The 141,572-nt window shown below is 43.6% G+C and overlaps 8 protein-coding genes across 16 annotated transcripts; 3 read left to right on the forward strand and 5 right to left on the reverse strand.

Annotated features, from left to right (window-relative positions):
- Positions 1–3,532: 3,532 nt before the first annotated feature.
- On the reverse strand, positions 3,533–34,035 carry adamtsl4 (ADAMTS-like 4). Of its 2 annotated transcripts, none has more exons than XM_078287357.1 (17): positions 33,793–34,035; positions 32,095–32,158; positions 30,081–30,658; positions 28,552–29,272; positions 19,527–19,629; positions 12,742–12,881; positions 12,021–12,225; positions 11,332–11,516; positions 10,333–10,513; positions 9,401–9,553; positions 9,034–9,163; positions 8,224–8,428; positions 7,502–7,675; positions 7,227–7,406; positions 6,501–6,680; positions 6,120–6,267; positions 3,533–6,026 (listed from the first exon to the last, which is right to left on the reverse strand). In XM_078287357.1, the coding sequence occupies exons 1-17, from the start codon at positions 33,813–33,815 to the stop codon at positions 5,896–5,898; spliced, it is 3,501 nt and encodes a 1,166-aa protein (XP_078143483.1). In that variant the 5' UTR covers positions 33,816–34,035; the 3' UTR covers positions 3,533–5,895. The 2 variants fall into 2 exon arrangements, with proteins under 2 accessions (XP_078143483.1, XP_078143482.1); XM_078287356.1 differs by having other exon boundaries at positions 9,401–9,658.
- Positions 34,036–43,016: 8,981 nt separating this feature from the next.
- On the reverse strand, positions 43,017–52,640 carry tars2 (threonyl-tRNA synthetase 2, mitochondrial). The gene is made up of 18 exons (XM_071895732.2): positions 52,489–52,640; positions 51,707–51,888; positions 51,480–51,594; positions 51,220–51,341; positions 49,558–49,666; positions 48,865–48,929; positions 48,648–48,726; positions 47,592–47,738; positions 47,377–47,475; positions 46,986–47,155; positions 46,736–46,898; positions 46,038–46,175; positions 45,371–45,448; positions 44,398–44,498; positions 43,903–44,004; positions 43,712–43,784; positions 43,434–43,548; positions 43,017–43,271 (listed from the first exon to the last, which is right to left on the reverse strand). The coding sequence occupies exons 1-18, from the start codon at positions 52,570–52,572 to the stop codon at positions 43,129–43,131; spliced, it is 2,085 nt and encodes a 694-aa protein (XP_071751833.1). The 5' UTR covers positions 52,573–52,640; the 3' UTR covers positions 43,017–43,128.
- On the reverse strand, positions 51,786–69,960 carry rprd2b (regulation of nuclear pre-mRNA domain containing 2b). Of its 6 annotated transcripts, none has more exons than XR_013506890.1 (11): positions 69,763–69,960; positions 64,094–64,223; positions 63,689–63,906; positions 63,476–63,528; positions 63,223–63,349; positions 62,028–62,203; positions 61,398–61,683; positions 60,965–61,228; positions 59,757–59,924; positions 57,152–59,612; positions 51,786–51,888 (listed from the first exon to the last, which is right to left on the reverse strand). XR_013506890.1 is itself a non-coding variant. In XM_071895731.2 (10 exons), exons 1-10 carry the CDS (start codon positions 69,956–69,958, stop codon positions 57,532–57,534), a joined length of 3,693 nt encoding a protein of 1,230 aa, XP_071751832.1. In that variant the 5' UTR covers positions 69,959–69,960; the 3' UTR covers positions 55,146–57,531. The 6 variants fall into 6 exon arrangements, 4 of the variants coding, with proteins under 4 accessions (XP_071751832.1, XP_071751831.1, XP_071751830.1 ...); XR_013506891.1 differs by having other exon boundaries at positions 51,793–51,888; positions 57,448–59,612; XM_071895731.2 differs by lacking the exon at positions 51,786–51,888 and having other exon boundaries at positions 55,146–59,612; positions 59,757–59,921; positions 60,965–61,225.
- Positions 69,961–70,229: 269 nt separating this feature from the next.
- prpf3 (PRP3 pre-mRNA processing factor 3 homolog (yeast)) lies at positions 70,230–76,198 on the reverse strand. 2 transcript variants are annotated; one of them, XM_071895740.2, is made up of 17 exons: positions 76,038–76,198; positions 75,352–75,505; positions 75,102–75,232; positions 74,711–74,881; positions 74,487–74,573; positions 74,038–74,324; positions 73,770–73,888; positions 73,438–73,625; positions 73,118–73,284; positions 72,792–72,874; positions 72,400–72,543; positions 72,220–72,319; positions 71,924–72,037; positions 71,695–71,813; positions 71,423–71,500; positions 71,268–71,323; positions 70,230–71,122 (listed from the first exon to the last, which is right to left on the reverse strand). In XM_071895740.2, exons 2-17 carry the CDS (start codon positions 75,494–75,496, stop codon positions 70,973–70,975), a joined length of 2,139 nt encoding a protein of 712 aa, XP_071751841.1. In that variant the 5' UTR covers positions 75,497–75,505; positions 76,038–76,198; the 3' UTR covers positions 70,230–70,972. The 2 variants fall into 2 exon arrangements, with proteins under 2 accessions (XP_071751841.1, XP_078143495.1); XM_078287369.1 differs by having other exon boundaries at positions 74,711–74,905.
- Positions 76,199–81,959: 5,761 nt separating this feature from the next.
- LOC139908884 (uncharacterized) lies at positions 81,960–89,169 on the reverse strand. The gene is made up of 6 exons (XM_071895742.1): positions 89,026–89,169; positions 86,804–87,153; positions 86,511–86,586; positions 85,946–86,024; positions 85,318–85,501; positions 81,960–85,205 (listed from the first exon to the last, which is right to left on the reverse strand). The coding sequence occupies exons 2-6, from the start codon at positions 87,149–87,151 to the stop codon at positions 84,594–84,596; spliced, it is 1,299 nt and encodes a 432-aa protein (XP_071751843.1). The 5' UTR covers positions 87,152–87,153; positions 89,026–89,169; the 3' UTR covers positions 81,960–84,593.
- Positions 89,170–97,243: 8,074 nt separating this feature from the next.
- On the forward strand, positions 97,244–109,513 carry ca14 (carbonic anhydrase XIV). Its single transcript, XM_071895749.2, has 13 exons — positions 97,244–97,319; positions 97,742–97,765; positions 101,297–101,476; positions 101,783–101,928; positions 103,956–104,051; positions 104,192–104,258; positions 104,583–104,740; positions 105,712–105,838; positions 106,915–106,938; positions 107,145–107,229; positions 107,435–107,476; positions 108,507–108,560; positions 109,402–109,513. The coding sequence occupies exons 1-13, from the start codon at positions 97,250–97,252 to the stop codon at positions 109,511–109,513; spliced, it is 1,185 nt and encodes a 394-aa protein (XP_071751850.1). The 5' UTR covers positions 97,244–97,249.
- An 18,112-nt stretch (positions 109,514–127,625) lies between these two features.
- Positions 127,626–130,582, forward strand: LOC144541922 (uncharacterized). The gene is made up of 3 exons (XM_078287087.1): positions 127,626–127,901; positions 128,220–128,348; positions 129,966–130,582. Exons 1-3 carry the CDS (start codon positions 127,626–127,628, stop codon positions 130,143–130,145), a joined length of 585 nt encoding a protein of 194 aa, XP_078143213.1. The 3' UTR covers positions 130,146–130,582.
- A 536-nt stretch (positions 130,583–131,118) lies between these two features.
- LOC144541940 (uncharacterized) lies at positions 131,119–132,290 on the forward strand. 2 transcript variants are annotated; one of them, XM_078287298.1, is made up of 2 exons: positions 131,119–131,247; positions 131,632–132,289. In XM_078287298.1, exon 2 carries the CDS (start codon positions 131,644–131,646, stop codon positions 132,220–132,222), a length of 579 nt encoding a protein of 192 aa, XP_078143424.1. In that variant the 5' UTR covers positions 131,119–131,247; positions 131,632–131,643; the 3' UTR covers positions 132,223–132,289. The 2 variants fall into 2 exon arrangements, with proteins under 2 accessions (XP_078143424.1, XP_078143425.1); XM_078287299.1 differs by lacking the exon at positions 131,119–131,247 and adding an exon at positions 131,396–131,505 and having other exon boundaries at positions 131,632–132,290.
- The last annotated feature ends 9,282 nt before the right edge of the window (positions 132,291–141,572 follow it).

Here is a 141,572-nt window from a genome sequence, read left to right on the forward strand (position 1 = left end):
TGACGTTATCATATTTTATGGATTTATTATTATTATTGTTATTTTTATTTTTTTTTACCTCATATGGTATCACTATATGCCTATAGGGGCTCATAGTTTTGTTTTTTATAGTAGGCCTATCTTTCTAAAATGTATTGTAGGATTACTATAGCTCTTTTGTAAAGGGGAGGAAGACGAATAAACAACAAAAACAATAAGAATTGTCATTTTCTTAAATAAAGCTCTTACTCAAATAATTTGAACAGGCCAACTATTAGGCTACAGAATTTGTATCCCCAAAAATGTAAAGGAACAAATTATTTGTGTGACTTTATTGATTATTTATTGCCAACTCCGATGACAAAGGGCTCGAGCAGCTTCTCGTAAAACAATTATGCAAATGTTAATTAGCCAATCAAAAAACAATAATTGCACATTCTTCCAATTAAATAGATATCAAGTGAAATATCAGTAATCGCGCATTACCTTTTGATGGATAAAGGGCGCTCAGGATCCCTAAACATAAAAAGAAGAAAAATAGTGTGATTGGGGGTAAATCATTGCTATAGAGCGGTTTCTTTGTTTAGCCAGCTGTAGGTTACAGCATACACACTGGATGTCATGGGGCTCTCTTGCTCTTTGTCCGATCCCCCTCAATGTACACACACACACACACACACACACACACACACACACACACACGCACACACACACACACACACACACACACACACACACACACACACACACAAAGCACACACACCAGAACAAAACAACATGGGAATATATAGGCTATATGCATTAAAGCTCTTACCGTTTTAAGAGGCTGCTTACAGCTAGACTCCTCTCTACAAATCACAAATAAAAGAGGGATGCTCCGCTCCGGTCCCCGTTGTTGTCCTCAGCGCGCTTTCCGTCCCGTCCTCCTCCCTCTGGATGCTCTCCGCTCTTTGTGCCTGCCGTCTCTCCCTCTCTCCTCCTCGGTGTCTAACGGGGTAACAGACCGGCTCGGCTGTGTTTTTACCCCGTGTTGCTGGTCTGGAGTAGCGGAGGGTCCTGGCAGGTAAACGTCGCTCTCCAAATCACAGCTTGTCACCGGTCCCTCTGAGATCAGACAGCCCGTCCCCTCGTCACGACTCTCTCTCTCAAATCCGGAGAAGCTAGATCCTCTTTAACGAAAGCCCACTCCAACTTCTATTTAATTTACAAAATGACAGTAGGCTACCCTACCGCCTAATTGTCTTTTCAATTAGGGTAACTTCCCAGAGACTTAAACTTGCTTGGTCTGTTAACAGCTAGCTTCTTTTCAGGCTTGCCGTTATTGTTCGAACCGTTAATGGAAGCTAGTCTCACTTATTTTTTGGCTAATTGTTTTTTCCTTTAACGTCTCACTCTTCTTACGGCTAGATAGCTTTTCACGTCCAATGCCGGTATCTCCCCTTCTCTCTCTCTCTCTCTCTCTCTCTCTCTCTCTCTCTCTCTCTCTCTCTCTCTCTCTCTCTCTCTCTCTCTCTCTCTCTCTCTCTCTGTTCCTCTCTCTATCTATTTATCCATCTATCTCTCTCTATCTTTCTCTCTCTCCCTCCCCCTCCTCTCTCCCAAACGGTTGCCAGTCTGTGACGTAACATCCAGGGACCGTCGACAACTCTCTACTCTTCAGAAAAAATAAATATTTTATTCCCTTCGCCGTCTTTTAAGCCTAAACGAATTAAACTCACGCATACAACAAAACATTCGACGTTTACACCGACAAAATTCATTTTTGAAGGTATTTTAAAAGTACGCCCAGATGTCGGTTTGCGGTTAATGAGGTGCGGAACGTTTGCAGACGCTGCCTCGTGCTGTGCGCGGAGCCGCCTATTGTTCTAGCCGCGAGCCCTGGCCTTGGTGCTGAAACGCTGCTTCTTGATATCAAGCGCGCCGCTGGACCGCCGTGCACGCCGTCACGACTACTACAGCTGTTCACGCGCGCGCCCAAAATCACACACGCACACACACAAATACAGAGAGAGAGAGAGAGAGAGAGAGAGAGAGAGAGAGAGAGAGAGAGAGAGAGAGACCGAGAGCGCTTGGGGTTGGAGTTGGCCTACTTTGCAGCTAGGCCTGTATTTTGGAAAACCAGCCGAAATCTGGCTATTTTATTTCAGCGAGAAGTGTGAAAATGTAATTCATAGTGCTGATGAGAGACAGGCAGAGTGAGCATGGCTACACACAGGAACTGACAGATATTACAAGATATTATAAGGTATCGCATCTAATCTATCTTTGTGGCGTGTGCGCGTGGGGAGAGCGGGAGTTGGAAAGAGAGAGAGAGAGAAAAAAAGAGAGAAAGAGTCACAGGGTTCAGGGTAATTTACTCTGAAAGGTCACCATCTGCCTTCCTTGCCTCGTGCCCCCTGAGCCAGCACCCCCATCCCCCATAATATACACCCACACAACACACACACAGTTTACACATACACACACGCTCGCTCGCATGTATATCACCACACCAGGGGCTTCTTATAGACCCAGCACCGGCAGGAAAGGCACGCAACGCTCGCGCCCCGAGGATGTAAACGGTGTACCGGCAGATAAAGTATAACGGGCAGCACGCCAACGGAATTCCCTGTAAGCCTCGGTCTTCATCCCTTGCATGATGTAGCTTAGGCTGGTAGTGGAACCAGGGATGTATAGTGGAGGGAAAACCCTACTAAACTCCCATTTACTCTGGGTTTTTTCTTGTGGAATAGAGTTTACCCGCCTTTTTAAGCTGACATTAATATTTATGGCATGAATGCATCGTGTGCATCATAGTAAGCGGCAGCAGACCGATGTAAGATAGCGTCTGATAAAGGTTGTTTTGTGCCAACTGGAGGAGTTTATACCCACATTTTTTTATTTAGCCTACTACTACCTCACTGGTCAGGACCTGTGCATGAAAAAAACACATGGTCTATAATGTGCATAATATAGACATATGGAAACTGAGAATGACAATCCTTTGTTTCCATTTTCTTGAACCCTAAACCTCTTGCATTCTAGGATGTTTGATATGACGTGTGGATCAGACCCAGCCACTCCTTGTCTTGCTCCTTCATATTTGGACTAAGCAGCAGTATTCGCCTATCTTGAATCAATAAAAACTAGTCATGTCACACTGCAGAGACTACTAGTACTGAAAAGAGGCATTTATCCCACAGGCAGACTCATTTTCTGAGGGGGAAAACTCTGCCTTGTCATTCTCCGTTTTGTGCATGAGACACAATGGCGCCATCAGTTGGAGCAAACTGGTAATGTCAGTGTAGTAGCACAGTAGTTGGAGAGGAATTCATTGATAACACAAAAACAAATACTGGTCAAAAAATAAATAACGTTCACTTTACAAAATAATTTGCAATAATTTGCACACACACAAAACACCCCACCTTTATTCAATGTTAATGATGAAACTGATGAGAAATTATGAAAAAAAAACATTGAGCATTCCAGGCCATTAGCCCATCCGCTCAGACTTTATGAGAAAAGGAAAGAAAAAACAAACTTGACATGACACCAGTTAATTTCTCTCTTGTATCAATTTTATTCGAAATGAAGCTTTGTGATAGCAATTTTCCCACACAGTTTTGCGCTTTTGCAAATAATAATAATAATAAAAAAAATCGTTCATTTATCAATAATAACAATCTCATAAACTCTGGTAAGTAGTAACAAAGGAGATTTGCTACAGCTTCTTTAAAGAGAAAATAAATTACATGTTCTTTTGATAATAGATAAATTACTATCCTTTTTCTGTTTTTATATAAAATGTCCTTTTTACTAAAAGCGATTAGAGACACAAGAATAACATTCAAAGCCACAATCACATCAGGCACACACACAAAACACACACACACACACACACACACACACACACACACACACACACACACACACACACATAAACATTCAAAATTCAAGAGTACAATAAAATCACTGATTTTCATGTCAAATGCAAAATATGAATAGTTACATGACAGTTAGATGTGAATAAATGCGGTTAACAGTCTACAACAACACATCTGATAATTCTACTCAGTTAAAAAAAACACATAAGGGCCTACATATGCTCAAAGAAATTATAGACATTAAAACATATCTGACAAATATACAGATTGCTCACCTTCGCACGCACAAGAGTGTGCGGGTGTGTGTGTTTATGTGTGGGAGTGTGTCTGACTGAGGAGAGAGAGAGAGAGAGAGAGAGAGAGCAAGAGAGAGAGAGAGAGAGAGAACTATGTCCTAAAATGAAGGCAGTAAGGTGAAGGCAGTAGGTCTTAAGTAGGTAGTAAGCACCATTTTGACCATTTCTAACTTGTAATACAACAAAAATGGCACATCCTCTGTGTGTGTGTGTGTGTATGTGTGTGTGTGTGTGTGTGTGTGTGTAAGAGAGAGAGAGAGATAGATAGAGAGAGAGTAATCACATGTGTAAAGCAGTGGTCAGGTCAGATGACATTGTGATTGCGTTTGATCCAAATCAATAAATCCAGATCATCTGCAATCTTATTAAAGAAACTATTGTAAGAAAGCAGCTTTCTCAGTCTCTGTCAGAGTTTAGAGAGTCATGACTGATGGCCACTGACCGACCAAAGAAATGGAGCAGATTCTTCCATCAGGGTCAGTCATTCTGGTTTCACCTGCACTGATAGGAGAGATTCATCATATTCTAAAAGGCAGGTGATGATGGATGCATAAAGAGGAGATAAGGAGACAAGGAAACAGGGAGGACATAAGGCTTTTTTGTTTTGCTTTGTTTTGTCTTTCACCACAGTGCTGTTGTCATGGCGCTGTGGTCATCAAGATGCAAATTCAGGTCAGTCTTCTATACTTGTGCACCATCAACTTCACTTGAGACAATCATTTTCTACAAATGACGTCTGTTCTTTACTGAGTAGTAACTAATAAATTGAAGTAAAAGTTCTATTATTGTAAAAACTGTAACTATGAATCCTCACACCTTAGCTGTGAATTTTCACACAACTCCCACAATCCTCTTCACACATTCACAAAGAGCTATATGAACGCGCCGCGGGACTGTACAGAGTCTGCACTTGTTTAACGTCCCATGTCAGATTTCAGGCCGTCCTCTTTGTTTGGAAAGAATCTCTCTGCCTTCCTGCTCAGATTATATTTGGTCACTTACTGCCGTGGTTACCCCATTGCTTTGGTTCATCTGTCCAAATATTCATCTGAACAATAAGAGGACACTTGAGGAAATATTTTTGGCAAACAGTACAGACACATAATATGTAAAGGAAATCCTTCTAGCTTAGTTGGGGTAGCCACTGTAGCTCAATGGGAGACATCCGCAGTGTACTGAAACGCTTTGTCCCAGTAGATCCTCAGCACATAGTACTACAGTATACACATTTTATCTAGCACACATGGTAATTGTTTGTCCAACACTTCTTTTTATAATTAGTGGTATGCAGAGTTGGAGGAATCTTTAAAATGCTAGTATGGCTGCTGAAACACAGCTGTGTCTTCAGTGAGCACCTTCCATTATAATCTCTCAGCCTGAAATGGGCCTCCTAGAGTGGAAATCACAGTGAACGCACCATTCAGCCCAGTATGATACATTATGAGCCTGTGGAAGCTAATACACAAGCTAACAGACAAGTAGATGGAAGCAAGACCAATGGAATATGTGATTCTACGTGACAGTATAACATTAAATTGTATGCAAGAAGTCGGGGAAAAGACTTGCCGCTTTCACAGTGTTTACCTGAACAATCAGGAGAATATGGCTAAATGTTTTCTGAATGGCACGCCTTCACAGGTATTACATCCACTCTGGGCCGTCCATTTCTACAGACTAGTCGTTTCTGTGGTGATCAGCACTTTGACACCTAATCCCTGACCCCTGGCAAACCTCGGCGGACCGTGATTGGCCGGTCAGTGCCTCTTGGCCCGCTGGGCGCTTTGGGTGCACGAGGCGCAGCAGGCGGTCTTGTAGTAGGAGTAGACACACAGCCTGGCCTGCACCACCATCACACAGTTATGACGTCTGTCCCTGCAGTTTTCATCTGTGGAAAGAGAGGAGGAGGAGAGAGGTTAGTGGAGAGAGAGAGACACACAAACACAAACACATACACACTCACATCAACACACACACCAACCTGAGACTTGCGGACTGCAGGGTATTGTGTTGCAGATTTGCTCCACTTCAGGTCTAGTGGTGGAATCACATTCTTGGCTGTGATGTTTGTCCGGCGTCAGACACCGTACCTCCCTCATCTGCAGGCCCTTTCCACAAGAACGAGAGCACTGAGAGAAAAAGAGAGAGAGAGTGTAAATATATGGATACAAATTCAATTCAACATTACTGTCATTTGATTGTGTGAATGCCCTCAAGAGGAAAACACTCGTCCGATACATTTCCTCCATCTGTCTTGACCTTTCCATTCATACAGTTGATCTTTTGCTCATTCTATCCAATCATTCCTATTTCTCTGATATCCTCAGATGTGACACCCCCCCCCCCCCCCCTAGTCTCTCACCGCACTCCATTCTGTAGTGAACCACTGAGGCTGACACTCTCCCATCTCACACTCCTGCACCGCGGCGGGCTTGTCCAGATGAGCACACTTGCCGGCCGGTACGATGGTAAAATCGTTCCCCATCTTCTGGACACAGATGATGTCTCGTCGCTGAGTTCCATTCCCACACGGAACATTACACTGCAAACAGAAAGAAAATGAGTCATATGTCTCAGAAATGTTGTAATAGTTATTGAAGCAGTTTAGAGTTTATTTTTGTGCAAATATAAAAAAAATGATAAAACACAAATACAGTAGGAAAGAAAAAAATTGCAGATTGCGTAGGCGGGATGAAAAAAAACATATAAAAATAATCCAAAAACATCTCACTTCAAAATGTACAAACAAAAATAAAGAAGACAAATAAAACATAAGGTGACAAACAGAAAACTAAGATGAAAAACAAAACACAGCTGACAAAAACAGAAGATGGCAAGAAAATACTCTTTTTTTAACTTACTATGCGTCAATAAAAAAATTCAGTATGTAGAAGCTGAAAAAAAATCCCAAAGCATAAGAGAAAAAGAAAAAAACAAGATCAAAACAAAAGTACATTTTAAATTTACTATGCAGCAGTACAAACACATCAAAATTACATCAGTCAGAAATCCTTCCATCCTTCCAATCTAATTTTCCTCCACCTATATCATACTTCCACTCCACCCTTATTCCTTTGCTCCATCCTACCTCTGTCCAGGGGCTGCTGTACCATATGGTTGTGGGCACACAGGGGCCCCCGTTGCAGGCCTTCATCTCTGCTGGTTTGTCCCCCAGACAGTCTCCCCCTCCTCCTCCCTCTCTGCCCCTTCCCCGGGTCAGACACACCACCTCCCTCCTCTGCACCCCGGGGCCACACTGCGCCGAACACTGAGGGACACACACGGAACGGGAGAGCATGTTGAGGGTTACTGTAATGTACATGTTTGTTTCTGTGTGTTTGTGTGTGCATGTGTGTCACTCACAGTATTGGACCAGTCGGTGAAGTACCAGTTGGTGACGCAGGGCCCCATGTTGCACTCCTCACTTCCTTGTGGGCGGATCCTGGAGTTGCACTCCTTGTCGTTCACCACGTTGCCGTGGTCACTGACACAGCGCACACTCCGAATCCTGTTCCCTAATCCACAGTCCACCGAGCACTGTGACAGAGTGGGAGAGAGAGCGACACAGAGAGAGAGAGAGAGAGAGAGAGAGAGAGAGACAGAGAGAGACAGAGAGAGAGAGGCAGAAAAAGAGAGAAAAAAGAAAAGAAAGAAAGAGGTAAAGAGAAAGGCAGGGAGTCAAATTGAGTGATCCAAATTAAGCACCATACCCAATGTAAAAGCAAATTCATGCACACAAACACACACACTCTCTCTCTCTCTCTCTTTCTCTCTCTCTCTGTATTCAATTCAATGAGCTTTTATTGGCATGAAATACATGTGTACATATTGCCAACAACAAATACAACAATTATACATAGAATAATTATGAATTACTGCAATACATACACAAATGTAAATCATTTTGAACTAAAAGTGTCCGTCTTATATAAAAAAAACCCCAATGAACTTGGATATTCTCTCTCTCTGTGTCTATGTTTGCAGATACAGTACATGTACACACACACACCCACACTCGTGGCCATGTACGCAGACACAGGCACGCATACAATTCTGCACACACAGACTGGTGCTGTCGGACTGACCGTGCTCCAGTCGGCGCCGACCTCCCAGTGGGAGCAGAGGCGGAGCTGGCAGGCCTGGGTGGACTCTGGCGGGGTGAGGCTGGCGCAGCGCTGGGGGTGGACCATGGTGGAGCGGTTCCCGAAACTCTGTCTGCACTGGAGCTGCCGCTGCTGCAGCCCCGGGCCGCACGACACACTGCACTCTGACCACGCACTGGCCTCCCAGCTAACAGACACACACACAGAGAGAGAGAGAGAGAGAGAGAGAGAGAGAGAGAGAGAGAGAGAGAGAGAGAGAGAGAGAGAGAGAGGTTAAAGTTGTTTTTCACTGGGAAATCACACAAGGACACATGCTTTCAGACGTAGAACTATCGAAATAACATTTAATATTTTTGCCATTGCTGAAGTTAAAGTTCCTGTATGCAAGGAAATCGCTGCATCCATGCATGCTGTCTTCCACACTGCTGATAGCTACTGTATGCGCTTTGGTTAAAGAACACAATTAAATATTCCACATTAGACATAATGTAGTTTTATAGTGGCAAAACATAAAATCAATAGAAACAACCTAGCTACAATTTTTGAGTTACTCATTCCATTTTACCTGAGAAATGTTACATGGACCTCTATGTAGTGAGTTACCAATAGAGTCAATTAAACCTTATATAGATTCAACAATGCTTCCATTGGAAAATCAGATGATTTTTTCACTCCCTGAAATGTTTTTTGAAATGAAAGGTTTTCCTCCAACAGCAACAATATATAATATCTATATCTCTCTCTATGTAATGTTTCTATACAGCATGGCAATTCTGCGTCACATTTGCTCACAATGGTGGGCAGGGGTGTGTGTTACACGGCTCTTCCTCGGGTACGGGTTTGGCTGCAGAGTCACACTTCCTGTCTGGGACTTCCTGGTCCGTGTGGCGGTTAATGCACAGAATCACCCTGTACTGAGAACCTACAGAGAGAGAGAGAGACAGAGGGATAGATATATGGAAGGAGAGAGTGAGACAGAAAGCGAGAAACGTCATCCTCTTACTTCAGGTCCATGGTGTTGCACCTAAACCCAACAACCACAAGAGGGAGACATCACGTCATATAAAGTAAGAGTAAATAACATTTAACAGTACACAGAAATTAATTTAAGAAAAGTGACACACAAAGAAAGTTGTACTAGACACATCAGAAACCTGACCTTTGCCACAGGATACAGAACACTCGGTGAGCCCGCCTCTCCTCCACACAAACGGCGGCTGAGTGTCGGGTGGCAGGTCGGTGCGAGGGGGGATCCGGGCGTTCCTGTTGGGCGCGGAGCTGCGAGGACGTGACCGCTCGGGTGTCCATCGGTCTGAGGAGGACGAGGAAGAGGCAGAAGAGGAGGAGGAAGAGGGGAAAGAAGGGGCTGAAATAGGCGGAGCAGGAACAGGCTCTTCCACGGACACAGTGAGAGGACCTGAGAGGGAGGGAAAGACAGATAGAGAGGTAAGGAAAGAAAAAGACGGGACAGGAATGGTGGAGTAGGGCAGAAGAGCCGAGAGAAAAGAGATTAGAAAACAGAAATGAGGGGAAAGGAGCAACAAAGGTCAAAGAAAGAGGAAAAACAGATACGAATGTTGAAATATTGAGAGACAGAAAGTGTGAGGAAGGTAGTGAGTCAGTGGCTAATGATGTCATGATGAGGTCAGGGTCTCATGACAGCGAACATGTTGACCAGATACCCTCCCATCTAGATACACACACACACACACACACACGCTGGAACCCCTCCCACTCGACCCATAACCACACCCCTCCCCAATCCATAAACACGTCAGTCATTCTCTCTCGCAATCTGGGTTGGATTAGTGTTGCCTGTGTACTTTAGACATAATGAATTTCGACATCTTCTGTTTGATTTAGTGTTCAATTCTGCCACTGACAAGATTCAACCATGTATTGTACATATGTGTATCATGAATATCAAGCACCCCGCCTGTGTGTGAGGCAGGCTACTGTAGGGACTGTGCAGACCGTGCAGACCGTTCTGATTCTGATTCTGAAAACAGAGCCGACCCCAGGACACTATTCTCAAAGAAGTTTGCCAAATAAAAGAGGGAGAAGCAGAGAGGTGGAGAGCGTTGGACTCACTGGCACTGCGAAGCGGCGCCCTCGCTGCGTCTCTTTCCCTCTGCCTCTCCCTCGCCGCCTCCCTCTCTCTCGGCCTCTCCCTCGCTGCCTCCCTCTCCTTCGGCCTCTCCCTCTCTCTCTCCTTCTCCACAGGGATGTAGAACTCATAGTCGATGCCGGGGTTCTGCCGGTGGAAAATGATCTGTGGGGCAAAACAGAGGGAGAGATGGAAAAACAGACAGAGTTAGAAGTGAAAAGCGGGAGGTGACGAGAAACACTCAACAACACAGTACACAAATGTAATGCGATACTTCACTGATCCCCGTGGAGAGATTCGCTTTTCTCTTGCCCCCCACCAAAGGGAGGTCAGAGGTCAGGGGTCGGAGCTGGCAGGGATTCAGTGTCTTGCTCAAGCACTCTTCAGCACTCCTCAGCCCATGTTACAAGACTTTAAACAGTCAAGGTCATCTAAACTTAATCAGCAGGAGCGAAGTGGCAACAACATTTTCATCTGCTATTTTTATATCCTATTTCTATATCACCTTAAGCCTTAATAAATGTAAGTGATTCCACAGAGATCAAACCCTGGGTTTGGTGGGAGGCCTGCTATCTTTACCCCCTCCTGCCCCGCAGTCAGCGGTCAGAAAGCTCCGGATGACTCCCGTTCTTTAATAAGATCTTAGCCTGAGGTTAGTGTTGTTATTATTAATCCCTGGCGAGCCTCATGAAGCTCAAGCCAAGCCTTCATATAGCTGGCTTTAACCCAGCATAATGCTGAAATAATGCCGCCTATCTTACGGATCTCGACACAGTCCAGGAGAGCATAGCCTTGGGCTTAGGACAATGTTATGGAGATGTCAAATATGTATATATGGGTGTGTATGTGTATACGGGTGTGTATGTATGTGTGTGTGTGTATGTGTGTGATTGTTATCATTACCCTGATTTTGCCGTGCCCTGGTTTGTGTTTGCTTAAAAGATTAAGATGTACTGTATGCCTTCCTGCGTTCTAGCACTCACATATAGCTGCAGCTGTGCGGTGGTGGGTCCTGGAGCAACGAGGGACTCTCCCTTCTCCTCCTGCCCCTCGGCCTGTGCTCTCGGTCGGGTGTAGGTGAAGGTAGTCCCCCCCGCCTGGTACTCCCCTGGAGGGTCCACGGCCCAACGCCCGTTCACCACCGACACCCCTGTGCCACTCCTCATGACTGGGGGGAGGGGGAAGGGGGGGGAAGGGGGGGGCAGAGGGGTAGACGGGATGATGGAGGAAGGGAGGGTTAAGCTTTCTTTTCTTATTTTGACTCTTGTTTAGTCTACACAGCGGTAAATTCTTAGGAAACCCCCATAAACTCAAACACACCCCCAGACAGACAAACACAGACAGTGGAGTGCTGTCTCATTACCAAATAGGGGGCAGGCAAACACACACACACACACACACACACACACACACTTCACTGGTTCCCTACAAGCTCTAACAATACTAGCTTTATCTGCCCTGAGTCTGCTAGGCCACAGAATTTACAGGCCCAGTTCAAGCCAGCACACACACACTTGTGGGCCAAATCTCATTCCCAAATTTGCGATTCCCTCGCCAACACCTCACTTATACTGTAGCTGAAGCCAGTAATTATCCAAGAGATCTGAAACTGCGTGTGTGTGTGTGTGTGTGTGTGTGTGTGTGTGTGTGTGAATGTATTTGTACATCTCACCAAGGTAGTTGGGGCTGGCTCGTCTCTCAGTGATGTTGATGAAGGTAGCTCCGGGGGGGATGTCCAGGATCTTGTGGTAACCAAGGGGAACCGTGGCATTTTGGAAGCTTCCCGTCACCTTGCGACAAGAGCTGTCCCTCCCACCACACACCCCACACCTGTCAATCACGGAGCTGGAGCCCAATACCCCGTCACAACCCTCCGTCTGGGAGAAGAAGAAGGTGAAAAGATGTGATTGATGGGTGAGACAATGGAAACAGGGGGAAGAGGGGGTTGGGGGACGAGGGAGAAGCGGGAGTAGGGGTGGGGACAGAACGGAGAATAGCTATTTCACTGTTGTTGACATTTCACATTCATTGCCAGTGTTTATTTCACTGTTGTTTGTGTAAAATACTTTGGTAACTGCTGCAGGCCGAACTCCTGCCAGAAAAAAAAAGGGCGGAATGAGAGAGAATCGGAGACAGGGTGAGAGCGCGAATGAAAGAGAGAGAAAGAAAGAGGGAAAGAAACAGAGAGAAGAGGCCCAGAGTAGGGGATTAAAAAAAAGATTGGAGACACTCTGAATCTGAATGCCAGGCTTAAATCAGACTCCAGACGCAGGTTCTGGACTATGTCATCCCCAGCTAGACAGGAGAGACCTGGGCTTAGACACCTGTGGCAAAACCCTCTCTCACACAAATACACACACAAACATGCACACACCGAATTCAAATTCACTTACCAGGCATCGTCCTTCCACACACACATCGTTGGTACTGATGTTGACGCAGGGGGTTCCATCTCTCACGCGCTCTGCCTGGCGGAAGTAGAAACGATAGCCAGCAGGTCTGCAGGTCAGCTCGCACTGCTTCTCTGGACCCACTGCAACACAGGTAAAGAGAATGGTGGGGGGGGGGTTACATATACGCAAATACACACACATACTATAGATACATATTTGCACATGAAGCTACACACCCATTGTTTTGCATAAACACCTGTCCAAGTTTTTCCTTCTTGCGATACGTGTGCGAGAGTGTATATTATGAGTGCTCCTGCAAAGTGTATGTTTGTCTGTTGCATGTGTGTGTGTGACCGTGTGCTCTTGTATGAGTGTGTGTGTGTGTGTGTGTTGTCTGTGTGTGTGTGTCTGGCGAGGAGAAGAAGCAGCTGGGCAATGAGCTTCTTTCCATGTGTTCAGGAAACCGAGGCCAGACCATATAACCCCTGACTGTCAGACGGAGGGAGAGTGATTACCTATTTCCCCCCCAACTGCTCCCTTCTTAGAGCGCACTGGTGCACCTTTCCCAGGAGATATAAACACAGAGGATAGGTGTAAACATAAACCACAGAAAGGTTAGATTTATGAGAGGAGCACAACGGGTGCACACCGCGGGGAGAAGTGCAGAGGGAGAGACAGCGCGGAGGGGACGGATCAGAAAAAGCGAGGGCTGCTTTGAGGTAAGAGAGGAAATGAAAGTCGTTCAGCGCTCGGAGGACAGGCAGATGAATAGACGAACGGAGAATGCAGAGAATCTCGCAGGGGAATAGGGGAGGGGTACGAGCGAAGGAGAGGATGTGAGGAGAGAGTGTCTATGCTGTGCTTAACAGAGTTTAACAGAGCCCGACAGAGAGAGAGAGAGAGGGAGAGAGAGAGAGAGAGAGAGAGAGGGAGAGATGAGTGAGTGATAAAGGCAGCGAAGGACAGTGAGTGGCTCCTCTGTTCGTCATTCTCTTTGATGTGAGCGAATGGGGGTGATGCAGGGGTTAAAGCCCTGGGGTAGAGAGGGTGCATGTAGGGCTGTGTGTGTGTGTGTGTGTGTGTGTGTGTGTGCAACAGGGCAATAGATATGAGCTCATAGCATGAGTAGGGGGCCATAGATTTTGTTGTGGTTCTGAGGGAGGAGCTTCTGTCAGTGGGGATTCAAGGGTTAAAAGGACAAATTCTGGGCTTCTGAAACTGCGACTTCCCACTGTGGTATCGTATTTCTCCACCAAATCAATTAGCACCGTGCCCATTGGTGAGATCTATATTCATATGAACAGGGCCAGCATGACACCTAAGAGTGGTCAGAAACTTCCCCAAATTCTTCCCAAAATCCTATATATCTTTTTGTGATACATTTTTCTTTTTGATGTTTGAAAGTAATTAAACAGTGGTATTACATCAATGCCACTGCGAATACATAGAAAATTAAGGACAGCAATTATTTACATAAACATACTGTGTTTGATGTTCAACACTAGATATTTTTGATTTTACATAGGGCACTTGGCCAAGACAGGATAGTATATTCCTTTGTAACATGCATCCTTGCCACAAAGCTCCATATTAATTATATCAAGATAAATGTTAATTCATCTCGTGAGTGTATGTGGTGGTTTCAGGCACAATACAAGCATTTTCTCAGCCTAGATATCCATCTAGACAGAGAAAGGAGTTGGGATGAGTTTTACGAGTGAGCTTTTATGGGGTGAGGTTGGTCCTGTGAATGAAAGTGTATCAGTTGATGACTGGGTTTTTTGATGCAACAACTACAGATTCCCATATTCTTTCTCAATTCTCAGCAAGTAACCCAAAGTCCCATACCCCGTTCCATGTGAAGAGGTTTACACCAGATAGTTGAGAACAAAGAGTAAAGGTCAGATGCCAGACCCCTGGTTTGACCTTGTGTGTCCAAGAGAGAGTGCAGAAAGTGTGTAGTATGTGGTGAACTCCAAGGTACACCATGAACTTTCACGTCATTAAAAGAGCGAATGCCATGGTCATAAACGCATTTGTCAGCCCATGCTGGGAATGAAAAAGGAAAACCTCCGGAGAGAAGAAAGTGATTATGTAAAATTGGACCATTAAGATGCCATTTTATGCTGGTTTCCATTTCTGCAGCACACCACACAAACAGAAAGAAGAATCCAACAGAGCCCAAATGAAGCTTGGAGCGTTTAAGAGGGAGGGCAGAGTAAACCAAAGCTGTGGAAAGGCTAAGCTTACTTCAGTGGGTTTCCAAGATAAATCAGCTTCAGGGTTGAGCCATGTTGAGAGCGGGCTCAACTCAATGACAGAACATAAGTTTGGCATTAGGAGGCCATTTGCAGTTTTCTGCCCTTTCATGGTGGACATCCTGACCCGTGATTGTTCACCTCCCTAAATAAATTTGGATACTAAGGAGTACACTACCATATACCACTAATTAGAGGGAGGTGGCAGAAGTGTTGTAGAGGTGAGGAAATTTACTCAGGCTGGATGTCCATCTTTACAATTGAAAAACTTGACTTAGACTTAAACAGGTAAAAATGTTGACTCCAATATATTAGGTTGTTTGACAACGGGAATATGAGAGGGCAACGTGCCAGGGAGCAGAGACAGATTCAGTGGTAATACAGCTAAATTATTCCAATTTATTTTATAGCCAGAAAAAGAACTGAATTCTGGCAATGTTTCTAAAATATGAGGAATGGAGGTAGTTGACATACAATTGCATTGCATTGACATACAATTATATGTCATCAGCATATAGGGAAACAAAGTGTCTCATGCCATTGAAAGCAATAGGGGGAATGAAAGTGTGTCTGATTTTCTGAGTAAGGAGCTCAAGTGAGACGGCAAACAGAAAGGGACTAAAATAATGTAAGACCAAAGCCCTGTCCATGTAGGGAACATTTTCCTGAAATCCATCAGCATTTCAAAAACACAACATGATTCTACACCCAGACTCATAACTATTTTCGTAAGGTCTTAAGATGACTCATACCTTCAGTAGTAACCCATAATGTGCTTTACTTTCATGCCATCTTTTTATTAGAGAAGGACTCTGTGTTTTCAAAAGCTGGATGTCATTTTGGAATGAAACTTTACAAATGTACTTCTGCTGAGAAAAACATTTATACTAATAAGTAAACATATCAATTAATTTTAATGATTTTGAATAACTGTAATGGGTGTTGTGTTTGAGAAAACTATGAGTCACTGTCCATCAGTGTCATCCAAACAAGCCAACTCTATTCTTCAGTGCTACTCTCTCCAAACTTGTTTGCTGTCATTCTTTCGCCACTGCCTGATAGAGCTGGAGACAGAGAGAGAGAGAGAGAGAGAGAGAGAGAGAGGGAGGGAGGGAGAGAGGGAGGGAGGGAGGGAGGGAGGGAGAGAGGGAGAGAGGGAGAGAGAGAGGCAGTGTTCCCACCCTCTCCCTTCCCACTCTTGTTCTCCCTTTCCGTCTGTCATAGTTATCTTTGAGAGATTAGAATGGAGACAGTGACAGAAAGAGAGGGGGAGCTAAAAATGGGAAATGTGTTGCCACTCATTCTCTCTCTCTCCCTCTCTCTCTCTAAATTCTATGTATTCTTCCGTCTAATCTCCCTCGTTCTCCATCTCCTCTTCTTGCGCCCTGAAGTCATCCTCTAGCACTCTCCAACTCTTAATCACCGTTGATCTTGCTCCCTAATTTGGTCTTTATCTTTCTTTTTGTCTCTGCCCACAACAACCTTCCCTCCGCTCTGCTTCTCTGTTTCTATTTCTCTCTTTGTCTGTATCCCTGGGCTCTCTTTCTCTTCCACTCTCTCTCTCTGTCCCTCTCTCTCTCTGAGCTTAGTGTTCAGACAGTGGAATATATGTTGTCTAAATATACTTCCCCACTATCTCTCCATCTAAACAAACTCCAACAGAGAGAGAGAAAGAGAGAGGGAGCGGGACAGGAAGAGGGGAGGAAGGGTGTGCAGAGAGGGGATGAGGCCTGAAAAAAAAGAGAATATTGAAGTAAAACAACACCTGCACGCTGTGTGCTTACCAAACTACAGAGGTATTACAATTCAAAGCTAGGCTTGGATGTTGTGGTTTCAGCTGAGAGCGCACTAAACGGAATCAGGCCTATCACTGCTGCGGTTTGTTTCTGCCAGTGACAGCTTTAGTGTTTGAGCTTCCAGTTCCACACCATAGGCCACAACGCTTAGAAATACATACATTACATGGCCGTCACCTTGTACGCAATAAAATCAGACATCGCAGGTCGCTGAGTAGCGAGAACTGACTGCACAATTCAACATAAACACTCTGTAAACGGCAAATATATGGAAATATATGCAGCGCCGTACAGAGTGATAAACAAGCGACTGCAGCTGTAGAGAAATTATAAATACTGCACAGAAACACACATCCTCCACAACTGTACATAGCCTGCTGTGTGTTGATGGGAACCTCGATATGAGGGTTTGGGTTGTAGCCAATGGGACCAGTCAGATGTAAACAGTGTGACATAGTTTACTTAGCAGAGTGAATAAGAACCATCTCCTCTGCAGATCCAGTCTATCTGATCCAGCTGATGTCATCCGCCAATACTCTGCCACATATCTTCCGTCAGAGTCTTATCGCAGCACTCTATTAAATCACTCCAACTGCATAAACACCAATTGTAACTCCAATTTTGGTGAGTTTCAGTTTCACTTGTGGAAGGTTTACATGCTCCTCTACGGCTTGAACAAATTCTCCGACCTCTTGGCCGTATGACACCCTTTCAAAACCCATTGGATAATGTCAAAAATACATCGTCACCAAGCTAAAAGCAAGGCTGTTTTTCTTAGTCCCTGAAAACATTTCAGAGATACAAGGTTTTCGCCCGACAGTAAAAAAAATGTAACATACAGCATTTGGTTTGCTGCATTTATCCGAAGTGCCTTACAGTGCTATGAGTGCGTACATTTTTGGCATGTCTGGCTCCAGTGGGAATCAAACTGCTACCCTGGGCAGCGTTAGTACCCATGTAACTCACTGTCAGAGCTCTCTCTCTCTCTCTCTCTCTCTCTCTCTCTCTCTCTTCTCCCCTCTTCTCAGGGTATCTCAAGGACATGGCGGTTTAAATAACCCTAAGTGGAGGGGGCAAGGACACACAGTGGACAGAAAAATTTTAAGAGCAGCTCAATTCAGGATAAATACAGTAATCTCTCTTTCTCTCTCTCTGTCTCTCTCCCTCTCTCTCTCTCTCTCACACACAAACACACACAGATGGCGATGGTGGGTGAAAGGAAAGCCCCCGTGTGTTTATGCAGACAGTTTGTCTCCAGCCGATACCCTGGCCATGACTCCTGGTACAGATATACAACATCCATCACGTAGATCCGCCTCCATGATCCATCAACAATATTAACACAGCCGTTTACACTCTGATAAGCTTTAGTCAAGACACCCGGCTGCTTTCCCGTGTTCTCTTGGGCAAGGCAGGGACTCCACTACCAGCAGGACACCTGCCTCTGATCTCTCATACAGCCGATGTACTTGGGCGAGTGTTGCTGATCTAGTGTTTCTAGCTCTATGTTCTCACAGCGTGTCTGTTGGGAAACTGCAGCCAACTGATACAGTAATCACATGCAAGCGCAGAGACACACACACACACACACATTTCTCCATGGTATTCTCCCAGATCCGTCAAGCCATCCATCTATAGGCCTACTCACATGCATACACACTCACACACACACACACACACACACACACACACACACAGTCCAGTGACAAACTCTATTGATGTCATCTCACAGCTGTCTCTCTCTTCTCTTTCCCTCCTTCATTCCTTCTCTGCCTCCCTCTCTCTCTCTCTCACTCCCCAAATCCCCATGTTTATAATATTCTCTCTTTCTCTCTCAAATCCGCTCTTCCATTTCTCTCAAATTCCTCAAATCTCTGTTTACTGTTTTCTCTCTCTCTCTCTCTCTTTCTCTCTTTTCCCCTCCGGCTTTGGAAAACAAAGACAAATACACGCATTCTCCACTGCACTGAACTATTGTACACTTAACAAGAAAGCAAACAAATGCGCATGAGCACACATAGACACACACACACACACATGCAAAAATTAAGACACACACGCCACGTCCTCTCCTTCGCTCGCGCTGGTCATGTGACAAAGCACTTGCATCCCATCACCCCTCACCTCTCTCTCTCTGTCTCTCTCTCTCTTTCTCTCTCTCTCTTTCTCTGTGTCTTTATCTCACTCACTAGGAATCTGTGTGCTTAGTCAGAGCTGGGAGGAGAAGCTTGGCAGGAGAGAAGGGAGAATGGGAGATGTTGGACAAACGAGAGGAAAAAGAGGGAGAGTGTTTTGTGAAAAAGAATAAAGGCAGATTGAGTCCCAGTTGTTCTCTCTCTTCTCTCTCTCTCTGTCTGTCTATCTGTCTGTCTCTCCCTCTCTCTCTCTCTCTCAGTATACCACCCTCAATGCAACATCTAGGGTTGCTCCAATGAGAGAAGGGATTGTGGTGGGTTGGGCATGTTGTGGAGTCCTGCCAAGAGACCTTTACAATCACAGACACACACACAAATAAAACCACACACACACTAATCACAGAGTGACTTTAACACACCTAAACACACTCCATCGTCAAACACACATTAAATTACTGAAGCTTTCTCAATCCCCCCTACCATTTAATTCTCACTATAAGCCTATTATCACATTTAAGCATTGTGTACCTAAACTACTGCGTGTGAGTGTGTGTGTGTGTGTGTGTGTGTGTGTGTGTGTGTTGCACAGTCCTCACCCTCAGTGAAAGGTTCCCAGTTGTAGAGGCGACCCATGAACTCCTGGGCGTTAAAGGCTGCACACTGCTCTGCTCTGGAGTCCAGCACACCTCCTCCACACACCTGGAGGACAGAGAGAGAGGGAAAGAGAGAGAGAGAGAGAGAGAGAGAGGGAGATTATAGAGAGAGAGAGAGAGAGAGAGAGAGGGAGAGTTAGAGAGAGAGAGAGAGAGAGAGAGAAACCTCAAAAATTCAGTGCCACACATTGAACTAATATGAAATCACCCAGCTATTAAACTGATGGTTGTTTCTCTCCCAGTCCCCGGAGAGGTAAGGGTGTGGTGGACTGTTATGAGGGGAGGATGAGGAAAACAGCTAATAAAGAGAGGGAGAACAAACTTGAGATCATAGAGGTAAATGCAAACACGCATATCTGTACACACACACACACACACACACACACACACATATACACACATACGTACAGTCTCCATGCTGCTTTTGGCAGTGAGCGACGGTATTAGGAGCATATGGAAATAATAGATTTTTTGGAACCGTCCACACACATAAATCCACCATGGATTTCAGTCCATTACCACAGAATGTGAGTGACTCTGCGTGTGTGTGTGTATGTGTGTGTGTGTTTGTGCCCAACTTGTGCACGTTCAAGCTAGCTCCTTATGGACCAGTGCAGTGGAAACAGCTTTAGCATACCTACACTTAAATTACAGCTGAAATATTAGGCTGATGCGACTCTGCAGAAGTTCACCGTGCTGACTATAACTCAGTGAGTTTAGCCCCAGTCCTGTGGGACGCACACACACACACACACACACACACACACACACACACACACACACACCAATAACAGAGAGCGCACACCAGCTTCAGTTCCCCTCACAAACAAGCTAATGGTCTAACTGCTTGACACTGCTGACGAGGCTGTCAAAGAGGGGTCAGAGACAAACAAACACACACACACACACACACACACACACACACACACACAGAGCGTAATCAGGTATCATTACTTTGAGTGGCCACAGCCATCCTGGTCAATCACCCACTGAGTTTACGGCCCTCTAATATACGGCCGGTTCGGGTGCTAAAAACACACACACACACACACGCACACACACGCACGCAGGGCTCTCAAATTTCCTTGTGACTCCAATCTCTGTCAGTACCACATTCGTCTTCTCTTTCACTCCTCTCTTTCTTTTCATCAACGATTCGTTCCTCTTCTCTTCTTCTGGACTTCTCTCCAGTCGCACAGCTGTCACAAACAGCTGGAAAGTTCCAAGTCACTCATCTGGGGAATCTACAGCAAGGGAGTGCTCAGAGTTTACACACACACACATACACGCACACACACACACACGCACACATGCAGGCACACACACACACGCACAGGCACAGATTGCCAGTTCCCATGTGAACCACCCTCTATGACAGAGTGTAACTAACAAAACTGTCAAAGCAGGCACACATTGACACCGTCAGCAGGACTTGGTGAATTTCACACTTGCACTGTGGCTGCGTGTGTGAAGGAATGCGTGTGGCTATCATGTCACAAGGAACGCATAAGGATCATGTGTTGTTTCTATGGAGGGCGAAGTGTGAAATCAGCTCATGAAACTTTATGCGGTATAGTCCGCAACGGTTTCACACTGCTAAAACGGGCCTATTGTGTATTATTTATGGCTGATATGTTATGTTGGGTCTATATGAGAGTGTGCAGTATGTTTGGGCTACATCCACTGATATGTGAGTGTGTGTAGGTGCTGGACTGTCAAGGTACGCATGTGACCTTGATGTTTCCAAGCAACCGTGTAAATCTGTCCGGATGTGTGTGTGAAATGCGGTTAGTAATGGTTGTAAATATTTCTGCTTGACGTAAACACGGTGGGCCCCCACACTACAGCGGAAACAGTATGTTTCTGTGTATGTGTATCCGTGTATGCGTGTGTGCAAGATCGTAAAGACATAAACCGTAAACAATCAGTGAACACCCCTCCTACACAAACACACACGCACAGCGAGGGTGCGTGTGTGCAACAGTGGGATGCTACAAGAACTTCCATTAAAGGCAAAGAAGGACGGTAAACGAAAAGACACAGGAGGACGGGAGAATGAAAGAAAGAATGTGAGAAAAAGTGAAGTAAAAGTAAAGCGTGTGCGTTCATGCGTTAATGATTGTGCGAGCGGGACAGGCCGAGGGGATTCTCCTCCAAAAGAGTTTAGGGCTTTTACACGCCCTAAAACCTAAACAGGGGGAGGCTAATGGGCTGAATAGAGAAAAGGAGGGAGGGGAGGAGAAGTGAGAGAAATGTGAGAGAAAACAGGAGAAGAAGAAGCAAGTGTTCAGTGGTGTTTCATAGGCCGGAGAGAAGCTCTGTGTTATTGTAAGGACTGGTGGGTACGGTGTTGGCCCATTTACTATGTGGGTAGGGTTAGGGGTCTCCCCATAACCGCGGAGGGGAGTGTGTCTGAGCGTGAACAGAGGGAGAAGGGAGGGGTGGAGTGACAGGGGGAGGAGGGAGAGAGAAAGGGAGAGTGACAGTTATTGAATGGGCCGAGGACGGAGAGAAAGGAGGGCGATGGCTTTTACAGAGGCAAAATACTTAAAGAGGGGGCGATCGAGGGAGAGCAAGGGGGTGTGGGGCAGGAGAGCGAGAGAAAGGGAGCGAGGATGGGTCTGGGCCTGTGGCTGGAAGAGTAAATCAAAACACTATCTGGTAGTAAAGTGCAACATAAAAGCCTGCGCAATTCGACCCCAAAGCAATATTTGAAAACATAACAAAGTCGTAACATTTCACTTTACAATGGCATTCTGCCACTTCATTAACCTGTGTGTTGAGCAATGGAAATGTACTGGAAGCACATAATACTGGCAAAGTACTTAATATACTTACAATGGTATAGCATCACAACATAATTATACCCAATTACGTTTGTGAACTTTGTACTAACAATGTTGTGTTACATTCTTGCAGGTGGATTTTCTATTGACTACTTACAATACTTTTTCATAAGTTAACATACAATTTGATATGACTGAACAAGGCCACTATAACATAAAGTGTTACCAACAAAATCTATTTTACTTCCAAGAGTTAGGCTCACATCTGTGGAATCATGTTTAAGAAACCATCTGAAGAAGAGCAACTAAAAGCCACAGAGAGACTTGTTGATCGGCTAGTAAACATAAAAGAAGGATGGAAGACAAGCAAAAAGACGGAGAGACTGATTGTTACTGAGTGGTTAAATGACAGAGCGAAAGAGTGAAAGATGAATAGCAGCAGAGAGCAGGTGAAAGACAAGTGAATGCGGCTGGTGAAAGAAAGAGAGAGCCACTGTTTTTCTACGGGAGCCGTGAAAGTTATAGGTGTTTTACTACTAGGGAGGGGGGAGGAGAGGGGACAGAAAAGGTCTGTGTGCAATAAATAGGACTATGCAAGACCGTGGGGGGAAGGAACCGCCTGAGGGCTGTAGGCTTTGTTCTAGGTGCACACACACAAACACACTCACACACATGCCACACACACATGCCACATACACACAAACATGCGCAAGTCAAAGTCCTAATCACACATAACACTCCTGCGTGAAACACAAACACACAGACAGGACTAATGAGTTTGGAGTAGGAACAGATTATGCGGAGAGGGGGAACCTTTCGCCACAGCTGTGTTTCCGCAGGGAAAGCCCAGGTGACGCATCATCATCATGGTCCTAGATGCACAGTCATTCCCCCACGCAAGTCTGTGCCTGCACAGCTGGCCATACCGGCTCAATACCATACACACTAAGGCTGGCCGGTCATTCCTCAAGCATTACCGCAGCGTTACACAGACAAAACAACTGACCACTGATCCCTGCGGTCGTAAATCAATACAGTCCGCAATACTGCATGGCAGAACTAATTCCTCACTGTATGTGTGCACTAATATATGACATTTGACATAATAAGTGTGTGTGTGTATGTTTGCTCATGTACCTTGTTTGTCCTCAGTGATTAACATTCTCTGGCTAATCTTGTGACCGAGGTCGTGTGTCGGTGTTTTGCAGGGCGCCACCCAGCCCTCAGCCTTGACCCAGGGGAAGTCAGGAGTCCTTCAGAGGAAACCCTACTCATCCATCAACAACACTCGCTGACCGGGGGAGGCCCCTTGCTGGCCAGCGCGCAAAATGGATGCCCTGATACTTCGCTGTTGTCTCTCTCAGGGAGAAATTTGAGTTTGAGTTTCAGCACAGCTTAACTGTTTGAGGCAGAAGTTGTAAGGTTATATGGTTATATTAACGAAAAGAAAAGAAAAGAAAAATGCTGTATGAAATGAAAATGCTGTATGAAGAAATAAAAAGAAAACACTGTAACCACAAAGTCAATAAAGAAAGCCAGAACTTCATTCTAAGGCATCGAAAACGAGGAAATTTGCCCTCTTTGTCCACTTTACACATAACAGTTCTACAACCCCACACACTTGAACAAACCGTGACGAGCCTTATAGCCTTATAGCACAGTGATACTGAGAGACATGCCTTGCTCTTGATCTAACACATATTTTAATAACATTTGAATAACACATGAGATTGAGAGAGAAAGGGAGGGAGAGATAGAAAAATTACAGAAGGGGATAGAAAGTAAGAGAGCGGAACGGCAGAAAATGCAGAAGAGGATAAGGTCATGTGAAAAATGTATTTGAGTTCTGAGATTAATCTCAGAATTCCGAGAACAAAGTCAGAATTCTGAGTTTATTCTCAGAATCTCAGAATTTTGACTTTAATCTCAGAATTCTGACTTTATACTCAGAATTCTGATATTAATCTCAGAACTCTAATTTTTCACATGTGGCCCTAATTCTTCTCTGCACACAAAAGGATAAAAAGGAACAAAGAAAGATTAAAAAGGAAGTCAGACAGCACAGGAGGGAGAGTGAACTGGGGGTAAACGGGAGTAATTTAACAAGCGGCGGTGCCTGCTTTTGCGTTACAATACAGATCAGTTTGAGTCTATGTACATGAGTGTGTGTGTGTGTGTGTGTGTGTATGTGCATGCATGTGCTTGCGTCCCACTAATCAACACATCTGGGCCTGTTTGGCACTCACTTCATAAGAGCAATAAAAAAGTGTGGCAGGGTCCACAGAGAGAGCAATGCAGTCATTACAGCAGAGGAGTGAGGCTGTGTGCGATAGTAATAATAACACGTTTCCTATGCAGTGTGTAATCAACAACGCCTGTGTAATGACACAGTGATTAGATCATCTGACTTTCATTGCAGCGCCCTGGAGCGATGTTAGTCTGTCTGGTAGTTACAACATAAACTTTTCAGGCTTCAGGCACGGTAGCAAGATCAATGTTTTTTTGTGAATTATAGTATAGTAGTATGGTATGATATGATTTTTTCTGCATTATACTAGTTGGTATCAATCTTATTAGGTCATGTTGGGAATTGCTACCTACTTGCCTCATAGATCCACTTGCCTCTGATGTTGTGTTTAAAGCAAAGACTCACAAGTTGTTGTAGAGGCACGCACTGTTAGTGAGTCTGGGTAAATATTTACTCTCAAGTAGAGGATATGAGAGGGGTTAGGGAGAGAAGGAATGAGATGAGGATGAAAAACTAAGAGGCAGAGGACAGGTTGGAAAGGAGAAACAAAGAGGATGGTGTCTGATTTAAAGTGTCTTTCTACAAAATGTCTGTTTCAATTCGATGTCTCTCCTCTTTCTTTTTTCAGGCCGTTTCTTCTCGCATTCCACCTTTTCCTCCCCTCTCCCTCTGACAGAATAACTTCTCCTCTTATTACACTCTGTGCGCGCACATGCACGCACACACACACACACACACACACAAGCCCTCTCTCTCATTCTCTCTCTCTTACACACACACACAAACACTTTTCCATGAATCCCTCTCTTCCTCTGGCACAAACTTCCTCTTGTCTTCCTGAACTCTTTCTCTCTCCATCCTGATGTATCTGTTGCTACCGCTGACCTTTCCTACCTTTACTCCACTATGTACCTTCTTTCTCCTTCACTTATAGCGCTCTGTCCCACGATCACTCCATACACCTAACACTCATTCTCACCAGCATTCATCTCCATTTCTTTCTTACTCGCCTTGCACTCTGCCCACTCCTCCCCTCGCCCTTTCCCCTCTCCCTCCCACTACTGTGTGCAGATTTTCTAAAAACAGTACTTTCTTTCACTACTACTTAACTGCGTCACTTCCCTTCCTCCGCTCCCCTTATACATCCACCCCCAACAGACACACACACACACACACACACACACACTCACTCTTCCCCTCTGCCCTTTTAGCTTCCTCTGTCCCTCTCTTGGTTCCCCACTTGCTTCTACGCAACAGTGTAAACACACACACACCTCAGCCTATCACATTTGCGATGGGCCTCGGGCGCACACTGTTATGACAAACACACCTAATAGATAATAGGCTGTGTCATACTCACTCTGGCTCACTGCCTCAACCACACACAGACATACACATATATGCACAAGCCTGGACAAAGTCCCGCATTCATCAGCACTTTCAACCTTTTTCTTTTAAACGTCGATATGACTTAAAAAAATCTAAAAACTAAAATATGGACTTACACCAATGGTCTACTGCAGAAACAAACCCCGCTAATGCACTGGGTAATGTTGGGTAAATATGTAAGCCAATGAGTCAGGCTCAGCCATCACAGGACTGCTATTAGTGCTGTTGGCACACAGAGAGCATGCCTTCTGCCAACTACTAAATCTGTTTTAACATGGGGACTATCGCACACAGTCGAGCAGAGAGAGAGAGAAAGAGAGGGGGATGAAAGAGAACAAGACATGGAGAGACACTGCCAAATTGTCTAAAGAGGGAAAGAAGTCAAGGACCGAAGAGTGCCAACCTGGCCCCAAATTCAAGTGTCGACTTCCACTCCGAAAGTGCCAGTCTCTGTGTGTGTGTGTGTGTATGTGTGTTAGTGCACATGTATTTGTGTGTGTGTATGTGTCTGTCATGTATCCTTGTGTGCACTTGGTATTGGTTGGACCCATTCTTATCATCTCCTTCTATGCCCTCAGTTAGGACAGACGTGCGTCAAGGGGTCTGCTGGTATAAATAACCCCTATCACTGACTCCTCACTCTGGGTAGCTGTGTATTTTTGTCCCCAACGATCAAATCGGGGGAGGACTATGGATCAGTCTCCTTCTGTTTTTTCATTAGTCTGTCCATCACGCGAAATATTGCACACATGGCTGATCGGATTTCCCTGAAAATTGGGGCGAATGATGCATCTCACCGTTGCATTTTGGCATTTTCAAAAGCCCAAGGGGGGCACTACATGGATTGGATTTTGACCAAACTTGTGGAAATGATGCATCTCACCACTGTATTTCAGCATTTTTTAAAATAACGGGCCGAAGGAGGATGCTGCAACTGCAGGTCAAAGGTGACATATTTTCTGCTGACTGACCCTAGCAACATGATTACTGTCGCCTTGTTTTCTCTCTTAGTGGGAAAGAAGGAGGGTTGTGTTTTTCGTCCTGTTGTTTCATTTTTGTGGTTGTCTTTGGAAATAGGAATAAGACAAACAACTGATCACAAAAAACTCTCTGTCTAGCTAGAAAACCCTATATCCACTATATTCACTCTCAATATCGCGCTCACAAATCTGACTTTTAATTGAGTGAACTCAAGCATGGCATTCCCGTCTCAGTGAAACCTGAGTTACTGAACAGCCGACCTTAGTTTCTCACCTGTGTGTTGAGGGTGAGTTGGCCCATCTGACATGGCCAGCCTGTCTCTGGCTGCTTGACTTGGCAGCACGTACACCCACTAGCTACCGATAATGCTCGCACTGTGCTGCACAGAGAGGTATAGAGCAGGTCACAACCCCAATCATCACTGCAGGCCCCCGGCCAGACATGACATTACATCAATACACACCGTGAAGGTGGAAGCACATGCTGCCGCGCACACACACAATAAAATACACACACATATGGGGTCTGGCACAGATTAACGCTCACACATATGCGCAATCACTCACGAGGATACGTACGCAGACGCTCACACACACACACACGTGTAAAGGTGCATAACAGATATTCTGGTTGTGACCCAGAATACACACACAGTTAAAGCCTTGGAGCAATGGAGGCACTGGCAGGCAGTTTCCATCTGAGTGCCCATAGACAACCGGCTAGTGTGGGAGCTGGGGAATGATCTACCTATCAAATACTCACTCCTGACCTTCAACTCCTCAGTTTACAGCTACCTAAACGCTCACTTCAACACATGGCATGCATATATAACAAGCAAGACGGCAGGCTATATACAGATGCAGGCTGAATAAAGCAGAGGTGAACAGGGGATATACAGGCTGAGGTCTGAGGAGCTGCTAACGCAGTGAAATAGTGAGATGGCTAAAGGGCTGGTTACCGGGTTCCCACACTCACTTGGGCATCAAATTCAAGTACTTTCCGATGACTTTCAAGTGAAATTCAAGGACTCAAAATGCCTTGTTTTGGGGTAAGATATGACAGAATGGTCAGGTCAAGAATTCCTGGTGAAATCATTTAAAAACTGCTGCAATTTCAACACAAATATCCATCAAAAAGGTACAACTCTGCATCTTTGTACCTTGTACCTCTTGTACCAAAAAATACAACTCAGTGCCTTTTTTTTCCTGAGTGTAGGGTTTTCCTCAGGAAGTGTTGACTCTAGGACAGAGAGTGATCTACAGAGCCGAGGTTAATTTATGAATTTGGGAGCTATTTAAAAAAACATTTTAAATTAAAAACTTAAGTACTTTCAAGGCCCTCCAACAATTTTCAAAAACTTTTAAGGCCTTATTTTATTTTTCTCAAATCCTCAAACTTTCAAGGATTTTCAAGGTCCTGTGGGAACGCTGAGGTTACAAGGCAAACACATCCAATAAACTGAGAGGAAAAATCCTATTCCAGTCAATCAGTGAAATCATTCCTGAGGTTTTATGGGTAAGGTGAAGATTTTGAGCTATTCCTTGACGTAGGCCCTGTGTCTTACCTGAGAGAAGCACCTGCGGTACTCCGTCTCCGTCCCTGAGCATCTGTAGTTTTGCGGGGCTCCTCGCTGCCCTTCCCTGCCCCCCTCCACCCCCAGGTGTGGGATCTGTGGGTGCTGCAGCGGGTAGATGTTGGGCTGGTGAGGCCCGGGGACAGGGGGCGCGGCCTGGGGGCTGAAGCCAGGGTGCAGCTCCCTCTCACTGTGCATGGGGTTGGAGCGATGGAGAGGGGAGTGTGGGCGAGGGAGAGGAGGGATGTGAGGAGGCGGGGCGGTGACGGAGTGCCAGTCAAACTGCCGGCGGTTGGACAGGACAGATGAAGAGGAGGAGGAGCGAGAGGAGTGAGAGGATGGGATTCGCTCTCTCTCCCTCCCTTGCTCTGTGCCGGTGTGCGGCGGTCTGTCCACGTGTCGGTGCGGGTTGCCAGTCGCGGTGCTTGTTGTGGGCAACTCCTCGGCAGCAGGTGAATCGGTGCTCTCCTGCTCTGCGTTCCTCTCTTCCTCTCTCCTCCCTGCCTCCCCGTCCTCCTCATCGGCCCCCCTCTCCTGTTCCTCTTTCCCAAGGCTGTCTGCGTTGTCTTCATTGACGGCCAGTTCCGGTCCCGGGGCTGGTGTGGCGTCGGTACCGTTAGCGGTGTGGCGAGCCTGCCGGTTGGGACGGTGTAACGGCAGAGAGAATGGAACCCTGCCGTACCCAAACTGGCCTGGACGGATGGCGGAAGACCTGAGAAAGAGTTGGAGACAGAAAGAGGGAAACCAGAGAGGAAGACAGGGAGAAAGGGAGAGAGTAAGAGAGATGGAGAAGGAAGGAAGAGTAGCAGATGGACAGATAGAGAAAGAGAAAGGCCGGAAAAATTTAAGATACAGCTCAGCTCAAGTTGTCTCTCTAACATAATTCTAATTGACATGGAGCCAGCAGACTGGTGAGGGGGAGAGGAGTGCAGTGCCTGTATGTATGACATAGAGCAGAAGTAATGATCTAATAAGCCAGCAGATGCCAGAGGCAGAGACGGGCACACAACTCCAACTCCCAACACTTCTCATGAGTCAGAACAACATCATAACAATGTCTCAGCAATGCCTAAACAATGTCAAGGCTCAAACTAATGATACCTAACCATATTCCTAACCATATCACATCTTTAGTAATAAGCACTCATTGCTGTGGTGTTTTTGCAGTTCACTTCGCAGAGATCACATGGCAATCAAGCGGTGTCACCAGTACTGTGTCTTTTTCCTTGGATTTTCTACTGATGAAATTTCACTTTCAATGTTAAAAGCATCAGTTCCTCTGTGCCAGGGGAATTTTCCCATGAAAGGCCTACCCACCACCGGGTGTTTAGAGCAACAAATATAAAAGCTTTCATGAACTGGTATGGGTTAAATCACTATTGTGTTATATAAATCAGCAATAGAAGGTAAATGGACATTTATCTATATGAAAATGTCATGGATTATTACTTTAAACGCCAAACCAACATCTAAACACAAGTGTTATTTCTTTTGCTTTCTAATTGTCCAATCTCACTCACCTCCTCGCAGGCAAACCCTCCCGATTTGTGGAGACCGACCTTCTGCTCCCGCCCCCTCCATTCCTCGCTGCGCCTGGATTGGTTGGTCTCCTGGTGATCCGTGCCGGCTGGTTGTAGCCATGTGAAGTAGCGTGGTAGGGTGAGCGGTAAACAGACACATGGTCCTGATTGGCTGGGGAGAATTCCGGCTGGTAAAAAGGAGGCGATGGATTTGCCAGCCCCGGTACAGCCCCTCCTCCAACAGGGGTATTCCGATACAGAGGCAATCCTGGGTTGTGATTGGTGGAGACTGAAGGGGAGTAATAGGGGGGGTGTTGCCCAGGGTAATGAGAAGGATAGTAGGGGCCCACGGCTGAGATGACGGGACCTCCGATCCCCCCGGGAACATAACCCCCCCAGTTAGGCGGGGAGCGGGAGAGGAGAGGGGTCTGGGGAGGCGGAGGGGGTAAACACTTCCTGCTTCTCTGTGACACGCCCACTCCACAGGTCTGAGAGCATTCTGACCACTCCCCCCAGGCAGACCACACCCCCTCCACAGCCTCTGCCTCAAACACCTGTCTGGACCTCCGGCCTGCCACCTGCAACACACACACACACACACACACACACACACAAAGAGACATACACAAACAGGATAACACATCTATTACAGCTTTAACAGCAGCTTAATACAGTAGCTAGCTTCATTCAGTTCTAGCATTTCACAGGAGGAGCCCCGACTGTGATTTTTGATTTTGCATCGTGTTTTCTGAAAAATTACAAGTCAATTTGAGAACTAAACAAAAATCACGAGTCAGTTTAAAAAAAACACTACTGCTGGTTAAATAGTGCTTCCATTAGATGGTCCATTACAGTAAAATTGAGATGATTTATAAAAATTGCAACATAAGTGGTTATCTGGTGTAACAATGGAAAAGGGCGAAAAGTGTGAAAACTGCAAGCCCTGGCAGTATTTCCAAGAATTAGTCAACTTAGCAAAAAATGTTGCGATTGCAAAATCAGAAATTCCTGGAAGGACTGATTCATTCACTGAATCCGAGTCTGTCCTCTGATGAGCTGCAGTCTCGTGGGTTTCCTTCCTGAGAAGCCAAATTATGAATCCTGAATTCTTCCTGGTTCACTCAGACAGAGGAGAGACTCGGTTACCTGCCAGCAGCTTATGAGCAAATGGATAAATTCATTGGATTTTGTATCAAATGAATGCATTGCAGAAATGACAAGATCGGGGCTGATATGGCTGGCTTACTATTTATGTGTGTGTGTGTGTGTGTGTGTGTGTGTGTGTGTGTGTGCGCGTGTGCACGTATATGGGTGCCAGGTCAGGCTTTGATGTCTTCCTCTGTGGCCGTAGATAAATGTTTCTCCTCTCATTTCATAACTCAAGCATTGGCCTGGTTGGCAGAACAGCAAACATGAGAGCTGAACAAAAGTTTCCATTCAGAAAGAACCAAAACATAAATCTGTGCTCCACTTCTCTCTCTCTCTCTCTCTCTCTCTCTCTGTGTGTTGAGTGGTGCGTAAATGTATGTGTGCATGTGTACAAGAGTGTGCAAGTAAACAGTGTACAAGCGTGTGTGGTTGTACAAACTGTTTGTAGAGGGGAGAGAGAACAGGTGTAAGCAACATAATATACACATACTTGTGTGTTTTCATGTGTGTGTACTGTAGTTTTGTGAGTGCTGTGTCCAGTTCACCATCACATCAAACAAGTTCCTGTCAATGTCTGAGGCGAACGGGGGTGGGGGTGGGAGAGATGAGGGGGCGGACAGGGCTAATGACTGTGTGTGTGTGTGTGTGTGTGTGTGTGTGTGTGTGTATGTGGAGGGGGCTCCTGTAATGAGTGACATCAAACACACAGCTGCCACATAACTGGGACCATTAATGAGGGCCAAGCAGTGACCCTGCAGCAGCCGGCGCTGACCTATGGAGCTACTGGTGAAACTCCTGCCACACTGTACTGCCAGGCCCAAACCAGACCGGCTCTGCAGACCTCAGTTTTGAACTTATGACTCACCTTTTTCTTCCCAGCCTTGGTCACGGAGGACGTGACCACCACAAAGCCCCACAGCACATAGAGCCTGGAACAGGAAAAGAGGACAGGGAGTGAAAGGAGTGACAGACACTGATTCAAAACATCAGCTGGTTGAATAAGCTCTTTTGAAAATCGTAGCCTATGACTGTTCCATGACCTAAACGTGAAATTAGTAGCCTATGCTCTGCGGACTCGCACAGACGTTCATTCTTCTCTGTCCGGCAGTTGTCAAGTTTCTCAACCCTTTTCCCTTGTGTACATTTTATTTAAAAACAGTGTTTAACGTGTTGAGTGAACACTCCATCAAATGTTCCAGTGACCTAACTGTATTTTGCCAAGCCACTTCTTTTCCCACTACAAGCAGCGTGTGGGCTCGAGGGGGAGAACAACAGTTTCTTTTTCCCTTTCAAGGTTCACAGGCAAACATCTCAATCAATCTGGGAAAGCCTGGGAGGCGCTAACAAACTAATGGGTTCAAACATCAGCCGTGTTTTCCCTCTGCATGCCTCTCTCTGGGGCCGTCCACACCCCGAGGATGTGGTTTTAACACATACAGCAACCGCACTTGCAGGCGCAATCGCTCACAACTTCCAAAATCATCTTGTACTGTAAGGTACTTTTTATTTGACTTGTTTGAGGTTTGATGTTGAAGGGACGTGGGTTATGGTTTGAGATGGTGTTGAATGTCTCCTTTAATTATGGGTTACAGTACTTAAATTTGGCATTAAACAACCTTAGAGGACATAGTAATGTTAAGAGTTTTCACTGCAAAAACTATCCATCTGAACAAGTCATCTTCACAATCTTGTTTTTCCTAAAACAAGTGAAACATAAATACGAGTGGAGTGAGCTAATTACACGGGTTTCCAAAGCAAATCAACTTGTTTCGAGGATTTTCTTTCTGCCTTAGGCTACTTGAAGATTACACTTGCTTCTACAAAACAAGTGAAACGCTGCATTGGAAACAAGTGGAATATCATCTCAACCACACCGCTAGATTTATCCCCACTTGTTTTAAGAAAAATAAGATCGTAAGCCTGAGTATGATATGAAATGACTTGTTAAGATGGACATTTTGCAGTGTTCACCACTAGTACTCCACAAACCATCACCGCAATCACCAGTCCACAAGCCACATGTAGTCAGTGTAATTGGTCCCCTCTTCCCAGTGTGGTGCACCGCCGTGGTCTCTGGAAGCCTCCCCACACCAGACTACACAATTACCCCAAAAACACAGACAAAGGTCCCGCACAGCCCGACACAACAGAGCCGCTCAGGCCGAAATAACGACCCCCTACCCGCGTCCACGTTTCCCCTGGCCGCTACAGTGGCACATTGTAGAATAAACGGAGAGCCGCGGGGATAGGGGAGAGAGCCACGCAACTGGGAGAAAATTACAAAAATTCGCCTTTAGGAGAAAGGGGGACAGCAGACCTAAGCTCAAATGCCTTCGGGTGAATTCCTATCATATATCTTAACAGCGCCCAGTGCGCAACAAGCAGGCGTCGTGCGTAAAAGCCAAAGCTTCGCCGCAAAAACAACTTTTTGCCTCACCCTCATCTAATATAAACATGCCCGATCAACAGAGGATGCAAACCCCATGTGCCGTTGTGTATGAAGTGACAGAAAGTCATTTAGAGGCAGCAGGTTGCAGTGGGTCAGCAGAGCCCAGGGTTTTACCTGAATAGTAAGCCGAGCCGCATGCTCCTCCTGGAGTCGCGCAGACCAGTTCTCACTCCGCTATTGATCACTGATATTGTTTATTACAGTCCAGTTTAGTAGTGGTCCGTTCCTGTCCGTGCAGTCCTAAAAACCAATGTGATGAAGTCCTGCGAGGGCTTCTTCTGCTCTCCCTCTCTCTCTTTCTCTCTCTCCCTCTCTCTCTCTCTCTCTCTGTCCCCCCTCGTCCTGTCACAGTCACTCCCCGTGATTTTGGAGAGTGGGAAGGGTTCCGTCTTTTTTTTCTTTCGGTCGTTCACTCGACGACTTTTTTTTTGGTCCTTATTATAAACTAGTGTGACGCCTGGCAGCCAGGGGGCCAGGAGGGGAGAGAGAGAGACAGAGACACAGAATGGACAGATTACACAACTTTCTCTCTCTCTCTTCTCTCTCTCTCTCTCTCTCTCTCTCTCTCTCTCTCTCTCTCTCTCTCTCTCTCTCTCTCACACACACACACACACGCACACACACCCCCACACACATACACACACATACATACACACACCACACTATGGGCCCTGACTAAGCTATAATAACTCTCAGAGCCGCTTTCTTAGTTGCACAATCCAACGTAAGAATGCTCTATTGTACTGGCCCGCACTGATCAGTAGTAATGATCTGCTCATTGTTGAAAACAGGCCTGAGTTGGCAGCATCTGCAGCAGTGACACGTTGTGGTGGAAGTGGAAAAACTCCTAAAAAAGCATTAGGATTATTGTTGTTAAATAGAAAGTTTGAGTGCAAACATTAATTGTTGTACATCAAAGTCTTGGACAGAATGTATTCAGACCAAAAGACTCGGATATGGATTAGTTCTGTCAATATTTCATTTCAGCATTATCTTTTATTTTGCATCAGTTGATAAAATATAGCTGTTTAATTACTGGTAGCGTCTCCATGATGACTAAGCAATGTTTTCTTGTGGAATGTAAAAATAACAAATGTGTTTTCCCATAACTGTTTAATCCCAGTTTAGCACTAGAAACCAAACATGCACTACCAATTTGGGGTGACAATAAGTGCACCCGAGAGAGATACGCCACTTCTGAGAAGGCTGACTGTGTGCGTTTGTGTGTGTGCGTGTGTTTGACTGAGCGCTCTTCTCGGTTCTGCTCTGAAACAGATGTGAGAAGGGCCTGATGCCAAGTTGTTTAGACAATATTTATTTGTTTGTAATCCACCCCACCCCCAGTCAACAAGGCTTTCTAAAACATTACAGTCATAGGCCATGCTGGCCAAACACCCCAGAGGGGACAGTGGGGGATAGAGGGACGGAGAGGTGGAGTGGAAAAAAAGACTAGAGGGTAAATTGGAGGAAAAGAGGGAAAAAGTTCATATGGAGGAACGAAGTGACAGAAAGCGGTAGAGGAGAAGGGTATGTCCGATCAGCAAGAGGAGCGAGGAAAGAGAAAGAGATGGATAGACGAGGAGGAGGAAGAGGAGGGAGAAGAGAGGGACTATAATAATAATGTGATACTTCATTCAGGGATGGTCTTACTATTAGGCAAAGGTAGGCGGCTGGCAGCCAGGGCATAATATAGAATAGTACTAATGTAAACTTTTTAAAAGGAATGTACTTATTGAAAAACACCCCTCTTTTTGTTAGGGTTAGGGTTATTTAAATCTTGAGTCATGATCACCCCCTCCCCTATTAAAAAGTAAGTTGGGATTCAGGGGGCCCAATGTTTGCCTTTGCCTAGGGCCCCCAAATCACTAAGTCCGCCCCTGACTTTATTCATCCCCATAGGGAAATCCTCTTTTTGATTACCCCTCCTAAACAGAGAGGTCAGAGGTCAGGCTCAGCTACAGAACAGCACCTCTGGAGCTGGAAGGCATGCAGTGTGTTGCTCAAGGACACTTCAGCAGGGTGGATGCTTGCCAACAGGGGATCTTGAAGCTGGAGGGCATGTCTCCCTACGCACTGCACCACCCTGCTGCCACTGCTGGGTCTGAAGGAGAGGAGAGACGGTGGGAATGTCGAGAGGGACAGATGAGTGGAGGGAGAGAGGGAGGGGAGGAGGGTGGGAGGGTATGTGGTGAGTTATGATCTAACACATACTAACACACACACAGGGCTTGAGACGTCCCAGAGCAAGCTGCTTTTCTTGGACAGGCATCCTACAACATGGACACAGATATGGTGATGGAGATTAGCTACTTCAAAGCCCAGTCTGAGCCGACAACTGAAGACTTAACCACATTACGGAGCAGGCTTGCGATTTAATCTGTCAAAATAATAAGTTAATGTGGTGCCGAGAATGATGAGGATTGACTCCAGAGGATAAATACACAGACACACACACACGGTAGCTTAGTGTGTGTCTGTGTGTGTGGCCGTGCATGTGTGTATGCATGTCACATTTGTGGGTGCGCATGCATGTAAATGTGTGGTCATACGTGATGTGTGTGTGTGTGTGTGTGTGTGTGTGTGTATGTGTGATATGTGATTAGTGGAATGCTATCTCTGTACTTCTAAGAGGCATGTCTATCAGTAACTACAATTAGCCAGAGGTCATTGCCATGACCACCAGTGGTCCGTGACCAGTTACCGCCCCCTGCTCCCTCTCTCTCTCTCTCCCTCTCTCTCTCTCTCTCTCCTCTCTCTCTCCCTGAGAAGCAATAACCAAAGTGTTGGGTTGTTGACACGCACCACCAACCACAGAACTCTGATTAGCAAAATGTCTGTATCAACTAGTCACCACACCATACAACTGTGGTGTGTATGTGTGTGTGTGTCCGGGGAGGTCCATACAGCAGTAGATCTGTTATTTGTCTCGGATGGCTGATCTGAGTAATAGCACTGCAGATCAGAGCAGCTCGGCGCTGAGGGAGTGATAAATCACTCTTATACACTTCTTGCATGTACACACATCCTGCCTCCAAAACACACGCGCCCCCGCCCAGATCTAGACACAGTAGGCCCACGACCCTTTTACTGCTAAACTTAATGAGGCCTCCAGGCTTCTCCAGACCAGCGGAGGGCCCTGCCTCCCGGTTGCAGGCCTGCCTCGAACTAGGCAGCTAGACGGAGTGACTTAAGTAGGTCAAATAGAGGCGACTAGTGTGACGACTGGTCAGATGGTTATCAGTCATTTTCATACTGCAGGGCTACGTTTGGCCCAGGTAATCCCTGCTCACATAGCACCGTTCCAGTAATGATGACAGCAGAGCTCGGTACTAACTCGCATACAGACGGAGGCAGAGAGGAGTAAGGCGGGAATAAGTAGTTCAATATGCATGTGGTAGAAAGGGATTTGTTTAGGCAGTGCGGAAACCACTACAAGCTTTACATGGAGATGCGTTCTAACCCCATATTCATCTCTATCCAGGCATTTAGGTCTTATATAAAGCCTAACTCAGGAGAAAAGAGAGAAGAGGCCTGACCCAATACTGACAGACTGAGAGGCCCAGAGCAGAGAGAGAGAGAGAGCGAGAGAGAGAGAGAGAGAGAGAGAGAGAGAGAGGGGGAGAGAAAATGACAGACAGGGACACAAAAGGAGTGAAAGGAATGGCAGCGGCAGAAAAGGGATGAAAGGGAATGTGAGAGAAAGAGAGGTAATGGCAGATTAGAAGGGAACTGAGAGAGTGCGAGGGGAGAGTGAAAGAGAAAGAACGCAGGAGGGGGGGGGGGTGATTTGTCTGGCTCAGATGGAGTCAATATTTGCTCCATTCCACCAATCTTATGGCAGGGGCTGGATCAAAGCGAGGAGTGTGTGCTCTGAAAAGGGTGCAGAAACCCAGAGGAGAAAACAGCTGACTCCAGGACAGTCTAGTCTGGATGCAGAGAGACACAGAGCACCAATACAGTGACTGTGTTTCCCTAAAAGCATTTAAGTCAACCTCTGTCCAGGTGTAACCACAGGCCTAAAGATTATTGAGGAGGAGAAGTAAGAGAGGAGGGGAGCTGAGGGTTAACAAAGGGTAAAAGAGGGAGATAAGAGGAGGATGAGGAAGGGAGGGGGGGGGTATTTATGGGTGGAGTGCTCTAATGAGGGGTCACAGTGGTCACTGGCGAGACAAGGACATGAGAGAGAGAGAGAAGGTCACCCCAGTTGGACCCTAATTGGCTGACAAAGCTGCTGAAATGACCTTGTTCCAATTATTCTCACAAAGAGCGATTCACTGCTGCCCATTCAGAGAAGCCACTGGGCCACATATGTACACATAACAACAACAAACAACGGGATTTATGTCTGTGTGAACGGGCATGTATGGTATGGCTTGGCACATAGCTCGGCCGTGCTTGGCGCAGTACAGACCGGCCCACAAGAGATAGAGTGGAACGAGGCAGCTGGGTGATAAGTACTTCAGTATGTTTATGGTAGACTGGTTACAGAGTACTATGGGTTATATTAAAACCTGTGTTTAACGGAACAAATTCACTTGTTGAAAAGTTATAAAAAAACCAATTCTGTTGTTTTCATGCGGCACACACACACACACACACACACACACACACACACTGACACAAACAGCTGGTTCAACTCTTTGTCTGTCCAATAGTTATGTAACTCCTCAAATAAACTCTCTGTCACACATATATTCAAGGATAGTTGAAGAAGAAATTATTGCACCTCCACCACACACAAAAAAACGGTTATGAAACAGACAATGAGTTCATGATGATCCTCTGCAATATTTCACCCAGGCCCGAAGCCATGTCTGTGTCAAGGGTTTGGCCGCGCACACCTAACACCCCCCCCCCCACCCTCCTTTAGTCTTGCATGAATTGACCAGTCAATCTCTCCCTCCCTCTGACTCCAGATGCCAGTATCTCCCAGCACACGGCCAGGTTCAGGTTACCCTCCAAAAGCAAGAATCCTTAAAACAACCTGAGGTCAAAGTCTGAGGTCAGCGTCTGCTCTTCTTACTCCTCAAGGCTACACCGGTTTCTGCACAGCATACTGCGATGGGAGAACGAGACGGAGTGCAAGTTTACTCAACATTCATCTGACATAAAATAGAGCAGTGATACTCCACAATTCACACTGGGGGAAACATGCAAAAGATTTGTGAATGGCCAGTTGAACACATTCTAGTACAAATCAGATTTCTATTGTGGCTTCAGTTATATAGTGTAGCTGGAAAGGATCCGTTGTTATTGTTCATTCAGCTTTCTAGAAACAGGTTTATCTTTAAATGAAACTATAGAAGCAGAATAATCCCAAAAACATGTGAATTTAGATATATTCTAAGCAAATTATGATGCTTGCGAATTATTATGTTATCCATGATTGTGCAAACCTGCAAATATCCTGCAATGATGATATAATTTTGTTTTTCCTCACCTCTAAAAACAGCCTACTTTGTTGTTATACTAGCAAAGATGAGTGAACAATGGTGAAAAATTTCCCAACAAAAACGGACGATTGTATTAACTGGCCTGCCAGTTTTGAGAGTGGCTCTTGGTTAAGCTGCATATCTGCAGTCACTGATGCAGAACTAACTGTGTGTGTATATGTTTGTGTCTGACCCTCAGCTCTCCTGTTCTGCCCCTCGGTTTTATAATTCTCCCTTGCTTCTCTTACCCCCTATAAAATTTGAACAGCAGCACAAGCAATATCGGATGTCAGAGCACGGCCGTCTTCCACGCGGGTTGGCACAAAGTCTCGCAAGCAAATTCAAAACTGATGCTTGCCTCTCCAGCCTTCCTTTCTCGCTCTTTTTCACTCCCTCTCATAAAAGAATTTAAGAATTTACAGTGAGTTGCTGGGAGCGAAGAATGGCAACTGTAAATATTTGTAAAGAGGCTGAGGGCAGGTTTATTCTCCTCCTCTCCTAAACTGGCCTAAGAGTCAACATGACCTCTGACCTTCCCCTGAACCATCAAACTCCTCCCTCCTGCGAGCGTTTTTCAACAGGTTGGCTAGAACAATAAACCGCATGCCTCTTCCACACTGAGCCTCTTGATGGGAGAAAGACCTTCTTTCTCTGGCCTCTGTCTCGTCTCTCTCTCTCTCTCTCTCTCTCTCTCTCTCTCTCTCTCTGTCTCTCTCTCTCTCTCTCTCTCGGTATTTGTATTCCACCACTCTGATGAGAGTAGGATAGGAAATCAGGTCAGCAGTGTGTTGAGCATAGCAGACATACTTGGGAGCAGACTGAAGCCAGCCTGAAACTGTACAGTACTGTGCTGATTTATGAGTTATCTGTGTGTCTGTGACTTCCCAGGGCTGGCACAATCACCAGCTCTCTGTGCGTGTGCATGCAGAAGCATCCATTACTTTCAGATTCATCTAGGGCCAAAACTAAGCACACATTTAAATCAAAGGTGCGAACTACACACCGGTGGATTAGAGTGGAGACTGTCTGACTGGGTGAGAGAGCAGCCAGATCAAATAAAGAGCAATATAGGCAGAAACTCTTTCATACAAACTGCGAATTGGGATGGAGCTGAGGGAGAGTTACTGGACCCAGAAGAGAGGGAGTGTGAGAGGGAAAGAGAGCGGGAGAGGGAAAAAGAGAGTAGGCAGTGCGGGTGGGCTGAGGTTTTGGGGTATCCAGTCGAAGTAGAAAGATCTCTGACAGATTTCTTCCACTGTCTCAGATTCAAGAAGGAATCCATTTGTGTGATTGTAGCTCGGCACAGTACACAGGCAAATGAGTCCCCACCCAACAGCATAGGCCTGTGTGTGTGTGTGTGTGCATGTGTGTGTGTGTGGGCTAGTGCTGCTATCAGATATTTGCATGAAAGACATTTACCCCAGGCACACCTGTTGAACAGAGTAAATCCAAAGTTAGTCCAAATGATCTTGTGATATTCCCTCAGGTGGTCATTTACAATCCCCTATCTAAACATTACAGACACACACACGCACGCACGCACACGCACAGATAACTTGGAAACGCAACACAGCCTAACTGGGTGGAGGGAAAGCGAGAGTCCTATTACTGCAAGCAAGAGTCCAAACCAATGTGTATATGTGTGTGTGTGTGTGTGTGTATTGAGAAGAGGTCAACAGAGGGTCTTGACCGTCGGGTCCCTGTCACTGTTTGGCACTCGGTCCCACAGACCTCCTGTTATTGTTTTCAGTGGCTTAGCTTTCTAAGGCAGTCTTGGCAGGGATCACATTTTCTCTCTCGTTTTCTTTCAACTCACACTCTTTCTGTCTCTCTTGCCCCAACTCTAACACACACACACAAGCATAAAGGCACGAGCACAGGGCATGCACACACACACACACACACATAGGGGTTATTTATAACAGGGTGGAAGGGAAAGGCAGCCCGGCCTCACAGGGTCTATTTTGGGAGGGCAACCTTCAATCCGTCAGGCTGACAGGTTCCCAGTGATACCAGCAGAACAATACAGCAGAGAGCCTGTTTATCTTCCTCTGACCAGCCTGCTAGCCCGCCTCCCTGCTGGGTCACCATCACCCTGCCTCCCTCCAGGAAAATGGGACTTCCAGGACACCAATGATCTCAAGTCCGGTCACTTTTATGACTGCTGTCACGCACCCAATACGCTTTTCCGCTATTAAATACATTCCCAGACTGATACTCTACTGTTATTGTCATTTTTCTACTGTTTGTCATCATTATGTGCTCTTTATTTAAATAGATGGACGGTTCCTCATGGTTTTCCCATGAGGACTTGTGCCACAGCCGCCACACTGTCCCTGGTCTTATGTTACACTGCCGCAGATATCCATCTATACCTCCCTCAATTCTCTTTGTTATTGTCTCGCTATAATGTAAAAAGCTTTTTTCTGCCTGCCCCCCCACCCGCTTTCTCTTTTGGTCAACCCCTTTGGCTAAAAATAATTTCCTATGAACTCTGTGCGACTCCAACCGTTGGATGAAGGATTGCTTTGTGTGTGTGTTTGTGTGTGTTTGCAGAGAAAAGAGAGATAGGGAGGTAGAGGGTGGGCAAGAGGGGGGGGGGGGGGGGGGGGGGGGGGTGGGCAGGCAGGAGGGAGACTGATATTGTTATCTATAAAGTAATGGATTTAGGAGTGTTTAGTGGAACTAATGGTCTATATGTCATCACTACACAACTACTGTGCAATGCTGGTCATGACTAAACCATACTTCAGTTCCACATTTCACACAAAGCATACAGCAGAGTAAGACCACAGACGTACAGCAAGGAGAACTATAAATATTAATATAAATATATGGTGTAACCAAGAATATCAATGAAAAAACACATTAATTCTGGTTCATTCACAAGGAAGAGTGCTTTCTCAACAACATAACAATCAGCAGCCTTATATTTCTCACTTTGTAAAGCACTTTGTAACTTTTGTTTTGAAAGTGCTATATAAATTAAGTTTGTATTATTATTACTGTTGGCCCATTTGCTTTTAGATGCCCTCAGGTCTGCTGATGACCAGTAGTAATCTCGGCCTGCCCCTTAGCATTACTGGCAACTACTGCCTAGAAATACAGGTGGAATTTGTGGCATTTCTCCTCCTCATTCTACACAAGCTCCATTCTTGGACTACTCATACGTGCCGATCCATTACATCTATGGATCCTAAACATGAATGACCAGCCAGCAACTTAGTGTGGGTCAAATCCTCCTGGCTTGTCCCAAACGTAGTGTGAATGTGCTCAATTGACCTTCTGTGTCCAGCTTACCGCTGAGGCCCCGTCCTGAACCCACCTCACCTCTCCTCCCTGGCCCAGTAAAGGGCTCCGATCCGAGCTAAACACACAATCCACCGCCTTTTGCCAACTAGCTTTGTTGAAGCGGTGCCTTTGTCCAGTCTAGTCCGTTTATTCGCTTGGACCCCGACACCTCCCTCTCTCCCTCGCCTTGTGTGTCTCTGTTGTGACTGATGTCTTTTCCATTCTGCTGCCCTCTCTCAATTAAAGAGGAAAAACTTAAATCCTTTTCTGACCTTTACGCTGACTTGCCTGTTTCCACTAAACACACATGCAAACACACAGCGCTGACACCGCTGCTCTGTCTCCTATTTTAGTCAAATCCCCCTCAGAATCCTCCCTTTCTTCCAGTCTTTTAAAGGTATGGCTGGTTTTCTATTCTGATATCGTGACACAGGCTTACGTAAGAGGGAGGTTCGCAGATTAAATGGCTTTTTGCTAACAAATTACAACTGTGAGTAATGCTGATATTAGACTGATAGCGGCCTTAAAATAGCCTTAAATCTCTTCAGTGCTGTACCTTTTTAGGACTAACAGATGGATACATTTGCAATTATATCAATAAGCAGTGAAGCATTTTACATATACTTTTATTACAAATTTCCAGCAACCAATTCTTCGACATATCCAACAGCATGAACACGTAAAACAAACATTTACATCTGTGACTCATCATCTCTGGGACTTCTCCTCAGAACTCGTCTTCGTTGCTCCTCGAGTCTCGTAGCTGTGTGAGCGATGTCAGGACTTCCTCTACCGGCCTCCTCCCCAACTGCTTTCCTCCTCTGCTCCTCACACTCACTGTTCCACTCACACACTCCTTCTCCCCCAACACTAGAAACGCACACAAAAATAACATGATTCATAATCCAAGTACTTTAAAATAAACAGCAATGAATGGGGAGTTTGAGTTTGTGTAGTAAATTACAAAAGCAATGGTAACAGGCCTATTACATTAAGTGTAGCTACAGTTTTCATCCTATTATTCATTTTTACCAAATATGTAGTTGTACTGGGCCAGCTGGGCTGAGCGAATCTTCTTATTTAAGGTCGCTCCCTGATCTTCGCTCAAATCAGCCATGAAGCCAGCTTCACGGAACTGCTGAACCACCTTATCAAAACAGAGAGGTATTTCACATAAGATCATATCTGTGAGCGCTCTCTCTCACATTAATGGGCAATCAATCACGATGGTTTAAGGCGTCAGAGAGAGAAAATGTGGTGTACACTTGGTCCGCTAACGCACTACACAGTAATCCTCATTCAGGACTGACCTGCTTGGCATATGACTCACTGTCGCCCCCCACAGGGACAACCATGACCTGGGCTGGGGACAACCACAGGGGCCTGGGTGAGGTAGAGAGAGACGGGATGGGTTAAAATACAGCTGTAGCATCATCATTTATGACGGTCTGGGAATCTGCATCTGACTCAGGGTTATTATTATATCAAACTGTCTTCTCACCATTTCCCTCCAAAGTTTTCAGCCAATATAGCGATCATTCTCTCCAGTGATCCCAGCACCGCTCTGTGGACCATCACTGGCCTGTGAGCCTGTCCATCCGGCCTGAGACAAGGGCCAAAAAAGAGGGGTAAGAATAGAGTTGTAAAAAAAACAACAACTGTGAAACAAGGAGACCATAAGAGAAGAGGGGCAGACTAGCAAGAGGGAACAGAGGTTTAAGGCAGAAAGTATGCTGGCCTGAAGTCATAAATTCAATAAAGCAAGGACTAATCTTTCATGATCAAGTTAGGTCAATATGTGGTTGGCCTTGTGCTATCCAACCTTAGTCCCAGAGCAATTACAGGAATGTAAAACAAGAAACACATGGGTTTATCCAATAAACAAGCAGAGCTTGTGCTGCATGTGTTAGTGTGTAGGTTTAAATCACTATATATGTAGGAATTGAAAAAGGACAGGAGGCCCGATGCACCAATCATCATTTTGTGACCGACTCACCCAACATACTGAAGATCAAATCTGATTGGCAGCTGGAAGTCCAACTGGATTGTGGCACACTGGTGTTGTCGGCCAATGGCATCTTTGATCTGAATGTCAATCTAGGAGGAGACATGTGGGAGTCTCTTAGGATCAGGCCTCACTTCTCTATTACAGCCAAGATCTTCACAGTGACATAAGAGGCTCAGTTGGAGAGCTTTGGTGCTGAGGGAGCTGCTGGGGACAAACTGCATTTTTGTGGGCAGAAATGGTTTTCAATGGGTTGCCAAGAGTAGCTAATCTAGCTAATTGTGGCTAACACACCCTAGCTAGATGGCTTTGAGGAATGTTGGTTTGTGTCATGGAAAGTGTGCATGTGTGTCTAACCCCACCCTGACTTGACCTACCTCGACTCTCTGTGCCTCCATGAACTGGCTCATGCAGCCTCTGCCTGAGGCTGACTTCTTGACTGACCTCTTGATGCTTAATGACTTCTCTCACTAGTAGTGGGAACACGAGATCGCCTCAAAGAAATTGCCTTAAAAGGTGATAACCGTCAAATTTCTGCTTTGAATGCTTTTCCTGTGGCCAAACACAGTGCGGATTGTACCATTAAACATTCACACCTGTCTCCCAGAGCCAGGAGCAAAAGAGAGAAGTCTGTTTCACCCTGTAATCTGTGATGTCACTGTAAGGCCATGTTCACACTGTTAAGCTTTTTTCAAACTGTCTTTTTGACATGAAAGACAGGCTGATAGTGGCTGCTGGTCGTTATGGAAACAGAGTGCCCGTTGTGCAAGCCACTTTTTTAAATTATCAGCATAAAATGCGTTTGAGGAAGTGCTTTTTCAGAAGAAAAAAAAAGAATAATATGAGCAGACAGGGTCCAGGATGATTTGGGGTTCTAAGCTGATAGCAGATACTGTGATCTGCAATATCTGAACTTGTGTTTGGATATCAGATTCATTAACTGCATGTAGCCCCTCCCACTGACCTTTGGCCCGTAGAAGGCTCCGTCTCCTGGGTTCAGCTCCCAGCGCTCACCAAACTGCTGCAGACTCCTCTCCAACTGCTGCTCACAGAGAGAGAGAGAGAGAGAGAGAGAGAGAGAGAGAGAGAGAGAGAGAGAGAGAGAGTGAGACAGAGAGAGAGAGAGAGAGAGAGAGAGAGAGCTAGCTAGCTAGTGGGGGTTGTGCAAGGTTTCATGCACATAATGTACATCACTTCATTTTCCCTGTGTGTGTGTGTGTGCGTGTGTGTGTGTGTGTGTGTGTGTGTGTGTGTGTGTGTGTGTGAGGGAGCTTAGAACCATAATGTTCAATTGCACTTAATTGAATCAGCTTAAATTGCCCCATGGCCTATTTAAAAGACATCCATGGGGAATTAAAGATATACATCATGCCAGCAGCCCTATAGAGTAGATCTGTATTAGAGAAATACCACACACACAACCTGATTGGATAAGTGGATGTCGTTACCATGTCATTATGTTTAGAGAGCATTTTTCCTGTAGGTGTGATTTACTGGGCCCGGCTTACAGTATATACAAATTTGCACAGCTGTGACTATCTGTGTAGCCTTTTGGCCCTTTAGCAGACATTGTGCATTACAAAAGATGATAGTAAAGGGTGTGTGTGTGTTTAGTATGTGTGTGTGTTTACCTGTTCAGCAGTGTCCCACAGTTCAGGCTCCCCTAGGCATGGTGTCGGACGTGTAGAGAGGAGGCAGTGAAAGGAGAACCCAAACACTTGATACACAGTCCTCACAAAGTCCAAACAAGCCACAATCTCTTCTTCCAGCTGGAGAGTACGAATAGAAAAAAGTGGAGGGCAAGAACAAGAGGAAATAATTACAGAAATATTGGTTGAACACAGAAACCAAGGCACAAGAGTTGAGAGGGTTAAACTCCAAACTGTTTGGGAAAGTCATCAAGTCCTGAGCGCTGCAGAGATTGAATTAGTATTTCAGAGGTAAACATAATGAACTCTAAACATGTGACTCCTCTCTCTGTGAATCAATGGGACGCTAATAGGAGGATGGAGGAACACAATCAGTGTCCTGGGGAGTTTCCAGGGCAATATGTAGGGGTTTAGGATTACATTTACAGCTACAGAGATGCACGTATAGAGGTGTAACGTTTGGACAGGACAAAGATCTTCATTCAGTCCAGGCTGGAGCCTTTTGGAATGTCTGAGTGAGTCATCGTTGTAGCCTTTCTAATCAGTGTAATATGGTTCTGTACGTGCTCCATTTACAGTTTCTGTTCCAGTTAACGCATGTTGAGAAGTACGCAGCGGTCTAGAAAATCAAAACGTGGTATGATACAAATGTCTGTCTGTTTGTATGTATATATGTGTACCTGCTCAGGCGTGCAGAAGATGTGAGCATCGTCCTGGCAGAATCTGCGGACCCGGGTGAGGCCACCCAGAGCTCCGGAGAGCTCGTTGCGATGCAGCGCCCCGAAGTCGGCCCATCGCAGAGGAAGCTCCCGCCACGACCGCACGCGCTGCTCAAACATGAGGCTAAAACACAGGAGAGGAAAGTCAAGGAGAGGTGAGTCCACGGAAGGACACAAGAGCGCAAGAGTGCATGTGTGTGCAGGCGCTCACCAGTGTGCGGGGCAGTTCATGGGTTTGAGAGCGTAGGTCTGAGAGCCCTCGGACGTCACAGTAAACATGTTCTCACTGTAGTGTTCCCAGTGGCCCGAGCGCTCCCATAATGCAGTGCTATACAGAGTTGGGGTCACGACCTCGGTGAAGCCTCGCCTTCGGTATTCACTCTAGGGGAGGTCAGGAAGGAAGGAAGGGGGGGGTGTGTGTGATGGGTGACACCGAGTGCAGGATGAAGGTCAGACAGTGAAGGCTAATTGGAGTAATATCCTGACTGCTGATTTGAACATAACTATCCGCGGGATACACTCCGCATAAGACTCTTTGTGTCATGTTAATGTATGTGTGTGTGAGAGAGCGACTGAGTGCAGAAATGTGTGTGTGTGTGCACCTTTATGAAGTCGGTGAGTGTGTTGTAGATGTGGGCTCCTTTAGGCAGGAAGAAGCAGCTGCCTGGACTGACGTCATTGAAGAAGAACAGCTCCTGGTCCTGAGCAAAAACAGGGAAACATGGCAAAACTTTGACCTTTCACCCTCTGCTTTTCACTTCTTCCTTTTAATTGATACCATTTTGTATACCTCTCTTATTTTTGCGTTTCATCTTACCTTACCAATGCGTCTGTGGTCCCTCTTCCGCGCCTCCTCCTGCTCCCTCTCCCACTCCTCCCTGTCCTTCTCCCCTGGAAAGGCCACGCCTAACAGACGCATCACGCCTGAGGACTCCGCCTGATTGGCCAGTGCCACGGGGGACACCTGGGAGAGAGGGGGCAGAGAGAGAGAGTGGTAGAGAGAAAGTAACGTCAGAAAGGAGTGAACAAAATAGAAGAGGGGAGTCAGAGATGGGAAAAGAGAAAGGGAGAATGAATGGGGGATGAGCCAGGAGAGGAAGGGTGAACCGATGAGAGCGACGGCGGCCTGACGGACGGCAGTGTTTGTAAGAGCCTAGAACAGGAAACTGGCCTCTGACAAACACAACATCCTGCTGCTGATATTTCCAGCCTGGCTGCCATGGAATCCCAGTCTGCCCAGTGACAATCCAGTATGGAAACTCCAACCTCTGCCTGGATCAATCAGCATGGGGAAAATTCCACTAACCCAGCATGTGGTCCCATAACAGACAGCGCCAAATCAGAATGAAACTGTTTTTATCGAGTAGACAAGCGGTTAGAAAAGAAATGTTTAGATCAGAAATGTCTTTTTGAATGTTTTTTCTGGTTTTTTTCTCTTTTCTTGTCTTGTTTTTTTTTTATGATTGAGTATTATGTTCTGTTTTTAATGTTTGATGGAAGATTAGCCCGTGGGCTAAAAGAGATCCAAATAAAAGAAGAAAGAAGGAAGCCTGGCATCTTATCATTTATCATGGGTGTGGCATTATTTCTTTATGGCATTGTTTGAACCTAATTTTGGCCAAATCAAAGCAGCGAAAAAAAATTGTAGAACTAAAACAGATGTAACTTTACTTGGCTTTCAAGCCGGCGGCAATCAATCCAGCAGCCACAATTTGATCAAATAGCTACTGCACCAAGTTAAGGAAATAATCTCATTTGGAGTCAGCTGTGCAATGAAAATAGAAAGAAGCATGAGGAGAGAACACAAACAGAACTTACAAACACAAGCAGAGAAGACAATTACACACACACACACACACACACACACACACACCTGGAGCATCTTGAAGACCTTGAGGAGGCCGGTGTGCGGGAGAAGCGGGCCGCTGCAGACCGCTATGCTGTCTCCACACCTGAGACACACAGAAAAGAGGAGGCAGGTTTATTCGGCCTGTGAGAGTTTAGAAGAAACAGGTGGGCAAGTCAACATCAGGTGTGTGTGTACAGTGTGTGTGTGTGTGTTTGTGTGTGTACAGTGTATTTATACATGCCTGTACACTGTGGCAGTGGGACCATTCATCTGCTCTTCAACAAGCTGCAGTCTCAGCTTACTGTTCTATAAAAAGAACACCCACAAAACACACAGAAAATTTATATCTGTCACAATTCAATTTGGGCAACAGCACAATAGGACATGGTCTGACCCTGATAAGCAAACACTGGAGCATTAGACAGTATCACCGGCACACCTTAAACAGGAGGCATTCCTACATGGTGAGTAACATCACTGCCACTGGCAATTATCAAAGGCAACATATATAAACACCCAATTACACAAGCCACTACAAGTACAGTGCAAGCCAACATGGCTGAATGACGGCCTGCAATAATGTGGGTCCATAGAACACAATGCCTTTCTTTTTTTATTGTTATACTATGTTGTTCTTTCAGTTCATGTTTTGAATGTGACTTCCAAAGGCTATTATATACTGTATGGGTAGAGGAAATTCACTGGCCCTGCATGAAAATTTATAGCTAAACTAATGAAAGGCCCAGAGCGATAGAAGAAGGGTGAAAAGCATATAGGGCAGAGGTGACCACAAAACACCAACAGCCTATTCAACATCCTCTTTTCGGCAAACTATATCTTAAGAATAGAGTCGTTTTTGGATTCTGCATGTGTTTTATAACAGAGACCGCCTGTGGCCGATGGCAGACAAAAACAAACCCCCGTGAATGCTGACCTGGAACAGCTCTCGAACCTCTTCTGCATTCAGCTCCAGTCTGGACAGAGGAAGTCTGAGGGCTGCAGCCTCCTTACACCTCTCCTCCACATCACTCAGAGACAGGCCACTGTGAGCGGGGATAGATCCAGTTAAAACATAGCAGCAGAGAATAGGACATAGATAATAAGATAAATGGACACTCCTGAGGATTATACAATAAATAATAACCCCAATCAAACATATTGAGGATAATACAATAATATTATAAGATGTGGGCCTACACACACACAAAAAATGCACACTTCTTTCCTTCCTTTCTAGACTAATGGCTGGTCACTGTTGTTGAACTATTCAACAAAGAAAGTAGGGAAGAGATGGCGAGCTATTCATAGCCTTCAAATCTGGAGCAAATGTTAGGGATATTTTGTCTGGTGTATTCTTTTCATTTACCCACTTTTGTTGATCTATTTTTCGGTTTCAGGTTATGTATTTATAGAAGAAAATGTTTAAAATATCAACATGTGACAAATACCAAAATATTCGACCCAACTCCGGAAAATTACTCATTTACAGAGAGTTCCTGCCTTGAATGGGACAAGAAAGGGAAGAGGAAGTGGCCAAGGTTGGGATGCAATATGAGTCCAGAGAGAACAGAAAAAATAGAAGAAAGAAATAGTGAAACAAAAAGCAGAAAGGATTACAGGGAGATATAATAAGGAAGTATATAAAAGGAAAGGTGGTATTAGTTAGTCTGCGATGGTATAGGCTCCTCTAAAGTAGTACTGTGTTGTTACACACCTAATACTATAGTAGGAAACACCTATACAAGCTTGATAATTATAGGAGATGCTTCATTTCTAATGTGAAGAGGGATTTCATTCTGGGTTAAAGTGTGGTTATACAAAAATGATCTTTGCAGTTTATTTTAGGCATTTAGCTGACGCTCTTCCAGAACAACTTATATTAGTGAGCAAGCATTACTATTTTATACTGCGCTGACTGTTATTTTTGCATATTACAGTGTATTAATAAGAAGACTTTTGCATATTTCAGGTTAAATAGTGTATTAGGATTTATTGTATAGTATTAATTTATTGTGCTTTGTATTACTGTATTTTAATGTGCTAATGGCTCCTGCCCAGGGACTACAAATGCAAATTAGGCTCTGGCTATACTCTGGTGCAATATGTTATATTGTGTGTCCGTATCAAATAAACAAATAAAGTAAAGTAAGTAGAGCAGGGCTTTAGTGCCTTGCTCAAGGACACTTTGACAGGCCACATGGCTGTTGATGGACACAACAATGACTGCTGCAGGGTTCAAACAGGATATTCTAATTACAGGGAGGTTTTTCCAACCACTAGTCCAGGATAATATATTTTCATTGCTAAGAACTTCCAACCACTGATAAAAGTTCAAAGCTTTCACTTCGGGGAAACCCTTTCAGTGATGAAAGCAAACTGGGATTTCATGAGTACGATCACAATATTGATCACTGTGGCACATCAATAGTTCAGTGAAGATTTATCCAGGCAAATTGGATTCCCTGAGATACATAAGATGACAACAACCTGAGATGATACTCCTTAACATCTCACCCGTGTTAAAATGCCTACTGTAATTTATTCAAACCAGATAACCCGTGGTCCTTCAGCAGAAATGGTCACAGGAGTGTCTCACCTATTCTCCAGCAGATGGTCACAGTAAAGCCCGGACTCTGACACTCCTTCCCTGCACAGCTCGGCACCAAACACCCCCTCCAGCACCCCACCCAGGACACACGCTCCTGTCCTCCATGCTGCCTATGAAAAGGGGGGTGGTACAAAGTAGATGAGGCATACAAATATAGAAGTAATGACAAAAAGAACGCTTAAACGACTGTGGTACATTTCACACAACTTGGAGGAACCCAAATGAGTTTGAGAGAAAGGTGTGATTACCTGTTTGCCCTCCACTGTGTTGAACCCCAGAAGCTGTAGTTCGCAGTCTGCCTCTAGGGGCCGTCGGAGCTCCCACAGCTCCCCATCCACCTTGCTCACCAGCGCTCCTTTCACACTGCATGGGGAGATGCAGTAACAACTGTGTTATATCACTGGAGTTATAAAAAACATAAGAGAAGAAGGTATTCTGGATGTATAAAAAAAAAGACAATTCAATCCCATTTTACCGTGCACTTTGAGCAATAAGGAGGGGCGTGGTTACACCAGCCTTCCCCTCTACTGTCCTGCCATCAGCCAATCGAATACTGAGGGACTTTCCTGTGGCTTCAACTCTGTTCCTATCGCCTTGCTTTTCCCTGAGAGACTCAAAGACCCGCAGTCGCTCAGACAGAGCAGGGGACACCTGCAGCTGGAGAGAAGAGGAAAGACGGACGTAAGGGTGATGGAAATGAATATGAAACAGGAGGCAGGAGGTTGGTTGGACGGCCAAGAGAGAAGAGAGGGAAGAGGGTGTATTAGCAGCAGAAAAGCAGGTGAAAGTGAGTGAGACAGATGATCATCACAATAACAATATGAGATTTGTTTGTACTTATTCAACTTTATACAGAATGTAAAAAGATAGGCAAACTGTGGCCAACAGCGGGGGGGGGGGGGGGGGGGGGGTAAGGGGAGTGGATGATCTGGTTGGATCCATCTCAAACATATCAAATAAATACTCTGCATCAGGACATTTTGCATCCCAAACATACTGATGTCTATCCCAAAGTATCAATAAACCATAGCCAACAGGATTGAAAATAGCAGAAGCATTTAAATCAGAGAATACAATAGTTTACTTTAAGCTCTACTGACTGGTGGTTAGGTTGTCAGAACACAGCTTAGCTTAATTTCCACTTCAACCTCTTACAAAAACACAACTGCCCAAAACACTGAGCTAGATCACTCCCTGTCCTGGTGGCTAACGTTAGCTGTTGCACAGTCCAGTACAGTGCTAGTGTTATATGCACACCTTGCTGTAGCGCCTGTGCGAGCGAAGTGCTGCGCGAGCTGAAGACCGACAGATCCCTAACCGTAACAGCAGTGTCACCACCATCCTAAACACACCCGTTTACACACACACTACCATAATATTCTACATCACTGTCCCCTTGACTGCATGCGGCCATAACACCGGAAGAGAGGATTAAAACAACGGTGACGTTGATTGGCCAAAGTGGAAAAGGGGCGGAAACTTGTGACGCTCAGAATGCGTGCACGTTCCGGCTGCATCTACACTGGGCGCGCGTCCACTGAAGGAGCAGCTCATACGGATAGGGACATCCCAGACATTTAAAGGGTAATGCCCCGGTATAAAGAGCAACCACCAAGCATGAAAGGTCGAGGCATTTTAGACTGGAACATAACATGCTAAATTATTAACGAAATGGCACATATGGGAGCTGGAGAGAGGTGAAGCAGAAAACAAAATCAAACCAGATCACCGAAACTGTGCTGCGCCTACAGTAAGTGATCCACTGGAGAGCAACCCAATAGATTTTAATACAGCAAGCCACAGACGTGCTGCATCACGACAGGCAACAAGGCAGATTAGAATAGACTCGGCGTGCTCCATTATAGCAAACTGCGCAATAAGGCACGATAGCAGTCTACAGCATACAGCTGCATTTTAAGTCTATTGCTTTGGTGCCCGAGGCATCCAATAAGTAGTCTAGTGTTTTTTATTCAAGCAAGAAGTCAATAGACAAAATCGAATTGGATACACTGAAAATGTTGCCATTTACGAAAAACTGTCAACTACACTGTTACAACTACCTGACATTATTTACAGCATATATTCACGGAATTAAAACAAGAAAGCCGCGAGATGTAAAATTCTATGATATGTAACATTTTTGGACTACAGTCACCATTCAATACTATTTTCAAGGAGTAAGAAGAAACTTTGAAGTCGGCTGGTGCATTATGGAGTGGATAATTCAGCCGGGGTATACATTTACTATCTTAATAAACATCTTAGTCAATTCTAACAGGGATGTGATGTTTGTTTTTTTTGTCCTTTTCAGAAGAATCAACAGTAGTGTATGAACGTACTGGATATGAAGGACGTTAAGAGCTGAAGTACCGCTGAACGGCCACTTGGGGGCGCTGCAACACTATCAAAAGGAGCAGGGGCCATCCAACTGTATCTTAAAATAGTTTAAGGAGAAAATCAGTGTAATCAGAATTAAAATAACTTTGTTTCTTAAGCAACTAACTACATGGATACTTGTGCATTCATACAGCTGATAATTCATTTAAGGAGGGGTTCATCTCACTGGCCAATTAGTGACATGAATTTACTCTAATACTAATTTACAGCATCTGGACCATTTCCCATTGTGCTGTAAGTAATCACTCGTCAACTATCACCCTATGTGGATTTTAAAACATGGGCTTGTCTCCAGTATTTGCTCACACACTTCTCCAAATGTTTCTAATCCATGTTGAAATGTGGTGGGAAGCACACACAATTATATGGGATGTAGTGGTTTGAGGCTTGGCACATAAACCAACTACCTGTTTGCAAGCAAGAGGTCTTGTTAGCCTCTTCTCACATACTACTAAAAGGGATAACAGGCTAGTTTAGACTTAGATTATCCTCTGCTTAAGGATATGTATTCAGCACTAAGGAGCTAACAGCGGGGCTGCACAATTAATAGTATATCATAATTTTAGTTTCCACAATTAGTGGCGGAATACTGGTATATAGGCAATATTTAAACATCTCATCTCATTGTCAACTGTAGTTGAAAGAAGTCAAGATGTGGATGCAACATACCATGAGTGCAGTAAAATAACTTTGTTCTTTAAATCATAATAATTGTTAATCACAATAGTAAAAAATTGGGATTATTATTTACTCCTAATAATGGGGTGCACATAATAGTGCTGTTATTCCCTTAATGTAGGAACTGATGTTATAGCTGCACCAATGCTACTAGCTCCATGAACCAGTATCTAGGTTGAGATGTATGAAATTAATTCTGCAACGTAGTCCATGTATCAGACAAAATACCTGGATATGTAAATCCAAAATTACTCGTGTTGGCAATCTATGAAATTACATCTCTATAATGTGGTATTGCCACAACAGTGTGCGATAGTGTGCAAGTGTTTGGCAAACAAAAACAAGAACAGAAATCACCCCTAAGTTGTGGCCTTTTTAGGGGAAAAAAGTTGTAGAAAACTGCAGTTTACCTCCCTTGTTAAATTCAGACAAAGCACCCGCTGCTTACAGTCAATGGTGCAGCTATAAACACAATAACTTATTATATATTATGTATATCTGTGCAGTAACTGGCTGCAAGTAAGTCCACAGACCAGTGAATCCATAACTTTGAGCATTTTACCAATAATGAAACTTCAACTTGGTTATGAAGAGTGGAACCATCAAAGCAGGAGAATTAGTAGACTATAAAAAATTGTCTACCTTGTGATAATGTGGTATGCTTCATATGTAAAAAATAAAATAAAATAAAAAAAACAAAGACATTCATGAAGTAGGAAGACTCCCCAAAAGACTGATGTATCCTCTCCTTTAAGTATGCATATTGTGACAAAAAATAAACTGCAGAATGTGTGCTGAGCTTACAGAGAGATCACACCTGAAAGGATTGGACACTCAAAGACCAGTAATATAGCATCATTGATGAGGATAGCAGTAATAGCAATGCAACTTATGAAAATAATTTACACACGCCATCAGCTTTCTCACATCTTCAGCATTTTCAAACTCAAGTTGTCAAACAAACTTCTCTTGAGCTCAAGAGTACAAGTAACAGATTATTTACAGAAACACCTCAAAGGAATCTATCTTTGACTGGGCAGCTGACAAGTCTCATGGAGAAGTCTACAACAATTAGTCTAGCTTTTTTTCTGTGCAATGTGAACATATCAAACTGATTTGGGTTGATCATTAGCTGTTCCTACGTTTGACTGCAGATAAACTAAAATTATAGATGCATATTTTTACAGAAAGCGGTAGCAGATTTGTATAAAATATTCAGAAAAACAGAATTCTGATGCCATGCCAACATTAAGGTGAGAAATTTGTTTGCTCTTATTTGTTGTTACATTTTTACAATGTAAGCATCTGTTCACAAACTTCACATAGGAATGTTTCCAAATACTCAATACCTCTTGATGAATGGCATTTTCAACTCAACTTGTAAAGAACTGGCGAATACAGAAGAAGACACAGATATCATGGTGAAAGACAGGAGACTGGAGGCTCTGACCAGCGACACCCAACCTGTACCTCTCGTCATTTGAGGACATTGCAAAGGTTTGGACAGATAGACGTATTATGGCAACAATTCCTGCAGAAGGGGGGAGGATTATTACCATTGTGCTTCAACTTATCTTAGCAGTTTTTCACAAGTGCTGAGAGGTGAAGCCTGAAGTGTTTCTGGACAGAGCCATGTGGGGCACAAGGAAAGCACAGGGGCTCGGGGGCAAAAGCATGAAATGAGCAAAGAAATTATAATGAAAAAAAAGGGAAAGAGGGAGGGAAAATTGGGAGTATTTAAATGACCTATTCTCAAAACAATCCTATGTAGCTCACACCTCTTTGTCCCCCGAAAGCATCTGATCGGGTGAAACTACACATGGAAAATGACCAATAATTCTATCTGGTATAAAATGCAGCGCAAAAAAAAAAAGTTAAAACAAAAAGGTGTAATGCATTAATGAAAAATGACAGCAGCTGTGTAGAAAAAAAAAAGAACAACAATTTCTCTGAAAACAGGAAGAAAATAAATTGAACAGCGCAAATAAACTGAACAGCGCAATTTAAGGGATAATCTGTGACCAAATAAAGTACCTCCCCCCCCAGTTGAGTTGAAACTCTGGATTTTATTCAAGTCAGTACATGTAGAAGCCTAGCAAGAGTGCGGTTCAAACTGAAATGACCCCCCCGCCATAAACTACTGAGTATCTTCATGACTCAATCTAAGTTTAGGCGCGCACATACAGACACATTTGTTGTGTTGGAGACTACAACACATAATTATCTTCATTCTCCTCCTCTGTCTTGTAGTTTCAAGAGGAGGACAGACCGGTGCGATAGTTACTGCAGAGAAATTCTTCTGGGACTAAACCTTATCCAAGGCCTCAATCACAATAAAGACGGGGTGGGGTGAGTGATGATCATTGTCCTCATTCACAAAACAAGAGCTTGAAGAGAAATAGTTGTATCAACTCCTTCAGTCTTTACATTTACAAGCTTAGAAATATACAATGGGAGGGATGTAAGGGTGGAGATTTCTAGAAAGAGAGGAAAATTATTTACAAGAGGATATACTTTGGAGATAGGAATGGGGTTAACCTCAAAATCTGCTGCAAAAGAAATCTCATCACTTAAAATGAGCCTGTCTTTTGCTAGTCCATATCCACTACAAAAGAAATAGTATTTCAGGGCACACAGCACACACCCATACACTCAGGGAAGAAGAGATTACTTTGGAATTAGACCAGTTTCATCATCTCTTCAATCAACAGTATATACGTTTCTTTCCCCTCTATCCCATCGGACCCACACCTTTCTCTCTCTCTCTCTCTCTCTCCCTCTCAGGAAATGTTTCACAGCAATCACGTGGAAGGCAAACTGAAAAGGGTTTAAATAGAATGACCACCTGTAGTTTCTTTTCTGCCTGAACTATTTCTGTGTTTTCCTCCTAGGCTATGACACTCTTGGAAGACCCACCGAAACCTTTATCTCCTGTGTGTGAAGGGATGGAAGAAAGGAGTAGATTTAGGGTTGGTTACACAACACTCTGCACTACATAACTGATAAGCTGCACTGTACAGTGTAAGATGACTGGCTGTCTACCTAGTTTGCATGAATATTTTAATCAGCTATTTACACAAAAACGTGAGATAGTTTTAAATTCAAGCTAGATTAACATAGTGAAGATAACTGGGCTCATACCAGCAGGGCTAACACACTCTCAGTGTTGGGTTTAGCTAGATGTGTGGCTTGCACTTCTCATTCAGCATGTCAGAGACGACCACTTCAGTAGCGTGGGGGTAGGAAGGGTCTCTTAGGCGCATGGAAGGGACCACCTGTGAATGGAGGACCGGGACGCTTGCCACCACGAAACCCCCCTATGGAGAGGTCTTGGTTGAGGTGAGGAGTGGGGGCTCGGCCTCGCAGCAGAGGTCTCTGTGGGATCGGGACCGAGAGGATAGGGGGCCGAGGGCTAGGCAAGTGCAGCAGGGGGACAGGGGTTGAGGGACAGTGGGGGTTAGGGATTTGGTTGCGGGGCTGAGCTGGGGGACTAGCCGGGGGCTTCTGGAGAGGAGGGGCGGGGGACTGATTAGGGGCAGACAGGCGAGGAGGGGCGCTGTCGACCGCAGGAGAAGAAGGAGTAGAGGGAGAGGTGGAGGAGGATGGGGGAGTGTGAGAGGGGGATGGAGGAGGCAGGCTCAGAGGCTCCTTCACTCTGCCTAGTAAGGGAGGAGGAGCACCAGGGGTACCTGGGCGGTGCAGAGGGGGTGCGTGACGGGGGACAAAAGGCTCTTTAACTGTGCCAGGGCGGGGCAGCTTAGGGGGCTCGCCGAGTAAGGATGACATGAGGGGAAGAGGGGCTGCTTTGCCCCCTCTGGGTCCCATTCCGACTCCCCCTCGGTCTGCTCCGTCGGGTCTGACTGGGTGAGGGAGGGGTAGGGGACGGTCAACAGGCACCAACACTCCCCCGACCATGACTGCAGAGGGCACACCGGGGAAGTTAGGTGGAGGGGTAGGGCGCTGCGGTATGGGAGGGGGAGGGGGGCGAGGGATTGGCGGAGCGCTGAAGAAAGGGGAGGGAGGAGGAGGGTGCTGGTGGAGATGTGATGGAGGAGGGGTCTGGAGGTTTTCCGCATGGTAGGGCATCTGGAACTGAGCTTGGGGAGGAGGATGTGCGTGAGGATGGGATGGAGGGGGAGGAGGGGGAGGATGAAGATGTGGGGGGAGGAGGTGTGGGGGAGGAGGCGGCGGCATGGAGGGAGTCATGTCCTCGGAGCCTCCCTGACCAATGTTAAGAGGTGGGGGGACGGTGTGGGGCGAGGGAGGCTGGGCTTCCATGTATTCCTCCTCTTCATACCACATCGCGCCCCCTGGCCGGCTGCCGGCCCCTCCCCCTCGCCGCAAGCCTCGGCCAATCACGCGGATGCTCTCTACCGTCTGGATGCGCTCTCCAGCGAGTGGCCGGTTGGAGTAGCCTAGAGTTTGGATGGGTGCTCCTTCAGTGCAGGGCGACACTAGCGTCTCAATACGATGGTACTGGCCCTCCTCCCCCTCCCTCCCCGGAGACCGACCCTCTCGGCCTTTCCCCTTGTCCTCCCTCCTTCCGCTGAAACCTCCCTCTTCTGAGCCGGTGCTGGCCTTACGAGAGCCTGCAGACGCTCTCCTTTCTCCCACTGCTCTACTGTTTCCCATCATCTTCAAATGGCTGTTCTGTCCTTCTTTCTTACCCTTCATCATCTCAGTAAGGGGGGAAGAGGCGACAGCCTGCTTCCTCACATTCATCGCTTCTTCGTCCTTCAGTTTGGCTGCACTCTTTTTCCCAGCTCCATACCGGGAAGAGGAGCCCAGAAAGTCTCCGTCGTTGCTGCTTCCCGTCGGGGTGATGACGGCATCCCAGGGGTCACTGCGGTAGGCTGTAGGTGAGAGGTTATGACCTCCGGATGACCCTAGAGAGTCTGGCACACTCCCAGGTGTGTCCATGATCTCGTCCTGGGTGGGGGTGCCCGCAGCCTCGTCTCTCACTGGGGTCCCATCCACCCCGTCGCCCCCTAGGGGACTGACATCACCTAGACCTAGACTGAACCCCGGGTTTCCCTGCAAGAAACTGTTGATCTTGGATTCTAGACTGGGGGGAGAGACAGAGGGAGCTGAGGGACGAGGAGGGGGCGGAGGAGGAGGGGACAACTCTCTCTCTTTCTCCCAATCTCTGGCTCTCCCAGGCGTGTCTCGTTTGAGGCTGTTCCCTAGGGTGGGTTTGGTTTTGGGGGTGGTTGGGGTGAGTGGGGCCTTAGCTGCTGATGAATTTGGGGATGTTCGGGTGGGAGGGGCAGAGGAGTTTGTCACACTTTGCAGCAGAGAGGACAAACCTGGGCCAAGAGAGAAATAGAAGGGGGCAGAGAAAAAGAGATGATGTAGGAGACAGTTAAACAAGCCAATTAGTAATGGGAAATTTAACAAATTACATTTCTTATTTAAACATTAACAATGACAAATATGTGTGTGTGTCTCACCTGGTGTGTTTGTCTTAGATAGAGCATTGAGTATGCCTTCAGGTGTGATGTCAACTCGTGACAGGATGCTGGCCAGGGCTGGGCTTGGAGGCGCAGCTTTGGAGGCTGTTGATTGGCCAGAGGGGGTGGTGGGTGTTCCGGGAGAGGGCCGAGAAGAAGGGCTAGCTGCTGAGAGGCAGACAAGGACACAGAGACAGGAGGGATCAAAGCCACAGCTCAAACCTCACAAATAACTCAAAATGTATTGAACAATATAAAACTTACCTGTCACCATACACCATTCCTGCATATTTCTGCTTTACACAGAAAGCAGGGCTCTGAACTACCTTTTCCCACTACCATCCCCAAACATGATTCCAACCGTCTAAAAATAACCGTGAATTGTGCCAAATCGTGGCACAAATTTCCCAGATTTGTCCACAGCACTTGTTTCAGTCATCTAAAGTGCAGTAAATGATATGTGCACCTAATCTACCACATAACTGAACCAATTGGATAAGGCCAACTGGTAAGAATAGCCACTCATAAAAGGATTAGAAATAGGCCTGCACAGTATTCCATCTCACACTTAACATGTTAATGTAGCTGTATATTCATTAATGTAGTTATATATTCATGGCCTGTAATGAAAAACACTCAATCACTAGAAACTGTATGATATGCAGAGTTTGTTAATAGCTTGTAAAAAAGGAAACATGACATTTAATTATAATAAATGAAGCTATTTCAAGCTAGAATAGAGTGAAAGAGTCCAGGAAAAGCCAGGCAAGTAGTCAGAGGCATTCTAAGTTATATGCAATTTTGTAGTATTCTTACATCATTAGATTTTACACAAGCAAAAGGATTCACATATAATTAACATTTTATACATTGTGTCAAATATTCCATTGTTGCTGGGTGCCAACACTGGATATTTGTGAAAATATTGGCATGCAGTGGATGGCATAATCATACGCAAGGTTAGGCTCTCACTCAGTCCTACAAGCTTCTAACCATCAAAAACTGGAAAAAACACATGTTCATTGTGTTAGAAATCAAACTTATCCTGACCGAGCTGAAATCATTGCACTGGATCTTTAAGGTATTTTTCCTTTTGTCTCAAAGGGACCTTTACTATCCCAAACACGTTTAAATCCCTGGGATGTCAGGGTGCTGTTAGTTACAAGCCCTGACCAATATTACACCATCTTCTCAACCCCCCAACACACCTGTATTCTTCATGGCAGATGTGATTGAGCTGAGGATGGAGCTGATTTTTCCCAGGTCCACGTTAGCCAGGTTGACTCCCAGAGGGGTGGCTGGAGCGCTCTGACCAGTGGTGGAGGTGGGAGTCACTGGGGTGGTTGTGGCCGGGGAAGTGGCATTGGTCTTAGAAGCTCTGGTAGGTGTGGTTGGAAGTGTCAGCTTTGACAACACACCCAACTTTGTTGTCTTGGAAACAGCAGGGGACGCCTTGTCTTTCTTGTCATCTACTGGTGGGAAAAAATTGTAAGGTTGATAAACTTTCAATTCTGAATCACCAACACTGCTGGACAAACCAGTATGGATCTACACACAGAAAACTATACTCTCCAATGCAAGCCACTAAAAGCAACTCAAGATCCAACTGAACACAACTAAAACCATTTTGTAACCACTAACCCAGGATTCTGGCATTGTCAGCCTCATCATCAGACATATCCATGTCCTCTGGGTCTCGGTTGTCCCTGGCTGTTTCTCCTTCATCCATGGCCTTGCCATCTAGTTCAGGGTCCAGCTGGGCCCTGCTGGCCCCCATCCCCAGGAAGGGCGAGTCAGAGCCGGTGGGGGAGGGGGCATCCTCTGAGGGCGAGGGAATGGGAGAGTCCTCAGGTCCAGGGAGAGATGACTTGAGGGCGTCCAATTTCCTTTTAAGACTGGCAACACGGTTGGCAAAGGCATTGTATGCCTGAGCAGGTGGGCAGGAGTGAGGGAAAAAGAAACAGGAGTAAATGAGCGATATGATGGTGAGAAAGATGATCCATCCAACTCATGTCTATTATAACATTTTTGTTGTTTTCTAGGGTTAAGTCACCAGTGGTTGCTGTTACACAGCAACATGGATACAATCTTATCATAAAACTTTTGGGTCATCATTTTACTTATGAATATTCTTTCAAATGTGGAAACAAAAAACCTTGACATTTTACATATACTAACAATAAAAATCCATTATTGGTAATTATGACAAAAGAACAAAATCTTCTAAGCATGAGCAGGAAAAGTAATGAAATCATTTTGCATAACACTCACATTGGCCACAATCTTGACCTCCTTGTACTGCGTCTCATAGAAAATGTCTGCATTTCCCAAGGCCTCCAGCAGAGGGGGCCCCGTTTTCAACTCTTTCTCAAGGAAGCTGACAAACTCCTGCAGCTTCAGACTTCCATCCTCAAAGTCCTTGGCGAACTTGTTCCCTCCGGCCTTGTCTGGAGATAGGAGGAATAGGGTTTTAGGAACCAGACAGATGGAGAGGGCAACAGATAAGCACAAGGGGTCTGCAAGTTTCATCAAGTTCAGTTCAAAACATTTTCAATGTCAGAATGAAATAGACCAATTTCACAATTAAAATAAATGTGAACATGAAAACAACTGCAACTTAAGACTTAAAATCTTGCATTTAACTGTATTCAAGACCCTTTTAAGGCTTTGAGTTTAGATAATATTTAAGACATATCCCCCAGAACACACCAGACTCAGAATGGATGTGTGGTGCATAGGTGCACGAGTTGCAGCAGGTCAGAAACCCCAGGAGTGTTTTTCTAGGTGTGATTAGAGTAAAAACGCACTACACACAGGTAAAATGTCCCATTTTCCCAATAAATTAAACTATACAACATTTACACTGTGCTCCCAATAACTGAGGCAACAGCATTCAGAGCCTTATCTGTTTTAATATTGTCTTTGCTGAGGGTCATACAGCTCCCTGTACTTTCCACTTTGGTGACTAACTCTATTATCATCCATCTTCTTTACTTTCTTCACAGACTCTCTTGTGCATTAAAGCAGTCGTGTATTTGTCTAGGATTTTTTTTGGCATCCCTTTATTTTGATAGTTGACTCAATAATGTTTCAGAAGATATTCAACCGTCCATCAGCTGACTGTCAACAACAATTGTTTCAACAGACTGTCAGCTAAGGTATTTTCAGTTGACTATCAACAAATGTTCAACAAACTATTTGTAATTTATGTCAACTATCTACAAGTTGATTGTCAAGTACAAATTACTATTAAGGCTGTTGGTAGACTGTCCACAACTTTGGGCCGAATGTGGACAAAATAGACTCCGTGCTGAAACTATCGCTACACCTCTGCAAGTGGTGTGTTCACTCCAGTCCATTAACATGGGCAACAAAAAGAAGCAGGTGCCCAAGTGTCGGGTTTGTCCAGGGCTTCGCTGAAGTACATAGATTAAGGATGTATGAGGACACTGTGATGACATCTGACCTTTGAGTCTCTTGAGAGCCTCTGTGCTGCAGACATCCACCCTGAGAGCCGCCAGCTGCTTCTCTCGAAACTCCTCTTCCTCAACTGCTCGCTTGTATCCCGACAACTGCTCTATGAACGACTGGGGCTAGGAGAGGGGTGGAGAAAGAGTGAATGAGAAAAGAAGACAGGGTATTAAATCACTGATTGCATTACTTGACAAACAATTTAACATAACAAGGTATATGAGAGGACCTAAATAATCAAGACTTACTGTGAACTCAGCCACTATCTTGGACTTGAGGGCAGCTTTGGGGTTGGCTTGGGCTGGAGAATAAATGTAAACAACTTGATAACAGACACTGACGGATGCATTTGGAAATAATTTGTAATATATGATTAGTTACTTAAAATTTCATTTAAATTCAGGATTAGATTATGAAGACAACCTCAGTCAGAGTGAAAAAAATGAAAGTGACAAACTGACCTGGTGCAGGTGGGGTCTCCTTTTCTTTCTCCTTTTCTTTTTCCTTCTCCTTCTCCTTCTCTTTTTCTTTTTCCCTCTGCCTCTCCTTCTCTCGCTCTCTCTCCCTGTCCTTTTTGCTCAGGTTGACTTTTAACTGGGAAATGAGCTCCTCCGGGTACACGCTCCTCTCCTCCCAGATAGAAAAGATCCTCTCCACCGACTTACGGACCTTCCCATCTCTGACAAGGCAAAGCAACAGGACAACAGGACACATGTCAGTACTAGTATGTAGGGAGGACAGATACAGGATTCTACTTCTGAATACCAGAAGGTGAAAGACAAATAACCATGTACATACAGAAGCCACACACTGAATCAGTGTTGGCCCTATACTACAGGCAAATGAATGACGCTGTGAGCACTCACTTGACCAGCTGGGCAGCACCGGGAAGGACTTCTGCAAAGGTTGAACGAAAGGCAATGGCATTTTTTCTTTTGCAGTTTTGAATCACATCATTGGCAAGGTAGAACAGATTCAAGCGGTGATTGGTGTCCGCTGAAAAGAAGCAGAGGAAAAGACAAAGATAAGATTAAGAGAATAAATGAATCCTCAGCCAAACAACAGTAAGAAATAGTTCTGCACCCAGACATTCAGGCGAGCTATTTCAATTAGTGCTGCTGATGATCATACTCTCAAAAGTCAAATAGGCATTCAAACATATTCAATAACTGTCATTGAATAGAAACAGCAGTGACTGAATAGTAAGCTGAAGACTATGTCTGCTTTTGTAGGTATGGGTTAGTTGAGTCATAGACCATGAAATTTCTTTCAATATCCATTGAACTTAAGTTTTAGTTAACCAAGATATAGTAAATGTCTGTTAAACCAGAGCCATCCCTTTAGAAAAGAAGTACCATAGCCAATTTAAACTGGCAAGGATCCACAAGTTTCTAGTGCTTCCTAGAATAGATCATTCAATAACCTGATGTTACCAGGCAACATTAATATATAAAGTTACAGCCAGTGAGCTGAATTTTGCCTACTGTTGTTCAGCAACAATATTGACTTTCAGCCATGGCGATTTTAGCATCTCTGTGGGTTGAACAGGCTCAGTGTATTGTGGCCAATCAGGCACTGGTAGGAAAGACCAGTGCTTCCTTAACAATAGCAATGCAGTTCTATAGTCTCTGGTAAGGAACGTTGCTTATGTTAACCAAACTCCAGCTTCTGGCTAAATCTATGAGTAGACTCCACATCTCTTATCAAAAGGAATGAAAGTAACTCTATGAATATACAATAGAATCTGAGGAGTGCCATGCTACTACAAGCAACAGTTGAAGCCAAGATGAAGGCTAAAGGCAGGACAAAAAAAAAACCATTATTAAAACATAATTTCCAACCAAACCAGTTACTATCAACAATAGTGCCTCAATTTAAATGAGAGCAAATTGAGTTTGAACTAACCCACCTAAAAGTATCTAAATAGCACAGCTTATATGAACTAAGATATTGCCCACTTTCCAGCTCACAATCCACTATTAAAAACACTTTATTGTTCATCTCAAAATAAATAGTTAGGAGGCTAAACACCAAAGTTTCATTTCTGAAATTAGAATCAATATTAGTAGTACAAACTCATAACAATCTCAATACAGAAGATGTAGAAGAGATCTTCTACCCAATGAGCATACCAGCTTGCCTAAACTGAAATTGCAATATGTCACAAACTTGAACAGCAAGGTGGCACCCAAAAGAAATCAACTCCACATGCCACTGAGCGCAACTTCTAAAAAGCCATTAGAAGCACATTTGGCAACATCAAAAGGGTGACAAGTTGTTCAATTCAAATAGCCAGTTCATTTAAAATATCCACCGGCACTGACTCTGCATCAGGTCTACGTTCAGGCTATTTCATAAAGATCAAAATGCAACATTTTATGAATGTCAACAAAAAACGTATAAAAAATGGCGTCTAATTTGCTGAGATCCATTTCTCATCATACCAATCCAACAGTTAGTGTATTTGTGTATGATCAGTGTTTATAAACATCAAGAAACCCTCGGCTTATTGGACAACTCACTATCCTCCTGTTAAACCATCCTTTATTAGAAAAATCTAAAAATATTTTTTTTCCCTAATTATTTTTAAAGGTGAATATGTCATGTCAAAATGATTGCCAGAATGATTTAGAGTAATATTTTATTCAAAGCCAAATTTAGAAAGTGTTGTCTGTGTTTCTCAAATAGGCTACGACACTGAGCTTGAGGGGTCGCTAGCATCGGCCCTTACTGACTTACTGAAAACTAAGGGCTAAGCTATATGTCCTCTGATGTACTATAAGAAGAAAAAAATATTTAAGCTATTTGAAAGATGTCCTACCAGAGAAGAAATCTTTACCACTGAAACACGTTTGTTGTGCATTTAGGATGCAGACTCAAAGTATGTTAAAATACGGTGATCCCTCTCAATATAGCCTAAAGCAAGTGAGGGTAAATAAATAGGTACTTCCAAAGATTAGGTAGATATCTTCTCTCATCATATGAAAACTGGAATCAAGTGAAACTTCCAATGTGTAGCATACTTTAAAAGCAAAATATTGAAGTGCTCAGTCTTGGTTTTATTCTTCTGAAACATTCAGCAATATTTTCAATTATAAAACTATCATTTTTGATTATTATTTATCGTTTTATTTTGATTGTGTATTCACAAACACAATGTTTGCTGCAAATTTGCCTCAAATCTTTGGCATGTTTGGAGTAAACCATTAATTTTCCAACAAATGTTCCCACGTTTCCCAGTAGTGGCAATCTGGAGTAAACTTCTGAAACTAATGTAAAGTTGGCCACAAAATCAATTTCATGTCAAAATTTACTGCCATAAATGTTCTACGGCAATTTATTTCCCAATGCTGTTTTTTGCAGGACATAGTCGTAGAAATTCCCAATTTGATAAAAAAGGTTTTTTTCCTCATGAGAGGATTATAACATGTGGGTTATTTCTGGTGGGTTTGCTTAGGTATAAAATGTTTAATTTAGGGCCAGACTGGAACAACATTTTTGAATACATTTTTGGGAGCTGAAAGTTGCATATTACCAGTTCTTCTTGCATGATTCATTCACTTTTAGCTTTCATGGAAAAAATATTTTTTTACAAAATGTTCAGTTGACTTTTGAACTACAAACTTTTTCCATACATATTAATATTGAATTTAGACAAATATTTTTGCCATGAATAGCCTTTATCATAATTTACAAACATCAACAATTTAGCTGGGCATAGGATAATGCAAAAAATGTAGGCAAATACAATCCAATAGCATCTGTCAAACCTTGCTTCAAACAGTCATGAACTCATGTAACAAATGACCTTTGAGTTAGCAAGTAACAAGTTCCAGGGTTTAGCTGCACGAACATGAGCCATCAATCCCAGCACAAACTAAACTGCATAACAACTAGCTCTGCTTCCCAAAACAGGTGGGAAACAACATTTTCCTCCACCTGTCACAGTGCCAAGTGAATCCAAATGATTTCGCTTGCCACTATGAATTTGTTCCTACCAAGACTGTCGTCTGAATATAACATATCTTCCATAGTTTTCAAAAACACATGCCTACTGGCTAATGGAGTTGGCAAACTCATCAGACACAACACAAAATTTAACAACATTTGGCTTCTAACTGCTGCTAATTTCCCGTTCTGCAAATAATACAACATAACACTTGGTAAGGCAGTGCCTGGATAACATACTACCATTAATGTGTTAATCAAAAAATGTAACCATTTGCTCAACAGTAGCAACATCCATACCATTAATCCTCAACCCATCAACATGTGAGTGGCCAAGGCACAATATGAATACCAGTGATTAGATTTGGAATACGCTGTCATCTCAAATAAACCTCTCAGTTCTGCCTATACTACATCATTCTTCTCCACCAGATAGAGACACAGCTGAACTGGTAGCAAGTTGGAAACCACACACATTCCTGACAAATTATGCCCATAGTTAAACAAAATAGAGCGACAACAACTTGTGTACAGAATAATGGAAACATTAGAAATATCATTTACAAGTCACATGTCAGAGAATTTGAGTGGGGACGTGGTCAAAGCAGCAGAGAAACTGACCTATAGCTACACAGAACAACCAACTGGAAGCACAGATGATGATCAATGCTTAGATTACTACACACAATCTATCTAAATTATACCCTGTCTTAGAGCACAAACTAAAGAGTGAGAGCAACTCATTCGTTATACCACTACACTAGCTTAATAACGTTACCTCTTCCAAGTACCTGACAATTAGGTCTAGTTTTCTCTCAGGAGAGGAGATAATTGCACAGATGTTGTGTATAATGTGGAGAAGAAAGTTAATGAGAAAACAACCTCAAATTCTCAAACATTTCAGATAAACACCATCATCTTTGAAGCTGATAATGCCATGTACAACACTAAAACACCTTGTACAGTGGCTCAAATCCTACTTTGATTTCAAATTTGCCTTTTGTCAAATATCACAGACCTTTATGCAGCAAAATACAACTACTCTCTGACCTTTGATAACTGCTAGTCCAAAACAAGTCCAGATGAGGATGCAAGTCTTATCAACACTTGCACTATTTCAAGTATGCATGCCAGATTCAAAATGCCTTACAAGTCAGAGGTACAGGAAGGAAATCAGTTGACAGTGGCTGGGAGATGGGGTCAAGAAAGTAAGTTACCTAGTATTCTAAATAATACATTCAACTGACCACCATCACACACACAGCAGGCCAGCTGTTGTACCTAACAAGAAGAAACCAAACACTACAAAGTCCTTGTTATCATTTATGATAATTAATGTTATGAAATGTAATATCGGTGATTCTAACTTGCAAAGTGCTTGTTGATAGGTGTCATTAGTAATGTAAAACTCAAAATCCAACATAAAACAGAAATGCATAATATGGATGACTTTGGACAGATTAGTAAATGAATGAACCAGTCTCCCTGAGCTAGAAATGAGGGCCAAGACTAGTTTGAAAGGACAATCAGGTGACAGACACTCTGTGGAGATGCTTCATTAGCAATGGTCCTATTCCCTAAATTTCTACTTTGATATTTTTATAGCCTATACTAGGCCTAGACCTACGGGAGCGACCCACTATGTCCTATTCCTTGTATGTTCAAACCTAATCGGCCAGTAAAACTAATTTTGATGAATAAGAGGCTTTCTTGAGAGTTTATCAGTATCCAGTTCGATATACCAGGGATATGGATCCATTCTCTAGTTTGGATCCTCTGTTAAGTAAAGATAATGTGGCTGTCAAAGATCAAGCAAAGATTTTTTGAGTGCCCAATGTCAGTCTACCAATCTTCTGCAATGGGACGTTGAATCTTGGCTCTCTGTGTTTTTGCTCAGGGTCTCCCTACAGACCACATTGCTCTAATTTGGGAAGAATTACTCACGCTCAGTTGAGCAATCCAAGATCATAGAAAGAGTATATCAGTTTTGTTTTCAGGTGGCTTTTCCCTTTAGCTTATTCACCAATGTGCTCTCTAGAAATACTACTGCACCACACAAACTTCCAAGTGAGACTATTGTCCTCCAGAACAGACCATGCATGCTAATCACACTAGAGCTGTGTCGTAACTGAAACGTTTTGACCAGGTTTAGCTTTCCAAGGCGATGCACTGCCATTTCTCACGAAAGCGATGCTGAAATGCTTGCTTGGGCCAGGCCCAATCTATCCAGACCTTGAACCGGGAGGCCGGAGTGTAAACAGTGCTAACAGTGTGACCATTTAGCTAGCAGCGTAATAACAAGTTAACAGGTTAGCTGCTAACGTAGCTAAATAGATATCATTAACGATGTTAACACCAACTTGCAAAAAGCCAGTCGAGTAAAAAATAAAATTCAGCTTGGATATTAATCAACATGACTGGGATATATAATGGGCTGTCTTTCACTTCATTTAGTGTTTTAACTATAATAGGTACAGCAAGGTTTTGCAAGTTTATAATCAAGGCTGAGATGCATTGGATTAGCTAGGTCGAGTTAGCTAGCTAACGCGTCAGCTTCATTGCGGGCTAGCTATAGCTAGCTACTCACATTTCTTGAGCCACTTCATCCAGTACCGAACGATAAGGCTGTGGTACTTTTTGTTTTCAATGCACCAGGTTGAAAGTCCCTGTATTGACTCCATAGTGTTGGATACTCCTTGAAACCGACGGTCCAAAGACGCTTCCAAAGCAGCGGTGGAGCTGCGGGCTCCATGGCCGCTTGCAGCTCCAGAACCGGCCGCCATCTTTCCAGTTCTCTCTGCTCTGCTGATCGCCCGCTCGCGATGTTGATGAAGAAGCTAACGGGAGGACGTATGAAAAAACACACGCCCCCGTTTGAATTTAACCTAAACACTTTAAAACAAGCCATATGTCAAAACAAAAACAATCGGTTAGTCACTATGGTAACATCTATTTGTACATTAAGTAACTTTTTACTTGCAGGTTAGATGGCTTTCAATCAAACTACGTAGACGATTCAGTGACAAACAACCAATTGCAAAGTACACAAGTCGGTTAGATTTTGCTCTGTATGCGTTTATTGGAGACGTGTACAGAGAAATACACAGGTGGACCGAAATGGTTTCTCGAAAAACCTCTCAAACATGTCTTTAAATTCACAGATTTTCTCAAATCTATGAAATCAAACGGTAATGAATACAAGACCATTTTCACGGGAATGCTATAACATTACCCGAGTATCCCGTCAGGTTTAGTTTAATGTTAGCACAATGGTGCAGAATAATTCTTGGGATGGTTTTCACCTTGACAATTGTTTGACTCAAACGGGGATTATCACTGTGTACATGGGAGCAACATTTCAATACAGAACTTCAGCCATAGCATAGACTTCAACTCTCATCAAATAAAGCCAAGGGTCATTTACATCACACAGTGGAATCTGTCAGGTAAAGTATTCAATAATGGACACAAAGCAATTGACAGACTGAAAATGAACTACCTTAACACCAAGGAGGTGAACACTGACTGATGCAGGCATTCGCACAAACACAGGCATACAGACACACACATGCACGCACACTCTCACAAACACCTTGATCAGACACTCATTTTTGTGAAAACAGTCACGCAGGTTAATATTCCCTCCTTTTCTACGTCAAGTCTCTTTATGTTTGTGTCTCTCCCCATTTGAAACCAGGCAGCCAGCAGTGAGGCCCAGTTGGCTGTGGGTCTGGGGCTGATGGGAGGGGCGCTGACCGAGGCTTCACCAACATCTCTCGGTGCTCTCCCATCTGGTTTCAGTCGTCGGTGGTCTCCAACACACTCTGGCTGAGCGCCAGATCCCAGTAGTGTTCTGTGCCGTGCTTCTTGAAGTGTTCTCTGGCCATGTTCTCTGTGGGACACTGCTTGAACTTCATGTCCCCAAAACTACGCTCTTTGGCTGTGCCCTGGAGAAACAGGAGGAATACAATCAGACTTGAATGAGAACACAAACAAAAAATTGTCTACATAAATTCATTTTTTTTAATTGACTAAAGATAATATGTGGGCCTTCAGCAGAAAGTTAAGAGGGACGTGGGAGTGCAGACTCACCTCCCAGATCAACCAGCACTTGTTGTTCCTCTTTGTATCATCGTCACCATCTGGATCTGATGGGGAATCAAGGGTGGAGAGTTTTGTAAAAAGCTGAAATACGAACAAAGACTTGATAAGCAGCGCAAGAGATTCAAGAATCAAGCCATTCTTACCGTCTCTTTTGGAGTTATGTTCCTCCCATTTGACTCTGTTCAACATCAGCCTCTTGAACTTTTTCTGGGATTTGGGGCCTAAAACAGTAGAGAGCGCTTCAGATACAGAATAACTCAAGTGTGACTTTAATCTTCCAACTACTTGTGGTACCAAAGAAGTTTACAACCTTGCAGAAATTCAACCACCTGGATCAACAGACACACATCAAGCCTGAGGCTGCTTTATGGAACTATTTATTCTGCATAAAGTCTAGTCACTGTTGGGCCCTTACCTCCCTCCACCACCACAATATTGACATCTTTGTGCAGAACCACTGTGCCTGTCAGGTACAGCTGGTTGGCGTTGGCCTCCACTTTAAACTTCTTAGCAGGATTATGCAGGTTACGGATCCTGTAAGAGGAGGGCAAGGCGCAGGAATTACACACACTTCCACGTTGTGACAAGAACACCTGTGCACTAAACATTTAAACTAGTTGCTCTCTCCCTTCCAACACACACACCTGTACACTGCAATATGAACACCATGAGTGAGGTCTTCTTTTAACTTCTTGACCTTCTTCTCTTTCCTCTGCTCCGCTGTGAGCTTGCGGGCTGCGTTAGCCTCCTCATGAGCCCTGAGGGAAGGGAGAGGGAATTGGATTAGAGAAGGCTTGTGTGCTGAAAAACTATGGTCCTTCACTTATTATCATACAATATACAAAATGGGAATATGCAATGGCTGTGCAAGAAAGAGAGAGACGGAGAGATAATGAGCGAGGGGACAGCAGTGCAGAGAGAGGTTAATTAAGTAACTCACTTCTGTCTCTTGGCCATCTGCGCTCTGACGTGGGCTTCTACTTTGGTGGGGTCCTGAACCGCCTCCGTTCCCAGCACTCTCATCAGGTTGGAGATGCGTACTGAGGAATCGAAAGGAAACGTCAGCTACATTCTGTTTTATATTGTGTGTCAACAGTAGTCTGTGTGTGTGTGCTTCTACCTTTGGGTTCTGGTGGAGGCATGAGTCCCAGACGGACCTTCTCTTGCAGTTCTTTTTGGCCTTCCCTACGTGTCTGTCTTCTCAGCTTCTTCTGTTCCTTCTTTGTTAGGTACACGCCCAGCGTTACTGGCTTATCCGTGTCCACTGAGCAAATCAGAACAAAAGGGGTGTAACCATTGATGAAACATTGTGTTTCTATTATCATCATTGTAAATGAGAATTGGTTCTCAAATGACTTATCTGGTTTTTTTTTTTACAAATTTCTGCATCCATTACTTTCCAGCACATTATTAGGGGGTTAACAATACAACAGTGGTCATTAGAGAATATATTATAAGAGTTCACAGTAGGGTGTGCAGGGTCTTGCAGGCTGTGTAGGTATGTACATGTACCTGGAGGGCTAATCTGGGCAGGGTGTTCTACTAGGTTGGTCACTCCAAATAAATCCATCTCATCAAAATGTGTCTCTGGGGTTCTGCAGAGGATAAGGGGAACAACAAATTAGTCAATTACAGTAACCTTACTGTGATTACATGAGTATAGTATAGAAACAGAATTCAACAACTCCCCACAGTGCAATATCACAGGTGCTATGACGATTGTCCTAGGTATTCTACAACATCTACATGTCAGTCTGAGCCAACTGAAGGATAGTTTTTATAGTTCTCCAACACTGTACTCAGTGTTTAAGGCCCTGAGTGAAGCTGTGGTTTCTTACATGTCTATGTTGGAGGGCAGGATGTAGGAGTCCCACCACTCAATGCTGGGCACCTCCCCTTCTCCAAGCTCCTTCTTAGGGGCGATCAGGGCCAGCTTGGTGGATGCCTGGATGCCAGTCTTCTTTGCTGCCTGGGCAATCTCAGTCTGCAACTTTTCCAACTGGGCCTGATTGAGGTAAAGGACCAATGAAGGAGGGACTATATACACAAGTTGTTGTGAATCATGTTTCTACAATTCCAAAGATATACTATTCCAAATAAATGGGTTGAGAGATAAGACAGCTGCTGACATGGAAAGGTTTAGGGAGTTATGCCCAACCTTAGTTCGGATTCTCTGTGCAATCTTCTCAAAGCGTCCCTGTTCATGGAATTTGAAGCTCTTGCGGGGGCGCTGGGCTGGCATAATGAAGACTCGGTGGTCAAAGTAGGAAGTGGACTCCAAGTCCTCCCCAGGCTTCTCTTTCAGCTGCTGACGGAACTGCTCCCTCTTTACCGCACGAATGTTAGCTAAGCACAGAGAGAGTTCAAAGAGAGATTAAAAAGGAGAATGCTACAGCAAGACAAAAAGATGATGTGAGTAAAAGAGGGGAGGAAAGTGTGTGTGTGTGTGTGTGTGTATGTATGTAAGTGTTTGGATTACTGTATACACACCTTTTAGTGTGGGCATGCGGTGTGTGAGCTCAACTTCTTTGCCACTAGCATCCACAGTTCTTCCCATCTCATCCAGAATCAGAGGTGTTGGCTTATTCACCTCCTTAACTTCCACTTTCCTGCAGGCGCACACATAGAAAGTAGTCTAGTTTCACAGTGCCACATAAATGTGTAGGCTTGTGAGGTTTGTTTTTCTTTTGAACACAAAAGCCATTAAATACTGTGTTTCAACTGTATGTGTGTGTGTGTGTGTAAATGTATTACTCACGGTGGAGCAATTCCCATGGCATGTAGATTAGCTAGTGCCACTAGGTTGTTAGGCCCAGTGTTCCCCAATGCTCCCAGTATACCAGGCTTCATGGCTAACTGGGACTGGATGCGGGCCTGCAGCTCAGCTGCCTTGCGGGCCTTCTCTATGGCATCATTCATGAAGGTGGCTGCCTGGGAAGGGGCGATGGATGGGGCTCCACCTGCAGATGGAGCAGAGGGAGTGGGGAGAAGCCTGGACACTGGAGGGGTGTCCAGCTGGGGCTGTGGCGTCGGAAGGGGCAACCGCTGAAAGCAGAGAGAAATAAGGAACACTGTCATATTGAGTTTATTGCTTGAAGTGGCTCCAGGATGACAATTCTGACAACATGCTCTTTCAGTACAAAACCATATGAAGAGGATATTGAGAAGACTCTACATAAAAAGAGAAGATATGGGAATCTGCATTACTGGTGCAGCAGGAACTGACGAGGCGAAGCTCAGTTGTTTCTTCCTCTCCTCTATCTGTCTTGTGGCTGCCTCCATCATCTGTTTGATCTGAGGACACAGAGAAAGGGTTAGAATAAACAGTCAGTAATAAAAAGCTCAATATGATTCATTTAGGTCCAGCCATCCATTTATTTTCTCTGACAAACTATAATCATATATGGCTTGAGTAGGCAGCTGCTTCATACCTGCATCTTGGTGAGCATGCCAGGGCTCTCAGAGGGAGGTCCAGGTATGACCTCAGGCTCCTCCACCTCCTCAAAGCGAGGGACCCGTTTCCGCTTTGGTACTGTCCCATCTCCCACCTCCGGAGCCTCTCGCACTGCACCCGCAGCATCAGCTTCCTCACCAAACACATCCTGAGAGCAAGAAATGCCAATAAGCTTTGACAAAAAGAGCGATAAACACATTGACATTGGTTCATATAACAACGACAGCAAGTTAAATCAAGTTACAGAAATAAATGACAAAAATGTGATGTTTGAGGCTAATCAAGGGATTAGCTTTAGGTCTACATGTTTAATCATCCAGTTACATTATAAAGATCTGTCAAGCAAGCCCGATAGGGTTCTTGTTTACCTTCAGGTCTCTCTTGCGGTTCTTCTCTCCTGCTCCTTTGTTGCCACGGGCATTGCGGCTCTCCTCCAGTGCCTCAAAAAGACGCTCCACAAAACCTCCAGCCGACTCATCAAGGAAGGGACGCAGCTGGTCTGAGGGGGAACAAGTGTCATGCACGGGTTTAAATTAACACGACTCTTGTACTCCTCTGATCATCAGCACAATCAAATGACAATAATCTCTTAACCTAATCACAGGCATTGACAGTTACCTATGGTCTTCCTTTTGTCAAGGCCCTTCCCCACGCAGTGCAGAGCTGCAGTGACGACCGTGGGCTCCGAGAAGCCCAGCACCTTCTTCACAGTGCGCTCCACCCATGGCCTCAACTCCTCCACCTCCCGCTTAGGAAGAGACATCCTCTAATCCTGTAAAACAAGATATACATAACTGTAACAACAGTTACTAATGCCGAGAAGCCACATATCACATACATGTTTCTGCACCGTGTGGTAAAGTTAACTAGCTTATAACAAGCTAGAGTCCGCACACTAGAAATGGCTCCAATGGTATTTATTATTAGCCGTTTCTAGTGTGCGGACTCTATCTTGTTATAATTGACTGTTTCTCTGTCCAGCAGCTAGTATTAGTTTGGATGTGCGTGCTTTGTTGTATCTTTAAAGTTAACGGTTAGCTTTCCATCATACACCACTCTGTCCCTCACTCATATCTACATACACACGCACACGCACATAAGTTAATCAGTTGGAAACTTTGTTGTCGTTGTTGTTCTGTCAATGGATTGCTATCGGTTAGCTTAGACCGACTGACCAGTGAGCTAACTACGAGCAACATGCAAGCTATAATCAGTGACATCCGCCAAAACTCCTCGGTTGCTTGCTAACTAACGTTAGCATACTGCTACCTGCGAGCTACCAACATTAGCGAACAACTGCTTACCTAAACTTACAAAGCGGACGATTCTGTCTTTATCCTTCGCCAAACTACTTATGTTGTAAACCTGAAAGAGATACGATCTAATTTAAAAAACATACGATACTCTAACCGCTAAGTTTTCTCAGAAAGTTTCTGTTTGGTCGCGCCGTTTACACGACGTTTTAGTTATACGACCCGGAAGAGGAAGTAAACGCTGCTTCTTCGTGACAATTTCAGTGTAGAATTGTGTTGTTTTTGTTCATTGTTTCCACCTAGGCGCACGTGAGAGGAAATATCCATATCCCAACTCAGGTTCCCCCGGGATATCATCAGAACATTAATTGTCTCTTTGCAAAAACTGGTGAGCAAGCCATTTTGTTAGAGAGGTTAACTGTCCTTCAGAGTGACCACACGAATAATGAAAAGTCATAAAGAAAAACTGTGGCGTTAATTTTACCAAACATTTTTATTTCTAATTCCCCCTGTGTTTTACAAGATATAGCAAATATATCGCGTTTGATAGGCCTGTGCGCTTGAGCTCAGTTCAATTAAATTCAATTCAAAAGGATAAATAGCCTAAAATTACGATACAGGCAATTAATCAATTATTTGTAATTGATTGAGAGGTTTGCAATAAACAACCATGGTCTATGCCAATTGCCTTCCCTTTTTGTAGTTTCAAAAGCGGATTGGTTCTCAGTCAGTCAAATCTTGGCCTGTTTACATGTTCAAATTGTAGCCTATCCATGATCTCCTGTATCATTCATCAGTCTGCAGTGAAACACCATAGTCTAATAGGCCATGGACTTGAAGCAGTCCATCGGTGAAAACATGGGATTATCAGGTTACAGTGATCTTAATTTCCCTCAGCTGTAGGCCCGCCCCTTCCTGTTTTTTCTCTCTTTGCGTGATGTGGGTCATCTGAGTGCAGTTGTAGTAGTGTGAGCTTGAGAGCAGCAGTGAGCCTGAGGCTACCCCAGTCTGTGGGATTGCTCTCCCCCTCCCTCCCTCTGAAACAATCCACTCCCGTGCTTTTGGCCTCTCACAGTGGTAATGTTGTTTGTACAGTATTTTACAGGATGTTACAGTTAGTCAGAAGTCCTCTTTGTGCAGGGTTATAATGATCTCAGCCACTCTTCACAGCTACATTCATTCACTCCTACTCATAGTCAGTGCTCCCTATAGGCTGAATAGGCAAATGCCTAGGGCCTCATGCGTCCTTTAATTTATTTTTTCTACTTTCGGGGGGGAAAAAAGTCTTACCATTGGATACATTATGTGCCAGTGATCATAAAACCAATCAAAAGCTCTGATTCAGGGGAGCGCCCCCCCAACCCCCCCCCCCCCCCCCCTCCTTCATCAAGAGATACTGTAGATCCTATTGGCTGAGGCCGCCTTGAAAGCCCTCATTTAAAGCTCATGTCCACACAAGAGGAGAGACACATTCAACTTTGTATTTATTACATTTTATTTTGATATTCATGTGCTGTATGTTATAGTAGTTAACAAAAATACAATGCTTTAAACACTATATTTTTACTCAGTTTTTATTGCTTCCTGGTCGGTAGGGGGCCTCCACAGAAAATTTTGCCTAGGGCCTCTAGCAGTTTAGAGCCGGCCCTGCTCCTACTGAACCACACATCCAGAATTGCCCTGCACTGACTTATCAGCAATACATTGTTCTATCACCCACAGTTTTAGCCCATAGCTTTCCTTCACTCTCAGGCTACTCAGAGTAAAGGTGAGTTAGGCTACTTTTTAGAAAAGAGAACATTGTTAGATGTGATCTTCCCCATGCAATTCTAAAAGGAGGAGAGCACAGAGTTTAAACTAGATTCTTTTAACCGGAAAAATTGGAAATTACAAAATAAAATGCACAAACAAAGTAAAGCACTCTTCTCTTCTTTGCTGTGTGACTGTTCACTGTGATTGGTTCCACAATTTGTCAATTCACGATGGTCCAGGTTCTGCTGCTTATGGAGAGCCACAAAATGTATAATAGTCTCTAATGGATGTGATTTCAAATGTAGTGAAGTACAGCACTTCAGTAAAAACATACTAGTAAAAGTAAAATTACTGTTTTTAAAAAATACTCAAAAAAGTACACAAAAAAGCGACTCAATTTCAGAAGTGTGAGTAAATGTAATTAGTTACTTCCACCCTTGCACACATTCATTCATTAGCCTAGGCTGATTCATCTACAATACAGTGTCCTGTCACCCAGACTTTCTTTCTCTCTCACTCACTGATTCACTAACTCACATTTACCAAACCCACCCACCCACCCCACACACACACCCCCCACACACACACCCCTGATCAACCTAAATTCCTGGTTGGCACCTCACGTGTACTGTGTGCCCCCCCTCGCCAGCCAACGCTATTATGCAACAGCACCCCAGCACACAATGTGACAATACAACAGATACTCCTATACAGCTACACACAGAAAACAAAACACTCGCACATAGGCACACACACACACACACACACACGCACACTTACCCACTCTAACACACTAGCAAACCCCATGACTTAGACTTGCATGTACAGAATACAGTATCATGAGGGCACGTGGCCAGAGTGTTATGAATTAATCCATTATATTACTGGAATGCTAAGTATTTAGCCTGCAGTTAATCCTGGCATGACTGTCCATTTTGGCAAAGCACAACTGTAAGGAAGTGTTGAGTCTTTGTACAAGCGTTTCCTTTCATTTGTAGGACAATACCCCACAAGTCGCTCTCAACACAATAAAACACGATGCAATTTCAACGCGAGTATGTTAATGTACATTATTGCCACATGCTATGAATATTACATAAGTGCATAATTTCTGCTTTTAGTTAAGATATTCCGTGTGTTCCTTCATGTAGCATTTTGATCCATCAAATGTATGGTTATGGTATAGTTTCATCATGCTGACCCAGTTGTGGTTCTGTGTATCTGACAGGGGCTGTAAATCATCTTAGAAGATCCAATACCAGGGGACTCTGCTGTCTTTACTTCACACACGGGCTACTAGAGTGTGTGTGTGTGTGTGTGTGTGTATGTATGTACTGTATGTGTGTGTGCATGTGCATATACTGAATCCCAAGCCATCCACTAAGAACGTACAGCTTTCATCTCTCACTTTTTTCCCTCAATCATATTAACCCCCTCTGCTTGGTCACTCCGCCTTCTCTACACACCTTTTCTTTTTTTCCTACAGTTATTCTTTCTATCTCTCTCTCATTCACATCCCCTGTTCTCAGTTTATTCTATCGGGTGTTTCCCTCTCACTCACTGTTGTTCAATAATTGAGTAGTCGTGTAAGATGGCGTCATCATCAGCAGGCTCAGGAGAACACATTCAGGCCAAAGAAACTGATGAGGATGTTATTTGCCTGTAGCTCGGCCATGCCCCAAATATCACACACAATGTCATGAGGTACACGTGCGTCCTTGAAAATGTAGTCCTGGCTACTGTGTCTTTACCGTGTCCCCTGTTAATGACATCACGATGATGGGGACCACAGATGGCGGGGAGAACAGCCTCCTCAACCCCACACCGAGGCCCCTCATCACTGTGAGCTCCAGCATGGCAGAAATGGCTGAAAAGTAGCTCTGATTTCCATTGCGGGCCTGGCCACTGTGCATTTTTAATGAGGATCAAGGCCGTTTTGGGACTAGTCGGCACTTAAACCCCCTGAGGACTTGGGGTGAGTAAGAGCATGTGTGCGTGTGTGTTCCTCCAGGTCTTTGTGTGTATGTGTGTGGGTCTCTTTTTGCACGCACGTGTGTGTAGGCTGTGTGAGTTTGTGTGAGCGGATGCATGTGTGTGTGCATAGTTGTAAAGTTACAGTGTGGCTTCAGCTCACGTGAGTTTGACTAGAGCGCAGTGAATGAATTATGGGGGAGGGGAGGGGGGGTTTGAATAAGTGAGTAAGCACATCGTTGTCTCACTCCCTGCATTACTCTCTCTCAGATGCAGTGGAATTGGACCGACACCCTTGAATCATTAACTTAAAACCAATAAAGGAACGCGGAACCACAATTAAGTAAGTCCATTATGTGCAATCCTATTGATGCACAGACACACATGCTCAATTAATCCAACACACGCTTGTAGGATACTCCTGTTTAAACCAGTGAAATGAAAACAACTGAGTACAATAATAATGCAATAACAATAGTACAGTGTTTTTCAGTCAACCTTCTGCTGACTATTTGTTGTGATATAGGCTATTTCCAAATATGGCATGCTAAATTGACTATATTGTAGTGTGGGTATCAGACTTTTTTAAAAACTAAATTGTAGAAGGGCAAGTGAAAAAACACAAAACAAAAGGTGAAATGATGAAAAAAATGAAATGAATGTTACATACATAATAACAATGAAAAAATGAAGAGCAAAAAAACAAAAACAAATGTCCTCCACAGTCTCCAAAACTGTAGTGAGGCCAGGTCTCCTCGCTGTGCCCTCCACACATCCTCTTCCCGTCCTTTTCCTCTTGCCCCTGGTTTCCATCCTCCAGAGGAGAAGGGGGTGGGTAAGGGGGGTGGAGGGAGGGGGGGGGGGGGGTGGTTGGAGGGGCAAGGGCTTCTCTGCTAAAAACTGCATGGATACAAGGGGGGGCTGAGAGGGAGGGAGGGAGGCAGTGGGGAGGCAGAGGGGAGGAGGGAGGGAGGGCGGTCTTTGTTGTTGTAACATAGAACAGTCAGTGTGTCAGAGACAGGCCCATCACAAAATCAGCCAGTCAGTGTGTCAGAGTGTGTGGTGGGGAGTGGCACGTGTGTGTATCTGTGCTCATGACTTTGTGTGTGTTTGTGTGTGTGTATGTGGCATGGCAGATTTTCATCCCGTTAGAGCAGGGAGGAAAAAAAAACACACAAAAAAAACACACCATCTCCAAATTTCTCTTTCCCGTGCCAATGTACATACAGTATCCATGGATGTGATGCAGGAGAGGGAGAGAAAATAATGAATATTTCAGTATTTTACATCTGGAATATGATTCAAATGATAGTTGGACATGTAAAATTATAAAACATCTTTGCTAGGTTTTCCCAAATTAATTGGTATTTTCTGATGTGAAAATCACACTTATTTATTCATGTTAGTTAATATTACAAGTAGCTGGCACACAATGTGTGTCTGATCAACAATTTTTGATTTTTCTGAGATGAAGATGCAGGGATAGAAAGCCATTCCACATGTCTTGTGCAGAACCCACATTACTAACTCTGTGTCCCCATTCGATAGCTTCATGAAGAGGGGCAAGGGACTTTACGTGGCCGGATCAGTGTGAGGTAAATACTTTTGACTTTCCCCCTCTGATCTCTTTCAGAGGAACTGGAATCACCACGCCTGGGTCCAGAGATTAGACCAAAGCAGCCCCAGTCTGACAGCTCCTGTTACAACACCGTAACATGACTACACACACACGACCCTCCCAGTGCTGAGGGGGCAAGCTCTCCCCTTATATATAGGAGGTATTTACTCATTGACGTACCGTTGTAAACAATCAACAACGCTCACCCCCTCTACACATATAAACTCATAGAAACTACAGTAGTCTGTGCGGTCCGTAGTAGCAGCTGGTTGGAGGATCAGCCAGCCCCCCCACTACTGCCAGCCAGATTACTGAGGCTCAGTCTCACACACCCTGCCACCCCTCCTTCTCTCTACCCTTCACCCTCCCCCACCCCCCCAACACACACACCCACACACACCCCTCTCAAAATGTACAGTCTGTAAATCTGCACCCCATTGAGTCACACGTCTGTTTAGGCAGAGCCACTCTCCTAAAAACTGTTACTCATATCATATTAGTCAAATCTGTATCGCAAAAACATAAACAGGAACATTATGCAAATGTGTGAACATATGCAGAAATGTACAAACACACAAGACAGAAAAAAAGCCAGACAACTCAGCTTGTTTTTGTTTTTTTCAAAAATGTGTCATTTATTAAAAGATTTTTCCTTTTGTATCATTATTGAAAAAAGTAGCCAGAAGAGTAATATCATGTAAAGATGGGGTGAGAGAAAGAGAGAGAGTTAAAAATTAGAAAGAGAGATAGAGAGGGATTGTGGGAGATGAAGGAGAGAATCAGGGAGAGGGCAAGGGCAGACGAATGCAGCAGAGTGGGGGAGGGGAGGAGAGGTAGGGAGGAGAGAGGGAGGGGAACTACAGTCAGCTTTTACAATATAAGAGAAGGCAGTTAAAATAAACAAGACATATTATTTCTGACCAGTCAGCAGTGGTCGGCGCAGTAGAAAACATACATGAAAAAGACGTCAACAACAAAGAAAAAATAAGTGCAATTGGTTTCTCTGTCATACCACAACTGTATAAAAACAGGGAGTGGGGTGGAAGACAACCCCCAGCCACTGATCTGGAGTCAGCGTCTTACACATCACACCGTCACGGGTAGAGATAGGACGGGATAGGACAATCTGACCCTGGGTCTGTGGCTGAGGGCTCGAACACTCCTTACTCCAAAACATAGACAGTAACATGGAGGCTGCCATTGGCTCTGTGTTCACATGTGGTGCTTGTTGGAGGAGTCTGGTAAATATATTTCACTAATACTTTACAGAGGATTTCTCCCCTATCTAGTTAGGTAAGTAGTTTATTAACCACTCATACCAATTTTAAAAATATTTTAGGCTAATATGTACAATACTTTCCCAATATAGGTAAATCCAATCACATCACCAAAACCCATGCTACATTTAGGAGAATATTGTGAGCAGATTTTTCCAAATAAAGAGATCAGAATTGGAATTAGACTACCATAGCAGCAGAAGATGTTGGTGCAAAATAAAGATTTCCTCCCTTTCTTTATATGTTTCCTCCATTGTTTTTCAAGTTTTCAAGAGCACCGGATATAAGTGCAGTTCAGTCTATTCCTCTATTCAGCAGAACCAAATCAAAAGAAGGGTACACTTTCATACTACATGAAATAAATTAGCCACTGCTGTTGGTACATGTAAAAGTTAGAGTCGTAGGCAGTTTTGATATAGACATCAGAATACTATAGTTGGCTACTGGCTTGGAAGCAGTAGATAGTTTGTTGCTGTTGGTGCCAGAACTGTCTGTAACTTCACCCAACAGACAAATAGAAGCAAGATGAGAATGAAGACTACATGTAGGCTTTCGTGATTGACTGTGTATTGGTTTGTGTGAAATACAAGCAAACAATCAAAACGCAGTATGAATGCATTGAAAGCACCGAATGCTTTTCTGAACACATCCTATTTGGTAAAGGCACAGTAGTCCAATCATTAGTTTTCATTTCCTTCTTTTTCCTCAATGATAGCAATAAAAAACACAAACAAACTGATACAGCATCTTCCCAACTGCCTCTCAAAATTGTAGGCCAAACTATGCAAGTGCACAGCAGGCAAAATTCAGCTGCCCAATAAATAAATACAAACAATAAATAAATGCAGCGTCAGATCAACACATGAATAAATAAACTGTGGGACTCAAGTGTCATCTGTCTTTGAGTGGTCGTTATTTTTCCTCGGGCTGGTCTTCAAAGTCTATGTTGGATTTTCACGACGTTTCCAACTTCCCCCGTCCAGTTTGGGACCGGGAGGAAACGTCTGACCCACAGCATGACAAGTTCTGCGACCTCTGATCGCTGTGATGTCACTTCTCTTGATGCGTTGCCACAGATTCGCCAGCCAAGTGCCCAAACAGTTCTTGGATTACATTCGTGAGTTGATGACATCATTTTTTCCAACGGTCCCCAATGACTTTAACGCACCGCACGCGGACGCTGTGTTCTGTACACGGTATTTCTCATATCACGAGCTAAAAGGTTTTTGAATGACTTTGCCTCGTCACTATTCCTCTTCAAGCCGGACGCCTCTTTTCTATCTACAAGCGAAGATAAAGTCATACTTGTCTGCTGCCATAAGAATCAAATACAGTTCACTCAGACTGACCCTGTGTTACTCACTCTGGATTGAATCCTAACTGGAGTTATGACTTGAGCTTTCTCCCCATCACGATAAACCTCAGAAACTCTCACACTGAATATTGACATGAATTCACCTATTTGCAAATGGAGCGTGTGGCCCTCAAGTTCGATGTCTGCTGAAACAGTCATCTCTCAATATTATGATTCCTTTGATGCCAAGACGAAATCATTAGTTGCTCCTCCAAATTCTTAAAAATCTCTCCTCTGTGGCAGATCATTTAAAGACTTGGTCATTACTCAATAATCTGTAAACAGCCTTTAGGCTTTAGGTGTTCCTTCCCAACCCCCTCAACCACAACCACTATTGTGCAAATATTTAGATTATTATGTGATTATCAACACAGATTTGATACATATAACCCCATTTTGTCCCGTTGCTGTTTGAAACAACTGTTGTAATTGTGGTCTTGTCTTGACAGGGGGTTGCTTGCGCTCCATCATTTAAAACATTGTCCTCAACATCTAAGCGCCTATTCTTCCTCCCTTCCTCTCTTATATGCGTCTATAATCGTAGCCCTCCAGCCTCTTCCCCTCTTTCTGTCACAGCAGATTTAGCCTGGCGGTGTAGCAAAGCTAGACTGCTGGTTCTGTGCATGCTCAGTGCATCAGGTCTCGACGGGGGCGGGGCAAACCCTGGGCAAAGGCTTAAGTGTGACTGGAGGAGACTGGCTTTGGCCCTGACAGGTCTCTAAAGTCTCACTCTGACTTTGTTGCCCAGCAACAGGCTGGCTTTGGCACCGGATTGGCTTCTTTTGATTTTTGGGGTGCTTGTAGGGTGTGGTGGAGGAGATGGAGCTGTCTTGTGTGGCTGGACTGCGCCTGCTGCTGGGAGGAGGGACAGCAGTGACAAGCTGGTTTTCATTGTTACCTGCCACTGCGGCGGCCTTGTGCGAAGGGCAGGCCTTTGGTGGGGACAGGATGGGGGCAACATGGACCCATGTCAGGCTGGGTTCAGAGCACTGGCCTGCCTTGTAGTTGGATGGCTCGCCTCTTGCCTTGCTGTCATTGTCTTTTCCCTTTCTGTCCTCATCTAGCTGGCTGTCGCTGGCTGCACCCTGTGGGTTTTGGAGTGCATCTGATGCCAATGATGGAAGATGACTCTCCCCTCCATCAACGTCTTGCTTCTTCTTCATCTCTTCTCCACTGGTGCGAGGGCGCTTGAGGAGCACAGGGGAAGGTGTGGGGGAGTCTGTACCTGTCCAGCTGAGTCTGCGCTTCTGTAAAATGAGCAAGAGAATAAGTTTCCAGAGAATATAGTACTTTGTAGGAATATGCTTGTGTGTGTATGTGTGTGCTCACATGCACAGGCATGCATGCATGTGCTCTCACCTTGACAGGAATATGCAGCTGATCCCTGTGCTTGTGTGGAGGGGTGGTGCTGGGTGCATCCTGGGGGGAGAGATTAGGGGGTGTGGCGGAGCTGGAGGCTGCAGGGACAGAGAGGGTGGAGATCTGAGGAAACCAAAGCTTCAACATCATCTCCACCTGCAGCAGAGTGTTCAGGTACTTCTCCCTACAAAAACACAGAGAAAGCAGAAAGAGAGAAATAAACAGTGATGCACAGATAGGAATGAAATTGCATTATTGTGTATAACAAAGCTTTGGGGTTTATCGTCCTGCATAGATCTAGACAAAACTTTCATCTCATGTTTGAGGTTTCTCTGCGAGGCTGGTGAATGCTGTAATTCTACCTACCATAAGGACTGTTCAATAAAACATGAAACAGGAGACAGAGCTTTGAAATGGAAGACTGCCTCACTGGTCTTGTCCTATCATAACTACAATTTAATAATCATGTACACTCTCAAATCCACCTGTCTAGGTCCAGGTGGTTTGGCAAAAGGTAGTACTTAGTGAGGGAGGGCGGGACAAGAAGAGAAGAAGCAGTGGAGGACATGAGGCAAGGGGAGGGGGGTATTTTGGCAGTGTGGGTGGGACAGTGGGGATGACATCTTACCCGCTGTTGGGTCTCTGTAAAACCCCCACGATCCTCTGGATTCGGTCCATGGCAACGCTCTGCTGGAAACTACTCAGACCTGTCAATCATAAACATAATCTTCGAGTCAGCATTTGCATTCAGAGACTTGATAGTTACAAAAGATGCATGCAGACATACTTTCACTTTCTCTCTCTCTCTGTCACACACATGCACACACACACAAAAAGAGTCACTTAACACAAAGGTGGTGCTATGCGGCGCACTCTCAAACACACACAAGTACATACTGCTTTCATAGAGGAACAGCCTGCACACCACTCGCACTTGTGATATCAGTACACTGTGGCGTGGGAGTAAACCAGCCACTAGACAGTGTCTCTTCACACACACTGCACTGTAGACTACATCAATAGGCTGGGTCAATACAGACTGCTGCAGAAAGGAACGCTTTCTTTTGCACTGGATAGAGGCGGCTCGGGTCATATGTGCTCAGCGCATACAACTTACACAACTAGCGACTACAGTGTGCGCACATTCCCAGCTAAACACAGAGAGGTACAGGTAATGATGTAAGGATGCTTACCACGGTCGAATCGTCCCCTCTTCAGTCCATTCAGCAGCTCCAGAAGGGGCCTGACAAAACCCTGCAGCTCAGCACACTGACAGAGAGAGAGGGAGGGAGGGAAGATGGATTACCACTGGGTTCGGGATAGGCCTTGCTGTCTGAATGAGCTGCTGTGGTTCCCCCTGCACCCTTCCCCTCCTCTCGTACTGAACGTAACTCTTGCTCTGTCATCTCGCTTCTCACCATCCCCCCTTTTTTTCACCCCCCCACCTGTCCCTCTCCTCTCCCTGTCTGCAGCTGAACTCCCTCACCTTCTGAGCGAACAGCAGGTCTCCCTGGGACTTGGGGCTGCGGCCGGCGGTGTCGGTCTCGCCCGTCCTGATGCGAGCCCCGCGGCTGTTCTGCGACCTGTTCGACTCCTCCTCTTCCTCTTTGTCGGTGAAGCCGTCGCACGCCCACTGGGACCCGGGGCTCTCCGATCCCCCGCCTCCGCCGGTCGCCACCCCGCCCGCTCCGCCGATGATCATGGAGGGGGAGCCGTCAGTCAGGAAGACGTCGGTGTCGTCCTCCGCCTGCTCTGAGTCGCTGAACAAGAAGCTGTCACTGGAGCTCAGCGAGTCGAAGGAGGGCTGGGAGGAAGTGCTGCCCTGGGACTGCATCTCTGCCGAAAGGGAAGCAGCAGAGGTTCAGCATTAGAACAGAAACGTTATTATTACAGTCAGTTCAACTGAGAAACAGTGAGGCCTGGCTGCATGCCCGAAACCAGCGTGATCTAAGTTGTTACTCAAGTGAGAGGCAAGACAAATGGAGACAGGGAGGCAGATAGACAGGAAGAGAAAGACAGAGAGAGTGAGAGAGAAACATCATTGTAAAGCACTGCCTTCCATTTGGCACTACTCATACATTTTTTTTTTCAACCTCCCTCCCAAAAATAATAACCCCAATTATTCAAAATGGTGGGTATACCAGTGGCCTAGTTTAACATGGTGTAGAGTGCGACTGGGACTGGGGGTAGGCAGTAGGCACACAATGGTAGTGCATGTCTGGCTCCCATTGAGGAGAGTGGAGACCAGAGAGGAGAGTAAAATGTGAGGGGGAAGGGTGCTTGTAGAGTAAGCAGTAGTGGAATCAGAAAAAGGCAGTCTCTCTCTCGCTCTCTCTCACTGCCTCCAGCGCTCTCTCTAGCCCCTCCCCTCTGTCTCAGGCTTGCTCTCCATCCCCCCTTGGATTCACACACACTAACCTCCCTCTTTCCTCTCCGGCAGTGTTTCTGTATGCCTCTCATCTCTCTCTCTCTCTTTAGCTCATCCTGCTCATTATGCACACGAGCTGGTGCTCCTCTTTCCTTCCTGCTTCCAGCCCTCCTCCTCTTTTGCTCACATTTTACATTCAGTATCTCTGGCCATGTGCCTTTCTCTCTCTTTCCCTTTCTTACTCTCTCCCTGTAATCTAAGTCCCTTACTGGTCTGCTGGTCTCTGATCCCACTAATACACGGAGGGGGAAATTAGGAGGGGATCACAAGAACACACTCAACTAGTACACACACGGGCACAAATGTGTAAGCAGCAATGTTTATCAATATTACGAATAAAGTCTATAAACACACACAGACAAAAAAGAGCGAAATACACAGTGATAAAAATGTACAGTGTGCTTACACAGAGGCAACACAGCAAGAACCATTTACTGAGTCTACACAATATCTTAGTTTCAGGGACATAGAAAGCATTGATTTCAACATGCCTGCTCAACGGCATCACCATTAGGAACCATTCAGCTATTATCACAGACAAAATGTCTAGCCCCACACAGACACATTTTTAAACATTTACATGGCTTCTATATAAAATAGGCTAGTTGTTTTCTCTTAAAACTATCTGTCATCTAGTTTACATGTATCTGAGTCAACTGAAACATTGTGGAAACCACAGCTAGGTTTGGTCTTTATTCCTCTTTTTTCCATGCCTCTTTCATCTCGTGTTTATAGTCCATATAGGGGGATGATGATGATGATGATGATGATGATGATGTGTGTGTGTGTGTGTGTGTGTGTGTGTGTGTGTGTGTGTCTACACAGGTAGGCTATGGACCACAGAGGAATGAGGCTGCGTCTCAGGTGTTGGCTGCCTGTCTGGGTCCGTGAACCATGATGCCCACAACAGACACTATTCTACAGCGGCATCGGCATATAGCCTATATGCTTCCACATAAATTACTAAACCAATGCCGTAATATAACTTGAAATATCAGATTACGACCCTAATGTTTATAACAAAAAGGCAAATTACAATCATTATTTATAAATGTATATTGTATTGACAAAATAAAACCATTGGCAATCACACCTTATTCAATAATATTAGTAATAGAACAAAACAAATGATAAAGAATAGTCCCTATATTAACAAAGATTTCCATACAAATTGAAGCCTAACCCATACAAGATATACCGGGACAGGAAATTCCTCTAGGCGAGCCGGCCAACTTCGGAAATCGTTAGCTACAATACAACAAAATATGGGAGAAACTCACCTTCAATTGTGCAATATAAAAACAGCAGCTGCAGCGGCCACGGTTGGCAGAAACAATTTTTAACGGCTCTCTCCCGTACTTTGAAACGACAGATCCGTTACAGACTTCGGAGCTGGAGCAGCATCGGGGCGCCCAGCCTCAGCTCACACATCAACCGGCCGCTCATTGGCTTGTGTCTTTGCTAGCTCTTTCTCTCGGCAGTTTACGAGCGTCAACATGTGCACGGGTCCACGTGCCCGCATTCTGTGCGCATTCCATTGGCGGCCGGACTGACAGCGGCGCGCTCCATTGGCGGATTCTTCCAGCCAGTGATTGCTCTACTAGCCGGGGATTGGACGCCGGCCCGGGCACTCAAGGCCCTGCCCACTCATGTGTCGCTCGTGTGTGTAGGGCAGGGCAGCTCTACTACGGCGAACGGGTGTAAACACACGCACGCGCCACGGCATAGACTATACTGCGCCCCGGTAGGCCCGAGAGATGTACATTATGTTCTATGCATCTTCTTTATACAGTTATTCTGCACCCCCTCTCCAAAATATACGCACGCGCACACTGTGAACGCGCCACAATGTAAGAATCCTTATGCAATACAGCTCACCGATCATGATGGTAAGGCTATATTTGAAGAAATAACTGTGCTAATGCAGTGAGAACAAGTGGGCATCAGAGGAAAATAAACGAATTATCACCCTCGCTGCCCATCTTGTTTACACATGCCCACTAATAGATGATGCCCTTCTAACCAGGAGAGAGTAAACCTAGTGCAAAGACAAAAAATAATCTGGTAGGCTACTAGTTGTCTGGATTGTGCCCACGTGAATACACCAGTATAAATGGTAGCGAGACCCAGTAGCTTCTAGACAGACATAAACACTTTTTCCTTTGTTGTTCGCGTTTATTACATAGACTTAATAACGGCCCGTCTATCCAGAGGAAAATAGGCCTAATTCAAAGTCAGAAATGAAGTTGATGGCTGTCTGCATGTAGGCTACCCACGTTAATGCCGGGTAGCCTACATGACAACTCACCATCCAGCACAACATGTCAGTATCAACATGTGACATCCGAATTACTGGGATATGCTCTCCTCTACATGAGCGGACTTCTTCAACTCTAGTGTGAACTTCAAATCTAGTGTCAGAAATTACAGTCTCAAGGCAATATAATCGTCTCCTCACTGCCACTTCAGTGACAGGATTCAATTTCCACCATCAAACGATGTTGAATTAGTTGCCCATGTAGGCTACACCTCTCCCTCTCTCCAGCCTCTAAATAACACCTTTCGAGGGTAAATTCGATGTGTCGGTGTGTAGCCTATTGCGCATAGGATGCAGCACATTAGGCTACACATGAAAAACCAAATAAAAGACGTGACTTTTATAACACATTGCCTGGAGTTTACCTTTACCCTTTAATTTGCCTATAGTATTCCAATATAATTCCTATAGGGAGTTTTGCTGTGATATTTGTATAATATCACATTGGATTAGGCTACTATAGCATTTTTCGTACATTTCATTCAATGAGATTTGTACTTTCTGTATTTGCGTTGGTTGTCTTGTCTACCTCAACAAGCAAACAGGCTTCGCGGCCAAAATACTCAGTAACATTCCGGGACCTTCAAATATGCTATTCTCTTTGCTTAAAAAACTGTTTTATTTTAGATCACAAAACAAGATCAGTATGGTTAAACATAACAGTTAAAAAGAAAAGAGATAAATTGTACAATATTTTTGGTAGGCCTATTTTCATTTTTTATTACCCCCTAATGGCAGCATGGATGCTTTTCTCCATTGTTTAATTAAGATCACTAATACATCAAAACTTAAATGATGTGGATTTGACCATAATGGAGAGAGGCATGATGTATAACCATGTGAGCTTCCCCACCTCCTGTAGGTTACTACAGAGTGAACTCACTGACCTCCATTCACAACATGCTACATACTACCAGCATATAGCATCAGTATCTACTCTCGTCATGAGGCCTTAATTGTAAGTCAGTCATTTATTGGTATTTTTAGATGTGAAATACTGGGCTATAGCATGAAGAGTCCTTCGTGCCTCTAAGCGCCTTGCATGTCAGGGACGGAGGGCTTCCCTTCCCCCACTATACATCCAATATACACATGAACCCAACGACCCCTCTCCTCAACATACACAACAGGCTGTGTGTCCTTGTGTGATCGACAATACCTGTCTGAGCATTTTTACCATCTATAGTCACACAGTAACCTCATCACCAGGTGAGCAAAGTAGCCCCTCCTTTTGTCAAAACACAATATAGTTAACCTTTGGTAATAGTAAACCAAGGGGGGAGGTTTCTGTTTGTGTATACCAAGTCGATGGAAAAGGCTTACCCCCCCCCCCCTGCATTCCTCTGCAGCACATGAACCCAATGAACCTCCTCTGAGTTCATGGGTGCTGACGACCACCCCCCTCATTTCCATTTCTCCATCTCCCATCCCCCTTCCTCCCATCCCCCACCTGGAAACTGTGTGAGTTTTTCTCTCTCTCCATCCTCTTTTCGTTCCCCTCCCTTGTATTGACAGACTTGAGAATTCAATAACACGTTCTGTTTTAAGCCTAAGCCAATGGATGGAGCTTTTGTTGATGAACGGTCAAAGTGCAGATGCACCAAACTGGTACTTCAACGAGTTCATAATTTGGAGAATTGAGCCATGCTCATCGTGGGCTATGATGCACCTCCCAAATAAAATAAGTTATGTTGTGTTTGAAGTTACAATAAGGCTTTATAGATATAGGATACCGCTGAAACATGAGTCCTCAAGTGACATGGAGGGTATAGGTCAACACAGCTGTATCATGAGCCTACGCTAGTATGGTTTATGTCAGAGAGAGCTTTATTTCTTTCAATCATGTAGAGTATTATATTTTTAATGTTCCTCTGATGTCTTTAGCTGGAGGACACATGCAGTAAAGCCTTCCTCACAGTGAAAGCATGCAGGAGTTCAGGTATAGTCTAACAAACACACAGGTGTGGTGAAAGGTAGATGCCACAACAGAAATCTGATCCACCTGAGGGAAGACAGAGGGCTAAAGACAAACTAATGTAAACTGTCTACCCACTCGCTCTCTCTCTCTCTCTCTCTAACAGTTAAAAAGAAAAGAGAGAAATTGTACAATATTTTTGGTATTTTCATTTTTTATTACCCCCTAATGTCAGCATGGATGCTTTTCTCCATTGTTTAATTAAGATCACTAATACATCAAAACCTAAATGATGTGGATTTGACCATAATGGAGGATAGTGTGAGTCCTTTCTCGAGAGGCATGATGTATAACCATGTGAGCTTCCCCACCTCCTGTAGGTTACTACAGAGTGAACTTACTGACCTCCATTCACAACATGCTACATACTACCAGCATATAGGCGACACACACACACACACCCATCATCTGTCACTAATAGTATGTGAAGCAAGCATCAGTATCTACTCTAGTCATGAGGCCTTAATTGTAAGTCAGTCATTGTGGTGGGATTTATTGGTATTTTTAGATGTGAAATACTGGGCTATAGCATGGAGAGTCCTTCGTGCCTCTAAGCACCTTGCATGTCAGGGCTGGAGGGCTTCCCTTCCCCCACTATACATCCAATATACACATGAACCCAACGACCCCTCTCCTCAACATACACAACAGGCTGTGTGTCCTTGTGTGATCAACAAACCTGTCTTTGAGCATTTTTACCATCTATAGTCACACAGTAACCTCATCACCAGGTGAGCAAATTAGCCCCTCCTTTTGTCAAAACACAATATAGTTAACCTTTGGTAATAGTAAACCAATGGGGGAGGTTTCTGTTTGTGTATACGTAATAGACACCAAGTCGATGGAAAAGGCTTACCTCCCCCCAATGCATTCCTCTGCAGCACATGAACCTCCTCTGAGTTCATGGGTGCTGACGACCACCCCCCTCATTTCCATCTCTCCATCTCCCATCCCCCACCTGGAAACTGTATGTTTTTTTCTCTCTCTCCATCCTCTTTTCGTTCCCCTCCCTTGTATTGACAGACTTGAGAATTCAATAACACGTTCTGTTTTAAGCCTAAGCCAATGGATGGAGCTTTTAATGATGAACTGGGTCAAAGTGCAGATGCACCAAACTGGTACTTCAACGAGTTCATAATTTGGAGAATTGGGCCATGCTCATCCTGGGCTATGATGCACCTCCCAAATAAAATAAGTTATGTTGTGTTTGAAGTTACAATAAGGCTTTATAGATATAGGATACCGTTGAAACATGAGTCCTCAAGTGACATAGAGGGTATAGGTCAATGCAGCTGTATGATGAGCCTGCGGTGGTATGGTTTATGTCAGAGAGAGCTTTATTTCTTTCAATCATGTAGAGTATTATATTTTTAATGTTCCTCTGATGTCTTTAGCTGGAGGACACATGCAGTAAAGCCTTCCTCACAGTGAAAGCATGCAGGAGTTCAGGTATAGTCTAACAAACACACAGGTGTGGTGAAAGGTAGATGCCACAACAGAAATCTGATCCACCTGAGGGAAGACAGAGGGCTAAAGACAAACTAATGTAAACTGTCTACCCACTCGCTCTCTCTCTCTCGCTCTCTCTCTCTCCCTCGGTGTGTCTGCAGAGGCCTAGCCCCGTATCAGATTTCACCCGGAAACCAGGACAGCTGGGAGATAATTACACACTGCTGCCTCTCCTCTCTCACGTGCGCCGCACCTGTCTGTCTGCCTGGGTGTCTGTCTGTCAGCATCTCTCTCCCTTCTCTTTCCTCACCCTCCTCTCTCTCAACTACATTCATTCGTTTCTATTACTGACATGAAAGTTGAACAATTTTGACAAAGCAGAAAGGTAAAACATCAACAATGTTACATCAAACTCCCTTGCCTGTGTATTTGCATGCTGCTGCATGTGTGCCTCAGTGACTGGACAGTAGAGGATCTGGTCTCTCGCCCTCTCTCTGTTCAATTCAATTCAAATATGCTTTATAGGCATCTCTCTCTCTCTCTCAATAATTTAATTTATTTATTGCTATGACTGTCTATCAGAAACAGTATTGCAAAAATGTAAATTTTAAACAACAAAACCACAGTTTATACATTCTTCTCATATTGAGGTGATCGATTATTTGGTTTGAAAACTATACAATAGCCCAGTACATAATTATCAATATCTATACTAACATAGAACAATTCCAAAATGTTATCCACCCCTATCAATTCAGTTCAATTCAAGGTGCTTTATTGGCATGAAATACAAAACTTAAATTAAATTGAAATTCAAATGACAGTAATCAATGACAATCAATCAGTAATCATGACAGTGACAATGAACATTAAATATACAACTGATATGTCATCAAATTAGTAAATACAACCATGGGTTATTGTATTTACTAATTTATATTTGTTGTTGTATTAGTAAATACAACAATTACCTATCTCTCTCTTACAAGTGGTCTTATATTGAAATGGGGGTGATGAGATGGACTAGTCGGCACTTTCATAGCTGTCCCTCGTTAGCAGTCATGGACCAACCAGTCTTCAGCAGTGCTCCGCCTCATGTAAAACATTAGTTGTGGTGATACAGGACAACAATACGTTTTAATATATTTTGACCTTCACAGCATTAGGCTACATATACGTTATGAAAACAAACGCAGTAACGTCGATAAAAACCTGCCGTTTTCCATCTTGTGCCAGCACCGGTTAGCCGAAGCGTCTTTTCCTCCGCTCACATTTGCGGAGCGGAGACATGTGTTCAGCCGTATAAACAGAGGGCTGTTCACATGTCGGACTGATGCTCCGGTGGAGATTTGTGAATGAAACCACACGGCCACGCCCCTTGCAAATCTACGACCAATAGTATTTGAAATAGAATTCTAACCACGCCCCCCAAGCAGGCCGAGCGACCAATGGGAGGCCGGTAAAGGTTATGTCTGTTGCATAATGTGGCTCAACCGCTTCACGTTTGAGCGGGCCGGTACACGGTGTAGAAAGATGGGGGAGAGAGAGAGGAGATGGAGAACAAATAAAGTCCTTGTGATGAGTGGAAGAAAACTGTGTAGCAGTGGGCTGAGTTCATGACAGAAATGTTCGTCATCAATGAACCGTATTATTATCGATTAAAGATACAGACCTGTGTCATTAGTCATGGGGAGTAGCCTAACAGTTAGGCTACTTGCGGGATGTCAGTGATGAGACTACAAAAATGGTAGCTGTAATCCATTAGGTTGCAGATAGACCGTTGAAAAAAAGTAATCCGGATAAATAATAAGAAATAATGAAATAGCAGTAATCTTTGTATCAGATGCTAGATTAACACCATTCAAATTACAATATATAAATTGGAATTAACTATTCGTTTAATTTCATATTCTGGATTTTGAGAGAAAAATAATAAAGTAACCGAAATTATCACAATTATTTTCTAAATTTGAGTAATCCAATGGATTACTAATTGGAATAGGCCTACAAATACATATTCGTAATTAGTCATCTGTTAATAATCATTCTAGATCGAAAATTAAATGTAAAACCAACTACAAACACATCTATGTATGTATGTAGGCTATATGTATGTATGTATGTATGTATGCATGTATGTAGGCTATATGTATGTATGTATGTGGGCTATCTATCTATCTATCTATCTATCTATCTATCTATCTATCTATCTATCTATCTATCTCATGATACTAAATCCATCCACCTAGTCATCCATCCATCCAGCCTCTAAATAGATATTTCTTTTGCTAAGCACAATAGAGTAAGTTCATTATTCTAGAGCACTCCAGTGTTGCAACTTTCATAGTTTTATTTTAATATTTAAAGTCGATCCTTGACTCCAATGTGTGATGTAATCTAGATCAAGAGACACTTGGCTGGATTGCCTCTCGTTATAAGGAGTCAGAAACCAGCCCACGAAATGTCACATGGAGAGAGCTCCCCCTAGTGTTCAAAACCGACCAAGTCCTTCATAGTATGAAGACTAAAATTCAGTTTATGTAACCTTTTTGACTGAGACATAAGCTATAAGCACAAGCAACTCTAATCCTACATCTTTTGCAATTCATAGCCAGTCTTTGTACAGACTACAACAAAACAGAAACATTGTTCTCCATAAAATGATATATAATCCTTTATAATCCTCAGATATTCTTAAAAGAAACAGGGGGAAAAAGTCCTGTGAAAAGACATTACATTTTAGGGGATATTGGCTATTGTTACAGCTATGGTAAACAGTAAAGAAAACAATGTGACTATGAGAATAAAGATGACAATGACTCCTGAGAATAAAGATAAAGATATATAAATGGAGAGAAAATATATTAAACATGAATTCATTTTAAATTGGCTTTTGCTTACCCATGTGAAATGTCTTGTCCTCTTCCCTTCACTCTGTTGCTCTGTTTGTCTCACTTCTGGTCCATAACTATTTACTGAAAGACTAATGAGGGCCGATGAAGTTTATTGTCAAACTGAAACAATGTCCCTTCACCCATTACTAATGAAACAATTAGTCTACTTTATTTGTTGCTTGTTTATTTGAAGCTCAGACCAATTTAGCAACTCAGACACTTCTTGTCTCATTCCCCCTTTCTCTTGCCATCTCTGCATCACTTTACCCCTCGCTCTTTCTTATTCACTGTCCTCACCCCCGACACTTTCCCTATCCCTATTCTCTACTCTGTTATTTCCCATGCTGTACCCCCCCCCCCCCAACCCCCCCCACTCCACCCCCCAGGCTTTCTCAGCCCCACATTGTCTCTCTTTCTCTCTCTCACCCTCTGTTGTGTCACCCTCCCCTTTCAGTAACTAACACTGGACTCATTCCCAATCACTAGTCCCTCTTTGCACCCCCTTCTCTCTTTGCTATCTTGGCTCTCTCTCTCTCTCATCTCTCTCTCTCTCTCTTTTCTCTCATACTTTCTCTCTCTCCATCTGTCCCTTGCTGCGACCTGCACTGGTGTCCTGTGTGCCAGAGTGGAGCCAGCATGTAACATACACACTCTGCCTGTTAAAGTGAGCTGTAGCAGGTGGGATCGGTGGACCCAGTCTCTCTCTCTCTCTCTCTCTCTCTCTCCCTCTCTCTCTCTCTCTCCCTCTCTCTCTCTCTCTCTCTCTCTCTCTCTCTCTCTCTCTCCCGCGCTCTCTCTGTTGCTCTCCCTCGCTCCTCATCTCTCTGTCTGCTTTCATTCATTTCTGTGTATGGGCGAGGAGGGCTAACATGGACTCTTTGGGTCTTTTTCTCCCTCTCATGCTTCTGTGTTGCCAATGGACAGCTGTCCCAGCTGCCGGTAAGATCTTAATTAACATAATAATCAGCATCATGTGAGGTTTTTTTTTTTTTTTTTTTGGTGTGTTGTTGTTGGTATTGTAGAGTGTTTGGGTGTTTCAATGTGAGCCTCCAAGCCGTAGTAAAATCCATAAGTAGTATTTGAGGAATGTAGATGTGCGTTGACAAGTGCATGTTAATTAGTTATAACAGGATGGTATTAGGAACAACAATGGTTGCACATATGATATTAGAAGTGATGCCGACATGACATATTGTAGTGTTAAAGGAAAAACATGATTCATATGGCTTATTTCACAGATATGACACCTTTTTACAGGGCCAATGTCTGGGTGAAAGTCAAACTTAGAATCACTGTGGAGTAAAAGAACAAGAACTGGGTGAAAGCAGAGTTTTAAGATTTTCTCTTTTATTCTTTTTCAGAGGAAACTTACTGGACCTACACTGGTAAGTGCAACTGAATGCAACTGAGATACAAAACTAACCTAAGAACAATCTGTGTGTACGCTTTCTTTTCACCTGACTTCACTGCTTATGTTAACCCTGTATCTCTAAATCATTAGGACTATGATAAAAGCTAACTTCGGTACATTGTGCATAATTCCCTGGATCTCCCACCCCCTTCTCCCTCTGTTTTCCTCTCCCTCTCACTCTCTGTCTGTATTAGTTACAGTTCACCAAGCTGGCATGAGCGAACAGTCACACAGAGACGATGAAGGTTTAGAGAGAGAGAGAGAGAGAGAGAGGCAGAGGGGGGAAAGAGAGAGCAGGAAAGACAGAGAGGCAGGTGCACCAGGATGAAGCAGGGAGGCGAGAGGGTGTTGGACAGAGAGAGGGAGATGGGACGGGGTGAAGCAAAAGGATAGTAAAGCAGTGCCCTGTGATTCGGCTGTATTGTTGCAGCACACAATAACCTATGTGTTTATTGTATTGTGGACACACACTGGCGGCCTATCCCGTGGACAATGACATTGTGGGAATGAATGGGCATACACACACTGCCACTCTCTGTATGTATTCAGTCAAAAGCAACACCACTGTACATGCAGAATACACACACCGAACTGTAGTGGCAGTGCCAGGAGCAAACTGGTGTTACACTTTGCCCATGTAGGCTTTATTACATTGTAACACGTGGTGTAATCTCAAAGCAGCAGCCAAACACTCGTGATGCGCTCAGCGATATGTCTCTTGAATTCAGTTGTGTTTGGGCTGTTTTTGTTGGGTGTTTTTTTTTTTTGTTGGAAAACTTGAAGTCGTTGTGATGCAAGTGATTCATCCATACGGTGCATGAATGAGTGAGGCCCGGCACTGGTGTGTGTGAGGCATGTTGTGTGACACAGCATCGCTTGTGGCAGTTTGTTGAGCTGTTAGCCGAAGCGGAAAGACGCTTTTGATATGCACAACATTTTGTCACACGGAAACACTAGAATTAGATGTTTTGAGAGATGCTACTTTCCATGTGAGATGTGAGGTACAGTGTTATGTGTGTAGCGAGGGAAAGTCTTACATTGTTTCTCCATCATGGGCCATACAGCTTTTTGTCTCTGCTGTGAGAGTGTGAGTGTGTGAGTGAGTGAGCGAGTGAGTGAGTGAGTGAGTGAGTGAGTGAGTGAGTGAGTGTGTATAGCTTTGTTCCTGGCTGTATTCAGGACAGAGACAGCATGCTATGAGAGGTAGAACAGCACAGAGGGTCAGAATTTTCGGCCTCTGGTTGCCATGGGGACCTCCATGGCGACCAATGGCAGGGGCGCGGGACACACTTTTGAAGTTCGGTTTGCGGTGCGGGGCTGTGGCAGTGGAGTGGAGCCGGGGGTCGGGGGTAGGGAACAGATTAGAAGTGCGAGGTGGGGGGTGCAGGCATGGAGAGAGGGGATGTGGAGTGTGTATGCATCACTAATGTAATGTAAAATCTGTGTGTGTGTGTGTGAGAGAGAGAGAGAGAGAGAGAGAGAGAGGTGAATTAGGGGCATGACTGTATTTATAGAGGAAAGTTGTGTTATGAAATATGAGTCCCATCCTGACCATGGTCCATGGCTTAAAGATAGTACATACTATCTTACCTATTCGTTTTTGTTGTTTTTTTCTTGTCCTTCCACATAAACATAAGCATGTGATAAAAAAGAAGTGCAGACAGACACACAATTGGATATTTGCTTTGTTTTTTTCTAAAAAATGTGGCGTGTGTGCCTCTTTTCTCCAGCCGTCCTCTCCTCGCAATTCAAATTCAGATTCTTTCACTCACTTGTCACTCTCTCTCAGACTCTTTATTCTAACTTTCTTTTATTATTCAATTGCGCAGACCAGTCTCCTTTTACTCAGCATACCAGTGCCTCACTCACTCTCCCCTCTTTCACTTTCACTTGCTGTATCTTTCTCTGTCTGTCTACCTTTTCATTTAATTCTTTATGTTTAATGTGCCTGTGTTTGTAAAAGAATGAATGAAGAGTTCATTGCAAAATGCATCCAATATATCTAATTTGGTGGAAAAAAAAACAGGAACCCTAACCCTTCATTAATCGATCTCTAAAATTGTAACCCTCCAATCTGAAAAGTCTTATCTTTTTGTCAGCCATATGCCTAAGTTTCCCTCTATGTTTTAAAAAGTACCATTGTTTAATTTTTATTTATATAATTTCTCATTTCTTTCTTTATTATGTTGTAAGAATGGGTGTCAGGTTTTGTAGTGGATATTTCATTCAGGAGCCAAACTCTTCATTTCCTTTTTTTTTTTTTTTTTCATATACTATTCAGATGATTCTCAAGCAGTTTAAGAGCTGATAAAACTGTAATACATGGTTTTGTCTTCTGGTTATGACTAAACAAACGTTAGAATGAATTTAGCCATTTTTACAAGTGCAGCTTAACAAGTCATTGAGTCTCATATTCACTCCAAATTATTTAACATTAATGGTGGCTAAACCAAGCATTTTAGTTCCAAATTGTTCTTGGACAACTTTCAGATTAATATAATATAAAAAATAGGAAGCTTATCCATTAATATTAATATCAGTATTAATATCAGTATTTCCCACTGCACTTGTACCTGAGGACATCAGGATAATATGATCTGGTAGAGGAAGATTAAGGCTCAGTTTACACTCTACACATTGTTATTGTTGTGGTAAAAAAGTTTAAATGTGCAGAACAGGTGTACAACTAACTAACTGGATCACATCCTTTTTTTAGCATGTTGCTGGTAATTATTTATTTTCTTCATGGGAGGTAGACGTCACCTGCATTTAGATTTCCTTTTAGATTTTAGGCATCTAGCTGATACAACAGAGTTCAACAATAGATGAAGCTTATGGAGACTGTATCTGTGGTTATAGATAACTGCACCCCTCCATGTGTTTTTTATTTTTTATTTTTTTTTGCCTTTATTGAAAGGTAGTAGAGAGACACAGGAAGTGAGGACAGAGAGAGGGGGGGTGACATGCAACAAAGGGCAAGGATGCACAGGCATAAATAAACTTTCACACTGGCCAGAGGTCTTGTACCTAAATGTTGGCAAATAAAGACGCAGCAGAGATGAATGCTGCTTGCTAGGATCTCCATATATTTATTGATTTAGTAATTTAAGAATTTCAATTTTCCCTGTGCCATCAGCGCTTTTTGGTGTACCCTTTGCCATATTTTTCAAAGAGAGCACTTTTCACCCCTATTACTGCAAGCCTGTGAATAGCTCAGTCATAAATACAACGTCTCGTATAATGACACAGACTTCATTTCCTATTCTAATATTGTTTGACCCCAAAATTGTACACTCTGGATATGTGGATACCTTCAGCTGTACGAGTAAACTTTGTGCTTTTTATTTACGCTCCACACGTGGAGCCATGGACCTGTGTAGCACACCGAGGAACACTTTTCCTGCATAATTAGAGATTGACCAATGGAAGCTTATTAATGGATGACCGGGAGCCAGCGGGCTGTGTGATTGGTTGACATCACTGTTTCTGTCTTTCGTCTCCCCAGGCTTGGTGGGTCAGTCTGAGTGGTCGCAGTATTTCCCAGACTGCGGTGGTTCTTCCCAGTCTCCTGTTGACGTGGTAACCACCCAGACCAAATATGACCCCAGTCTGACGCCTGTGACCCCGCTGGGCTACAGCCAGCATGGCAACAAGCCGTTCACCCTCTACAATAATGGACACACAGGTAACTTTGGCAACCACCTCATCTCCAGCTGACACGCTCTCAGGTATCCTAGCAACCTGACTGTCAGTCTGTTGATACTCTACAGCGTCCTCACAGGTAGCCTGGCAGCAAAGTCATGGCGACTTTTTGCTAAGGCCTTCGCCAAATTCAAGTGATGAGTAAAGATTTTTAAAAATCTTTATATTCACACTTGTGTAAATTTCTGTTCTCTTCAACTGCCTGCCTATTATTTCTTGTCCAGTTTTCTTCTCTTTCCCCTCTGTCTGACTCAAGTCAACTCTGTTCTTATTGCCTTCCCTCCATCAGTGGTGATTGATCTTCCAGACTGGATGGGGCTGGGGGGGCTGCCCTGGCTCTTCACAGCCGCACAGATGCACCTCCACTGGGGCAGCGGCGGCCCGAGCCACGGGGGCAGTGAACACACCATCAACGGACAGAGTGCAGATGCAGAGGTACGTTTAAACACGGGTGTGTTAGCAGTAAGCAGTACAAGACAAATCAACACCGGGCCTAAAGACCAAGAGTAAAGGGAGGTGGAGGAAAACTGGTGTGATGATACTCCGCTGTGCTTTTCTGCAGGATGTAACATTTTACACTAAAAGAACAATTGAAGTTTGCATCTTGTGATTGTGACATAATTCTTGGACATTATTTGCATTGGCTTGAGGCAGAAAAGAAATGAGATCTAATGCAAAGTGCGGGTCAAGATGCAAACCAAGTTAAATCAGATATGAGTCTGAGACAAGATTGACATTTTCTAACTGCAGACCGAGACCAAACTCAAATCTACAGGCCTTGTGTTCGTCTAGAGAAGAAGAGGAAAATATATTCGGCATACCTATAAGTAATAATCTTGGTGATGTGTGTGTAGGTGAAGGATCTAAGGATGCAATGTTGCTGAAAGGAAGAATAATATTTTGTTGCTGAAATTAATAATATGACAGTGTAGATGTGCCGAACATTATATCTAAAGGAGTAATACAATGATCAGAACCGCTTTATTTGCCAAGAACTTTGACTTTGAGATATTAGTGCAGGGACTGACGACTAGTAACATAAATACACCACACAGGACCACACATCCAGGGCCATGGGACAGTGTAAAACAGACATATCACTTTACAAATAATAGATTCAGCATTACTGTGTATATTCAGGGAAAACAAGTAAGAGAGGGGCATGTGCTGTCTAGATGACTCTAATCTGTTTCCACAACAAAATTCCTAACATTTGGATATAAATGCTGTAAGTGAGCATTAATAGTAATCAGATTTATACTAATTAGATAGAGGAATTAACAGCAGATTAAAATATAACAAAGGTCTGATGGATTAGAAACATATTTCAACTGGACATGCCTCACAAAGTGGACAAAAAGTCATTTTTGGGACGCATGCTTAGGTATTCATATGAGAGCTTAGTGAGGAAAAACTGATTTATTTTGAACTATAACTCATTAATGCTTTAAGATACAGAGTTCAAGTATGTTGACATAGAAATAAAGACAAAGAAATTAATGACCTCATTATCATAACTGATTATGTTTAATATATCAGGTGATTATGGCGGGACATTTAGTAGCTCAACTACCTCTTGTTTGTTTGCTTGTTTCTTTTTCTTTCTTTTTATTCTTTCATTGTATGTACCACTCTATTGCCACATCTTTCTCTCTCTCTCTCTCTCTCTCTCTCTCTCTCTCTCTCTCACACACACACACACACACACACACACACAGTTCTAGTTTGGATGTGGGATACGTAGGGAAACAGCACGCTAAAATTCATCCAATTCGGTGTAACGCTGAGAGAGGGATGAAGGGATGGAAGAAGAGCAGGGAAAGAACATGGAAACACTGTTGTTGATAGAAAGACAGGAAGACCAAGAGATAAGAGATAAAGCCAGACAGCGATGGCATGAACTTTGGAGGGAAGGATGGGGACAGAATGGAGAAGAAGGAGAAGGCTCAGCACCTCAGTTCCTGCCCATCTGTCACTGTCCAGGTAAGCCAGCATGCCGGCGTCCTCAGGGTGAGTGGTTGGAGCGGAAAAAGGGAGAGGGAAGTTAAGCAGATTAAAGAGTCACTGAAAAGAAAACAATGAAAATATATGAAAGAAGAGAAGAAGACAAACAATAGTAAAAAAAAAAAAAAAGAGAGAGAGCCTGAAATGCATGAGTGGTCTTATTATGTAATGAGACAATTAAGTTCTTTCTCATCCACATCAGTCTGCTCACTCGTTATTTCTCCTCGGCCGTTCTCTCATGTCAGCACGCAGCCTTCCCTCTCTCTCTGTCTCTCCCTCCCTCTGTTTTTCTCTCATTTTATCCATCAGCAATGAGAAGGATTCTCGGAAGAAAAGCCAGCGCAAGTGTTGCTTTCTCTTTCTTCCCTTCTCTCTCTTTCTCTCTCTCTCTCTCTCTCTCTCTCTCTCTCTCTCTCATCAGTGTGAATGGACAGACTAACTGCTCTTCCTCTCCACAGCTACATGTGGTGCACTATAACTCGGAGCTCTACCCCAACATATCCATGGCTATGACCCAGCGGGACGGCCTGGCTGTTCTAGGAATTCTCATTGAGGTGAAAACACTAAATACTATTACAGCCATACACAAAAAAAAGCATTAAAAAAGAATTGACAGATCAGATCAGCTGGCTCACTGATTCTTTGATTTTGATAAATGTAATGAGCAATTCAAGGTTGTGTTTTGGTTTTCCAGACAGGTGAGGAGACGAACCAGGCGTTTGGCAGCATCCTCAACTACCTGAGCCGCATTAGACATGCAGGTGAGACTGCTAAAAATATATGAACCAGACATAGTGTCAAATCTGTCCTTGTTGGGGTTAATTTACAATTCAAGTCTAATTCATTTCTTTGTTAACAATTTTGTGTTTATTAATTTTATTTTCTTCCAAATTAAAAAATTGTCAAATGTTGAAGTCCATAGTGAACAGCATGGGCCTTTTCATCACTACTTATTCATTTACAGTTTCTGTTTCCATTTTGGATTGATTGAATTGATCGATTGACTAAGATGATACCTGGCCGTAGCAGCTTCATGTTTTAAACTTTACATACTCTGTTTCTTCCTCCTTATTCCCTACTGGCAGACCAGAAAGTGTCCATCCCAGCCTTTGACATCCAGGACCTGCTCCCTACGGATCTGGGACGCTACTATCGCTACAATGGCTCCCTCACCACCCCGCCCTGCTACCAGAGCGTCGTCTGGACGCTCCTCCACGAGAGGGTTCAGATCTCACAGGCACAGGTGAGGCTGGGGATGGGGGTGGATGGGGATACTGGGTCGGTCAGTAAGAAACAGCTCTTCTAATCCAATGCAGCCTTGATTTGTCCTACTTTTACACTGTAAAAACTCATACTGCAATTTAATGAAACCATCTCAACTTGAATCATTAACTCAATGTGTTTGACAGTATCAACCTACAATTGCTAGTTAGCTTCATAAGTCATGCGTTCATGACATGAGACTTAAAACTGTTGAAAGAACATCTTACCACGCATTTACTAAACGGATTAATGCTGCGCTCACGTCACGTCATATCGGAAGAAGCGGGAGAACAGGATAATATCTCCTTGCTACTACTTCCCAGTAGGCAGCTCGTATTTATGGTAAATTCAATATGACATGAATGCAGCATATGAAACATTGTTAGCTTAGCATACTTCCCAGCATGCATTGCATTTGCGTTACCATTCCAGAAACCCCTCTTTCTTATAGAGACTTATATATATATGTTAGACTTATGTATATACAGGTCTACTTATGATAAAAATAAAAATAATGACAACCATGATGAAAATTAGTATCCAATTCAATCCGTACCCCAATACTCTCTTGGAGCAGCAGTTCTCCTCTTTTGCTAACATTAGTGCAGAATTAATTGTTACGCATACGATAAAATGATTCTGTAACTCATGAACAACTGACATTAATAGTCTACTTAGTGACAGAATAAGTAACACTGGAATGCAGTTCATCCATCTAGTGGATTCAACTAATAAACACTTGTCAGCATGACTAGACATTTGCTGATAGACCTTATTGTCTTAGGTTCACTTAGGTTCACCTTTACTACATTGGAACAACTGATTAACTTAACCATTCTGTACTATTTCAGTCCACTTCCAATTTACAGGCAGCAAGGAAACTTAAGTTGTTAAGTGGAATAATGTTTAATATTTTTTGGAGTGTAACTGTTCTTCCCCTCCCTGGTGCAGCTGCTGAAGCTGGAGACGGTGCTTTACTCCAGTAAGGCCGAGGATGCAGACCGAATGCTGCTGCAGGACAACTACCGCGCAACACAGCCGCTCAACCACAGGGCCGTCTTCTCCTCCTTCACCGCAGGTTAGAGAGAGCGAGGAAGCAGGAAGGGGAGAGCATTTGAAGAGTTTTGTTCCAAAATGAAATATCCACCAGTTAAAAAAAAACAAAAAACAAAGTCACCCACTCTCCCATATTGACTGCTGACATGAAAATTAAGCACATTGTGGGTTAGTACTGAAGTTAGGAGTCATCATAAGACATTTGCTTATAAAATGGTTCTTTTTGGAGGACAGAATCATTTATGTCTTTTAAATATTGCCCGATTAATTTCAGGTGGCAACATTTTTCCAAAATGGATACATAGTGTTTTGGAATGAAACCCTTCATTTACAATTAATATATTCTTAGAATTTGTGTGTTTATCTTTTTTCAGATAGCACAAATGTGTAGTTGCAAAAGGTCACAGCCAGTCTGTGAACTTTAGTGTTGTACCCCTATGGCAGCGTTACATCAGTGGAGTACAAAGCCAACATGTTGACCACAAACCTCACCACAATAACAGGCCAGTGGGTGGGCATGTAGGCCACGGTTAGCAATTAGCGTGAGCCATGCAGAGAGCAAAAAGTGGAATGTGGGGAGAAATGTGGGAATATTAAGGATTACTGGTGACTCTGTGGGAGAGAGAGGGGCACAGGGAGTGCAGAGAGAGAGAGAGAGAGAGAGAGAGAGAGACAGGAAAGGGTGAATAAGTGAGGGGAGCTGTGTTTGTTTGCAAGCTGATTAGAAAAAGGATTTGCAAAAACTAAACACTGACTCCATTGTTATCACGCGAGTCTAACAGGGAAAAAGGGAGAGGAAAAAGAGAGATAGAGAAGTGAAAGAGGGAGACAGAGTGACAGACAAAGACAAAGGAGAAAGAATTTGTGTGAAGTGCTCATTGTAGTGAGTGATTGAACTGGAAGGGCTGTGATATCAACATTGTTTTCAAAGGCAGCAGGACTGAATAGACATTTAAAACACATTTCAATCAGCTGAACATCAAATTCTGTTGAGATAAACCAACAAATACAAATCATCTGTCTTTTGAACTGTGACAGACTGGTGAAATCTCCTGTGATTCTCCTCTAATGTTTTACTCAATCTTTTATCTGTTGTAGAATCAGGGAAGGAGCTCACTTCTGGTAAGACCAAGATGTGTTGTTTTTGCAAAAAGGTTATTGTCTGACCCTGATGTTACTGATGATCACATCACTATTTTGGTAATGAGTACTATTTTGGTATTATAATTAACATAGCGCTATATTTTTGGAAATGCTTGTGCCTAATTTAATAATAGAGATATTTCACTGTTCTCCCTTTCTCATCCTCCACATGTCTCTGTCTACAGGTGAAGTCACTGCTATAGTGATAGGAGTTATGTGTGGCTGTGTAGGTCTAGCAGTCATCATTCGCTTCATTGTGAAGACGATACGGTAAGACACCATGCTGTTTTACACCATGCAGTGGCCTGTTTGCCATTCTGTTTCTGCTCTAACAGTGGCTACAGCCGACACCGGCCACCAGCCTGCTGTTGCACTGGTCTAACTGGGCTACCTGCAGAAACTGTGGAAATTGTCATTTTCTAAGATCCAACATGGCACCCAATCTCTTCTCATTCTCTATTCTATCTCTTGGCAGATTTTTTACACTCCTCCGCAATGAAACAGTCGTGGTAAACAGGTGGCATACCTGACCCCATTACTGACAACAAATCACAACCTGCACTGACTGTGTTGCCTGTGACATCTTTAAAAAGTACTACTTGTGCTTGGCAGAGGATGTCCTTAAGCGCTGATCTTGGATCAGTTAGTGCCATGATAAACAAAGGATATACAGAGCAAAGTTCTATATTACTTGAGGCTATTCTGTTTCTAATGGCTGTAGACATTTCTTATCCAATCTACCATTTTATTTAAACATTTGAGATTTATGTTGAAAATCTGATAAACAGAAATGTCAATAAATCCCTAATCTATGCAAGTGTCTCTTTGCTATGTAAGATTTCAGCAAGAAAAAAAAAAAAGAGAAACTGACCCTAGATCAGCGCTGGGGGCAACTTGATCCTCTGGCCTCTGCTGCAATAACGTGATTATGGCTTTATCCAAATACTCTAATTATTTTCTTTCATAATTACCACATAATTACTGAAAGGACCAGGTGGGTTTCCTCTGCACCCGTGTATGTCCAGTGGAAGGTATAATCAAACTGCTCAGGCTGTGATTCTACCTTCCCACTGCTTTGATCAGGGGTTCCCAAATGTTTTCATGTCACCGCTCCCCGAATAGATACACATTAGGCCATGGACCTCCATCTGATTTTGTCAGAGGGACAAAAATCTGAGAGGATTTTTAAGTTGTCGTATAGAACTGGACAACTGTTTATACTATGTCTCGTTCCTATAATCTTCTCTCACTGTCCCATCTTCAAATGCAATAACAGTGAAATTACACTATTCCTCATTTTGCTGGGAGTCCCCCTGGAACCTTGTCGAGGACCCCATTGGGTCCCTGGACCCCACTTTGGGAACCACTGGCTTTCCTAATGTGAATCAGCCCTGTGCAATTACTTTAAAATGTCATCTTCAATCCATCTGTCCTGTGAGAGGAGCGAGGTTTTAAAATACTTGCACAGCCTCTTTGCAATTTTCATTCTGTGATTTGATTCTTCCTGTGTCTTAGTCACGTGATTCTGTCTTTTGATCTCATGACAGCTCTACCTCTAGCTGGGACGTCCTACCCAGTATCCGGCCTGCTCCCATGCCAAGGTCACCCTTCAAAATTATGACCTTTGACCTCAAACCCTTAACCTCACCTTCTCAGTCTTACATAACATTCCTGACCACACTCCTTTGCTCTTAACCATCCATCCAAAATGACTTATCCCCTTACAGTAGCCCCTAACACCTCTATTAGTGTGTGTTAAGGAATTCCAGAGACTGTGAGCGATATGGTCGGTCAACTGAGAATGTAGTGGCTACAGGTTGTTTCCTTTGTTCCCTCTCTCTCTCTCTCTCTCTCTCTCTCTCTCTCTCTCTCTAATCTAATTCTTACATCACATTTTCCTATGGAATCCTAATCCATTCTTTAATCCTAAAGTTTTAGGGGTTTCCCCAACTGATTTGTTGTTTTTCTAGTGATACAGCCTAACACATTTCTTCCCTCTCCTAGTTTTTTAAACCTGACTTTCCTGCTCATCTATTCACTTGCTTCCTTATATTCTATACTTATTCAATCATGTCATCACAGACAATTCCTAATAACCTATTTGTATTTGAGTATAATATATGCATAACGTAGTCTTGGTAGTTTTATTACACAAATGTGTTTTAGTTCTTGTCGTGCACACAGTGATTTTACATTACAATTCCTGCAGGCCTTTCATTCACGAACCATGCAAAGTTTTATGAAAAAAAACACATTTTTTGGATGACATTTACACTCATTGCAAGGCCGCACACCTTCTGCGTATTCTTTGGCAAATAAGGACCTCTGCTGGATAATATAACAAACTACACTGACACCAAGAAATCAGCTGTTGGGACTGTTTGGCAGTGTTTGGGCTGTCAATTGTATTCACTGTGGTGACTGTTCCCTCTGATGTTTCAGGACAAAGGAGCCAGAGAAAGAGAAAGAGCAGAAACAGGACATGGCTCTCAATTCGACCTCTGAAGCAGGACAGAAAGAGGAGCCGTCGCCGTCTCTCCAGACTGAGCCCTAGCTGATCTCAGAGCAGCATGAGAGCACTGTCCACCTCAGAGCCATAGTCATACAGGCCTCGTCCAGACACTCGTGCACACATGCCTCCTCCCTCCTGTCGTTGGCGTTATCACCGATCCATGTCTCATATTAGAGGACTGAAAGCAAGGCAACACATTTTTTTCACTGATCATTTACAGCAGGTAGCAGGAAAAGCCAATTTCTAAAGAGCGAGGAAGGGAAGTGAAGTGGAAACCGGGCTGTTCATCTGCTCCCCTGCAGAATCAGCCAGACATTTCTGAGTTTGCACTAGGAGCGCTTGGTGTGTTTGCTGGCTCTGAGTCCTATGTTTGCCTGTGCAATGCCTTGGATGCATGATTTGTCTTGTAAATACTTTGTGGAATATTTTGTTTCTGCTACTATTTTATCTTGTTCATCCTGCCTTGAAACACAACCACACTGTATGAAATGTAATAGACTTTTGAAATGTTTGCCAGTGAAAAATACCCAATATAATGATATTATTTTCTATTGCTCTAGGACTTCAGCATTGTAACACATTGGCATGAAAAAGCATGGGAGGTCCTAAGAAGTGAATAACTAGCGAGGTCTAAAGGGGATTTGATATACATGTCAAGTGTTGTTGGTATATACTGTCCAAATGTTATGGTCCTGGACACAAATCAACAGATCACACATATCTTGTAATTGGAGATATTTCTGTAGGTGTGTTCATTCTGTTAATAAGAGGTTTTGGCACCATATGTCTTTGAGTCAGCCTTGTTTGTATACTTGTTTGAACTCTGCTGTAAATAGCTCAACATGTGCACCACATTAAAAAACTTGAATGGCAAGCCCTCCTGCTTTTTGTATTTGGTCCATTGAGAGAGAGAGAGAGAGACGGAGAGAGAGAGAGGTATGGAAGCCCATTTCCGCCAGTGTGATGAAAAAAAAAAGATCCTGTAAGTCATTATAATGAGAAACTTTCTCAAAATAATGACTTAGTATCGGGGGCTGGGGGGTGACTTTGTTGGGTTTTTTTTTATCTTGACCCTCCCTGGAGCTACAAATATTTTTCCTTGAGCCTCCCTGAGTGACTGGGGGAAAATGCATGACCCTCCTCAGTGAGCATTTTTCCATTGAAAAGACGTTTAAAAAATGACTATGTTCACCGGTGAAAAGTCGTTCAAAACAGGTTTAAAAGTTAAAGTTTTTTCACCGACTGTTTGAAGACGTTGATTGAACGTTCACATTTAGACCATATTTCACCGGGATATTACACCGGTGAAATATGGTCTAAATGTGAACGTTCAACGTTCAAAGACAGGAAAAATAAAGGGAGAGAGAGAGATGGGGGGCAAGATGCAACAAAAGCCCACTGTCGGATTCAAACCGCAGATGTTGCAGTCATGAGGTATGCGTTTTAACGAGTAGGCTGCATTTTGCATTAAATATTTTAGTATATAACCCTTAGTATATACACCACTTAACTATGCCAGTGTCAGTTGTAGTCGAAGCTGTACCACCTAAGTACAACCATTTAAAGTTGTATGTCCCTCCCTTAAAACCAAAATAAAAAACATAAGTCCCTCCCCAGTGCTTAAAAAATTATTTGATGTGCCTCCCCCGTTTTGCACCCCCCCCTCATAAATAACGAACAGTCCCTTAGTATCTCAAAATAATGAGAAACTTTCTCAAAATAATGACTTAGTATCTCAAAATAATGAGAAACTTTCTCAAAATAATGAGAAACTTTCTCAAAATAATGACTTAGTATTTCAAAACAATGAGTTAGTATCTCAAAATAATGAGTTAGTATCTTTGAGATACTAATTCATTATTTTGAGATAATTATTTTGTGCGCACAAGATAAAAAAATATCACCTTGTGCACACAAGTTATTATTATCTTGTGCGCACAAGATAATAACTTGTTCCCACAAGATAATTAACTTGTGCGCACAAGATAAAAAAATATCACTTTTCGGGACTTTAGGGGCTCCTATTATTAGGAGGCTAGATAGACTACTAAGTCATTATTTTGAGAAAGTTTCTCATTATTTTGAGATACTAAGTCATTCTTTTGAGAATGTTTCTCATTATTTTAAGATACTAAATCATTACTTTGAGAAAGTTTCTCATTATTTTGAGATACTAACTCATTATTTTGAGATACTAACTCATTATTTTGAGAAAGTTTCTCATTATAATGACTTACAGGACCGTTTTTTTCATCACACTGGTGGAAATGGGCTTCCATACATAGAGAGAGATCACGTTTCAATGGGAAATCACCGCGTCATTCAGCAAACTCCCAAAAAACTTTGGGTGCGCCTTCAGAGTCTGCAAAACGGATATAACGATTACGATAAAGTATGTAAGTATGCTTTACTTCCCTGTTCTGCCTCTCCTCATGACAACAAACCGCTGTTTATATAATTTAGAGAAATGCTGTCTGGACCAATTAGGGGTTTATGTCTCTTTGAGTTTGTGTCATCGAAACCGTCATCTGCAATTCCGCTTGCAGCAACAGACGAGAAATAGATAGATAGCCTAGATAGACAGACAGACAGATAGATAGATAGATAGATAGATAGATAGATAGATTCATTCATATACATACACATTCACTTATAGCTTAAAATATCATTTTAATTAATAAAATATCACAAAATATATTACCAAAAAAGAGGCATTCCAAACCTATTATTTAAAGTAGGCTACATGGTTGCAAATAGCGGGACACGCAGAATCGTTTATCTCGTTACCATGGAGACAGGTAGGCTAACTGTGGTGGGAGTTTTCTGTAATAAAGAGACTTGGAGATGAGAAGTTGTCCTTCTGATATCTTTATTGTCTGCAGGCAAGGCGCAATGCTCACCCAGCGAGTGTGTGAGACAAAGAGCCAAGCAATGAGCTTTGTCCACCCTTCTTATAATCATGTAGTAGAAACAGCTGAGTCATGAGAAGTCTGGCACATTCTTATACTTGAAACATTCTACGATTTGGGTACATCTGTGCAAAACAAAGATAAACGGGCTAGAGTTCCCAGGATCATCTTCACACAGTAGCCATTGTCTCAAGCCAGTGGAAATGTACTGAGAGCAGACAACATAGAAATAAGACAGTGCTTCATGCATAGAGAAACAGAATGGTATAATATAATTTCCACTACACTAACCTACTGGCGAGAAGGCCTTGAAATTCGCTCTGCTCAGACAAACAACTGTAGGCTACTAAACTGTATGAGAGAGAGCTTTTTGACTCACTTTTGTGGCTTTAGCTGTTTTTGTTTCATTGCGTTTTTGCTTGCATTGATGCTTTGTTTGTAGGACTTTTAAAACCTCGCTCCTCTCACAGGACGGATGGATTGAAGATGACATTTTAAAGTAATTGCACAGGGCTGATTCACGTTCGATAATAAATCATATTTTTTATTCATTCTTTGCGTGATTATTTCAGCCAGATATTGAAGTAGGCCTATTTGTTGTTTACAACTAATAATAATAATAATTATTATTATTATTGTCAGTAGTAGTAGTGGTATCTGACATCAGTTGCCTTTGTATAAATTTGAGCAGCACAATTCTGTACAGAATAGCAGTTAAATCAGTTTTAGTCATACCAGATACTATGAACCAGCCAAAACAAATATTAGCCTCTAGTATGGGCCTGGTGCTCTCTTTTGTTGATGTAAATAAAGGCTCCAAGCATTATTGGAAGTTTTATAGACAGACAGACAGACAGACAGACAGATAGATAGATAGATAGATAGATAGATATGGTAAGTTGTACTATGTAGTTGTGTATGTATTTGCACATGACTTCATGACTCCCACATCTCCTTCATCCCTGCTGGCAGCTCTACAACATGAAGCTGCTCTCTGCTCTCCTCTCCGTCTCCGTCTGCCTGTTCATGGCCGGTGCCAACTGGGCCCCCTGTCTGCCGGCTGAGTTCATCGATGGCTACAGCGTCTTCCTGAAGCGCCACCTGTCCTCTGATACCCCGGACAGCCTAAACTATGACGCCTGGGAGGCTTATCTCAAACGCCAGACAGACTGCGACAGGTCCCTCCAGTCCTTCCTCTCCCCTGCCGACAGAGACAGAGTGGAGGACGTCTGCACAGCCACTGCAGGGAAGGTGAAGTCATTTTTTATGAATGTACAGCTTGCATTATTGTGTATTACTGTTTTTCTGCGCTCTTGCTGTCTTGCTTTTTTGTGTTCCTGTTCTCAACCCAGTGTTATTCTGAAAGAGAAGATGTAGAAGTAAGAGACAAAGTGTTGCATTATGTGTTTATATCAAGTGTATAATCTCAATTTTAAGATCAGGCTTGTCATATAATGAAAGACTTGGTCATGCACTGAAGTGATACAGAACTTGACCATGCATGATTTGATGTTTTACTGCTGTCCTCTTCTCCTCATCCATTCTTCTCCTTTAGCAACAAAGCGGGAACTACTGCATTAGCAAAAACAAGTTCGCCTTCATCTCCGTCCACAGTGAACTGAGCACCTGCATCGTCAGGAACGTTACCAGAGTCACCCAGCACATCATCTTGGCCTGTGATATGGTATGCTGCTATGTCTTTATTCACTTAAAGGATAAGGCTGGTGTTTTTTAATGCACTGCTTACCGTCAACAAATCCTATGAAAATAACAAAATCAACAATGCGTTTGCTCTACTCCTGTTACTTTCTGACTTCCACGTACCGTTTTTAGCCGTCAACCCGGAAGTCATTGGCTCCAATTGTAAGCTAAAAACCTTGAAATACACCTCACAACGACATAGTTTCAATTTTAAAAATTGCTAACTGTTACCACGAAAAGTCAGGCTGTTGTAGTTATTACCAAATCAAATTAAAATGGGAACAAATTCTTCATTACGCCGGGGACTATTTTCGGTGCTACGGAACTACTTTCCTGAGATCAACGTGTTTACAGCCGGCTTATTAAGTTGTTGAGGAAAAAGTCGGCTGGCCCGGTGCATCGTGATGATGAAATATGTTGCCCAGAGCAGCAGCATGGCTCTTTGACGTGTTTTTAATAGTTTTTTTAATACAATAGAGTTCTATGGCTGCTGGGACATGGCTTCATTGGGCACCGGCTACATGGACGAGACTTGTTGGCAAAACAAAATCATTGCTGATTTTGCTATTTTCATAGGATTTGTTGACAGTAAGCAATGCATTAAAAAACACCAGCCTTATCCTTTAAGACATACAGGGAGATTAATGATTGAGAATCACACTTTGCTCCTGTCAAGAGAAATTCTCAGTTTAAATATGAGTGATTCTCATGCCTGTGCTTAAAGAGTAACTAAACCCCAAACCAATGGCAATTCCAGTAGCATGCTTTTTACCATTAGATGTCAGGCTTTACACAGATTTGGGTTTGGGGTGTAGTTACTCTTTAAATTGCGGAGAGAAGCCCTGAGGTTAGAGAGGTGGGATTGTGATCAGAGGGGTATGAATATGTGTAACTATATTAATGTGAAGTAGGGTGTTTCTGAAAAAGTGTGTGTGCTCTGAGTTGACAACCCTCAGACCCATGATGTCCAAGGAAGATCTGTTGTGTAATTTCAAAAGATCATGGGCATTGCTCAAAAATTAAGGTTATTTTCCTTAGGTCCTTACTGTAAATGGCTTCTTTACCAGGCTTTGACTATTCAACAGTGCTTCTTTGTTCATGCCCTCCCTTTTTTCTTCCTCCCCTCTCTGTGTCTCTGTAATCAGGTGCATAACGTGTGCCGTCCAACCCATCTGGAGGAGAACCGAGAGCACCTGGTGCCCAGGCAGCAGGACCCAGACTGTGTCAGACCGGGTCCCACCGAAGACCATGGCTTCATGATAAGAGCTGCAGACAGGCTCTGTCTGCTGCTCACTCTGCTGGGACTGGCCTTCTGCTACTTAATGGGCTAAACATGGACACTCTCATCGCTTATGTTTGTAGGGAAAGGTGGGTCAGGGGTCGGGATGGGACTTACAGTATCATACAGTATTATCATTGTATCATTTCTCTTACAAAGCAGACTGGGGAGTGTTACACAGAACAATACTCTGTAGAGCAAGAGAGAGAGAGAGAGAGAGAGAGAAAGTCAGAAAAGAGACACTGAGAGGAAGCTTTCTGATGTTATATTTTGCTTCTGAAAGTGAAAAGGTTTCATTTGAGGATTTTCGCTTTTTGAAAAAGGATCCTGCAACAGTATTTTTGTCTGCTCACAATTTATGACTTCATGATTACTTTATTTGCCATTGTTTTGATACTACTTTTGTATTTACTACTTGTATTGACTGTTTTTTTTTACTTAATACTATCAATTGTGCATGAGTGCCTTGAGGAAAAAAAGCTGTTCTCCCATATTTAGTCTGATTAAACTGAATAAATAACCATACCAACCTGCTATCTACAGTATCTATCCTCATATACAGTATATATATCACATATATATATCACAAAATCTTGCGTAGTTACCAAGGAATGAGTATGGAACAAATCAGGAACGAACTAGTTAACTATTTAGCTAGTTAAAAAAGTTACTTAAGACCAGACTGTTAGATACCATGTTAATGAACCAATATATGATTAGTTCCTGGATATCTGTGAAATCACATAATGACCACTTACTTAATGAATCCTTAACTCTGAATAAGGTACTAAATGGCATGTAAGCAATAACAAATCATTGCTTCCTTATTACCCCCATATTAATTACTATTTTAGTGTCCTCTCAAGTAAAGTAGAGCATCATAGCCTACTGAGTTGTTGCTGGGAATGCATCATTACTTCATGATTATCTTACCATTAGTTACCATTTTTGTGTCCCCTTAAGTAAAGCTGAGCATCACATTATTAACAAAATAAAGAACCTGGTCCTCACCAAAATAATGCAGTTTAATGCTGTAAAGAATAAAACTACATAGTTCCAAATTTAGCCAGCTCATGATTTACAGCATTAAACTGCATTATTTTGGTGAGGACCAGGTTCTTTATTTTGTTAATAATGTGATGCTCTTCTTTATTTTTGAATTCTTCACAGAAATAATTCAATTATTTCCTATCAGACATTGTTGGACAAAATTGACTACTTGGACAGCTTAACTCTATTCATATACATTTATTATTTTTTATTGATTTTCTTAACTCAGCCACACAATTTCCCTAATTTCTCTGAGTTGTTCGCCGCTTTCATCCCGGCGCAGCTGAGCCGGCTGAAGGCTTGGCAGCGTGTGTATGCTTCAAATACACCAAAATACTGGTATTAAAATGGTTAAAAAGCCTATGCAATGGGTAAAAAAAAAGATGCTGCAGGTCGCAGTGATGCGCGTGAGTTGGAGCTGGAACGCGCGCCTGTATGCGGCCAGTGTAGACAATAGCATTGATTAATGGGAGTGTTTCTGTTCCGAGAGACGGACGACTAAAAAATGCATCCAGAGTCCAGGCTATATCACACATACACACACACGCACACACACACACACACACGCACACACACACCTAGCATGTGATATCCACTTGCACATAAATTTTGATTTATTTTACATACATTAGTCATGAAAAGTTTGACTTGTAAATGCATGCATCTACAAGCCTACTCCAAATAGAAATAAAGGTCTACATATAGGCTAAACATAATTTCAAATAATCCAAGCTTCGCCATTCTAACCGATTATGACATCATTGGATGAAGCTGGACTCTGCTCTACCAATCAGAGCCTGTCACAGCTGCACTGATGACATCACAATCAGAATTCTGACATGTTTGGTTGCAGCAGCACAGGGCATAAAAGGCCCCGCTTGAGGTCTTGAGCTTCATACCTTACCACGGTAAGGTATCCTCCCCTGGGTGCTGGTAATGTTGATGCTTGGACCGCGGCAAGAGGCTCTTTTAGGGAACCTTTTTACACGGTCCAAACCAGTGCCTGAATTGGATCAAAAAAGGTGCCAGTACCCTAATTCAGCAGTTGCATGACATGAGCATCACATGTGTCTTGGACATATTTATATTTATACGCATATCTTGGTAATATATCCCACTTCAAATGTATTTTTGTATGCATTTCATTACATACAAATATAATATTGCATATATGCTACAATAAAACCAACTGAAAATCAAACAAGACTGCAGTCAGTTTAGCTGCAAAACAGCTAGTCCTAACCTACCTTGCCATTTAAAAAAAATCAACACAGAAAAATGTGCTGGGTTAGTGCTGTAATAATATCAGAGAAAGATTACATCAGAGAAAGATTACATACTTACAAGTATACAGAAGACTGATGCAAATAGACAGAGGCCAATATTGTCTTTATATAACTGACAGAGACGGACAGAGCTGTCTGTGCATTTTGGAGGTAGTGGCAACAAAGCAATATTGACCTTTTGTTGTTGACAGTCATGATATAAGAAAACTAGCATTATGTAACTTTTTACGCACATTTATTCCTCCTTGGCGCAATAACATACCTTTCATTTGTGCTGTTAGGAATGGTTTGTCTTCTTGGACCCAAATGCAGACACGGACAAAGTGTAAAAGGAAAAGGGGTTTATTGAAGGTAGGAATTAGAGGTGGAGAGACGAAGGCAGGCAGCCGGAGTTGGGAAGATGATCGGGGCTGGGCTGGCCAGCGAGCTGACAAGCTGGCGGGTTAGCCGGCGAGCGATACGGCTGGGTTGGTGTATAGCGAGCTGGCGGACAGGCAGGAAAGCTGGGTGGTTGGCAGATGTGGCGCGGGCAGGTGGAGAGACTCATGGAGGATATCCTGGGCACAGGAGAGACACGATCAACATGAGCAGAACTAGGTACACAAGGTTAGTCCAGACATGAAAGTGTAGAGTGACCGAGAGTGTGTCTACCACGGAGTTGGTGGAACAATCTGGCGACCACTGGTAGGAATGCCGGGGTTGATATACCGGAGGTGATGAGTGATGAGGTTCAGGTGTGTCGGCAACTCAGGAACCCAGGAGCTGGGAAGGAGAGGGAGCCACGCCCACGCCACACACGACATGCACAGACAACACAGAAAGACAAACCAGGGAGGCGGAGACACACAGGGGGCAGGGAACAACGAGAAACACAAGGAAAACTAGAGTCACGGCAAGAGCCGTGACATGTGCTTTTCTTTTCTCTCTCTATTGGCACCTGACCAGTAGTGTTGATGGGACATATTGGCGTTTGATTACCATGAATTTCTTCATGATTGACACTTTAACGGCCCTGTGCTCCACTGACTGCCCTGCTCCATCAGAGCAGAGTCTGATGGCGCTATCAAGTCTATGGCGCACTTTTTTCATACGGAGATACTCTCTTCATTCAACTAAGGCGTACCAGGAGGTGGCGGTACGGAATAAGAAGTAAGGGTACTCATGTGGACAAAAATCAGAAGTGCTGGTACGCAATAAGAAGTAAGGGTACTCAAGTGCCGGTACTCAGTACTGGTGAGTACTGGTCTAAACGCGGTTCGTTGAAGAGGTGGTGGTTGGTACGAACAGACACGGTTTGGTGTGGTCTGGCGGTTAGCAATGGTGGTTCGTTGTCAAATTAGACATTATAGCTCTGGTGAGTTTTGTGTGTTAGAGCAGAGGTCTTACCCAGCCTACGTCAAAGTGTGAAGGCAAAGCTATGATGCATAGGTGTACGTACTGAAAAAGGCGACATCCTGACAACAAATTTTACATGGGTAAGTGTCAACCAGGGGGTTTACTATGAAGGTAGCTAACTGAGTTAGCTGGATTGCTACTTCAATAGCACCCAACTGCAGACCCGGAGAAGCCCCTGGCTAGGCAAGGCAAGGTTAGGGATAGGGGTTAGGGTGAGTGTGCTATGCCAGGCCAGGGGCTTCTCCGGGGCTGCAGCTGCTGTAACACTACAGTAACTGTTGATTTCAGGGGTTGCTTTTATTTTTTCCAGTCTAGGGTGCAACTGCGACTAGCAACTAGCAGCTGTGAGGCATGATGTTAAAATATATGGCCACTTAGGTTACTAAACTAAAATCTTTGCTATCGCTTCTGGGAACTCTACGGCAGTGTATTGATGTCACAGTGGGAGAAAAATAATAAATAGGCATTATATGTTGTTGACTTAACACCATGTGTGTAAAAGATTACTGTGTGTGTGTGTGTGTGCGTGCATGCTCATATGGTATGGATCCATGTAACATGAAGCCATTATATCTAAAATATCTAAACGTTTTGGAACTCCGCAAGCGCACTACATGTCACATAGCCTAAAAGCCTGCAATAAGCCTTGAATCGCTCACCATCCAAACGAAGGTCCAGGATCTACCAGTGATATTCTCCGTACTCTTGTAATTTTCATCATTCATTCAGTTTGTTTGTGATACGGGACATTCACTATCGAAACAACATATGTCATCAATCATCAAGGCCTATACTGCTGCAGCAGTGTTGTTGCTTGCCACTATTGACTAACTACCACCTAGCTTAACGGTACTGCTGCAGCAACAGGAGCAGCAGCGGTAGCACCACTTTCCCTGGAGCCTCTGGTAAAGCTCTTATTGTGGACTTTGACAAGGGCCTACAACCCTATAAGATAAAATAATGCCCTTAGGGAAATTTTTTCTTTTTTTTCTAGTTAATTTTGATAGTTTGGACTGGGTGCCGGGTCTCTTTGTACCAACCACCAGCTCTTCAACAAAATGGGTCTCTTTGTACCAACCACTAGCTCTTCAACGAACCATCATCGCTAACCACCAGACCACACCTTTGGAGCGGCTGGCAGGTTGGCTTCAACGGGACGCGAACCGCGGCTCAATCCCAACCGCCAGACCACTGTTTGTACTAGCTGGCATGCTTGCTTCAGCGGGAGGCGAACCGTGTCTGTTCGTAACAACCACCACCTCTTCAACGAACTGCGTTTGAACCGTGTAAAAAGGTTCCCTAAGAGAGCCTCTTGGCGCGGTCCAAGCATCAACATTACCAGCACCCAGGGGAGGATACCTTACCGTGGTAAGGTATGAAGCTCAAGACCTCAGGCAGGGCCTTTTATGCCCTGGGCTGCTGCAACCAAACATGTCAGAATTCTGATTGTGATGTCATCAGTGCAGCTGTGACAGGCTCTGATTGGTAGAGCAGAGTCCAGCTCCATCCAATGATGTCATAATCGGTTAGAATGGCGAAGCGTAGCCGTGTTCTGATTGGTTCCAACTGAATGCCAAAAATGAGTTTGGATTATTTGAAATGATGTTTAGCCTATATGTAGACCTTTATTTCTATTTGGAGTAGGCTTGTAGATGCATGCATTTACAAGTCAAACTTGTCATGACTAATGTATGTAAAGTAAGTCAAAATTTATGTGCAAGTGGATGTCACATGCTAGGTGTGTGTGTGTGTGTGTGTGCGTGTGCGTGCGTGCGTGCGTGTGTGTGTGTGTGTGGGTATGACTTAAGTCACTTTCAGGGACACACACCAGACTGAAGACCAGTTGATTGGGGACGGCTTGTGCAATTGGAGACAAAAGCCGTGTCCCCAATTGGTAAAAAGCTGATTTTTGGGTCGGTGGTTAAGGTTAGGGTTAGGTTAAGGTTAGGGTAAGGGTTAGGTTTAGGCAAGTAGTTGTTATGGTTATGGTTAGGGTAAGTCTCCAGGAAATGAATGTAAGTCTATGTAAATACCCCAAAAGTGACTTAAGTAGGACTGTGTGTGTGTGTGTGTGTGTGTGTGTGTGTGTGTGTGTGATATAGCCTGGACTCTGGACGTGACTCAGCCGCTTTTTTTAGTCGTCCGTCTCTCGGAACAGAAACGCTCCCGTTTTAATCAACTAGTGCAGTGCCCGTTTAAAACGTGCCTGTCCGGAACGGGCCGATTGCTGCTTGCAGCTTTCTCGAGAACCACGTGTGCCCGTACCGCTTGAGCCCCGCGGCTGCTGTCTGCTTGTTTGTTCAAAGTTTATTAATATTGAACGTGTCACGTGTCCACTGCGCATCCTTGGGTCCCCAGCAATACACCCGCCAAGTGTGAAGTAGATCTATGGTTTAAATCCAGACAGAAACTTCACCAGTGAGACTAAACTGCGCTTGAACCATAGAAGCAGTTTACGGCCTTCCATTGGTTGATTCTGCTACCAATGCTGCTTGTCCTAAGTTTTATAAGTTGAGTCATTACATTCATTTGCAATAGGAAATACGGTCAGATCATTCATTCAGTTTGTTTGTGATACGGGACATTCACTATTGAAACCACATATGTCATCAATCACCAAGCATGCCAATCATATCCCAGCCTCATCCCGAACTGGCCTTGTGTTTGATACCTCTGAACCCAGTGAGTGGGCATCAAATTAACCAGCAAAATTAAAGTTGTAAAATAAAAGCCCTCAAACTGCAAAGGGCCGTAGCATTAGAATCTAACTGGAAAAATAATCCGCTCACTCCATCTCTGTACATGGGATCATTGCTATCATGGTGTTATCCACTGTCTAATGTCATGTTCTAGCAGGTATGCAGCAAAGAAAAAGAATAGAATAAAAAAAGCTTTGAAAGGAAAACTTTAAAAACACAAGAACTGGTCCCATTGTAATGGGTCAGCATTCGCAGACCTGAAAAACTTGCATCTTGACTTGCAATTATGAAGACTTACAGTAAGACTTGACTTGCGACTTGCCCTGAAAAACTTGTGACTTGACTTGAGACTTGTCTCAAGTGACTTGAGACTTGACTTGGACTTGCACCAAAAGACTTAAAAACACCTCTGCTGTGTAATAGCTGGACCATAAACACCTGTAGCCACACACTAATGGTGACTGCTGTTTGAATAGATGCATCACTTCAATAACATTTAGCACACACACACACACACACACACACACACACACACACACACGTTATGGTACCTGTGGGGTGGGGTGGGAATAATAAACTCTGTTGAATAATTTGAATTGTATCAGTCTCAAATTCTCATTAATTATCTTCTGGATTATATTGTAATGTGTTTTTACATTAGCTTGCTCTCATGTGACTTGGTAGATGTGAAAATGTAAGTTAATGGAGCATTACAGATCCACAATACAATGCTAGTGGTCTTTAAACGAGAATGTAATATGTGTGCAGTCATGCACGTTTCATGTAGGATAGTTGGTTGTGTTGATCTTTACTCCATTGTTAAGATTTATGTAGTAACCCTTTTTTCCAAGTAGACACATTACACTGTAAAAGAAAAAATCTATAACTAATAGAGAGAAGGATGGTAAAAAAAATGTTTTAATTGTGTTCAAAACTTAAGCCTAAATATACTGTATCAAGTTTGTCAATTAGCATTTTCCTTTTTTGGTGAAGATGATTTAGTCTATCTTTTACTGTATTCAAGAAAGCTCAACAGTGATGCCAAAGTCTGTAGAATTGCAGGAAATGGATTTAAAATTTGTAAAATTTTCTGGGGGCGGGCCCCCATACCCCCCAACCGTCAGTTGGTCCCCCCAATGTTTTAGACACAATTACGCTACTGATATAGATTAACATTTTATGCAATGTAATATCAAATGTAATAAAATTTGTACTAACAACAATCACCTACACAAATTTAAAACAAAATAACAAACATTTTTAGAGACATCAGAGATAAAAATACAAAAAAATACTAACAAAGTGCATTGAGTTTCAGTCTTTTTAAACACAAACACAACAACATGTACACGTGTGCCATCATTCAAATGTAAAAACAGCCATGACCTGGCAAAACACTGAGCTGTCATAAAGCAGAACAGTTTCAGAGTTAGTAGATACACAGATGTCAAAACTTTTGAGCTACTTAAAAAGACAGCAGCAACTGGTAAAAGATGAACACACAGTGGTGGCATGAGTGACAACTTATTTCAGCTGTAAGTAGCCTCCGCCAGTTTTACAGTTTTTTTGCTTTGATCCTTGCTGAAAAACTTCTCGCCTCAGCGACTTGCCGTAAGTCGGTTTATAGGGAAGCTAGCCCAATGGTACACATAAAAATGTCCGGTGCTCTGACCATCCAGGAACATTGATTTTAATGGGAATGACCGCTCTATCCATTCAAGTTCTGTGGGCTCATCTCATCGTAGCTCTGCATCCAGCCGGTCTCCTTCCTCCACCTACTGTCCCTCATAGTTCTCAACAATCTGCTCCACAATGATCCTAATCCGCATTCAGCTGCCCTTGTCGGTCTCCATCCACCTGTGCAATACAAAGACATGTATACATACATACATACATACATACGTACATACGTACATGTAAATTGATGTGTCACAGTATTCACTTACTGAATTACTTTAATTTGGGCTCTAGACTCGATAGAATTCCTTTCGCAAGCACTGATTGTCATACTCTGTATGTGGTCATCCCTAAAATGGATTAATAAAAGCATCAGTGAGAATAGTAAATGCATCAGATCCATGAATACATGAGTTGCGCTTATAACATTTGACTAAAACAGTAGTGAAATAATGTCAGATACAGAAATATATAAACAGTCAAGAGCAAAACTGAAGAGCAAAGCTATTTCATAGGATTCAACAGTTTCAATGGCAAAGGCCCAGTAATTTTACTTTGTCGTTTTGAAATAAGTAGAAACAAAACTAGTCAGTATATGGCATAGTATATAGTTTGTTGAAATATCTACAGAGGTATCATTTCTTAGGGCAAACACTTGCCCTTGGTCATCACTAAAATGGTGAATAATGGAAAAGCCTTAGGCATCAGTGAGAATAGCAAATACATCCCATCCATCAATATCATATAACATGGGCTTATAACATTTGACAAAAACAGTAGTAAAATTATGTTGTTAAAAAAATGTAGTGTTTTGTTTTTCTCCCCTCACTCCCATGGTCATGTTTCATAGAATAACAGTTTCAACAGCAATGGCCCATTAACTAAACCGTATCATTTAGACCTTGCTAGTGTTGAGGAAAATCAGCAAAACTCGGGTTAGGAGTATCCAAAGTATGGCCGATTTATTGCACATGCATGCATGGAACAGTGTACAGAGCAAAAGGATCTCACAAAGTAGACTGCTGCTCTTCTGAGGTGGAGCAGCCAATTTCTACAGTGTAACAAACAAGAGCATCGCCTGGCCATCTGAGACCACTCGACTTTGCAAAGTGATAATTTCTTAGCAGCTTGAGAACAAAGACAGACTGTGAGGAATCGGGAGTAACACATGTCTGGTGATATTTTAACAAACGCGAGGTTGTTAGTTTGGATAGATGGTGAGATGCACGAGGAGATTAGGTTCAGAGGGGTCTTTAAAGTAAGGCCTTGTGCAAGCAGATAGCCAGGTGTTGCTCAGAGGTAAATTCTCAGCTTGTTAAAACTCATAGGTTTGGTCATCCCCTAATATGAGGTACATTTATCTAATTCATTGGTTTCATAATAATTAGTCTTTAGCTCATTCTTATTTGATCACATAGGTAAAACACTAGATATGATTAAAAGTTATGGTTTATTAGGTTCTGTCTATTTTCTATAATGAACCAGTAGTTATTCAGGCAGCACCACTGAATAAAGCGATAAGCCCTTTTCACCCAACCAAGTCTCAACTTGGCCTTGACAGGCTGTGATAGGACCCCCCCAGGGTCTATGTCACTCAGCCTGCCCAGGCGCTATATATACTGTCACTGACTGTCCTTTGGCACATCATTCAGCTCTTGAACAAGTGTCAGCGTGGCCTGAAGTACGAACTCTCACTCTCATTCGTAAAACCAGGGTTGTAGCACAACCTCAACGTTTTACTTCATTTCAAACTGCAGTTCCTACTATTGCCATACTGTATACGCCCAAACCTCACTGATCATGATGGCCAGCACCGCTGGAAACTATGGCAGCCCTAAAGCAGGCACCAGGGGCGTAACGGCAGAGGCCAGAGGCCGTCATTTCGCTGGTACAACGCACGGACAGCAGTGACAATGGTTACTTGCCTTTTTTCAGAATAAGACCGTAATTTCTAGAAATCCACAACACTCAAATGTTGACTGAAAAAACGTCTTTTTGCACACAAAAAACAAATAATTAAGCAACAAATTACAACTATACAATCTGTACAATGTTTTTCCATGTTATGAATTGTTATAATCATTTGGTTGAAGGTCCCCCTCTACATTTAATCAGAGACTTGCCATTTTTGGACTACATAGGCTACACAGATTAAACACTACACAGGTCACCTTTCATTGTATGTGCACATGTTATATGTCAAAACACTCCTACCGACCTGTACTTTCACTACAAACTAACATTTAGGTCCAAGCTGTTTAAGAAAAGTTATGGGTGGCCCTCAAAGTCAGCCACACTGTAATAATGTGACATTTTCTGACAAAACTGCCATCTATCTATCAGCGGCACTCGCCCTTACTCCAATATGGGCCTGGTGCTCTCTTAATGTAAATAAAGGCTACAGGCATTATGAAGTTTTACAGTAGATAGACAGATAGACTAGATAGGCTAGATAGATAGATAGATAGATAGATTTTTGTCCACACTGAGAGAGAGAGAGAGAGAGAGAGAGAGAGAGGGAGAGAGAGAGAGAGAGATGGAGAGAGAGATTACATCACGTTTTAGTTGGAAACACCCAAAACACAAAAATTTAGGGTGCGCCGTCAGTCTGCAAAACGAATGCAACGATAACGATACAAAGTAAGTATGTATTTTACAATATAGTTGTACTGTGGTCGTCGAGTCTGGCGAGTGTCATTGAAACTGTCATCTAATTACCAGTTGCAGCGATAGATAGATAGATAGATAGATAGATAGATAGATAGATAGATAGTAAGTTGTATGTAGTTGTGTGTATTTGCACATGACTTCATGCAGTGTGCGAACTACACCATGGCTTTCGGGGGAGCTCACTTTTTTTGTGGAGGGGGGTGCTTGCGCGTGCCTCGAAGGCAGCGGCAGCATGCCAACTATCCTGCCCCGCCCCCTTTTCCAAAGTACCGCTGGAGCGGACTGGCAACAAAAAGTGCCACTACTGGAACGGCAGGTGCCTCCATCATCAACCGGCAGCTGCCGCTGCCGCTAAGTGCAGTCGCCCTTACTCCAATATGGGCCTGGTGCTCTCTTAATGTAAATAAAGGCTACAGGCATTATGAAGTTTTACAGTAGATAGACAGATAGATAGATAGATAGATAGATAGATAGATAGATAGATAGATAGATAGAGATTTTTGTCCACACTGATAGAGAGAGAGAGAGAGAGAGATTACATCATGTTTTAGTTGGAAACACCCAAAAAAACAAAAAATTTAGGGTGCGCCGTCAGTCTGCAAAACGAACGCAACAATAACGATACAAAGTAAGTATGTATTTTACAATATAGTGGTTTAAGAACTGTGGTTGTCGAGTCTGGCGAGTGTCATTGAAACTGTCATCTAATTACCAGTTGCAGCGATAGATAGACAGATAGATAGATAGATAGATAGATAGATAGATAGAGAGATAGTAAGTTGTATATAGTTGTGTGTATTTGCGAACTATACCATGGCTTCCGGGGGAGCTCACTTTGTGTGTGTGTGTGTGTGTGTGTGTGTGTGTGGGGGGGGGGGGGGGGGGGGGGGGGGGGGGGGGGGGGGCGTGCTTGCGCGTGCCTCAAAGAGAGGACTGACTGACTTTTGTTGCAAAGAAACATTCATAGCTGCAAGCTTGTAGGCCTACTTGCTTCATGTCAGCACATCTGATATATAATAATCAGTTAATTGACCACATCAAACCTCCACACGGGTATCAAAACCAAACATCACAGTATGATACAATACGGCCAACTAAAGCAGGGCACAGTTTATGGCGCGCAGACTGAGTGGGACTAAGAAAGTTTTTTTTTCTGATCTTTGAGTTAAAGTGAGTGAAGTTTGATATTGCGCCGCCACGCTTCGATGGCAAGAATAGCATGCATGCCGGTATCTTTATTAAAGTGAATTAGTGATGAATCACCCTCATGCATGAATCATACATCAATAATAGCCTAATTTTACGCATGATCCATGATGATGAAGATACATAAAAATAGAAATGCATGGCAAAAATAGCATATTGTCAATATTTTAGAGACCCCCCATAATTTCACAATGTTTTCAGGGGAGCTCATGCTCCCCTGTAGTTCGCACTCTGACTTCATGACTCCCACATCTCCTTCATCCCTGCTGGCAGCTCTACAACATGAAGCTGCTCTCTGCTCTCCTCTCCGTCTCCGTCTGCCTGTTCATCCACCTGGCCGGTGCCAACTGGGCCCCCTGTCAGCCGGCTGAGTTCACCTATGGCTACAGCGTCTTCCTGAAGCGCCACCTGTCCTCTGATACCCCGGACAACCTAAACTATAATGACTGGGAGGCTTATCTCAAACGCCAGACAGACTGCGACAGGTCCCTCCAGTCCTTCCTCTCCCCTCCCGACAGAGACAAAGTGGAGGACGTCTGCACACCCACTGCAGGGAAGGTAAAGACAGAGAGTAGGCTATTGTCATTTTTTATGAATGTACAGCTTGCATTATTGTGTATTACTGTTTTTCTGCGCTCTTGCTGTCTTGCTTTTTTTGTGTTCCTGATCTCAACCCAGTGTTATTCTGAAAGAGAAGTGAACTGAGGGACAAAGTGTTACCTTATGTGTAAAGTGTATAATCTCCTGTTAATTTTAAAATCAGGCTTTCCGTGTAATGAAAGCCTTGGCCATGCACTGAAGTGATACTGAACTTGACCATGCATGCATTATTTATCATGTTGATTGGCCTCTTTGTCTGTCGTTCTTCTCCTTTAGCAACAGAGAGAGAACTACTGCATTAGCAAAAACAAGTTCACCTTCATCTCCGTCCAAAGTGAACTGAGCACCTGCATCGTCAAGAACGTTACCAGAGTCACCCAGCACATCATCCTGGCCTGCGACATGGTATGGTGGTGCATGTCTTCAGTCACTCAGACTCCAGCACATACAAGGAGATTAGAGATTGAGACTCACACTTTGCTCCTGTCAAGAGAAATTCTCAGTTTAAATATGAGTGATTCTCATGCCTGTAGGGGAGCCCGGGGATGGTTGTAACATGGGGTTAGTTGTAACCGCACCATTTCCACCAATCAGGGATAAGCTAGAGCCATATGATCACTACTGTACACATCCACTTCTTTCCTGATCTTGCATGTGCAGTTTCATGGCTATGTAAGCAAAACTGCAGATTTTACAGCCAAAAAACTGATTTTGAGATAAGAAAGTAATTTTTTGAACCAAGTTTATATCTTGATTAGCACTGATATTGTTGAAGCTAAAATGATAGAACTTGTATTAGATGAAACAATAGTCTTTCAAGTAAAATGTGATGCATTCCATCCATGCTAATCTCAAACCGTTCTACAACAGCTAGAAATATAATGGCTGACAGGGGTGGGGATAGTTGTAACTGTTGTGTTAAAAAAAAGTGTTACTGTGACTCATTATTAAACAGTTATGTGATGGAGCACCACATTTCAAGTCAATTAAGTTTGAATTGACTTGAGATTTCAGTTAATTTTGTGAAAAAGACAACTAATACATGTATGCACAGTTAAGAAATGTTACAATGGTTTAGTTCAGAAGGATCAGTTTAGTCAAAGACACACACACACACACACACACACACACACACACACACACACAGTGACTGACAGTCATGTTGTTCTTTAATGTCATACATTCTTCATTAGAGCTATTCTAATGCAAATTGTATAGTGTGGGCTCAATTTTTGCTTCTTTCCTCTAACCCCAGCTAGTATTACAACTTACCCCGGTATTGGGGTAGGTTGTAACAATGGAACTCCTTGTATTTGACATCAATTCATGAAGTCTGTGATATTATAATAGAGGTTGAAGTGATTGCTATTTGTAGCAGACAAATGTGGGCACTTTGTGTCAAAATTTGACACAAAGTGCCCACATTTGACGCAACATTTTTAACACCAAAACTATCAGTTATAGGGGCTGAGACAAAATGTGTTACAATCATCCCCAGTCTCTCCTACTTAAAGAGTAACTAAACCCCAAACCCAAATCTGTGTAAAGCCTGACATCTAATCAGGCTAATCTGTCAGCCTGACATCTAATCACCTGGCACCAAAAATCAGCCAATTGCAGATGGCAATTTCAGTAGCATACTTTCTACCATTAGATGTCAGGCTTTACACAGATTTGGGTTTGGTTACTCTTTAATTTGCGGAAAGAAGCCCTGAGGTTAGAGAGGTGGGCTTGTTATCAGAGGGGTATCTCCCGGGTGTGAACATGTGTAACTATATGGATGCAAAGTAGTTCCTTTCTGAAAAAGTATGTGCGCTCTGAGTTCATGACCCTCAGACCTATGAAGCCCAAAGAAAATCTGATGTGTAATTTCAAAAGACCCTGGTCATCACTCTGAAAATAAGGCTATCTTCTATCGGTTGTTACTGTAAATGGCTTTTTTGCCATGCATTGACTGTTCAACAGTGCTTCTTTGTTCATGCCCTCTCTTTCTTCCTCCCCTCTCTGTGTCTCTGTAATCAGGTGCATAACGTGTGCCGTCCAACCCAACTGGAGGAGAACAAAGGGCACCTGGAGCCCAGGGAGCAGGACGCAGACTGTGTCAAACCCACCGAAGACCATGGCTTCATGATAAGAGCTGCAGACAGGCTCTGTCTGCTGCTCACTCTGCTGGGACTGGCCTTCTGCTACTTAATGGGCTAAACATGGAAACGGAGGTCAGGGGTCAGGATGGGACTTACAGTATTATACAGTATTATCATTGTATCATTTCTCTTCCAAAGCAGACTGGGGAGTGTTACACAGCACAATACTCTGTAGAGCAAGAGAGAGAGAGAGAGAGAGAGAGAGAGAGAGAGAAAGCCAGGAAAGAGACACTGAGAGGAAGCTTTGTGTAGTTATATTTTGCTTCTGAAAGTGAAAAGGTTTCATTTGAGGATTTTGGATTTTTGAAAAAGGATCCTGCAACAGTATTCTTGTCTGCTCATAATTACTTTATTTGATTACTTTATCTGCCATTGTTATTATACTCATTTTGTATTTACTTGTATTTACTACTTGTATTAACTGTCTTTTTTTACTTAATACAATCAATTATGCATGAGTGCCGTAAGGAAAAATATATGTTTTCCCATATTTAGTCTGATTAAACTGAATGAAATACGCATACCAAACTGCTATCTACAGTATCTATCTATCTATCTATCTATCTATCTATCTATCTATCTATCTATCTATCTATCTATCTACTTGTCTGTCTGTCTGTCTATTTATCTATGTAGTTCACATTTAGTGTGATGTAAGAGAATAGAAACCTTATATGAGTCATCATTCCTGTGGTTTTAATAGTTAAGAGATATTCCAAGTGATTTTCCAAAACAAAGCTGTCTATAATCAATGAAAGATATGAGTTGAAGTGGGAGTAGGCTCGCTTAGACTTGCCAATGACTCAACTAATAAAAAAGGGACAATAGACCATTAAAGGCACACAAACAGCAGCACACCCACACACACACACACACACACACACACACACACACACACACACATTCACAAACTGAACATCCAAAAATAATCCCACACTGTAACTGGAGCCCTACCCTTCATGATGCTTGTGCTAAAGCACACCCATGTGGACAGAGTTATATAATGCTACTCTAGGCAGACAGCTTAGGCCACGCCCTCTCACACTAACAGGAAGTGAAAAAGTAGAAGTGTGACTTCAGGAGGCAAGAAATATCTCACAGCTGGAGCCCTCAGATCAGTTACAGCACACAGAAACCTCCGCTGCTGCTCTCAAAACAAGGTAGGGAAGTTCTCTTGTCTATCAGCTGTTTGAAAATGTGCATCCACCAGACTGTCTTGCTTTCATAGTTTGCATGTTAAAACGTGTATGGAGGGCTGTGGCATTTCAAAGTCCTGCTGTGTGTGCTTAAGTGAATGAGTCACTGAAAGTGGGGAAATGTCTATAGGGACAGTGGGAGTTGTAAACTTTCAAAGAATACAACGCCTGTTTATTGGATTATATGTTTTATAATACCATTTAAGACGGTGAAACAGAGAGGTATGTAATAGAGGTTCAGGCAGAAGTACTATGCATTGACAGAGGCGAAAGACTATAATATAATAGGACTAGAAATAAGGCAAATGTGATCATACTGATGACCTTGTCGTCTCTCTTCCGCTCCAGGAATCCTGAGTGATGGCCAGCCTCGGGGCTCTTCTGTCTCTCTCCATCTGTCTCTTGCTGGGCCACCAGACGCTGGCTAAGAATGACGCTCCCTGCCAGCGCTCCAAGTGGAACAATGGCTTCAACACTTTTGTCAAGCGGCACATTCGCTCCGGAACCCCCAATACTCTGGATAAGAACGACTGGGAGAGGTACATCCGGAACAACGGGGGCTGTGACAGACCCACCCAGTCCTTCCTCCACCCCAGCGACCTGGACAAGGTGAAGGCTGTCTGCTCGAGCCGAGGGGGGAAGATCTACAAGGAGAACCTGTGCGTCAGCCAACAGCGCTTCACTTTTGTAACAGTGAGGAGTGAGCAGGGGACCTGTGGGATCAGGAGCATTCGTGAAGAAAACAAGTACCTGATCCTGGCCTGTGAAGAGCTGGACAACCAGTGCCTGCCGGTCCATTTTGAGGGGAACCCTCAGGATATAAAGCCTGACAACAACGCCAGGGGCTGCCAAGACCCACAGAAGGCTAAAGCTCCCAGCTTTAAAATGACCTGGCTCTGGTTGTTGTCCGTTCTTGTTATTATTATTTATGGCCACTAACTGTCCTTGTACTAAGTACTGTACAAAGTACAGTAAGTGCTATTAAGTACTTTGTTAGACCAAGTGCAATCGTTCTCATGGTATTTTTTTTTTTTAATTAGAGGTGTAGTAGTGGGGTGGTAGTAGTAGTTCTTAGTAGTGCTTTTGTTTATGGTGTGAAATCAAAGCATTAAAAACATCACCAGCATATCATCCAAATTTTTGAATTTTAGATAATTTCAGAAAAAAATGTATTTTTTTGTAACGTAGGTTCCTTCTGTGACGTGTCCTTGTGAATTCAGTATTCTGCTGCAACTGTACGCTGAGATCCTGTAACATATATGAGAGATTGTTCACAGCTGCAAGGTGCCCCTGGATAGGCCTACCGCAGTTTCATGTCCCATTTCATTTTCATTTCATGTTCATTTCTTCAGCAGAACCGCAATCTTTGCAGGAGTTATGGGTAAGGGTCGGCGTGTATTTGGGGTCTCATTTCTATGGGGATATCATCAGCTTTGGTAGTACAGTCTGGCAGGTTCAGTGCCTCAGTCACAAGTAGCATCTTTTGATGACAAGTGATCAGGTTTCAGGATATCCGTTTAAGTGTTCATAAATGGCCTACTGTTATGTAATGTTTATAATCAAATTGCTCAAAATTGGTGTATTCATCTGTCTGCTATGACAGTGCATGCATTTATGAGAGATAGTGGGATAGGGCGGGGTTAGTGTTCTCATGGCATTTCAAGAAAATTACATTTACATGTTAGTGGAGCTTATATAATGTTGAGAGACAAATTTGCAGCATTCACTGTTTTATGTATATTTTACATTTAAAGAGCATAAATAAAACCACTGAAAGAGGAATTTCATTTGTATTTATATGAGTACTCACAAATGCATTAAAGTATCATGTATTAAACTGAATTCTGACCAACATATTTACACTCAGGTCTTTCCATGCAGTCATTTCTACACCAGTTTCACTCCAGGGAAGTGACAAAGTGAAGCAGATCTCTGCGATCACAGGGTGTGCAATCTTACTTTACAGGTTTACAGTGCTAAATCTAATAATGCACGTACTAGTTGCCCAATGTTTGGCACAGAGGACTGTAACATCTGCGTATTGGCAAATGACATGAATAACACGTGAAAATATGATACTCTACCTACGTATCTTTTTTATTTCGTTCATATTTATTTGCACTCCCTTCTTTTATGGGTTTCTAACACTACAAGGCAGATGGACTCAAGACAACAGGTGAGAGGCAGACTGGGGAGTCAGATGGTGGCAGGGCAGCTAACGTACCTTCATATTCATCATGCAAGGGAAAAAAATGATTTAGTGACTTTATCTTAAAATCTATCCAATGAAGATTGTTACATTTTGTTCAGAGTCTTCAGCTTGTACTATTATGATAGAAATATAATAAGATAATAGAGTATTAATCACTAAGATATACTGTATATAGGCCTATATATATTTTTATATTTAGCACAGGCAGACAGAAATGCAAGAGAGATGAGGGGGAGAAAGAAGAGGACAGTGAGACAAAGACAAGAGATGGAAGCAAATATAACAGATGATTAAAGTAAAGGAAGAGATATAACAACGTCGACAACGTGTTAAGATATAACAACGCCGCATTGCTGCACTCCTAAAACACAGAGATTATTCCACAGACTGTTTGACACTGTAGATGCCCCTTTTTTCATTTGAGCACCTGCCCCTGAGAACTCTCTGCACGTCCCTGGAGACACATTTTGGATTTAACCTTACAAAATTATAGGAATACCACATGGGAAATCTGTTTTAGGGTTCATCTTCCTTCAAGAAATGTACTTGCCCCATACGACTTAATCCCTCTCTCTTTGCCACAGGAACCACAGGAAAAGATAAAGAACCCAACCATGCTATGCCTCAGTGAGCTCCATCATTAATTTGGCATTTCTCTCAACCACTCACACACACACACACACACACACACACAGAGTTCCAGTTTTCCAATACCTTTCTGATCAAACCTGCACCTCTTCTGACTGCGCCTGTCCCTAAGGGGTTTTGTGTGGGTCTGTGTGTGCAGTCACGCAATGTTTTGTGTAGCAAAACAGAAACAAACACTAACAACAATTGTTTGATCACCTACAATAAGACAGCGTCGGTGCACATGCCCAGACATCTCCCCACCCAGTCCCCACACATCAAGCCAATAGGTTTCAGGAGACACAGTGTCATTTCTTTGCCACCACTAGATGGCAGGAGAGCTCCTCCTTACCTTAAAAAACCTTTTTGCTTTTTGGACCATTGAGGGTCCAACAGTCTCATTTCCGTCTAGATGGAAAACTGAGCGCACTCTACTTTGAGAGCCCTTTTTAGTGTTTTGTCCCTCTTCTGACAAAGTAAGTGTTTTCTTGCCAGCAGCAGTCATTTGTGTTCAATGTTTTCATTAAAATCTCATTTTCATTTTATTTCACTAAATGCTACACAAGGGCGGACTTAGTGATTTGGGGGCCCTAGGTAAAGGCAAGCATGGGGCCCCCTGAATCCCAACTCTCTCTCATTTTATATATAAACTATAAATAAACAATAAATCTATATATAAACTTGGGTAGTTTTGCTTATTTTATTTTTTTAACTTCTCTCTCAGCTACTGATACATTGGCAAGGAAAATAAGCGTCAAGTGTCAAAATCTCACTAGAAGTTGTATAGCCCACTATAACCAGAGTGGGGGGGTGATCATGCCTCAAGATTTCAATACATTTCTTTTAAATTGATTAAAAATAAGTTTATATTAGTTCTATTCTTGTCTTTAGTGGGGCTCGCTGGCTGCCAGGGTCCAAGGCAGTCGCCTACCTTTGTCTAATGGTAAGACTGTCCCTGATGCTACAGGTCTCAGAGACAATGTCAAAATAATAAATAAATAAATGCAAAAGCTCAGTGAAATAGACAAGAAATTCAGGCAAAAAGAACCAACCACTTTGCTGCTAATGCTATTCTTTTGAATAATTGTATGGATGGACATTGGATTTTGTGTGCATTATTGAGTACACCTTTTTTTTTTATTTTGTGAAATATACAGTATATGGATCTACATGACTGCCACCTGCTGGTGGCTCATGACATTTCTATTAAAACCTCTGTAAAGTAAAGATGTCAAATGAAGTGAAACTCTGACACAGAGGCCTCTAGGTGGCAGCAGGACCTGCCTTATGTTGCAGTCCAGCAGTAGCAACCTGCTTAGGGCCCTTAACAGGGTATGAAAGAATCCTCTGCTATATTCAGTTGGTTGTCAGTGTGGAGTCCATCACATCCAAAGACCCTGTGAACTGGGCAGCTCTGAAGTCTACATGGCATGGTGTCTTCAGAGGAAGCGAAGGCAAATATTCCCCAAAGGCTCTGTGCACCTGAGGTCTACGGCGGCTGATGAGAGCCAAAACACCTCAGCCCTTCTGATGGCAGTCTGCAGCCTGTGCCCTGTTTTCACTCTGAGCTGTTTGGAAGTTTTAAAGTTTGTTGTGACACAGTAGGCGATCCAAGAATACCAAGTCAATATTTGTGTCCTTGTGGAGAACGTTTTTCCCAAGTTGTCATGGAGAGAACGAACTTATTAAGAATGCAAGAACATAAACTGCATCTTTATAGTTTGAGAAGTTCTGTGTGCTTGACTTTGTGTGATCAAGTAAGACACACTGGTGTTCATTTTCCCTACCTGATTCAACCAGCTCATGATGCATCATTCTCACAATGAATCTTGGGGCTTCCCAATTGTTCTCCTGGGCCAAATTACCATCTGATGCATCTTTGGTTGGCAAGTAAACTTCCGGGATCTTTGTCCATCCTCTGTCCTGTTCTTTCGTTTTGGAATTGGAATTGTAGGTCTATTTCAGCTGTAAGATATTACATCAAGTGGAGGAAATAAGAACATACAAGAATACAAGAAGTCTTAAACTGTTTTGATTTGATTGTTTTGAATCTATTTGTATATTCAATTTAGTAAAACTATCATATCAATATAATGGAGTCTACCAAAGCCACAGGTATAACTTTTGCTAGGCAGCTAACATTACTGTTATCAGTGCAAAGAAAGTGCTGTTCACCTTAAATGCCTGTATGTCAAAGCGAATCACCACTGCAGCGTTGACCGTGCCTGAATTTTTAGAAGAAAGGAAGAGCATGACCACTTTGCAGGAATTTCCAGAGTTCATCAAATTGGTGTTGAGTGCGAAGCCCGGAGCAGCAGGTAGCTGAACGTGTTTGAGCTGGGATGACCCCTCTGGAAAGGAACGTAGCCCTGATCCTGTTAAACTTCCACAACTTTCCATTCTCCCACAGTGCTTCATTTCACGTCCCTCCTCTTCCCTGCTTTCCTTTACCCAATCGTTAGCCTCTATCATTCTCTGCCTTGTGACTTGCTCTGTTGCAAAGGCAGAGAAATGTGAGTCTTTTCTATTTCAGAATTCAGCTTTCATTCTTTTTCTTGCCCTCCCATTTTCTCTTTGTCTGTCTTTGTCTGTTTCCATCCTTTTCTCACAGGCCCTCGCCGAAGTTACGCGGTCATGAAGAAATCACAGGACCCACTGAAAGTTCATGTTATGTTCTGTTCTGTGCCTGGAAGCAGGGAAGGGAATGTTATGCACTAATGGAATTTGTAATAATCTAATACATGAATATATTGCAATAGAAAGAACTTTGCATTTGTACATCATGTACACCATTCAATCAGGTAATTCTAAAGACTTTTGAGCCCACCTCCAACACACACACACACACACACACACACACACACACACACACACACATTGGTCACAGTGAGATCTTAAAGCAGGCTGAACTTAACTATGGTCATTCCAGATCCATGACATCATAGGGCAACAAACACACACACACACACACACACACACATACAAACACACACACGACACACACACTCACAAGTACACACACACTCTGTCGATTACACACACACACGTACAAATGCATAACCGCACATGCTGACACACACAAGGAAAAAGCAAAAGCTAACAACAATCGTTGACGAAGGGCAAAGAGGAAAGGCTATGAGAAGAATAAAAGAATGAGTGCCGAGTGAGAAGCAATGGAAGGGTGGAGGGGCAGAGCAACGTGAGAAAAACCAGCCTGCACTTTTATTGAACTTTTTTGGGGTTTCAGAAAAAAACAAGAGAAAGGGGGAAAAACATGAACGTAAAATAAGGTGAGAGCATGGGAAATGGTGCTTGTTTTTCCTCTCAGTTTTCTCACTTTCCCTTCTTCTGCTGTCCTCTTTGGCTCATTCTTCTTCACCCACCCCGCCCTCTGCCTTTCATCTTGCTTATGTCTCTATATCTCCTTCGCTTCCTTTCTCTCTGTATTTCTCATCCCTCTCTCCCCTCATCTTCTCAGTCTTTCCTGTCTCATTGTCGAGTGCAAAGCAATTCAGCATCATTCAGCGGCCTGTACAATGCTGTTTTACGATGCTGCCGCCACAAAGCACTTCAGAGGAGGCCCATGGGGTCGTTAAACTGTAGGTGGCAGCGGCACGGCGGACAAACTGGCAAAACAGAGGGAAGGAAACTTTGGAAGAGCCGGATTCTGAGAAGCCATGCGAAGACAAGACTCTTTCTTCATTCAACGCATCTCTTCTCCTTCCTCCTTCCTGACCTAACCTCCTCTCCCTCTCTCAACCCTCGCTCTCCCTCTGTCCAGACCAACTCATAACAAATGAGCGCGATAATTAGAACCACAAAGGCTTGGGGGGGAGGGAGGGGGGCGGATAGGAGAGGGGGGGGGGGTGAAGGATAAAAGGAGCAGAGTGTGAGTAATACCGGCGTCTGGGCCCAACTGCCCAGGCATCTGGAGGTTTGGTATATTAATGCTTTTCTTCCTGATAAAGGACGCCTGGGTGAGGTTGTGTGTGTGGGATATTCCAGGTTGCAGCCTCTGTTCCTCTCTGACTCTTTCTGTTTAATTCCTGTAAGATAAGATTTTACCCGAGAGGGGAAATAAACAAGAAACAAATGTCTGGTAGAGCAAGATTTCAACACACGCATGCATGCGGGGGCACGCACATGCGCACACACTCTCACACACACCACACTCACACACTTACACACTTACACAAACATGCAGAGGCGTTTCACATTTACAGTGTTCACAATGGGCTGGCCTTGTCTTGCCCTTAAAGAAGGAACATTTTCTCACAATTTGCGATTTGCTATAAAATGGTACTTTGGCAAAGTGTTATTAGAGACATCATACACATGCACGCACAAACACACACACACTGTGGTCCGACCACCATCATTAACTTTGACACTATGTGACTTTCAGTCCCCCCTCTATCAAAATCTTTTTTAGTTCCTCCTTATCTTTCCTTATCTTTCCCCTTCTGTTGCTCGCTCTCCCTCATTCTCTGCCTCTCTCGGCTGTCTCTCATTTCCCTGAACATAGTTAAACTCTGCCACCTCTAATCAAACCCACATGATGGGTCAGCATGCCAGCAACCCAGAGTGCTGCGCAGTCTTTTGGCTGCGATTGTGTGTGTTTCTGTGGCCATGTTTGTTTCAGTAAGCACATAGTAATTCATATAGAGGAATACTGTAAAAGAAAAGTACTGTAATTGACAACACTTTGGTTTGCAATGTTCATACCTCTTCATCCTGGTGTATGTTGGTGTGTGTGTGTGTGTGTGTGTGTGTGTGTGTGTGCACGTCCTGCCCAGTGGCTTCCTATGAGGGTAAAGGCCAGTGATAATGACTTACAGGGGTTACCGGTGGGGAAGGTCAGGGTCAAGTTCACATCTGGGGTTACCAAGGTTACCGGGGTGAGCGGTTTTACTGGAGGTCATCTGGATGATAAAGTGGAGAATGCCACAGAAGTGTGACTTTACTACAGGCTGATCACAGACACACACACACACACACACACACACACACACACTTGTGCAGACAAGCTGCTCTTTTTCAAAAATGATGAATGCAACATGAATGTGAGAAGTTCTCTTTGAGACGGCAAATGGCCTGTGGGCAATCTGGCTGTTCCATGTCCACAGTTCAAATCTGTGTCATTTGAATGTGGGGAGGGAAATAGGAAACAATATGCGGTACAAGAGGAAGTGAGAGCAGAGATATGCTGCAGTTCACCCCGGTGAGAGTGTTGACACAAGGCTGAACCTGATTTGAATAGGACAGCGGGCCTGTAACCCAGAGAGAGGGAGGGAGGGAGAGAGAGAGAGAGGGAGGGAGGGAGAGAGAGAGAGAGAGAGAGAGAGAGAGAGAGAGAGAGAGAGAGAAACAGAGAGAGAAACAGAGACAAACAAAGGCAGCTTTGATAATTATACAACCTATAATTTTCTCCCGATACTGAAATTGTCTCCGTTTCATTTCAGGGTTTGGGGCTATTTGAGAATGATCAATATATTAGAGTGTTGTTTTTTGTTTTTGTTTTTTTGCTAGCAGTGATTATCAAATTCGGTTCAAATAATGGTGAGAGAGACAGAGAACGAAGATGCATTAGATAAATGGATGTGAAAAAACAGCTGAGGTATTAGGATTTCTGAAGGGAAACAGAGGGTCATCTTCTTCTTTTTCTTCATATTATTATTGATGTTCTTCTTTTTCTTCTTCTTCTTCTTCTTCTTCTTCTTCTTTATGGTATTACTGTGTGTGCTTTATGCCGTGAACCCAGACTGATAGGCAACATGACTGTAAACAAATCACGAGACTTTTTACTGCGGTTATGTGCGCTGGCATGTGGTAGAGCCTGTGAACCTCAGAGTCGGCAGGTTGAGGATATCAGTTACCAACAATGTTCTTGGCATAGGAGAGAAGTGAGAAAGGAAGAAGGATGAAGAAGATGGCAGAACAAAAGGAGCGAACAGTATACGTGAGAGGGCGGATAATAGTTCGCAAGGGACAGAGGGAAACGAAGATTAAAACTTGGCACTGGAGGAGCAAAATAATACTTCTTGACTCATCCAAAGACAGAGGAGTCTCTCTTTACATATCTGTTGCCTTCTCTCTCTCTCTCTCTCTCTCTCTCTCTCTCTCTGTGTCTCTCTCTCTACCTCTCCATCTCTGTCACTATCTATTTGCCTTTGATCTATCTCTCTCTCTCTCTCTCTCTCTCTCTCTCTCTCTCTGCTGACTCACTCTCCCTATCCTTTTCTCCAGAACAATGAGATAAAAAATGACTCTGGTCTCTAACTTTCTCACTAACTCCCCCCCCCCCTTCTTTCTTCTCCTTTCGATCCTCTCCTCTTCCATTTTCCCCTTCTCCCTCTCTTCAACATGCTTGAGGAATGTGTCACACCAGCACAAAAGAACAAAAGCTTGACAGGAGGAGAAGGAGGAGGAGGGGGGTATAGAGAGAAAGTTGCGTGAGGTAAAGGAGAGGCAGAAAGGAGAGGGGGTATAGAGAGAAGGAATGAGAGGAGAGAGAGAGGTTGAGAGGAACGGTGCATGGTTGACTGCATATGAATGCTGAGCGGTGCTTTGTCATCACGTGCTGACATGCAGCATCACACACATTCAGACCTCTTTATCAAACCCCTCTGAACAGCACACACAGCGAGAGGGGTGAAGCTGTCACTGTGGTATATTGCACGGCTGCCTGTTTGATTCAGTGGCCTTTGATACTTTTGTTGTTATGTCATGGTAATATGCTAATGGCCTGCGGCGAGGCCGAAGATGAATTTTCTCACCACTAGACAGTTCTCCATTGTAACCTTTGTGTGTGCATCAGTCACTTTCGAACAGGGTGCATGATCAATTCCCTCTTGTTCAGCAGGCCATGTGTAACAGACCACCATAGCAGCATTAAGGCCATGTAATGCTGTGGTTTAATATATAGATACTGTGGCATACATGTGGACAATTCTTGTGTTTTATGTCACATAAATGCTACAAATCATGGTGCATCTGTAATTTATTCTTATAGTTTGTGTTATTTCATTGATCATCAGAGCCAAGCCTTCAAGAGTTAATAAGTGCAAGCCAGCTGAGAGTGTGAGTGACACAGGAGAGAGAGAAGAGGAAAGAGAGGAGGGGAGATGGAAGGGGAAATTACAGCCCTGATATGGCTGGCTAATGGCTCACCTCTGTTGTTGGACCAGGAGGAACTTGTGAAGACATGTTGCTATTGTGGCACGGTGTGTGGCGGGCAAGCAGTGTGTGTGTGTGTGTGTGTGTGTGTGTGTGTGTGCGTGCGTGCATGCGCGCGCGCGCGTGTGTGCGGTCATATGTGAGTGCTTTGTTCACATCAAACAGAGCCAGGCCCGATGCAAGGCGCTGGATGGACGCACGGTCTGTGCGTAAAGCACATATTGCGCTACCAAATAACAATGTCAGACTATTATTCACTTGTGTTAGTCGTTAT

The sequence above is a fragment of the Centroberyx gerrardi genome, chromosome 12 (assembly GCF_048128805.1).
Source record: "Centroberyx gerrardi isolate f3 chromosome 12, fCenGer3.hap1.cur.20231027, whole genome shotgun sequence".
NCBI classification, from domain to species: Eukaryota; Metazoa; Chordata; class Actinopteri; order Beryciformes; family Berycidae; genus Centroberyx; species Centroberyx gerrardi.

Bases quoted from the DNA above. Each gene is read 5' to 3' on its own strand.
- prpf3 (XM_078287369.1), bottom strand. From the start codon at position 75,496: ATGTCTCTTCCTAAGCGGGAGGTGGAGGAGTTGAGGCCATGGGTGGAG. The intron at 72,320-72,399 runs GTAGAAGCACAC...TCGATTCCTCAG, and splicing joins GCCTCCACCAGAACCCAAAG to TACGCATCTCCAACCTGATG. The intron at 71,501-71,694 runs GTAAGGGCCCAA...CTACTGTTTTAG, and splicing joins TATTGTGGTGGTGGAGGGAG to GCCCCAAATCCCAGAAAAAG.
- LOC144541922 (XM_078287087.1), top strand. From the start codon at position 127,626: ATGAAGCTGCTCTCTGCTCTCCTCTCCGTCTCCGTCTGCCTGTTCATC. The intron at 127,902-128,219 runs GTAAAGACAGAG...CTTCTCCTTTAG, and splicing joins GCACACCCACTGCAGGGAAG to CAACAGAGAGAGAACTACTG. The intron at 128,349-129,965 runs GTATGGTGGTGC...CTCTGTAATCAG, and splicing joins TCATCCTGGCCTGCGACATG to GTGCATAACGTGTGCCGTCC.
- tars2 (XM_071895732.2), bottom strand. From the start codon at position 52,572: ATGGTGGTGACACTGCTGTTACGGTTAGGGATCTGTCGGTCTTCAGCT. The intron at 51,342-51,479 runs GTAATCACACCT...CCCTTTTCATAG, and splicing joins ACACAGTGGAGGGCAAACAG to GCAGCATGGAGGACAGGAGC. The intron at 43,549-43,711 runs GTCAGTCCTGAA...TGTTTTGATAAG, and splicing joins GTGAGTCATATGCCAAGCAG to GTGGTTCAGCAGTTCCGTGA.
- LOC139908884 (XM_071895742.1), bottom strand. From the start codon at position 87,151: ATGCAGTCCCAGGGCAGCACTTCCTCCCAGCCCTCCTTCGACTCGCTG. The intron at 86,587-86,803 runs GTGAGGGAGTTC...TCTCTCTGTCAG, and splicing joins ACCTGCTGTTCGCTCAGAAG to TGTGCTGAGCTGCAGGGTTT. The intron at 85,502-85,945 runs GTAAGATGTCAT...GTGTTTTTGTAG, and splicing joins TTACAGAGACCCAACAGCGG to GGAGAAGTACCTGAACACTC.
- ca14 (XM_071895749.2), top strand. From the start codon at position 97,250: ATGGACTCTTTGGGTCTTTTTCTCCCTCTCATGCTTCTGTGTTGCCAA. The intron at 101,929-103,955 runs GTACGTTTAAAC...TCCTCTCCACAG, and splicing joins GACAGAGTGCAGATGCAGAG to CTACATGTGGTGCACTATAA. The intron at 104,741-105,711 runs GTGAGGCTGGGG...TCCCTGGTGCAG, and splicing joins TTCAGATCTCACAGGCACAG to CTGCTGAAGCTGGAGACGGT.
- rprd2b (XM_071895727.2), bottom strand. From the start codon at position 69,958: ATGGCGGCCGGTTCTGGAGCTGCAAGCGGCCATGGAGCCCGCAGCTCC. The intron at 63,907-64,093 runs GTGAGTGCTCAC...TTGCCTTGTCAG, and splicing joins GGTGCTGCCCAGCTGGTCAA to AGATGGGAAGGTCCGTAAGT. The intron at 62,204-63,222 runs GTCAGATGTCAT...TCCTATCTCCAG, and splicing joins GGCTCTCAAGAGACTCAAAG to ACAAGGCCGGAGGGAACAAG.
- adamtsl4 (XM_078287356.1), bottom strand. From the start codon at position 33,815: ATGCGGCTCGGCTTACTATTCAG. The intron at 30,659-32,094 runs GTGAGTCATAAG...TGTGTGTTGCAG, and splicing joins CCAAGGCTGGGAAGAAAAAG to GTGGCAGGCCGGAGGTCCAG. The intron at 7,407-7,501 runs GTGAGTGACACA...TGTGTCCCTCAG, and splicing joins TCACCGACTGGTCCAATACT to TGTTCGGCGCAGTGTGGCCC.
- LOC144541940 (XM_078287298.1), top strand. From the start codon at position 131,644: ATGGCCAGCCTCGGGGCTCTTCTGTCTCTCTCCATCTGTCTCTTGCTG.